Source organism: Cuculus canorus, chromosome 8 (assembly GCF_017976375.1).
Source record: "Cuculus canorus isolate bCucCan1 chromosome 8, bCucCan1.pri, whole genome shotgun sequence".
NCBI lineage: Eukaryota > Metazoa > Chordata > Aves > Cuculiformes > Cuculidae > Cuculus > Cuculus canorus.
Window position 1 is genome coordinate 25733955 of NC_071408.1, and position 124876 is coordinate 25858830.

General features: G+C 46.9%; 5 protein-coding genes and 2 long non-coding RNA genes across 9 annotated transcripts; 5 read left to right on the top strand and 2 right to left on the bottom strand.

Moving 5' to 3' along the window:
- Positions 1-25191: 25191 nt before the first annotated feature.
- CMPK1 (cytidine/uridine monophosphate kinase 1) lies at positions 25192-39179 on the bottom strand. The gene is made up of 6 exons (XM_054073541.1): positions 38980-39179; positions 29983-30129; positions 28944-29096; positions 27115-27191; positions 26937-27033; positions 25192-26460 (listed from the first exon to the last, which is right to left on the bottom strand). The coding sequence occupies exons 1-6, from the start codon at positions 39052-39054 to the stop codon at positions 26419-26421; spliced, it is 591 nt and encodes a 196-aa protein (XP_053929516.1). The 5' UTR covers positions 39055-39179; the 3' UTR covers positions 25192-26418.
- A 2544-nt stretch (positions 39180-41723) lies between these two features.
- STIL (STIL centriolar assembly protein) lies at positions 41724-62986 on the top strand. The gene is made up of 16 exons (XM_054073412.1): positions 41724-41895; positions 44075-44182; positions 45344-45459; positions 45571-45755; positions 46744-46991; positions 47734-47817; positions 47942-48028; positions 49675-49822; positions 51015-51124; positions 51939-52053; positions 52816-53871; positions 55586-55751; positions 56525-56750; positions 58652-58844; positions 59441-59694; positions 61505-62986. The coding sequence occupies exons 2-16, from the start codon at positions 44091-44093 to the stop codon at positions 62331-62333; spliced, it is 3909 nt and encodes a 1302-aa protein (XP_053929387.1). The 5' UTR covers positions 41724-41895; positions 44075-44090; the 3' UTR covers positions 62334-62986.
- Positions 62987-66642: 3656 nt separating this feature from the next.
- On the top strand, positions 66643-77711 carry TAL1 (TAL bHLH transcription factor 1, erythroid differentiation factor). Of its 2 annotated transcripts, XM_054073393.1 has the most exons (5): positions 66652-66855; positions 68069-68218; positions 70105-70533; positions 72239-72330; positions 76702-77711. In XM_054073393.1, coding segments are annotated over exons 2-5 (942 nt in total). In that variant the 5' UTR covers positions 66652-66855; positions 68069-68216; the 3' UTR covers positions 77121-77711. The 2 variants fall into 2 exon arrangements, with proteins under 2 accessions (XP_053929367.1, XP_053929368.1); XM_054073392.1 differs by lacking the exon at positions 68069-68218 and having other exon boundaries at positions 66643-66855.
- A 3278-nt stretch (positions 77712-80989) lies between these two features.
- Positions 80990-84669, top strand: LOC128852923 (uncharacterized). The gene is made up of 3 exons (XR_008451057.1): positions 80990-81095; positions 82098-82227; positions 82340-84669. It is a non-coding gene; the product is annotated as an uncharacterized LOC128852923 (long non-coding RNA).
- Positions 84670-87645: 2976 nt separating this feature from the next.
- LOC128852877 (uncharacterized) lies at positions 87646-92449 on the top strand. Its single transcript, XR_008450986.1, has 2 exons — positions 87646-88296; positions 88644-92449. It is a non-coding gene; the product is annotated as an uncharacterized LOC128852877 (long non-coding RNA).
- A 3592-nt stretch (positions 92450-96041) lies between these two features.
- PDZK1IP1 (PDZK1 interacting protein 1) lies at positions 96042-103351 on the top strand. 2 transcript variants are annotated; one of them, XM_009561923.2, is made up of 5 exons: positions 96042-96267; positions 100055-100163; positions 102141-102239; positions 102779-102854; positions 103016-103351. In XM_009561923.2, the coding sequence occupies exons 1-4, from the start codon at positions 96198-96200 to the stop codon at positions 102849-102851; spliced, it is 351 nt and encodes a 116-aa protein (XP_009560218.1). In that variant the 5' UTR covers positions 96042-96197; the 3' UTR covers positions 102852-102854; positions 103016-103351. The 2 variants fall into 2 exon arrangements, with proteins under 2 accessions (XP_009560218.1, XP_053929800.1); XM_054073825.1 differs by lacking the exon at positions 96042-96267 and adding an exon at positions 96479-96627 and having other exon boundaries at positions 102779-103349.
- Positions 103352-110122: 6771 nt separating this feature from the next.
- LOC104060160 (cytochrome P450 4B1) lies at positions 110123-118300 on the bottom strand. The gene is made up of 12 exons (XM_009561924.2): positions 117979-118300; positions 117017-117158; positions 116267-116311; positions 115483-115610; positions 114924-115048; positions 114685-114836; positions 114375-114481; positions 113376-113566; positions 112980-113113; positions 112451-112515; positions 111740-111822; positions 110123-111039 (listed from the first exon to the last, which is right to left on the bottom strand). The coding sequence occupies exons 1-12, from the start codon at positions 118162-118164 to the stop codon at positions 110871-110873; spliced, it is 1527 nt and encodes a 508-aa protein (XP_009560219.2). The 5' UTR covers positions 118165-118300; the 3' UTR covers positions 110123-110870.
- Between the last annotated feature and the right edge of the window lie 6576 nt (positions 118301-124876).

The following is a 124876-nucleotide window of genomic DNA, read 5'->3' on the forward strand; positions in this document are numbered from 1 at the left end:
CAACTCCCATCCAAACCAGTGAGAACTGAGCACTTGCATCCTGCCATGAAGTTTTCAAAGAAAAAATAAATCATCAGCAAAAAAAAGCAGTCCTAAGAGACCCAAACACATCCAGGCAGAGTGGAAGAAGGGAGAACTCTCTTGAGTCCAGATGAACAGCACATTGACTTTGAGATATTTGAGACTGGTACTTAACTGCGGGGCTGAAGGGGTTAAGAGGAGCCCTGGTGAGCAGCGGCAGCACGCCAGCACCCACCAGAAAGTTCAGCAGCTTCCACCACAGAATTAGCTGGTTGCAAACAGGTCCTAATGGTTTTGCCTTGTAAAGTCATAAAATCCAGAGGTTGGCAGCTGTCCTAGGGCTTTTTTCTCCCACTGCTTAGTCTCCCACTAAGGAAAAGGGGGCCAAACACAGCCTACTGTAGTCAACAAAATCCCAGAGGATAAAAGGTGAGTAAAGGAGGATGGAGGACTTTTCCGACTTTTCCAACCTCAACAGTTGGGTGTCCTTGCTGTAAGCATCCCAAGGGGATGGAGGTAGGCCTCCTTCCCAGGGCTGCCAACCCTTGTGTTTTCATCACATGTTTGTAGGAGTGGGAAGGCTTTGTTCACATTTAATTGTGTTTTTTCCTTATGCCGCAGTTGAGGAGTCCCGATTGAAAGGACAACATGAAAACCATGATCTTTCACATACATCTACAGAGGGCAAAGAAAGACACAGTGTTGTTGATGGGGAAAAATGTGCTTTTTCTTTTGAATCCAGTCTTAAAAATTTGCCTGGCCTAAGCACCAAGTCAGAGGTGCCTCCGGTCCCCCATCAGCAGCTGCCAGGAACATATTCCAGTGCTGACCAGACCTCAGTGAGGGGATATCAACATCAGCTGGGCAATGTTCCTCGGCCTCTGGAAACAGGTAGGCACTTCTCCACTAAAGCCAAGACTGACTGAGAACCTCCCCAGGGAGCGCATCGCAACACGTGCCCCCCACCCGCAGGAGCCACTGCCAACTGCTCTCATGGGGCCACCAGCCAAGAGCTGCGGTTGCAATGATTGTATCATAATTCATTAACCTAATTATTGTGTTCCCAGATGGGTGGAGAGAGACTTCATTAAGCAGAGTAAAGATGCCGCAACAGTAGGCGGTACCTCTGTATGGCCAGTGCTGGGAACTGCAAGGAGAGTCGGCCGCTTTCTTTATTATTTTCCCTACGAACACTCAAATTACAAATTTGGCAACTCCATGCTCAGCAAGTGCCTCATTCTGCAAACAGGCTCAGGGCCCCAGAAGCTCTCACTGGCCTCGTTCAGGCTGATGCTTGTCAAGAAACCCTCTCATTCCTACCTATTCTTGGGAAAAACAGCGTTGGTCACAGACTAAGCTTGTCGTGGGACGCTCTACGCAGGATCCAGGCCAGAGCTCTGCACACCGCATACGCCACAGGGGCAAGAGCAGAGCAGCCCTGTGCAACCTGGTGTCCATCGCCAACTTTAGAGCATTGCTGCACAGATGTCCCTACAAAAGGGAAGCTGACAGTGATTTCCCACCTCTTGTGGCTGCCTTTTCTGGATGTCTCTACAGCAATGCCTTGCCCTTCACAGCCAGGGTGATTCCTACGAGCCTGATGAAAGCACGCTACATCCCACCTCTCATCTTACCCAGATCAAACATCTTCCAGGTCCTCCACAGAGCAACCAAACATCTGAGAAGAACAATAGGATACTTTAGAAGGGCCCTCCATAGTTTAAAGGTATGCGGTGAAGGTGGAACGGGCTAGTTTTGTCTTTCTGTTTGGGCGAGGGGGAGATTTCAGGTGGGTTTAACAGTTCTCAGCAGCACTTTGACTTGAACAAGCAGAATCATACCAGTGCTTAGCATGCCCAACCCTTCTTTCCAAGGTAAGAGCCAACCAGGACACAAAGTCATCACTCCTCTTATGTATCTGGGAACCTTCCCCATAAACCTTTTGGGAGGCAGGACAGAAAAGATTCTTGAGACGTAGGAAACAAACGGGGAATACTTTTTCAGGTGGGACATCCTTGCTCAGTTACATAGAAGACGCACATTATCAGCCTTAATGATGGATTGATAGCTGCTGACCATTGCTCAGCAGAGTCACTTGGAGAGAAAGGATCAGAAACACAAGAGGAAAGCTTGGATTTATGCTTGGAGCTCCAGCAGCATGAAATAATATGCCTACTTTCACCACCCTACTGCAGTCTCTCCACACTGAAAACAGACATAACGTTCATCGTCAGCCTCAGAGATGTGTTGCAAGGGTTAACTCATTAACCTCTACATCAAAAACGGCACACGGACCATGAACAGTGTCAGTGCCTGATGTCAGCACCATTTACTGAATCACACCAAAACTCCTGGACTCTGGGAAACAATAGAAACAACACGGCGAGGTACCACCGCCAGCTTACACCAAGAGCGGCAGACCAGAGAGCAGCGGTCACATCGCCATTGGCCCGGGCTTCACGTGTCACTGATTGACTCAAGTTTTAATTATGCCCCAATATCTCCACGTCTCCCCAAACACAAAGCTCTCAGCCAGGCAGTTCCTGCCAGCTGAAATTTCATAAAGAGCAGCTAGTGACTAAGACAGCCCAACCTTCAAGTCAGATGCTAACAGCTTTGGACAAGTGTGGGATTTTTACACCCCTATCTACAGGAAAATCTGATGTTTAGTGCCCTGACTGTGAGCAGGTCACACTTAAACCCCTGAACATCCCAGGCAAAAAAAAAAAAAAAAGGGAAAAAAAGGGAAAAAAAAAAAGCGCCGGAGGGGAATTGTACTGGCTCTAATCCCTTCTGCCATTCTGCATATTCATGGAACATTGTCATAACACATCAGCGGGACAAAAGGTCTGTCGGCACCTCCTCCTCATTCCTTTGATAAACCACGAGACAAATGCTGAGTAAACACTTGGAATCCATTCACTGCACTATTCTCATCGGGATGAGAAAGGGCTCCTCTTTCTTGCAGGCCCAGAGCTGCTCAGCCTAATAAAGTACGGCCCACGGCCCGTGAAAAGAGAGGCCTATGGATGATGAAAACATGGATTATCTCATTTCACCCTCCTTGTATCAGACCCTGCTCACATTCTGAGTGCACTTGATCTGACACGCAATTACAGACACAAAAAAATGATAATAATAAAATAAAATGAAAAAAAAAAAGGGAGAAGGGCATGTTGAGTGGGGGGCTGACCATGAAATTTCACAGACGACTTTTTCCTAGTGGGAATGTAATTTGTTTCTGCCCCAGCCATCGCCGGGAGTTCTCTCAGCAATATTAGCACACCCCTGAATATTGCAGTTGGTGGAGAAGAAAGAACGCTGAAGGCAAAGGTTTGCAGGTCACTCTAATGGCCTGATTTGAGCCAGCACTGAGACCCCGATAAGCCAATGGGTTGTCGACAAGCACCCCATAAACGGCTGCTTCGGCTCTCTGTTGCCTGCTTGCAGCAGGTATAGGCAACCCCCTGTTCCCCTCGCATTTGAGTGGCTGAAAATCCAGAGTCCCAAGGATAGCCAAGTGCCTGAAGAAGGAGCAGTGACTTCTGTGCCCGTGGAGGGATGCGAGCACCTCAGTGATCTGGGATTTCTGGGTGAAAAACACAATGTGAGCCAAACAAGTCACATGAGGTCATGAGGTCTCTCATGCTGGAGATCAATGAGTTTGTCGCACCTGAAAAAGTATTCTTCGTTGGTTTCCTAGATCCTAAGAATCTTTTCTGTCCTGCCTCCCAAATAGTTTATGGGGAAACTCCCCAGATACATAGGATGCATGGAGATGAAACCAGCCGGTCCCTCTAGATAAGCTTGGAGCCCACCAGAGCACAGAGCAGGCTAGTGGGGCTGGGAAGCAACACAGCTCCTCCAGCCTCTATTCACATCCACAGACAGAGAGAGGGACCACAAACACATTGCCAGAGGAATGATAACACCCCAAAATCAGCATAAAAGGTCTCCTTACCATTAGGTGTTCGGTGGCTTGAGCAAAGTTACACAGTACACTGATCACCGAAGACACCCCCAAGCATTTTCCAGCACTTACAGTAGCCTCCTCTGCTGCCCAGCTTTCTGGAGACTGGGCTAAAAACATCTGAAATAAAACAAACAAACAAAAAGTCTTTAATAACCCCAAACAGGGCAAGAAACTGGTTCTTTTGAAAACAATAGTTTGAAGGAAATATTTTTCATTAAATATGATCCTTTGTTTGGAAGAATATGAGCAGTTTTCAAAGTGAAAATTATTTTCAGAAATAGAAGATCGGGATTGAAGACACTCAATGCAATTGCACCAGTAACAGAAAACAGGAGACAGTTATGAATTGTTGTCAAACAATTAAGAAACAATAAGCACACTGCTGATTAGCTAGGGTCTCTTCTTTATTAAATAAATGGCTTATAAACCTGTTCACTCAGTGAGGGAAGAGTGAATTGGTTCTAAACAGTGTATTCAACGTTTTTTGTCTCTACAAAATCCTTAAGTTCATCCTTAAGTTTCAAGCAACCGCCAGAAACCGTGAGCAGTTGTTCCTCCGCCTGGCACATTGCTTATGAACGTCGCTATTCAAATATTTGCGTTTTACAAGGTGTTTGTTACAAAATCTCTCAGGGAACTCAGTCTCACAGCAGCTCCAGTCACTCTCTGGGCTCAGGGTAAAACCTTAACAAGCCCCCAGCCGAGCAGAAGATGCCAGCTGTTTGTTTTCTCTGAGCGGGTGACTCCTCTCCCTAAGCAACCAAGACGCAAAAGCAAGTGTGAAACTTGCAGGGCTTCCAAGAGGCTGTTTGTTTTGCTGCCCGAAAGCAATTTTTGGGCTAAACTGTATTTGCACGTGTAACAGCCACATTTCCCTGCCCCAGGAGATGGGACAAGGAGGCTGCTGCCTGCCACCTACATCCGACCTGCACAGTAACACAGCACAGGGAATCACTAAATTATTAGTCTGAGGCAGCGATTTCCTCTTGAGATGATGCTTTTATTTCCCCTTTGCTGCATTATAAAAAAACATAATTAAATTCAGCAATACTGTTATGCCCAGATCTTCTGAGATTACTTAGGCACATAACTCCCATTCATGTCCAAACAATCTCAGTCATCTTTGGGATATGAGCCTCAGAGAGATCATCACTCAATATTTCTTGCAGACACAAGCTCCCAGGCAGTTTCTCTGCCTGCCCAGCAGTGGCTCCAGCCTGTGGGGCTTTGGCACTCTGAATTCAACCCCACGTGTGATAAACATTGGTTTCAAGCATGCAAAAATGCAGAGCGATCTCCCTTTCCTTCTGCAGCCACCACTGACAACACCTGGTACCAGGTGCCCTCAGATCCCTTTTCCACCAGCCAGAGGACAGATCAGTTTTGAAGAGGAGCAGGAAGAATCCTCAGTCTGTTCTGGGTAGTTTTCCAGGGAACCGGTTTTCCAGTTTTTTGCACCAGGTCCCATGGCTCCTGCACCCGTTCTCCAGTGTCAGGATGCAGACAGCTGCCCTGCAAACAAATCACCTGGGCTTGAAGCTCAGCCCAGGGCTGCTCCAAGGATTTTTGGACCTTTGAAGGGCAGGAGGCTTCATAAGCCTCGTCTCAGCCTGTTGCTCTCTGGGGGTGACTCTGACACCCTCAAGAGTTGCTGGGGAAGGACCAGAATCTGGCCCTGAATACTGATAGGGAGTTTTCCCATCGACTCCTGCAGAAGTAACTTTGGTACACACTGCATCCTGTCAGCAGTGCTCAGGTTAGCACATCCAGCCTTAAATCGACAATGTTCCTCTCAAAAACCCGATAAGTAATTGGGGGATCTGCTCATAGGGCTTGTCAAAATCAATTGGGGTTAAACACCTTTAGCTACAATAACAGTCATCTGACCCTGGGCTCCAGAAACCGCCAGGCTCAGAGGAACCCCGAGGGGTTATTCCTGGCTTCCCATTGCTTTGAGACAGATAAAAGAGCAGACGATGCAGAGCTGGGTAATCCATTCAGCCTGTCCCAGCCATGCACTGAAGTGACAGCTCCCAGAGTTTTTGCAGAGCTGGCTCCTCCTGGGAATTGTGTGCAGAGGGGCCAATTTGTTCAACAAAACCTGGGCAACCAGAGTTTTCTTAAATTCAATTGCCTGAAGGAGAAGGCAAATAGCATTTAAGCAGAGGAAAGGGCATTAAAACCACATCTTTGATACAATGGCTGATACATCCCACACTGCCAACGCCTGAAATGATAATATTTTTTTTCTTAAATAAATAACTCAGCAACAGGATCCCAGCCTCCCCCAGTACAGGGAGGCTTCAGGCTGGAGCAGCTGCATTTCCAGCCTTCCAGGCCAAACTTTCCAACACATCCCCTCTTCACTGGGCTCATTACCAAGGGTAGACCTGCTCAGGAGGAACCAACAGCGGTGCGCACGCTGTACTGAGGATCCACACATCCACAGGGCACTTTCAGCTTATGTTTCCCACCAGCTCCCAGGAGGGAGGTGTAGGAATGTCAGTTAGCATGGACTTCCTTCTCAGGTTGATACAAAGGGTTTTTCCTTCCCTTGAGAACTTACTAGCTTTAGAGACCCACCAGACCTGGACACAGAAGAAGGCAAAGCAGGTCAGGAAGGGAGACAAACACTCAGGATTTAGGGCACCTGCATAACCCAATGGGTGTCTTGCTGCTTCTCCAATTGTGGGACGCACCACCACCCTTCCTGGGAGTTTTTCATCTGTGCCTTCCTCCATCTGGGCAGTGTCTGTGACCATGAGGGTATTGGGGATCCCAGGAGAGGGTTTTCAGGTATCCCAGGGGAGGTTCTCTGGAGACCTGAGACCCCGACCTAGACAGAAGGAAAGGGGAACAGTTCTTGTGTTGCAACCCGGTCTGTGGCTGACTGGTGGTTATCCCTTTGCACCAGCCAACTTCATCCATGTGATTCACATCCATCCATTCAACATGTCATATTTGGATGAAGTCAAGCCTATAATGAGGGATTTCAAACTGTCCCATCTGGTCTCAAATTTTCTATGAAAATATGAGACAGTCAAAGAAAATCATCCCTTGCCATGCCTCCACAAACTGTAGAGAAAGCTGCTTTCAGGCTTCCCTCCCTGGAGATTTCAGCTTCTCCTTCTTCTGTGAGGACCCTAAAAGGGTTGTCTCTCCCACATCAGTCAGGCATTTTAACTTCTCACCTTGGCTGGGGCTCAGAAATCCAGCTCCAAAGTGAAAGTGAGAAATACAGAGAGTAAAGTGTTACCCCAACATTTCCAAACAGGCACGTGTAAGGGGAAATGGAGGGCAGCGGTGAAACCTGAGCAGAAAAGGAGATGAAGCGGGGGATACTAGAAAATACCAGCAGGGAAAATGGGAAGGAATTAGGTAAATAAAATCTTTCCTTCAACACCAGGGAAGGACTTCCCTCTGTGAGGGACATCACACCATGAACATCATCGCTGTCACCAAGAATCAACTCCAGATTTCCCTCAAGCCACTGTCTGCCTCTGTCCCGTGAGCCCAGCCTCATCCAGCAGAGACAAGACATCCACGTGTGGGATCCCAGCACGTGAAACCTTCACTTCCAGAAAAGAGATTACAGTTCCAGCGGAGGGAAAAAAAGAAAGCTTTTCAGACGAATCTGAAAATGAGGGATTGGTAGTGATTCAGCACAAAAAGCAACAAAGAAAAACCTGTGGAAGGTGCCTGTCTAACCCCGGGGAACAGCAATACTTGGTCCACATTGGAAACAGGATACAGCCAGGACCACCCATGTGGTCATGCACATGTTGAGGGCTGTTAGTTATCTGCAAGCTCAAAGAAAGAAACAAAAAAATAAAATCCCAAGGTCTCCCTGCATCCAGAATTGTCTCCCCCAGAGCCCAGAGATGCTGCAGGAGGGCTGTACCACCTGCCCAGAGGAAGCACACGCTGGTGTAAATCAGATGTTGCAACCGCCTGCAACATGGGTGAAATTATTTTGCAGAGATGACTTAGCTACCCAGATGACATTAGAGGGAATCAAGCTTTGGATACTCCTGGCTGTGCAGATAGGGGCAGACAGGGCCAGTACCAGCTGTTGCACGCTCCTTTTTTCCCGTCCTTGGGTCTTCAGCCCTCTCCTGAGCCTCTGTGGCAACGGAAGCGTGTCGCCCTGGATGGGAAGAAAGGGCTTGGTGGGTATCAGAGTAAGGGAACACCACCCATAACACTGCTTGAGACAGATGTCAGCTCATTTTATAAAATAAAAGCAAAAACACCCAGTCTAATATCCTTCTCTTGGTGCCAGCAGCATGAGGTCCTTCTCCTCAGATATTAACCTGCACCTTCACCTGGGTTCTTTTCTACCAAAACCCAAAAAATATCAAATGTGAAGGGAAATTCAGAGCAAGTTGAAGGACTCTGCACAGCTCCACTTGAAGGAGACTCCGATTTCTAAAGAAAGTCTAAACCAACTGTCGTCGGCTGAGGGGCGCACTGTCCCTTGGAGCAGCGGCTGGTGCCACATAGGAGGAATTCAGTCTAAATTAACTCTCCCCCTAATACCTGAGCAAACATTTTCAGCTTGAGACTTAATATCCCTGGACATGTCTGCTGTCTCCCAGGTGAATCCCCAGATAAACAAGGTCACCTCAGCTCTAATGCAGCTGTAAAAAGCTGTCAGTCAGCCCAGGAGGTCTGGTTGCAAGGTCAAACCAGTTCTGAAGGTTGCTGGGGCCAAACCTGGCCCGTCACTCATTTTAAGTGCAGGAAGGTTTGTTTTCTCATCACAATGTCAGGTATCCCAAATTTAGGATTAGCTGTCAGCCGCCACAACATTGTTCTTTCAAAAAAAAACCCCCAAAACCAACAAACCCCACAAAACCAAAACATGCATGCACAAATCCTGGGCCCCAAATAAATCTGTGTGCTGAGCCTGCCTGCAGCTGGGAAGTGAAAAGAAACCTGTCCCTCAAGAAAAGGGAAAAGGGACATTCCCACACATCATATGACAGTTGCTAGCACAAAAGAACCCCCAAAGCACAGAGCAACATCCTTCAGAGAAAATACACACTTGAATTAGAATCCACTGCTGAAAAGTTTCTTTGTCCAGTGGATGAGGAGTGAGGCAGGGCACCCTTCATCTCAAGGTGGACATGTGAAAGCTGTCTTAGGCCAGATGTGAGCAAAACAGCTTTGCCCGGGGAGAATCCTTAGTGCCACACGTGAGATGAATGTGTAGTCTTCCCCAAATCCCTCCAGCTATTTAAGGATCAGTTTGTATTTATGCATCCTTTCTCCCAACTACTTGTGACTAGGTGATGCTCTGGGAACAAGGACCAAACCAAGCAACCCACCAGAGTCTAGTGTGGGCTTGGCTTGGTCCTCCCGCTGCCCTTGCCGTACTAGCAGCATGTCACACGGATAACACTGACAGTCTAGGGGATGAAAGGGAAAGAACAGTTGTGGTGACAAAAGGCCTCCATGATACTCCTCTAACCATAACAGTGTTTAAGGAAGGGAGGTAGTCTGTTTCGGGTGGATACTGTGTAAATAAGTCCACAGCAATATGTTAGAGTGCCTCTTAGGGCAGCTTATCCCTTTCAGAAATGCATCAACCTCCACCACAAGATTCACTTGAGCTCTTGCCTTCTGCAAGCTCCTACATTAACTAGCTTCAGCACTTCGGCTACTAAAGGCAGCATAAGCTGATCCATGGCCAGTTTATTCCCCTTTGGGTGAACAAACATTGTTCAACCTCCTCCTCCTCTCCCTTAGTTTTCAGCCACAACATTGTTCCTGCTGGTGCTTGGCTGTGGTGTTTCTGCTGGTGCAGGGCACTGGCAGGACAGGGACCATCCAGGGTAGCCCAGCTCTGGGAGCCCTGCCTGCTGCTGAAAACAAGGGGGATTTTTCAGCCTCTATCTCAGGAGGAAAGGATGGGAAGCAGGGATCTGCCTCAGACCCTCAGAAAGAAAAAGAAAAAAAAACTAATAAGCTCATCCTTGGAGGAATTATCAGACTAAGAGGCAAACCTGAAGAGACTCATGCCAGGAAATATCTGGAGCAAGACAGGGTGACAATCAAGAGCAGCACTCTCCCTCTGCAACCGGCATTGCAATGAGCCTGTGGCAAAGATCAAGCGAAGCACATTCACCTCAGCCCCTGGTGTCTCCGTGCATGGGTGGAGGCTTGGTGTACCAGTCCTCAGCTTGTGTTGTCATGCTCCAGCCATCTATGAGGACTAAGAGACCAGGTGAATTTAGCTGTGATACCTCAAGGAGGTATATCAACTTCTGCCTCCCCTAAGCAGATTCAGCAGAGGTGCCTCAAACCCCACAGAGAACACGGCCAGTGTCCCCAAGGCAGTAGAGAGGGCAGACAACCATTGCCTCTCTGGGGCACACGCCTTTGCTCTTCGAGGTTGCCACAAGACCTTCTTCACCTGCACATCTAGCTTTTGCTAGTAAGCACCTATTTCAGCACGTACATGACTGAAGAAAGCGTCTCAGCCAATGGGATGATTTATGGGGAGACATGGTCTGGATGGTTGGATATTCTTGTATAACTATATAAAGTCTTGCCTCCCAAGGCAAAACAGGATTAAGAAATTGCCGTCCTTGATGCTTGCAGCTCCATGCTACGGTTCATTGCCACACCTCCAAAAGGCATTAGTTTTTAACACAGACCATTTGATTATCCAGCTAACAAAGAAACAAGAAACTGTCCTTAAGCATCCCCAGTTTTCAAGTTCAACTTTGTTTCAACATCTTTAGAACCGTATTTTTCTTAACAATGAAGCCAATAATCTTTTTCAGATCCACTCAGGATCTTATCTAGATACATTTATCTTTCTGATCTCAAAGCCAAGGAGAAAATAAACATTTCTTTCTTCTGCTCGTACAAAACAATACTGTTGCAATATTTACTGCCACTTCCAGCCCAGGCTGTGAGTGTGTTCGGACATTAGGCTTTCCTCACACTGCAACTCAGCCTAAAATATCTGATTCTCAGTTTCATGCCATTACATCACACTCTCAATATCCAAAAAAACCCCAACCCCAAACAGAAACAAAAAAACCCCACTCAGCCATCTAACCAAAAGTCCACTTCTTGCAGAGGGCTGCAAGAAACTCTTCCTCCCAGACTGCCCCAAGACTGATCTTGGGAAGTGCTGTCACCAGCTCCTTGCTCTGCTGGAGATTGTGCCTCCACTGAAGAAGGGGAATGACCCATTCAGCCACCCACTCTTTGGCCTAACTTGTCACCACTTGACTATCAGAGGCCTAATTCATTCCTCGTTCATACAGTAGCTGCCACTCCATCGCCTTCTTTCCTCAACTCTCCACTCTTCATGTGTTTTAGGTGAATCAAGATTCACTCTCCAGCAAAGGCGCTGGGGCTAATCCTGATTCACTGCAGTGGTAGAGGAGCTTTGGCCAAACACCAGTTCTCTTCCCTTGTCAAAATCTGTCATTCACTGTTCTGGAGCATAGCATGATAGATGTTTTTACCACTATCAGCAAACACAACACACGATGCAACACAAATGCTCTCACAGTTTGCAGAGCATGTTCCTCTCCTCCTGCCTTGCCTGCTTGAACTCAGAGATGGCCAACCACTATTAAACACATCAATGTAAATGTTAGTAGATTGCTTCTAATAAGAAACAAAAATGTTTTGAGCAAAGCTAATTGCCGGGAAATAAGGTCGTTCCAATATTTCAGCAGGGGGTTATAAATCTCCTGGTTCCTGCCTCCTTCCAGCGTTAAGGTTTTACAGATGTTGCTGTCAGAAAGAGAATGATTTCAGATGCTTGTTTCCACTTCACATTAAAAAAAAAAAAGGCATGAATGTATGAAGCAAATTGCCAGGCGAGTTTTCTTTCTACAAGAAAAACACACAAATCTCAACAAGCAAAATACAGCAAATCTGTATCGGGACTCCTAAAATCTTATAATGGTACAAAACACTCAACACACACCAACTGATAAACTTTAACATGTAATTCAACTTGGCCACTTGTACCGACTGCCAAAATGTTTCTTCCAGTCCCCCTGCTTCTTTTTATCCTTCTCTGCCACCACTGTTCATGGAGGGATCCTCTAGCCCCACAAGGGTATCAGGAGCCTGTCCAGTCTTTCCTGGGCTGGAAGAGGAAGAGGAGGAAGTGCTGAGCAGCCATGAAGGAGAACACTACCCTCTGCAAAGATAGACCTAGACACAAACCAAAATGTTAAGAGGGCAGGAAGAGGGAAGAAATCCTTTATTAAGTACAAGAGGAGAATTAGTGAAGAGATTGAGACCTGGTGGCTGCCTCTGAGTTGGCTGGACAGGGAAATTAACCAATTGTGTGGGAAATATCCATCAGCAAAAGGGCTGGCTCAGCTCCTTTCTGCTTGCATGGAATAGCTAATGAGCTCTTGGGAGCCTCCAGACACCCCCAGCTCTAGGGTGAATCTCTCCCCACCAGCCCCATGCTGACACCCCATGGTACACGCTGTACACAGACACACAGTGTGCTCTCTTTGGAAGCCATTCGTCAAGAAAATCTTATTAAGAAGAATGAGAGCAAGGCCTACCAAAATAAAACACTCAGCTGCACAAACACTTCTTCCCATGGGAAACCACGGGAAGCATGGAGAGGACCAAAGGCAGCCCATCGCCGACCAGGGGTTAGTCCCTGCAGGAAGCAGCCCATGGAGTTTCTCATCATTGTATCAACTGGGACAAGGTAGGCATTAAACAGGAAGATTATGTTATGTTTCCTGCTTAGCACCACCACAAGATCTCAGTCAACTCCTCAGCTGAGCTGGTATCCATGTACCAATTTGAACCAGGCACCAGTCAAATGAGGTCTTAAGTGGACTTTGGATGCCCATGCCCGAATTTGCCACCACGATCATGATGGGGACACGTACACAGAAGCACACCAATTTGCTTGTCTTTAACTAGATGAGCTGATTTAACATTCATGGGTGTCACTATCACACACCGCAGTGTGTTAGCAGGACCTCTTTTTCATTCATTCTCCTTCAACTTCACTGATCTCCAACTCTTCAATGCCATATGCCATTCAAAGGAGCGGCTCTGCTCCCTCCGTATCCACCAGCACCCCCAGAAACCTCCCTGGGGCTCAGTAGCATCCGTCCCAAGGCACCAGGTTTGCTCCAAACATGCCTAATACAAGCCAAGGTGCCAGGACCTCTCACAGGAGGCATTTGCTCTGCTTTATTTTTCCAATCTAGCAGAAGCTGTGCCTCTCCTGCTGAGAGGCCTGGAGCCAGCTCTGAAGACGATGGGTCTGTTCCAGATTTACACTATTTTTCCTTAAGCTCAGAGATCGCCGCTGAGATGTCTCTCATCCTGCTTTTGGCACCTTCTTGCATTTTAAACCGCAATCACACCCCCACCCCATATACAGGCAAGGGAGCATCCAGTTCAGCTCCTCTTATGTTCCCAGGACAGCAGTAGGACTTGTCCAACCGTGGTGGTGTTACACTTCAGATCCAATTTCCACAAGACCCAAGCGGCATCTCTGAATACTAAGCCAAGCCAGAAATAACCCAATGACAGAAGAGCTGAAGTCTAACATCTCTCTTATTCAAGTAGAGGGACTTAAGTCTCTCAGAAACCAGACAACCACCACATATGAAGAAGCAGTTATGAGTTCAACTGAAATCTCCCAGTGCTCACACATGACCAGACCCCAGCAAGGACGGGACTGTACAGGGTCATATTCACGCAGCCCGTGTGGCTGTGCTTCTTGTTTCCCACCACGTGGGCTACTCCGTAGGACCCATCAATGGGCTTATGTTTAGGCCAGCGGGACCTGGGAGAGATACCTGCCTTTGGAGAAGATAAAGACACCAGGATGGCCCATTTCAGGAGCAGCCTGTTAAATCGCAGAGAACAGCGTGGCATGCCCGGGCATCCCTTCACGGCAGGTTAGCATCTGCCAAGCCGTGGGTTCAGGAGACCCCCTGGAAAGGACAAGCCCCATCACCTCCACGTGGGGAATCACACAGCTCCTTGCAGGAGGGGCAGTGTGGGTGCCAGGTGTGCACCCTGGGGTGCCCATTTCGGGAAGGCTCCTCCACCCCGGCTATAAATACCAGCCCCGACCGCATGTTCCCCTGCAGCTCACTGCATTCTTCCAGCAGATGTGCCAAGACAAGCCAACGTGAGGCTCTGTAATCGACAGTTTGTTGGTCTCCTGGGGCCAGTGAAAGCCCAGATTAGACTTTACAGCTGACTCGAACGCACACGCAACCAAGCTCTGTTAGGGCCACAAGCAACTGTGGAATGATTTAGGAGATGGGCCCTTGAAGTTGCCAATTATTTATCTAGTTGATGACTCAGACAAGCAGTTTTATTGTCCAGACCTTGAGGGAAAACATGTGGAATTAATCAGGCTGCACTGAAAAAAAATAAAAATCAAATGAATATAAAATAAATTGAAAAACACACACAATACCAAACCTGATTTTTCCTTGCAAACAGGCACCATATCTAAATAAGACGCTTTTCCTTGCTTATTTATTGTTCTTTTGCTATTAAAGGGAAACACATGGCAGCAGAAGTCATTTCTGCAAGCACAACAAAACAAGCTCTTCACAAAGAAATGCAATGGCTGTTTATTCAGCAGGTCACTTCTACTCGTGACGTTACCAGCTGAAAATAAGAATGTAATTGAAAATAATGACAAATCAAAGCATTTTTGTGATTACCCTAGAAGTGCACCAATTTCAGGGTTAAATCAACGAGGATGGACAAGTTACCACGAGTTTGTTGCCCGCTAATGTAGACTAAAGAGGGAGACAAGATGCTTTGGTAGTTTAATGTTGACTGGGAGATTTTGGGTCCTCTGTCTTTTGTGCCACAGAACACCTGGGTGCCCTTGGGAAAGTCACTTCAGCTCAAGTCATCGGAAGCTGCATGTGCTACTCCCACAAGATGCACATTTTGGTGTCTTGTAGGATCTTGGGCCACCCTACGACACAGTGGTGTCTGGAGCCATCCCCTCGCCTGGCAGGATCCAGGCCACGTTAATCTCTAGTTTAAAATGTACAATACAGATAAAACCTGAATCTTTTCTTAAAAATGACAGATCTTGCTGAAATTTCATTCTTGGGGAGGGAGACTTGAGTACCAACCACAGCAAAACAATAACGCTTAGAAACACTTCTGAAAACTATTGCACTCAGCATCTGAGAGGACATAAAGTCAAGTCAGCTCAAACCAGACTCGGCCAAGCCAGTATCCAGCCTCACGTGAGCCCTCCTCTGGCCCCTTGCATCTGTCTCCAGCATCCTGAAGCACATTCCCTCTCCCACCACTCACCACCCCTCCTTAGGACTCCAGGGCGGGACTCTGAGCCAGAGGCTCCTGCTTGCCCGACTGTTTTCTTGCCTCCTCCTCAACACACAGCCTCACAGATAACATCAGACCAATGTGATTATGTCCTCTCCAGGCCAGCAAAATGGATTTTCTGAGTGACCTGTCGAGATCACCTCTCATCAGTCTCACATACTGGTTGGTGCCAGGGCTCTTCGTCTGCACAAGTTGGCAGGTATTGTCCTGGAGCCAGACACTTCCCCCCTTCTCGTGTTCACTGAAAGACTGACCATGTCATTGCTGGAGCCATTCATTTCATGCACACTCCAGTGATTCATGTCCCCACCTCAGCATTAGGTCATTCTGAAATTTGCCCTTCCACCATGCCCTTCCTGTTTGCCTTCTCTTCTCCACCACAGCCCTTTGACTGACTTGCTTAAAGACATCCCTGTCAAGCAGGCTGTGATCAGGTGCCAAAAAGGGAAAAGACCACAGGACAGTGGTGAAAGGTCCCTGCTGTCAAAGCTTATTTCATCCCTATCAGAAGAATTATGTCTCACCTGAGATATACATCTCACCATCCAACCATCTCTTCAGCCAGGGTTCAGCAGCAAACATCCCATTGCTGGTCCATCTCAAACATCTCACTGGCGGCTGCTAGTGGGTTTGTGTTAATTATGATGGGTATTTCAAGCAGTTTCACAGTTGTGTTTTCTATCAGAAAGCAGCAACAGACCAGTTTCTACCCTCCTCACCCTCATCCAGCCTGCAGTCATGCTCTCACCCAGTAGGCGAGGGGTGACCTTGGGGGCTCCTCCTGCCCATGGAGCAAAGGGAACTCACAGCCATCCTGGGTGCCCATTTTAAGAGACAACAGTAGCCTCAACGACAGGTCTATTCACAGACCTGCAAGCCTGCCATCCCCCCTTCTACTTTCACTAGAATAAACTTTTCATTGGGAATGCACCTCCACCCAGGTCACAAGGCAGAGGAGACCAGGCAAATACCGAAGAGGGAGTGAGAGCACATCTTAAAACAGAGCATGCAGCCTCCCAGAGACCTTTTCTTTTTATTAAACGAGACAACTGGCATTCAGGCTGACTTAAAAGATTGAGCAGCATGATGACAGGTCCCATTTCAGGGGAGAAAGGCAGAGGGAGTGGGGATTTAGATTCAGACTAAACCCTTGTGGCAGCTACCTATCAGCATGCACTGCAAGGTCATTTGTGGGAGGTAGCTTGTTTAAAATAATAGGACAGCTTGGGGCTTTATTTACCTTCAGAAAAGCTTTTTAACACTGCTGGTGGTGGCTTCAGCCCCAGGGACTTCATGGGATGCTAGGAGTGTCACCCCTAAAGAAGCAGGTTTTGGGGATTGCCACTGTCTGTGTGCGCAGGGATGGAGTGTGCAGAGCCCAGACAGGGTTCCCACGTACCTGCGGATGCCCATCTGATGAACCCATCCCTCAGACAGACTCTCACCACCACAACAAACAGCCCAGTACTGCCACCCTGCTGGTGTCCTGTCATCCAGTGTCTGCGTCCTACAGGGTGGCCAGGCTGATGCAGCCTCTCAGCCCATGGATGCCAGCAGCACATCACCTTCCCATCTCCCACATACCCACCAGTCACAGGCACGTTTTGGTAAACACCTAATTTTAAACACACAAACCATTTCCTCTACTCACACTGTCACAGGCTTTAAAGCACAAAGGATCAAGCCTGAGAACGTGAGTTTGCTGGAAAACAGAGGTTCTGACCCCACAGCCGGGCACAGCAGCAGCAGAGTGGGGACTCAGCAAGTCCACAGCAGCAGCTCAGCACTGCGACAAACAGTTCTCATTTCTGTCACGCCTTTCAGGTGTTTAAAACAATTTTTTGAGGCTGAAAAGCCATAATGTTATCACCTGCACATAGAATTGTTTAGGTTGGAAAAAAACGTTCAAGGTCCAACCTTTAACCTGACACTGCCAAGTTCACCACTGAATCATGTCCCTAAGAAAATCAGACAGAGAGTAGGGCTGGTGTTGCTGTGGGCAGGGGACACCGGGGGGTCACGGTCTTTCTGTCTCAATTCTATCACCTGCAGAGGAGGGGTCAGGGATTACTCAAGCAGCTCATTTGGCCACTAGCTAGAGCTTGCTCTGACTTAAAACTGAGCCTAAAAAAGACCAGGTACCCCACGTCCTCAGCAGCAGATGCGCTGGTCCACAGGCAGGGCTGATCCTTGGCAGGCAGAGTGTGCCACCAGTCTGACAAATCAGGGCAGCTCCTCCAGCAAGCGAGGTTCACTGACTTGCCGCAGGTGTCCGGCAACTCATTTAACCTTTGGCTTTTCTCTGTCACCTTTAGGCTTTTGCTCATTTTCTCAGTTTAATTTTAAACCCTGCAGCAGAGAGACAGCATGGGAAGCTTCCCCAGATACTGTATAGCGATTGGAGCTAGCAATGCTTCCTTAAGGCAGGCAATACTGGAGTCGAAGGGAGTTGGGTAGGGTTGTTTTTTTCCTTTAAATAGAGCTCCAAGATATGATACAGAAATCCGAGGTTGCTTTAAAAAGAAAAAAAAATCCCTGCTCCTTGTGGTTATTGGAGAGAAACAAACAAACCAAAAAAGGGGAAATCAGAAAGCAAAGTAAAAACCACAAGTTTCAGATGATTTCTAACCAAATTTCACACTGAGTGCCTGGCAGGCTTTCCAGTCACGCAGGCTTTGGGGCACCAAAGTCCCCTTGAGTAACACCGAACTCCTCAGCAACTGGGGAGGCTTTGAGGCATTTGCTGGTGGGGAAAGGGACCGGCAGTGCAGGAAAGACCTCTGCCCCGGGGGATCCCAAGGTTTTGTGCTCAGGTTCCTGTTCTGCCTTCAGAAACACACGATGGAATACAAGGAAGCTACTCAACCATGTGTCCTTGGCACTGCTCAAAACCAACCCCTCTGAAACAGTCCAAAGGAACCGGCAGCTTTGCCCCTGAGAAAACCAAGGCAGGAACAACTAAACCCAGACCTCTCACCTCTGCTCCTTCTCTGGATCCCAAAGGAGCAGGACTAGCACTTCCCTCTCTGGAAGTGAGGTCCTGGGCTCCAGTTGGCAATTCTGCACTGACTTCTGGGGATCAGCAGGAGCCCAGTTAGCGAGTGCCTGTCCTCACTCATCTGGGCTGGGTTCCCTGCTGGAACCAATTAGACCAATTAGTAGCACAACAGGGTTACTCTGGGTTTGTACAAAAGACTGTCACGTGGGGGTATTTACCAAAGACCTTACCCGCTTCTGTGCCCTTCACCATCTCCTTGGCGGTTTGTGAGGGTTCTCGCCTCTCCACTTTTATACTTTTCTCCCAGAGCTCATATTTTTATGGGACTGCAGTTCAGAGAAAGGAGAGCAGGGTAGATAAGGCAGGAGTTAATGAATTGCTTGTGATGGAAGGATAACCACCCAGCTAATTAAGGCTCTCCTGTACCTTCTGTCTACTGTTGTTAACTGCTATGGTGAACCTGTACCTGCTCAGACAGCAGAAACCTACCTGCTCTCCCAAAGCAACGCAGACTCTCCCTTCTCCAGAGTAATCCGTATCACAGTGTCTGTTAACAGATGGGTAACTTCTTCAGTGATTTTCAAAATTAGGGTTATCATTTTAAATTATTATTAAGGTCACTTGTGCCTTATAATTTCCATTAATTGATGTTCTTCTTAACTTCATAGAATCATAGAACTGTTTGGGGTGAAGGAGACCTTAAAGTTATCCAGTTCAAATCTCCCTACCACGGGCAGGAATACATTCCACTGGAACAGGCTGCTCAAAGCGTTATCCAAGCTGGCCTTGAACAGATCCAGGGAGGGAGCACCCATGACTTTTCTGGACAACCTGGGCCAGTGCCTCACCACCCTCAGAGGAAAAAAATTCTTCCTGATATATAATCTAAATCTCCCCTCTTTCAGTTTAAAACCACTCCCCCTGATCCTCTCCCTGCACTCCCTGATAAAGATCCCCTCTCCAGCTTTCCTGTAGCCCATTTAGCTACTGGAAGGCTGCTCTTAGGTCTCCCCAGAGCCTATTTTTCTCTAAGCTAAACAAGCCTAACTCTCTCATTCTGTCCTCATATGGGAGGTGCTCCAGCCCTTGGGTCATCGTGGCCTCCTTTGGACTCGCTCTCACAGATCTATGTCCTTCCTGTGCTGAGGACTCCAGAACTGAATGCAGCACTCCAGGTGAGGTCTCATGAGAGCAGAGGGGGAGGATCCCCACCCTTAACCTGCTTGCCACACTTCTGATGCACCCCAGCATTTGGTTGTCTTTCTGGGCTTCAGGTATACATTGCCAGCCCATATTGATCTTCTCACCCACCAACACCCCCAAGTCCTTCTCTTCAGAGCTGCTCTCATTCTCCACCCAGCCTGTAATTGTGCTTGGGATTGCCCTGACCCAGGTGCAGGACCTTGCACTTCTAAACCCACATGCTATCTGAAGACTAATTATCTAGTCTTTTATTCCGCAGTGGACATGGACATTAGCAGGTTGGACATGACTGTTGTGAGATGTTGCATTCCTGGGAACTCAGGAATACTTCTCTGTCATGGTACCAGATATGCAACTCCGTCACCAATAGAAAGCTCTCACCCAAGCCAACCTCGGAAAGTTGCCTGGTTGGTTCAGTTGGATGACAAACCTATGACGAACGCAGTGGCACAGAACAGCTATGATAATTAATTTGGCCCCATCCAGTTGTTCCCCTTAGATGCAATTAAGCAATTTGACAAAAACCCATTATGTTCACCCTTGCCAAGTTACCAATATAGCAGATCTCAGTGCAACAAAAAAAAAACCCATCCAAAAATATCTATTTCCTTATGGGGATTTTGTTAAAAAAAAAAAAACACATGCTTTTTGGTTAAAAACGAGGTCTTTCAATATACGAGAAATACTTTACAGACTAAGAAACGACATTTCCAAGCTGCATCCTCCTCTCTGCGAGCCTCGCACCCCTCCTTGTGGTAGACTGAAGCAATTGTCGTGTGAGCAAAATCCTCTCTGCTGGGCTTAGGATAACAAAAAAAAAGCACAGCTAAATGCCCAAGACATGTTTTGGCTCCGTCACAGAGCATCATCTTCTCCAGGTTGTAAAGGTCTCTGAGCTGGAGATATTAACAACTTCTCCCTCTCACTAGAAGTCAGCTATAAACGTACGTTTCAAACATAATTAAACTGGAGGGTGTAGACGCGTGACACACATTGGAACAGTCATACTACTCAATCTTAATGTTTGTTTAAAGGTTACTTTTGGATGAAAGCTGGTTAGAGAATAAATAACAGATGCTGAAGGCATCCGTTATGTATTTTTGCAATTAGCAGAAAATCTTGGTGCTTTTCTTAAAGAACATACATAATTTTGTGGGATGTTTATTGCTGGAAGCAATCTGCTCTCGCTGGCAAGAACAGCATCCAAGAGCCCAGGGATGCTTTACAAGATGTCACACATGGTGAGCCAAATGCAATGCTTGCTTCAGGAACAGCACTTAAAATCCTGAGCTCTCTGTCTCGAGGAAGTGGTCAAATGCACTTTCTTCCCGCAGAAAATTTTAAATTAGAAAGAACATGGTAAAATTATCCCTGTTTCTACTTTCCATGGACATTTTGATTACCCAGCAAAAATGTGGCTGTTGATTATACTTTCATTTGAGAAATGCATTCAGGATGTTTCATACCATTGTTGTTTTCTATGCCCAAGGGCTTCTCCCATGGTTCAGCTACCGACTCGCTTCTTTGGGGTGAGGACGTATTATTATACCTTGGGAAATCTTTTCCATCGAGGATGCATGGCCTAAAAAGGACAATGGAAGGAAGGAAAACACGACAGCTCCCAGAGACCATCACCCTCTCACAGATGTATGAGGCAGGACAGCAGCTTAACATTGGACAGGCTCAAAGCCAGGTTGGATGGGACTTTGAGATACCTGATCCAGTGGAAGCCTGACCTGTCCTTGTCCATGGCAGGGGGATTGGAACTGGATAAGTTTTAAGGTCCCTTCCAACCCGAACTGTTCTATGATTCCATGAAATCAGAGAAGGTATTCAGACAGAGACAAGAGTATTTGGGTTAGAATTTAACATGGTTTTCAGGATACTTGGTGGTGACAGCTGGGGACTTCAGCTGGTCCTGGATTAAGACAACAATAGCAGTAACACCCTGAACAGCAACCTAAAGAGACAGCTCTGTGCTCAGTCAGGAAAGAGGACCACTGCATATTGAATCTTCCAAATACCTTTATACATCCTGACAGTCCCTGAAAATCTCCACAATAGATTAAGCTTCACTCCTAAAACTTGATCCAATTGAGATTCTATCCTAAAAAATCCCTTTTCACATTTCATGGCACTAAATAAAATAGCACGCTGAGCACAAAAGTTGTACAAGATGCCATTTCCACGTACCGTCCACATATCATTACACTTTGGTAGTTGCACAGCAATCTTTGCCATTTCTTACGATGAAGAAACTGCATTGTGCTAAAAAGCCCTCCAGAATAAAGCAGATAATATCTTTTGGGATGGCGCCTGCATTTTCTAAGAGTTGTCTCACTGCAGCAGCTATGACAAGAAGCTAAACCAAACCCTCCTATTTGTAAATTGGAAAAAAATAGCGCAATTCAAACTGGTATTTGGTTTAGGACTGAATGGTTTGCACAGTGCTTAAGAAGCATTTTAAACAAAAGCAAGCTTTCTGCCAAGCAGTTGAGGGGAAAGAAAATTTCTGCTTTACTGCCTGAGTGCAGTTATAAACCAGGATGACAAAATAGCCTGGCATTACTGCCCACAGTGAAATAAGCTGTGCGTCTCGTTCTTCACAAGCACAGCTCAATTTGTCTTCATCCTGCCCAGCATAGTTTCTACAGCTTTACCCTGAAGACAAATTCCTGTCTCCACAACTCCTGGAATTCAAGGTGGCAGAGTCAATGAGGGGAGCTGGGCAATTTCTAGGCAGGGAGTGCTTCTGCATGAATTTCTATCCAGTATAATCATGAAATACTGAGACTAAATACAAGCATCTCTGCTGCACAGAACAGATATGGATCTAAAGCTGAAGTCTGACTAGTGAAACAGAATTGACTGAGCTTCTATAAGCGTCTTTCCTCGCCTCCTCAATCATCTCATTTCCATTGAAGCATTACAGGTCACTGCTAGTTTAACATCTAGGCATCGAGAAGTTTTTTTCATGCAGCTGCTGCTAAGCACTGTGCCAGAGCAAGACGGATACATCTGATCTCATTCACACAGGAGCAAAGAGCAGATCCTACACTGGTTGGCAAAAAAAAAAAAAAAGCAAAGAAAAAAAAGCATAATGTGCTTACATCAGTTTTGTAAGAGATTACACATCAAAGCTGGCTGACAGAAACAAGTTGCCATTGCTTCAGCTGAAGGTATTTAAAAGATTCTGTTTCTTTTGCAAGGCACACAGAGATTGGCAAAAGCATCCCCTTCCCCATCCCAAACAGTAACTGCAATTCAGAGAGGTAAGGAAAAGACATTAAAAGGCAGAAAGCAAAGAGGATAGAGAATATATCAGCTGAGCAGATTAGAAGACTCAATAGACGCCTATTGTTACCAACAGAAATAGTCTACAGACCATAGGCTGAAAACCACCATCTTAAACTAAGAAATCCATGAAAAATAGCAGAGCAGGAAGATTAAATTCATCTATGCCCACCTGTCTCCTCTGGAAGATTTATGAAGGTTTGCAGATGAAAACAGGGCCAGAACTGTTGCTACATGAAACCAAAAGTCTTAGCGTTTTGTTACTGTCTCCTTTGTTACCTGATTAGCCAAATCCTCCGTATCATCTTCTGGTTTTCATTTGTGCTGTCAACCCCAGCATCTTTGGACTGTGGCAAGCGTGCAGCCCCAGGTGCCCACTCTCCAGGTCCTGCTGCACCACACCTTGAAGAAATAACCTGATTCCATCAAGGGACCCAGTGTTGTTCCTCCCACCGCCAAGGAGAAGGCCCACTGAGGGGTCACAGATCACAGCTTTCCAAGACATCTGTATCACAACAGGCACCAAACTGGTATTGAGCTTCAAACTAAGCAGAAGAGTAATCCCCTAAACTGCAACTTTCCTAAACGCTGAAGGCTAGAAACTGCCCATCAGTAACGGCAGTTGGCAGCTCCAGCCTGAACTGAGATTTTTTTTTTCCATTTAACTCTCCCATTCTCCCAGTTCAGCCTGGGCAGCAGCACAAAGATGTTCCCACTCTTTTAAGACACGGCATTTTGCACAAGACCTTGGAAATCCTTCATGAACCATCTCTTATTAAGGACAAACCTTGCCAGTGGGGCGTATCTTCCACTGAGGCAATCCTCAGCCGCGTGCTTACAGTCTTCTCCGCCTGCCCCCACTCCTCTTAACACACACCTTTTAGGCAGGAAATCTCTATTCCAAAGTCTCCTATTTGTGGCAGTGGAAAGCTTCACAGATGTGCCAAATGAATTACCACTGCACAATTACACAAACAGTCATTTGATAAACCTCTGTAACCAAGAAAAGGTATCAATTCCACAGGTATTTACGTCGTCTTATCCTGTGGTGAACAGGGTCTTCAGAACTTGAGTTTTGATGACGAAAATTGAAATTTCATGCACATACATGGAGGTATGAAGCCATGCAACTATCTAACATTAGTAAATACACACTTTATATAGACAGGTATATATGAAAAATATGGCTTGTGACAGATAACTGTAAGGCAAGCACTCACATTAAGCCACAGAAAAAAGTTTATTTGTTGGATCTCCTCAAATTCTTTGTACAGTTTTGTTGCTAAACGGACACAACACACTGGCATAGTGCCTTTAACCTTTATTTCAATCATAAGTCCAACTTGAAAGAATTGGTAACACATTTAATGGCATTTACAATAAATAAAATGACAAAAAAAAAATCTAGTCCTTGCACAGACACATTACAATCCACTCCAAATTCAATATTGCCTAAACATTGCTTTTGCCTAAAAACTTGCTCCAAAGGCTCTTCTTTGTTTCAGCACTTAAATAACCAGAAAAGTATATGATGAGAGAAAACAGATACTATAGTCTGAACAGAACTTGTAAAAGCCAGTAACTTAGGAACAAAAGAGAATTAAATCTCTCTAATTAGATTAAAGAATCTTGTTTGAAGTCTTTTTGGAAAAACCCTCATTCTAACCTTCATATCAAAACACACAGTTTCGCTGGCTCCTATCCTATGTCAGCATACTTACACAATAAGAATTAAAGTACATGGGGTTTTTTTGCAGGGGGGAGGTGAGAGGGGGGCAGGACTCATAAAGCAAAAGAATTAGCCTTGCACACTCAAAAAAGCAATCATGGTCCATATATTCTGTGGTAGTAAACAGCTATTTGTGTTCAGTCCATTGTTTGAACCCCTAGAATACCGAAAAAGATACTGTAGTTTATGCTTTGTTTCTGTACCCATCTCCTCCCCAGTCCAGCAGCCTCAAGAACCTCAGCGAGATGAGAATTCATGCAAATACAAATCTGCCTGTGCGGATTAGATTGCAGGATGAGGACCAACATGTCTGATTCTAATTAGAAGCTAGGCTTAATTTAAAGCTTTTCCTAAACAGAGAAAGTAAACAATAAAGAAAAGCTGAACCCCAGGATTTTCAAATTGCAATTCCTTGTCGTTTGCAACATCTATGAGCATATCATAAACCAATTACAGTGTCAGTTAAAGTAGGGAGAACCACTCTATCACTAAAATTAGTTAAAATGTTCATCTTCAAGTCTTCTGGAGCCTTTTCCACTGAAAGCTCAGAGCATGCAAGGAATGCATGGTTGGGCCCCCACAGACCTATGCAGACTATATAGGGGAGTGAAAAGGTTACTTTAAACAAAAGGCAGAATTACATCACATCTGTACAAACACTTAATTCGGTCTGTTTCAACTAGTTATCTGCTTATCCCAACTATTGCTGCTGACTATACTTGGCTCATTCAAGAGAACGTGATGACGCAGGATCCAATTTATTAAGGGAATGAAACAGTTTTCTGCAGGTATATTCCCCTCAGCTGACCGCATCGTAAGAGAAGTGCAATAATTTACAATCTTTTCAAACAAAAAGCTATTAAAATTATACAATTTTAGGGAAACAAATTCACTAGTTTAACCATAAAAATATTTCCCCAGGTAACAAACCTTAAAGCATTCAGCAACACAGTATTTCAATAATAATAATAATAATACAGAAAATCCTTTCCACTTATTACAAAAGACAGAACTGTTACAAGATTTTGCTTATTGTACACTATTTAAGAGTTTAGCCATCTTGTGAAGGCCATGCTGTAATTAAGAATATAACTATCATTAAAAATAAATGAGTATGGAAATACTGACCTGACTTTGAAATTATATTCTTAATCTTTTGCAAATGAAGACAAATTAAAGCCCAGGGCCATGTCATCCAGCTACTCAAGAACTCACAAGACAGGTTACATCCAGAGTCATAAGAAAGCACCAATTTCCATAAAGTACTTTGTATGTCTGTTGTTGGACAGCATATTAAATAGTTTTGTGAGAACTGCTAAAACAGATTCTCATACTAACTGTAGTATGACTTACAGAATTCAGGTTTGGGGACCACAGGGAATTTCGTGACAAAATTATACTCTGAAAAAAATATCTGCTAAATTTGGTCCAAGCCTCTGAAAAACAAATGAGGGCAGAAGGGTCCCTCATTGCTTAATTCTGCTCTTTAGTTGATCCTTAAAAAAAAAAAAAATAGGTGTATGGCAATGAGGAATAAGAACGGCTCCCCGAGATAGGCATAGAAACGTGACACAATAAAGTCTCCTCAGAGAGATATTTTAACCGTGGTTTTGCTGTGTGAGTAACTGAAGTTGCACTAACAGAGACCCCTGAAATTTGTATACTATAGCCACAAGAAACTATTTCCTATTTAAAAAACAGATCCATTTGTAATTAACTGCTTTTCCAATCATCACTAGATATGTGAAAAACAATAAAAAAAAATCTTTTAAAACAATTACAAAGAGTGGACTGCAGTAGCAGCAATTCAAGCAAGATTCAAGCACAAGTTTAAACGAACTTTCAAGCTGGGAATTAGCCTTCTTTGTTGAAAATTTGTACAACTTTTTCAAAAACCTAAAAAGAGAGAGAAGAATGTTAATTTTATGAAGCGTTAGTCCCACAGCTTCTTCAAGTTAAATCAGCACACACAAGAACTGACAGCGTTTAAAAAAATATATAGTTCTTTTCTAAGAACGTCCACAGTAATTCTTTAATAGCGAAATTGGCATCAATTCTGGGAAACTGAGACAGAAGAGCAGTACTACTTCAGAAAAGCAAAAGCTCATGAAACTGAAAAAGACAAGGCACTGTTAAACACAAACACTGAAAATGTGTTTAGTCCCACTCGCCTTCAAGCGGAACTAATTGATTTCTTCAAGTTATTCCCATCTTAATCAGTTCTTCAAGAGTCAAAATGAGAGTTCCACAGCCTGCCTCAGTAATAAACATCAGTGCCTAATTAGCACACTAACCACACATACACACATCTCAGAAGAATGCCAAAAATATGTACCCTGTCACTGTATAATTCTTTTGGCTTATGCACTTACTTCATCAACAGATTTAGAGGCATCCACTTTCCTGACTTTTCCCATTCTCTCATACAAGTCTATTATAGGCTTAGTAGACTGCAGATATGTATTAATTCTAGGAGGAAGTACAGAGGAAAAAAAACATTACACAGTAAAATATAAACAGAAGGGAAATTAAAAGTTTTGAAGATGGTACCTCTTTTCCAGACTCTCCCGATTATCATCACTCCTACCACTGCTCTTGCCTCTTTCAAGACAGCGGCCAATACATATCTACAAAAAACATCAAAAGGATGATCACAACCAAGAACACAAGGTGCTATCTTGGAAGTGGAACATAGCAAAAACCCTGAAAATCTAAATAGGCCTGGCACGCAAAACATTTTCCAGATCATAGAATCATTTGGTTGGAAAAGACCTTTAAGATCATTGACTCAAGCCTTACCTGTCCACTACTAAACCACATTCCCAAGCACCTCATCTACCCATCTTTCAAATACCTCTGGGGATGGCAACTCAACCACCTCCCTGGGCAGCCGTTCAGTGCCTGAGAACTCTTCCAGTGAAGAATTTTTTTCTGATATCTAACCTGAACCTCCCCTGGCACAACTTGATGCTATTTCTTCTCATTCTAAATTTGATCTGGTGGATGCAAGCAGAATTCACATAGGTAGCTAGATTCTTCCAGAGAAAAAAAATGTTGACAGATTTACACTTCATCAGTCTATCAAAACAGGGGCTCTTAAAACAGGATTGAGGTCAGTGGAAGTAAAGGCAACGTCAAACTCTGTGGTTCAACCGCGTCACCAAATTGAGACATTAAAAGAAAATTAACCTGAATCTCAAGGATGTGTGGGGACCTTCTGAAAAGCAGTCGGTCCAATTAGACTACTAATATAGGCCTGTACTGAAAGTCACTGTGTTCTCCCAAGAATTTTTTAAAACTACATAATAAGTTATTGTAAGCTAGAATGCTCTTACTTAACATTGCTATAATGATGACCTAAAAACAAGAATCTAAGTAAAAACTGAAGAATTGACCATAGTTAAAAGCTGCCCAAAGAGCTAAGTTTTGAAACAAAGTGAAGCAAGCAATGCTGACACATTTACTCATGAAGCGTACATCCATTCTACTCACGCAATGGTTAAGAACTATTTTCTCCTACACAGTACAACTATAGTAAAGAAAATCCAGAAGATCATGTAGGTAATGTTGTCTATGTTTAGATCTAGTGAAAAAATTAGAACCTCAAAATTAACACCCCACCAAGTGAAAAAATTAATATAATCTAAGTTTTTAAAGAGAAAAAAAAACAATCACACACTTGTTATTTGAGAATAAAAATAATTTCAAAGTTGAAAAAAAAGTAACAAGGTTTCTCTGGAAACTGGGGAAAAGGGTAAAAGGAAGAAAGCCAGCTTAAGGTGCTGGGATTCTCATATCAGTTTTTATGCCTCAAGGGCACTGACGTATTAAAAAGACAGCATATCATGGCACTTGTTAAATGAATACACTATATCACTGTCAAAATGCCCTTGTAATCTAATGACTTGCTGAATACAACGTCGATTACTAGCTACCCTATAACACAGCTCATAACTAAGAAAGTTAAGCCTGTTGCTGCCAGCACTTTAGAATTAAAGCAGACATTGCTATCAAGTTCATTTTGGACTAAAGGACAGTTACCAAGAGTAAACAGAGCAATGTTCTCTGAAATGAACCAAATAATTTGTGTCATTTATTTAAAGTTCTCACAGAGTTCCCTTAAGAATGCAGTTGTCTGAAGCACTTCTTTGATATAATTTATTTGCATGATTATAACAAGTGCAATCAGCAGCTTGCTATTTCAAAACCATGCAGTTTTTCACCTGCAAAAACAACTTGCCAAAAAATCCTTGAAACTCACAGACCAAGTTTTCTACTCTTACACTAGTCCACCCACTACCTGACAGTTTTATTGCTGTTATTGAGTGATTTGCACAACATAGCGAGAAAGGAAGTTACAGAATAACACACTTCATTACCTCATTGTCGCAATCAAAGAAGAGAACAAAAGAAACATCCGCCTTTCCATCCATAGTCTTATTCCAGCCTTGAAGATTATCCTCATTCCGGGGAAATCCATCAATCAAGAACTTGTTCTTCTGGGAATTGGCAGCCATTGTTTGATCCATAGCCTGATAAAAAGAGAATTCAATTCATCATCTCCTGCACATACAAGCATTTATCTACTTACTAAATTACCCCCAAAATGTTGACATGGTAAATTGAGAAGATTATTGCAGATTCACAAAATTTATTTTAGTTTCACCTTCAATGCATGCTAATTAATTCACTGATGCCCCAATACAGCCTTCTCTCAAACTGAATTCACTATGTCATAAAGCTCAAAAATTTCATAACAGACAATCCCAGCTTTAAAGTTTATTTTCAATAATATACTGGAAAGTGCTGTTACATGATAATATGCCAGAACATGCCTGATCTAGAGCAAATTCTAATGGAAAAATTCCAGATAAATGCAGTGCCATGAGCAAGAGAAGCCTTTTCTGTCTCAAAAGAGATATCTCTGGTTTTCCTGGACATCTAATAAGGATAAAGGATGGAGCTTTTCCTTCCACAGGAACATTAGCAGGTGCTCTTCTCCTTCACCTGGCTATCTATTGTCATAAAACTTAGTTTTATGAGACTTTCTACCTTCAAGGCCTCTAGCCTTCAGTCAAATATGCCTGAACTGACCTCAAAGTTCAAAAGCCAGTTAAAGGAAATACAAAATACAGAATTTCCCTGATTTCCCTAGAGCTACTAATAAAACAAAACAAAAAAAAACCTAATCCATTCTCACATTTCCGCAGGTATCAGAGGCCATCACCTACTGCCCTTCAACGAGCCAGAAAGAAACACGAGTAATTGCTAAGAGAAGCCCAGTGGGCGATGTGCACCTACACGTCTGCCATTTCCTACGACTCACAGCAGAGGGAAGGCAGCCCTTCCAGAATACAGCCACCGCTTTGTCGCTTAGTCTGCAAGAGTAAACCAGCGAGGAAATAGCCCTTTCCTTACCCTCTTCAGCAAGCTGATTGTTATTTCAACCGGTACGATTTCCCCCTCTTTTATGTAGTTCTCAATGAGTTCTCCATACTGTGAGCCGGGTCTTTTCCGTTCATCTCGAAGGAGGTCACCAGCAGAAAGGTGTGTGTAGCCGTATTTCTGAAATGTGCAAAATAAACAGATACAGACTCCCTTGAATCAGTACACGTGCAAAGTTAACATCGGCCAACAGTGTTAACCACATTTATCTTAACATTACAGCAGAAAACCACATGGAATAGCATTTTGCTAGTGACAGATCTACTTCATCTTCAGTGTGTAATCTGAAAATACAGCACACTTAGTATGCACGGAAAGCACAGCAGCAGAGAGCTTCTTCGGTAAAATGCTCAACAGGGCTTTGCTCAGGTATTTGTGTCCTGCTGTCAAAGGTAATGCTGTCATATTTGGAAATGGGACTGTCTCAAAGTCCTGGAAGCACTTCTTGAAATGTTACACTGTGCAACAAGACATTTAACAATCACCAGACTAGATACAAGCTACATCCCATCCTAACAGCTCAACTACCTAAAATTTTAAGTGGTTATCAGTTACCAGATCAGGTAAGTGAAAAAGTTGAGATAGTGCCCTTTTCTCGCTATGTTTACACAACAGGTTTGTAATTTTATCTAATTACCTGCTTTTACTAAAGAAAAACACAAGGTATTTCCAGGTCCTTTGGAGCTGCACAAATGTTTTAAACACAGTACGAGTCAGAAATCCTTATGTTCCCATTGTGGTTCTGGCACCAACTTCTTCCTCTACCTTGGCCAAATCACTTGTAACCCTGCATCTAACACAGCACCCCCTCCAAACCTCCAGCCCCGCATGCCTGCCCCGGCCACGTCCTGCCCTGGGATGAACATGGCAAACTCAGCGGGCAGCCCTTGAGGGAAGGGCTAGTGCTTTCTCAGAACGATGATGTGGCAGATGAAGCTAAATAGCTACACTGGTACCGCCCTGTCACACCATGCAAAGGGAACGGAAATAGAGCAGAGAGATCAGGTCCAATTTGGTACCAACATGCAGGAAAACAGCAAACGCCATCACTCTTCTCTTTCACCTTGAACTACATATAACAAAAGTTGCTAGTGCAAAGTAGCAATGAAAAGTAGTTATTATGCTTGAATTTCTCAGGCATTTATCATCATAAATAAACACCTAGTGCAAACACACAAATACACTCTTACCAAAGAGACACACATCGCTATAAAGGAAATTTCAGAGCACAAAGCAATCATTTTCACAGCTCATTTAACACTGCAAGGAAACTAACCACGCTTACTATGCTTCTTAACCAAATACAGTCCAGAAAAACGGGCAATAAAGACATCTCCTTGGAAATTACCTGAGGTAGTTCTAGATCCAAACCAGAGTACACCATCTATATATACTCGGCCTAAAGTTTTTACACAAAACAAAAGCGGCAGCAAAAGAAACTTCAGGGTTCTCACCAGCTTGGCTGCAATTACATCCAAAGCAGATTTCAAACAAGGTGTCTGAGCAACACAATAATGTGACTACACACTTTTAAAAGCTGTGAACTCAGGATTCAAAAACTTGGATACTGGAGCAAGGACAACAGGAATGTTACAAGACCCACTAAGTGACTTTTAAAAACATTTCAGTTGCTTTCCAATTTCACTCACAAAAGCATGGAAAGTTAGTTAGAATCATAGACTCATCATAGAACGGGTTGGGTTGGAAGGGACTTGAAAGATAATCCAGTTCCAACCTCCCTGCCATGGGGAGGGACACCTCCCACCAGACCAGGTTGCTCAAGACCCATCCAACCTGGCCTTGAACACTTCTGCCACAGTCACAATTTAAGCAGGGATATAATAACCTACATCTCTAAAAACCCCACCCAAATAAACAAAAAAAAGCGCAAGATTTTGCTCTAAATAACTGCAAAGAAGCTCCACAAACATCTTCTGTAAGCTCACTGTACTCCTTCTTAATGTGCATTGTGTTTGGCTATGCCTATTTAATTGCAAATCTATATATAAACTATGAACTACAGAAGCCATAAGGCAGAATAAATCTTTCCTTATAAGAAACCTTACTCTGCTGAACCCTAAATTAACATGTAGTTCTTTGTGCTAAAGTTAAAGAATGATTATATTTTTAACATCAAGTATCTACAAAGCAGAAAACAGGAGGAAAATATAATCCCTTAGGTTTAGAGGATTACCAAACCATTTAATTTTCCTTGGCATTTCCCTTTTCATGCATGAAAACAAAATTGAGTCAGACAATTTTTGGAATTCTCTGTCTTTTGAAACAGCAAACTAAAACAGGCTTTAACAGCTGAACAGGAAAGTAAAAGTAAAAGTGTTTTAAAGTGCTGTTGTAGAAATAGACTTGTTTTAGATAATAGTATATTGTATTCTAGAGTAACCTTCAGAATGGATTAACCAGGCAATAAGAAAAACAAACCTCTCCTTCAGGGGCAAAACATCTATTTGTTAACTGCACTGAGTCAAGAGCCAAAGAAAACATGTCGGTTTAAACAATGCAAACAAGCACAAAGAAAGGCTTGGCTGCTGCTCTATACACATAAGGCTTCAGAGATGCAGTGCTCACACTACTCTTGCCAGTTTTAATCAACATGTACAGGGCACAAAGTCTTTTTTCATCTCAGGCGAGATAAGCCCTCAGCAAATGTCCTGAATTGGGGAAAATCGTCACATCCCCAAGAGCTCACAAAAAAGACTGTGATGCAACTGCACAAAAAAACGGGACAAAACACTCCCGCGTCCTGCCAAGGTTTGCACTGTGCCAGCACAACTTTCCAGCAGTGCCAAGCACATCTTGATGCAATCCCCAGAACGTGACTTGATGTAATTAGTGCTTAATTCTTCTCCTCCAAAATAAGAAAGGCAGCAGGATTGTGGCAGCCAAACAATGAAAAAGCAGTTTCTCCAGTTCTTGAAGGACACATATATGCCAGACTCATAAAGTCAGACTGAAAGGAGAACTTGAAATAGAAACTAGATTAAAAAAAATATCGAAATACTTGAATGCCCAGCACCTAAAATCTGGAAAAAAAAATATATATAGAATTAACTAATGTAAAACTTATTTGCAGAGTTGATGTTTTCTGCTCTGCTAGAGGATTGGCATGGTGTTCCATAAGAAGAAAAAAAGATTATACCAGTAAGTTGTTATTACACAAGTTCTTGTTATTTTTAAAACTGGTTTTATATTTGGAGAATCACAATCCAAATCTCTTATAAATAAAAGTTAACTGTGAATAAAAAAATAGAAAACAGCCATCTTGAGCACCACTGTAAACATCTTCCTCCTTTGCTCTCAAAAATGAAACAAAACAAAAAATCACATGGAAATATGTGCCATGGAAAGGCAAACTCAAGTTTCCATCAATCCCACCACAGAGGTGTTACTCAGAATAGTGCTTAGCAGCGCTGTACAGAGCAGTGTAAAACACTGCTCACGTTTTTGTCTCACAGTGGCCTGGTAAATCAGTTCCCACTCAGAAGGACAAACTGGGACGTGCAAGCTGTGAGCTTCACATCCCCAAATTACAACCCGTGACTGCAGTCTCCCTGGGATGCCCTTCTCTCCCTTGTCCTATAGCCACGTGTAGTCTTCTTCCGTCAGCCAGGATCTGCAATTCCCACTTCGCAGACAGAAGATCTTTTGTGTTCAGTAAAACAATAAATAGATAAATACGACTGAAAAATCATGAGTCATATACGTGTCACACTTGACCAAGGCATAGTCTGCTTTGGCAATCTTCTTGAGGCAGTGAGGAAGGATCTGTGGAGTGCAGCAGCCACTGCGCTCCCGACACAGCCAGATTTCCAGGGGGGAAAGGTTTATTTCTGATTCAGCCCTGCGTGGTCCAGCAACACATCTCTCCACTAAACACAGAGCTTGAGACTTCCCTAAGTGAGCAGAAGCCAAGAAAAAGCAAGAGAAACACAAATTACTACTTTGACCTTGACTCCTATCTTGGCTTATCATCGTTACTCTGAAAATGAAAGTCACAGAGCTTAAGATCTAAACAAATAAAATACAAACTTTTATTGCCCTAGTTCTGACCTGTCATATCTTGGGCAACCTTAATAAACAACTGAAACTTGCTACAGAAACCGTTCAAGAACCAGTTAAAATAAAAACAAAACCATGTCAAAGCCTGTAGTCTCCACATTTATTTTAACCTAAAAAGCTTTTGTCTGTCCTATCGGCAGTTAGCACACGGAATTAAAATGCTGGGGTACAAACTACAATGCAGTAATAGATATTCTCTCTGCTTACTCCAATTAAAAAATAATGAAGACATTTTCTTCATTTAAAATATGTTCTTGCCTCTGGGGGAGGAAAAACAAACAAAACACTACATTAACAAAACAAAACACACAAAGGAGATCGAACTCTTAAGTTCAATAAGAGGCAACCAGTACATTTGGGAAAGTCTACACTGTGTGCCCACTGTTCTGCAAAATGGAAGTATACAGGGATAAATCTTGAAGGAGCAGAAATAAATGACCATCCACCACATTTTAAAAATCTCTGAAGTTCATAAAGAAGAACTTTAATTAAAAAACCAAAGCTACGAGAACTTAAGGCTGAGTAGAATATTAATACATGCCACTCTTGAAAGATTTCAGAAGTTGAATTTAAAGCAAATAATTTTATAAATGTTTTTATTTCAAGGAAGTTAATGCCTCTCAGCAGACTTTCAGAAGACAATTAACACAAGACAGCAAAACCTAAATCCACTCCTACTTTCAGGAGAGTGTTTCTGATACAATGAGTTCTTTGCTTTGCTTTCTTCACCATAGGAAATCTCCTTATATATCCCAAAGCAACCTAACAGCTTTTTCCATTTGGATATTAACATGCTCTTATAAGAGAAGGCTCAGCGTGGCACCTCAGGTAAGTCATTTCAGATTTAACCACAAGCACACAAGACAGGGCTGTGGTGGAGGTGAATTATATTTTAGGTACACAGAGAGGGGTGTCTTGCATGTTCCAAATCCCTACAGAATCATCTTGCCAAAACAAACAAACAAACAAACAAACCACAACCCAAATCTTGTTTAGAATAAGGACAACTGATTTAGTTATTATTCCTCCCAACACCTGAAAAGCTTTGCATTTCATGCAAAGGTTGTAAGGATTACAAATTTAAGTACATGAAAGCATATTCTGTGCAGATTTGGAGAATGCATTTTTTTTTTCCCTTGACTTTACCATAACCTTTTTATAAGCAAAGTTCAGAAGTAAAAAACACATCCATTTTGTCCTACACACAAAAAATAATCTCACAGTCACGGGAGATACAAACGCTGTGGAAAGCATGAAGGTTATTGCAGGAACCTGCATTTAAATGACATCATTCGACTGCCTGCTGAAATATTCTGCCTCACACAGCAGCAAAAGTCCCAGCTGATAGCAAGCTCCACCTAGCAGAGCTGTGGAAGGTATCGGGAGTTAATCTTCACAGCTGGAAGGGAGACGGCAAGAACTTTGGAGGGAATTCTACTTCATCCCTTCCTAAATAGAAGGAAGTGGTCCAGAGCAGCAGTTCTGTTGCAGCTGCTTTTCAGCGACAATTCTGTGAGTTTGTGGAATGTACACATGAGTCTTTCCTCTGTATCAGAGAAAACCAGCCTGGTTCAGCTGTCTCCTTCAACCTTATCTGCGAAGATAAAGAAATCTAATCACTTACCTGCTGTTCCCTTTCATACACTGTGTCAATACCCATTTCCGCTTGTTATTGCATCTTCTTCCCACAAATTATTTCACCATTTTGGTCCAAATTTGGCATGAATAAATGCCTTCACCAGCACACACCTACTGAGTAGTTATGATTTAGGCTACCACTTAACAAATACATATTTTGCCTACAACGTGTGACAGCCACCTCCCTTCTCTGGGAATGTAAGGCATAGTCAGCAAAACAATTACAACACTTCCTTGAGAAATCGTTCCCAGGTAGTAATAAGCCCTGTAATCTATAAAACACAGGTACCTTTGGTTTGTTAATAATATCATATCATGTTAAAAGGTTACCCAAGATCTAACCTCAGCAAAGGGAGACTTCTTCCACGTGCGATGTGCTGTCCCAAATCTCTAGTGTGAATAGCAACCAAGAAATATTTATAGCTCATACTGACTTTTTGTTCAGCACGAACTTCAGATTTACAGCAAGATACTGGGTCAGATTCATTCCAAATGTAAACTAATATTATTCAGTCCTTTTACAACAAGGATGAATGAAGTTTATTATTACTCGGCTGCAGCCCCCTTTTCTCTATGGCAAGCCGCCAACAGGGCTTAAAATCCAAACAAAAATACACCTTCCAGCTAAAGGCAGCACCGACTGCACACAGGCTATTTAACTGCCTGCACCAGAGCTCTCTGGGGACTGCCAGGAGCCAGGCCAAGGATGCACGCTTAAAAAAAGGTGCTGCTTTCCAGTACCTTTGTTGCATTTCATCAACGCTCCCCTGTTCACGCCACCTTATTCTAAAGCGCCCCAGCAAGCCACATCAGTTCAACTCTCCCTTCAACTACCTCAGACTCGCTCTCCGTCGAAGTTTAGCCAGGGGCTTCCGTAGAGGTGTCCAAGAGAGCAGGAAAGCCGCCCATCACAGTCAGCATATCCACGGGCTTTCTACTGGCAGCCCACTGACTTCAAGCTACTTCTTTCCATGCAGTGAATAGGATTAGCGGAATTAATGCAAATTTACATTTATTAGTATTTGGACTTCCCTTTCCAGGCTTAGAAAATAAATACAGCACAAGCAAAGTTAACTTTCTTCTTTTATTTTTAGCTGTAGCTATAATTTGAGCAGCAATGACTCATTTGAATGCCTCCTAATAAATTAGTCTTTATCCAATTATATTACCCTATCAAGCCAAAGGCATTTATACTTCTAAAAGCAGGCCAGCAGCCACACAAGGTACTTCAGCCCTAAGGCTATGTTAACAGTTCGGTGAAAATCATTAATGATGGCCTACAAGACTCCCATACATTTTAAGCTCATTTGTTTGCTGTGTGCCAAGAATTTGACTTTACCAAAAAGACTTTATGAGCACTATGAAACTTTCATCCCACAATTTAATTTAATGAATAAGCCAGTTTGAATGAGAGTCTGTAATTTGAGGTCAAAATCCTTCAGAACTAAAGTCATAACGGTAGTTTTCAGTCTGGACCATATTTACCATAACTTGGTTATACAACACTAAAGACTGGGATATAATGGCAGCGTGGATAAACTGTAATAGCACTGCCAGGGCAACCCCAGAATAGACAACACACAAAATGTGGCTGTGACAAGAGATGCAGGGGGTTTTTTTCCACCAATACTTGAAAAACATAGTCATTGTGCAGTTTAGTCAATTCTTTCAGTGCGGGTATGTGATACTACACGGCTTTCAAACAGAAAAATGTATGAAAAATAAAAAAAGACTGAAAAAAAAAGCTGTTTCAAATCCAACATGCACACATTTGGAATTCTTCAGCTTTAAGTACTTCTGTAATTACCCACCCAAACACAACGCACTTATCCCTGGGTTTTTGGGTTTAATAAGGGCAATACTACACCATGTAGCATCCATTGTTCTTTCTTAGATACTTGTTCTACCTCAAAGGGCTGTACAAATCAATCTGGAAAACTGAAAATGTGAAACGTCTAGCAGAACATCCTCTCAACTATACTGCCAATTTTAGGTTCTTTGAAAAGAGAGAACAAGACTAATCTTCTATGGGGTCAGGACACCCTTTGACCTCAATCAAATTCTCTCGTAGAACAGAAGTTTAGTGCTATTTCTAACATCTTACTTCCACAACTTACTGACATGGCACCGGGTCAGAACGCCAACGCCCCGCAATGAGCGAGCTCTTAGATTTATGGGACAGATTCGGAAGACGTGGACCTTGATCCCCTCGTATTCCCTGCCACCGGAGCCACCGGAGCCACCTGGCCTCCTGCCCCAGGCACAGGAGTGGCAGCCCCGCAGCCACCCCCGGGGCAAGACCGGTCTGACAGCGCCGGGGCGTGTCGGGATCCGGGATGCGGGATCCGGGATGCGCGGGCAAAGCCACCGGTGAAGAGAGACCCCGGGAGGGCGAGGGAAAGGTCCTGCCCCTGGCTAAGCCGCCTGCCCGCACCCCTTCGCCGGCTGACGGGGAGATAGAGCTCAGAGGGTTTTATTTTATCGCCCCTGAGGGGATCGGGGCAGCACAACCGTCCAGACCGGGCGATGGGGACGCGCTGCCCCAAGCGACCGCGGCACGGGGCGGCTCGAGACCCCCCGGGGGGGCATCACCGCAGAACGCCGCGTGGTCCCGTACCCCCTTCCCACCAAACACCCCACGGAACGGCAGGGACCCACGGCTGCAGAGCCCCCCACAGCCCCATAACCCTCTCCCCGACCGCTCCAAGGACCACACCGGGAGGGGCACCCCTGCAGAGCCCCCGCAGCCCCGTACCCATGTCCCACTCCACGGAGCAGCACAAGCCCCACCGGGAGGGGTTGGCAGCGGTTTAGTCCCGTACCCTCCTGTCCATCCCTCCCACCCCACGGATGCAGAGCCCCCCCCAGCCCAGTGTCCCCCCTTCCCTCCCTCTCCGGAGCGACACAGACCCCACCACGAGGGACACCACTGCAGAGCCTCCCCCCCCCTCCCCAGCCCCGTACCCCCCACCCACCGACCGCCCCACTGGACCCCACGGCTGCAGAGCTCCCCGCAGCCCCGTACCCATCTCCCACCCCACCGAGAGGGGCATCCTTGCAGAAGCCCCCCCAGCCTCGTACTCCCCACCCAACGACAGCCCCATGGCTGCAGAGCCACCCCCGCAGCCCCGTAGCCCCCTCCCACCCCACGAGGCAGCACACACCCCACCGGGGGTGGCACCGGTGCAGCCCCGGACCCTCCCTCCCTCCCTCCCCACCGCAGAGCCCCCGCAGCGCCCTCCCCTCTACCCTCACCTCGACGATCCGAGCGCACTGCGTGCCCTTGCCCGCCCCGGGCCCGCCGAGGACGAAGACGACGACGGGCTTCATGGCGAGAAGGAGGCGTCGGCGAAGCAGCAGCAGCACCGCGGCGGGCGGGGAGCGAGCACCGGGGCTGGGGCAGAGCCGGCTGAGCTGTCCCCGCCGAGCCCAAGCGCTTCCGGGTCCCGGGGCGGGGACCGAGCGCGGGCGGCACAGGCGCAGCCGAGCCCGGGAGAGCGCCCCGCGGCTCTGGGGACGGGAGCGGAGGGGCATCCGCGCTCCAAGGCTCGTTCTGGAGCTTTAGCAAGCGAGCATCCTCTGTCAGCCTGGGCAACGCGAGGCGGTGATCTCCGTGTGCAGCGAGACAAGAGCTGGGGATGCAATATCTTTCCATCTTACAGGCATATGGATAAATTTTCCCAGAAATTTTATGTATATTCTGTTATTTTCCAAGGACTAATTTTAATGCTATTATCAACTTCTTAACAGTCAGAACTCTTGCTAATTTGGAGCTGGCTGCAGCTCTGCCTGACCTTGCATTTGAGATGGGGAATGGCTGCAAACAGAGGTGATTACAGAACAGAGACCCATTCAGCACAGGTGATGCTGAACACAAGACATTATCATCTCCAAAGAATGAACAGAGCCTGGAAACAGAGGTGATAGCAGAAGAGACATCTGTTCATCACAGATCACACTGAACACAAGGCTTTATCATCTTCAAAGAACAAATAGTGGCTCAAAAAACTTTTTACAAAATCATGCTGTCAGGGAGACATTCTTCCAAAAAAAATAAAATTACTTAGACAAAACTTAATTTTTTTTTAATTAGACTTTATCTTAAATCTAAGCTATTCCACGTTTTGTAACAGTAACCACTTCTTGTACCAGTATGGGTTTACTTTGACACGCAAGTCAAGCTGCCACTGTGCTTCCTGCCCTGAACAAGCTTTATGAGAAGCAGCTGAAGGAACAGAGGTTGCTTAGTCTGGAGTAGAGGAGGCTGGTACTGAAAATGGCAGCAAATCAACTCTCTTAAGACTCGTTTTGCAGTTTTAGAAAGCAGCATCCTTTATCAGGCCTGGGCAACACCAGGAGTGATCTCTACCAATCATGTGCAGTGAGACAAGAGCTGGGAACGGAATATATTTCCCACTTAGAGGCATATGGATACATTTTATAAATCTTATAAATCTTTTTTATGTATTGAAAGGTCAAAATAAGGTCTACCCAGAGCCCTCTCTTCTCCAGGCTAAGCACCTCCAACTCTCTCAGCCTTGCTTCGTAGGAGAGGCGTTCCAGACATCGGATTGTTTTCATGGCCCTCCTCTGGATCCACTTTGACAGGTCCATGTCTCTTTTGTGCTGGGGAGCTCAGAGCTGCAAGTGGTACTCCAGGTGGGTCCTCAAAAAAGTGGAGAAAAGGGGGAGAATCAATGCTCTAAGACTTGGTTTGAAGTTTTAGAAAGCAACCATCCTTTATCAGCCTGGGCAACACGAGGACAGATCTACATCAATTGTGTGCAACAAGACAAAAGCTGGGGGCAGAATGTATCTTACAGGCGTATGGATAAATTTTCTCAGAAATCTTATGCATATTTATTACCTTCCAAGGACTAATTTTAATGCTCTTATGAACTTCTCAATGGTCAAAACTCTTGCTAATTTGAAGCTTTGGAGCCAGCTCTGCTTGACCTTGCATTTGAGATAGGGAAAGACTGCAAACAGAGGTGATTGCAGAAGAGACACCTGTTCAGTACAGATGATGATCACAAGATGTTACTGTCTTCAAAGAACGAACAATACCTGGAAAAACACTGCTTGGAAGAAAAAGTGCTATCAGAGGGACATTCTGTTTAACTTTCAAAAACCACAATTACTTAGATGAAACTTAACTCTACTCTATCTTAAATCAAATATATTCCACACTTTGTAACAATAACCACTTCTTGTGTCAGTGTGGGTTTACTTTGACACCCAAGTGAAGCCACCAGGGTGTTTCCTGCCATGAACAAGCCTTATGAGAAGCAGCTGAGGGAGCAGGGGCTTCTAAGTCTGGAGTAGAGAAGGCTGATACTGAAAACGGCAGCAAATAAGTCCTCTTAAGGCTCGTTTTGGAGTTTTAACAAGCGAGCATCCTTTATCAGGCCTGGGCCACACGAGGAGTGATTGCACCAATGTGTGCAGTGACGCCCCCGCGCTGCCATGGCAACGCCGCTGCACTACGCCTGCGCGCTACCGCCCCACCCACCTCCCCAACCGTTTCTCAGCCAGCGGGCGCCTTTAAAACCCCCTGCGCGCGCGCGCCGAGCTGATTCCCTTACCCGCGAGCTGCGATTGGCTGGCAGCGGTGGGGGGGGGAGCGTGAGGGCTGATGCGCTTTGATTGGTCGAGCGTTTCCCGCACCCTCGCGCCGATTGGCTGGCAGCGGGAGATGGGAGGAGCGTGATCGTGAGCTAGCTTTGATTGGTCGATCTGTTTCCCCCGCCCGCGTTCTGACTGGCTGACAGCAGGCAAGAAGGGCGGGTGCGCTTTGATTGGCCGATCTGTTTCCCCGCCAGAGCGCTGACTGGCTGGCTGCAGGCAGTGGGCGGGGCGAGAGCGAGCGTGCGCTTTGACTGGTCGAGCGTTTCGCTTTACAGGGCACTGATTGGCTGGCAGCGTATGGCAGGGGGCGGGACCTCGAGCGGCCGCGCGTTCTGATTGGCTGGCGGCAGTTGGCGGCGGGGAACGAGGCGGGCGGTGTGAGTTCAGAAGGCGCCGGAGCGGGGCGGGAGGGAGCGAGGCGGGCGCGGCCGCAGCGGCGGGAGGAGAGGCGGTTCTTGAGTGTCACCGGCTGCTCTCCTGCTGCCTCAGGGTACGCTGGCACAGCCCCCCCGGCCGCGGGGCGAGCAGGAGCACGGATTCCAGGTACCCGCTCCGCGCCTGAGGCCGCGCCGCCCCGTCGGAGGAGCCCCTGGGGTGGCTCTGAGGGGGAGCTGCGGGGGTCGGGTCTGATTCGCGCTTGCCAGCAACAGCGGGGCTTTAAAGGAGTTTCCCCATTTACAAGCTTAAATGAGGGCTTATTTTGGTGGGCGTTTAGTTTTTAACGGGAATCAGTGAATGTGCTCGGTTCTGGGCCCCTCGCTACAAGAAGGGTGTTGAGGCTCTGGAGCGTGTCCAGAGAAGAACAACGAAGCTGGTGAAGGGGCTGGAGAACAAGTGTTATGGGGAGCGTCTGAGGGAACTGGGGTTGTTAAGCCTGGAGAAGAGGAGCCCAAGGTGAGACCTTATTGTTCTCTGTAACTCCCTGAAAGGAGGTTGTAGAGAGGAGGGAGCTGGGCTCTTCTCCCAAGTGACAGGGGACAGGACAAGGGGGAATGGCCTCAAGCTCCGCCTGGGGAGGCTCAGACTGAGTATTAGAAAACAAATTTTCCACAGAAAGGGCCATCGCACCCTGGCAGAGGCTGCCCAGGGAGGGGGTGGGATCACCATCCCTGGAGGTATTTAAAAGACGGGTAGATGAGGTGCTCAGGGACGTGGTTTAGTGGCAGAGAGGAATGGTTGGACTCGATGATCCAAGAGGTCTTTTCCAACCTGGTGATTCTATAATTAGATTGAGAATTAACTCTGAGGTCCTGTAGAGAAGAACCTGGAGGTGCCGGTGGATAAGAAGCTGGGTATGAGCTGGCAGTGTGTGCTTGCAGCCCAGAAAGCCAAATATCCTGGGGCACATCAGAAGCGTGGCCAGCAGGGCGAGGGAGGGGATTCTGCCCCTCTATTCTGCTCTGGTGAGACTCCACCTGAAGTGCTGTGTCCAACTCTGGAGCTGTCGGCACAGGAGGAATGTGGACCTGTTGAAGTGAGTCCAGAGGAGGCCTCAAGGATGATCAGAAGGCTGGAGCACCTCCCCTGTGAAGAGAGGCTAAAGAAGTTGGGATTGTTCATCTCTGAGAAGAGAAGACTCTTTAGGAAACCTTATTGTGAACCTTTTAATACTTAAAGGGGGCTTATAAGAAAGATGGGGAAAACAGTTTAGCAGGGCCTGAAGCAATAGGACAACAGGTCATGGTTTTAAACTAAAAGAGAATTTTAAGCTAGATATTAGGAAGAAGTGTTCTACACTGAGGTTGGTGAAACACTCGCATAGGTTGCCCAGAGAGGTGGTGGATGCCTCATCACTGGAAACATTAGAGTTCAGGTTGGGTGGGTTTCTGAGCAACCTGCTCTGGTGGAAGATGCCCCTGCTTGATGCAGGAGGCTTGGACTAGAGGATCTTCATGGTCTTTTCCAACCCAAACCTTTCTATGATTTTGCGAACTGTTGCTGGGAACATGAGAGGTGGGCAAGGTGCTTAGGGGCTGCCTTAAAAACAGATGAAGTTCGTTCCTGGGAGCTTAAGGAAATGTAAAGGAAGAAGCTTGGCAAAGTTTGATGCTTCAGATACCTACAATGGAAGTTTGTGTTTCTTTCTTAAAAGGTGTTGACATATTTGCCTAATGATGTGGACCCTCAAATGTTTTGTCTTTTACTTGATATACTTCGTTTAGACAACTCTTAAACTGTAGTCCTGCTTGTATAATTAAGTTTACATGATTGCATACTAATTTCTTCAGGGTACTTCAAAATCGGAATGCAAATTTTGCACTGTGTTATTAGACTTCAGCCAAGGATTTATTTCATAAGTCTTCAAAGTTCAAGAGAATTTATTGCTGATTTTAAAAAGTGACTAATATAAGGTTTTTAGAAGCCAATCTAATACTAAGTTTGCTAAATCAAGATTTTCTGTGTGCTGAGTTACCTATCCAGAGCAGATTTCTTGAGCTGTATCTGCAAGCCTGTATTTTAGCCTACACAGCTTCCAAGATTGCATAAAGAAGCTGTCAGGTGGAAAAGCAGTGTTATGTTGACTTTGTAGCTCATATCCTTGACTACTTCATTGGCCAAAGTTTCTGCTTCATTGGCCTGGACTTGAAATGAAAAAGTACCAACAGCTTATGTATCTTATTTGTTGTTTTTCTTAGTGTTACACCTTTATTCTTACAAATAATGTTTGCAACTACTAAGCTTAATCCATTTTCCTTTCTTACTTCTGTGATCTTCTTCCCAGATTTGTTCCTGAAAGGATGGTCCCTTTCAGTTTCCCTCTGTCAAAGCGTGCGCTTTGGGATCCAGTCCCTATGGGTGATGTCATTGGCTCACACATCGCCTATTACAGGTATGAAAAACCTTTTTTAAGCTGCTAAAAATTAAAATAAATTAATAATGATATGATCCAGAGCCTCGCTTTATCTTTTGAGTCTAGTGTATCACAAAGAAATTATGCTCTTCTCTCTCCTTGCTATTTGTTCTCCATAGGAAAAAATGTTTCCCCTCTGATATTGGTTTGCTGGACTAGTCCAGTCAAAATATTCTTGTTGAGATGATCATACAGAGCATTCTGTGGAGCTGCTTGTCATAACCTGACTACCCTGAGGAACCCTATATTAATTAAGGGTCAGGCTGTCATGGACGGATGTGGGCTGGAACAATAACCAGATTCTTCCCTTGCCACTCCACTTCTGCCCAACTTTTTAAAGTGGCTGTACGTACAGTGAATTAAAAAAGGGTACCCACTGAGCTCCAGTAGATAAAGAATTAAACCGATCTAATATTGAGATTAATAATATATGTATGTTTTATTAAAAATCTAAATATTTGCTAAAAACTACTGTATGAGATCTAATATTTCTCATTATGTTCATATATTCATGGATTAAAGTACTCATAAAAACAATGATAATACAAGATAACACTCGCGATTGCCATTAAGGTAACTGGTAGTGTCATACAGTCAAGTATCCCTGACTGGGAGGGTGTGACCACACTGAGATTGTCAGCTAGTTCTGTCCTAACATCAGCTCTTATAAGATTGCTTTACCTATACACAATTACTAACAGCTGTGATCCAAAAACAGTTCCCCAGAAAGAATACCACAAACCACAGTTAAGCAGCACCATTCAGTGTTTTGGTGAGCAGAGCTCACTTTGGCAAAAGTGCTTGTGGTTTTGTGTCAGTGACATTTGTTGCAGCTAACCACCTGGTCTAGAGCTGCTGAGAAGAGGGAAGGGGTGGTCACTACACCACTCCAGTCAAAAAGTGGACTTATTGAAAATGAATATTTGGGGTGATACACAGAAAATGAGATAAAATTCCATTGACATTTTATACAGTGTTGTTAATTCCTACTTTTTTGTTGTTTAGGGCTTTAGAATTTCCATGTATTTTCTTCCTAAAGGACAAAAAGAATGTGGAAGTTATTGCAATATAATAAAAACTTTCAAAAAAAAACCATTAAAAATAATTTGGGGCTTAACCTTGCTTATTGTCTCTTTTTAGAAACCCAAAGTTATCTCTGATGGAAAAAACCTTGCGACTTGCCTATCGCCATGCTAAGCAGCATGAAAAGAAATTATTTTCGTGTTTTTTGCTTGGGACTCTTGCAGTAGATGAAGGTAATTTTAAACATCAGGTAGACAGGCTTTATTGGTTGGTTAAGCAAGTTGTTATCAAGGAGAGGCAGAGTTGTTGCTCTTGAACTCTAACTTTATTTATTTATTTTCAAGATGAGGAAAGCATAACGCTAACAATAGACCGCTTTGATCCTGGTCGAGAAGTTGCTGCTGGAATGGGCAAAATTCCAACTGCGTCCCTTCCTGGAGACTTTTTGATTCCATGTACGGTTAATGCCTGGAGATCTTCAGATAATATTACAGTGCACACTGCTGAAGATATCAGCTTGGCCTTCAAGGTAGGAAGCTCGTGGCAACTTTTGGGTCTCTCAAACCATTAACCGTCTTATAGGCAGGAGCCCTACTCACAGGGCTTTCCAGCTGTCATCAATTTCAAACATAAATAGCAAGACTATTTAATTTGTCATGTGAAATGAGCTGCTGAAGTGTCATTGAAAACTGTATTGGAAACTGTTAAAATCTGTTAGTCTTCACAGGTGTTGAAGGATTGCACAGAAATTACATAAGCCAGCCACCGTAGCAGGGTTCAATTCCAGGTTTCTTCTGCATCAATAAGCTGAGAAGAGATTCTTCTGTAACGTCATTGAGCTTGAGCTGGATGTCTCTGTCTGGCATGCATCATTTCCATAACAAATCCTTGGCTGAAATCTTGCTGTGTGACCAAAGTGTTTTAGCTGGTCTGACCACCAAAACCAGCAAGACAACAGTGATCGCAGCAAACTACTTAAACAAGAAAAAACAGCTTTTTCTTTCAAATCTGTCATGAATGAGTTGCGGTGTTTGTGTAATTGTTGATAAAAAGTGTTGCTAAGCAAATGACTTGGAAGAAAGCACGTAAAGCCTTTGTAGGTTAGTAGTTCTGGCTGAAATGTGTACCTGTTGCTTTTGTGTTCTGCTACAGGCATATAATCTAGTAAATACATCTTCCATTCCTGTAAATGTTTGCCTGAGTAGTTATGTGTATTTTATAGTACAAATAATGCTTACTTCAAACCTAAACTTTCTCATGACACTGCCTCCAGATGTTATAATACAAATTTCTTGAATGCAAGTAAGAAAGCTTTGACAGATCACCTTCAGCCTTCTAGTTGCCTCTTATTAACTTTTGTATAATTTAGCGTAACCACGGGCTTTTTAATACTTTGTGAAACAATAGCAAGATATGCATGGCTGAATTTCAAGTGTATTTTACATTATTCATTATATTCATTATAGCCATGAGCTTTGGTGGTGTATTTAATGTTTTTTTCTTTTCCTTGTTTCTAGGGTCTGCAGCACAGTCTGTGCAGTAAAGAATCGCTGGATCTTTCTAAACTGCTGACTGTTAGAGCTCACATTGTTTTTACAGAAAACCTGGACAATCTACATTTTAGTTTTCACTGGGCTTCTATTACCGCAGCAAATATCTTGGAATACACCCCTGTGAAGTCTGTCCCAATTATTCCCACAGCTCTAGCAAGAAATTTGACCAGTCATATGAATATTGCACAGGTTCAGGGAACTTACAAATGTGGGTGAGTAAAGGGTGACCTAAAGCAGGTACATAGGTGAGACCTCAACCAGTATTCTGATTTTTAGTAAGGTAATGAGCATAAAAATAACTTCTTGAACTTGGAAAAATGTAAAATGTTATAAACAAGAAACAGGAAATGGTGTGGGGCAAAAATATTAACTGATTCAGTAGGAGTTCCTCTTAATTTTGACCTCAGTAAAAGGATCTTCCTACTGGGGCAGGGGGACACACTGCTAACTAACATAATAAATGAACAGCATTCAGCTTTTTAAACAATATTAATACTTGCCCTAGAATGAAAATCAGGTGAATGTGAACCAAATCTTTTTCTGTTAATTGTCCTTATGAGATGGTATTGAGGAATTGTCATTCTGACTGATAACTAATTTAGTAGTGTGAACTAAGGCTAGATCAAGGAAAATATTTGAAGCAGCTAAATGTCTTTGTAGAGTGACCTTTTGAACGCCTCTATGAAAATTACTCTTCAAATTTAATATGACTTCTGGATTTGGTGTGAATACCATAACATAGAGCAAATTTTGTCTTTCGTAATTCTTTGATACACAGGGAATTGATCAGAAGCTGAGGAGTTGCTGTAAGTATGGAGGAAGAATGGTTTTGATTTTTTCGGAACTTTTTTCTTACAGTATTTTTTTAAACTTGTATTTGTCTCTCCATTATTTTTCTGAAACACTGCCTTCCAAATTATTGAGAAAACCCCCAACTTCTGCTTTTTTTTTCAGCTACCTTACTATGGACCAGACACGAAAATTGCTTTTGCTGCTTGAGTCTGATCCCAAGGCTTATGCTCTGCCATTAGTTGGAGTGTAAGTGCTTGGCTGTGTTTGTACAAATTGATATATGTATTGATTTAAGATGTATTTGAGGAATTGCATAGTGGGAACTTGGTGACGCAGCTGTCTCTAACTGAATATTTCTTCTTACTTGTAGTTGGCTGAGTGGAGTTGCTCATATCTACAGTCCTCAAGTCTGGGCCTGTTGCTTGCGATATTTATTCAGTTCTTCAATTCAAGAAAGGCAAGTCACTTTTATCTATAAAACATAGAAGCTATTGGCTGCCTAAAAATGTATTCCACAGGAATGCATGGCAACATGGGCTCTGCTCAAAGGTATTTGAGGGAATTCTGTGATTGATGTGTTACATAGGAGGTGAGGCCATCTGTTTTAATTGTTTTTTCTGGTTTTGACTTCTGCCTCAGTGATTTTTTTATGAGTGAAGTGTTAGAAAGCTGGGATGGTATTTCTAAGGCAGAAGAGGGTAACTGATAATGTGATTAGGATCACTGCATTTTAGTTAAAATAAGAGCCAGCAAGCAGGAAACCAGTTTTAATAGTGGTGGGGTTTTGGATTTGGTTTTGAACTTTTCTTGTGGATGTTTTCTTTGACATAGGCTTTCTCCCTGGTTGTATCTGATCAACATAGTGAAGCAAATTGATTTACAACTAATCATGTCTTCTTGTGACTTTCTGCTAAATATTCTGGTTTTATAGTTTTTGCATTCTGATTTTTTTTTTTTCATTTTGATGCTAGTAAATCCTCATTCTCTACGTCTTCTCACTTGTAACGTTTGCCAAGTTCTATTTATATGTAAACTGGGAGGAAGTTCAGGTGTCTATAGTTTAAAACTGCTCTTCAGGTAAATGAAACTTTAAAACGTGCTGTATGCATAAGAATTTCTTCTGTGGAACCACACTTGCTTTTAAATTATGAATTAAAAACACATTTGGTGAACAGATGTGCCTGTAATTACAGAATAGATTTTTTCCCCTTAACAAATTAAATATGCCCGAATACAGATAAGAGCCCAATTAGATTATTAGATAGGCAAGTTAGATTCTTAACTCTCATTAACTTTCACTGATTCAGTCTTGGAAGTGGATTAGGCAGATTTGGTGAACCATGCAAACAGAATTAACCTCTGCAGACTAACCGTTTAATCTGTGCATCACACATTTTTAACTCTTAAGATGTAAGTATATTTCAAAAGTTGTGTATGAATGCGTTTATTAAGCATATCAAGCGTCTTATTCCTACTGCTTTCTCTATCAGATATATTACTTAAAGAAAAAACAATGACAAATCCCTCACAAAGAAGCATGTTTCAAGTGCTGCAAAAGGAAAATTGTTCTGAAAGTAGTATTACCTTTTCCTGGAAATACACGTTATTTTCATTGTCTTTGATCTTTTGTGTTAAATGTTTACTATTGTTACTTCTCAACTTGTAGAAGAAACTTCAGTATAATTTTTCTTAAAACTGTTTGCTAATGAGCACTTTTTGAATGCTTAGGGCTAAGCGAAATGCCAAGTGTCTTTATAATACAGCTTCGTCTGAATTATGAAAAAACTCAAAATCACAATCTCCTTGTTACAGGCGTTTTCCTCTATGCTGTGACTGAAGTCTTCCAGTCTTCCATTTAAAGTACAAATGTTCCTAAAATTTTGAACTAGAAAGTATACGAATATTCCTATTTCTCTGCTTTGCTTTGATTCTTGCATGTGGCGTCAGTTGTAAGTTGCTCTGTCCATAGCTCAGTACCTCTCAAAATGCAGTGACTCACTAGTTTGTTAAACTGGTAGTTTTCTCAGCGTACGTACAGAGAAACTAAAGGCCTTCTTCCTGTTTCTGAAGGGTCTTTTTTAAGATGCATTTTTTTTGTTTTAGGGTTTTTTCAGAATCTGGGAGTTTTCTTATTGTGCTTTATTCATTGACACACAAGGAACCAGAGTTTTATGAGTGCGTCCCATGCAGTGGACAGACTGAACTAGCTTTTCAGATCTTAACTTGCAATGAGACCGTACATCTCTTCAAAGTAAGTGGTTTGGTTTCCTACTGCATCGGGGTATCTTAAAATTTGACTTCTGGCCTGAGTACTTACAGGAGAAGTCACTATAATGTGACCCAAATGGAACTGTACTGTTTGAATGTGATGTAGCTCCCTAAAGATACCTCTTTACCGTGTTTACTGTAAATTCGGTTTATTCCAAAGGCAGCAACTGCTGACTATTCTAATAGCATTAGGAACTTCTCTTTTAAAATGCAGTGTGCAGTGTTGGATTTGGTTAGCGCTTCTTAGTAGTGACTTTTTGGCTTTATGAACAGAGGTTCTGACTTCCTATAGCATTTGTTAATCTGGTGTGCAGTGTGCACTCTGAACCCATCTAATGACTGCTATGGATGATGCACATCGGTGCTCTCTGGAGAGCAGAGCTGGGTACTTGGGCTTTGCCTGAAGCTGAACGTGAAAGGGAATTCAGTGGTTACTAATCTGTAGGTCTCTTGCTGTGCTACAGTAACAAAGCAGGAACAATTTTATCTTAGTGCAAAGTGACTCTTTGAAAGAATTTGATGACACAATGTCTAGAAGATAAGTAATAAGGCTTGAGGAAATTCTAGGAAATCTGTTTCTTAAATGTTTTCCTATGCTGCTTGTACAGAACCTGGAGTTGGATTGATCATCTGCTCTGTAAATGCTCCTGTGCTGTAGCAGAGAAGCAGCTAGTGTAATGTGTGTCCTGTGCTGTTTACTCTTTTCTGTCTAATTAAATTTGCCTGTTCAGGGCTGCCTTCCACGTTTAACCTAGGTACAGGCTGGCTTTCTGAAGATGACAAGCCTCTAAGAGTAAGTTGTCTCCAGGACTTGCCCAGCTGTGTTGTGTGAAACAGCATAGGAACAGATGCTGTTTCCTATAGTGGTGAAGGCTTGTCAAAGAGTGTCTGAGCAGTTACAGTAAGGAAGCATCTGCTCATGGCTATAATTAGGCCAAAAACTTCAGAGCAGCAGGGGAAACAATGTTAAACAGGAAAGGAAGTTGCCTGCCGCCTTGTAGTGGTGAAAGAACTGAGAATTGAAAGTAGAGGACAAGAAGCAAATCATCAGATATAAACGTCCTTTAAACTACTTTTTGGGGAGGTTTTTTTTTTTTTTTTGAAATTTTCCTGCCAGCTCAGTGATTAACAGTTGAAAGTTTCACGCTTCACAAGTACAGAAAATTTCATTCCAGAACGTTGAAACTTCAGACAAGAGCCTTATCCAGTTTGAGTTGAGTGCAGAGAACCAAAACGCAGAAACTGAATTCTTCAGCAGAGTTTGCAAGAAACTCCCTTTCGGAAGGTAAATCTTTCAGGTGTCATTTATACACAGAAATTTAGTATTTACTGAATGAGGGATTTTGACCTCTGCTGTGCTATGTGTCAGTTTAGCTGTGCATACTGTGATCTTCTTGCATGAAGATCTGTGTATGTCCTTTTGTTTAGTCCTAGAGTTAATATTCTTCGAGTAAGATGGTCTGGCTATGTTCCAAGAGAAACTACTTATACTTCTACTCTTGGTACTGGTGGTTCTAATTTATACAGCAAATGTTACTAAAAAGGCTTCCTTACAGATGGAGCTCAGTTTGCTGTATTAAGCTTTCTGTGAGAGCTGTCCTTTGAAGCAAATCTCTAATTGAAATCTACTTAAGTTGGTAAAAATTCCTTTTTCCTGCCAGCTTTTCAGAGCAGCAAAAGCTGGATAGATTGAAACTTTTAAGAACCTTATTTATGCATCAAATCTTTATCTATGACTAAGATTGCCTTTATTTTCCTTTAAATGGTGTTACAATCTTTACTGTAGCACTCCCTGTCTTTCCAATTCAAATCAGTGCTTTGCTGTTGGAAGGTCACTTAAAAGGTGTGCATGTCTGAGGATGTAGGGAGCGAGGGTTACTGGCTTTTTCCTCAAAAGCAGCATTTGTATTTTCACTGATCTTGGAAGTATTTGCAGTGTCAACTCCCTAGCTAACCAGAGAAGAGGTGTACAGAAACTGCTTCTTGAAAAAATGATTCTCATATTGCACCGTAGATGGTATAGGGAAAAACGAAGATTCATGTTGCTGCTGCCAAATCTGACAAGCAAACATTTTTAGTTTGATTTATATTGATTTTAGTCCTCCCCAAGGATGTTCACCCAGCAAGTTGTCAGCAAGTGATCACGACTCTGGTGTAGAAGATGAGGATTTGTCCCCCAGACCAATTCCAAGTCCTCACCCACTGACCCAACAGGTAACTAAGTAAATAATTGTTCTAGGCATCTCAGTTGTGATGCTTGGAGCAGCAAAATTCATTGTGAGGAGACTGGAGAGTGTAAAGCTTCTGTTGAAGTGCTAGCAGGGGAAAACAGAACTGAAGAAGTGGACCAAGAATCCCAATTCCTACTGTAGTTAATGTACCTTTTATTCCAGGATTATAGACGCTTTAATTCCTGGATGTGCTGGGGTTTGAGAACAGAGACAGTAGGTTCTACTTTGGGAATCTTGCTGCTGTTAAATGAGAGAGCTGTGGTGTCTTAGGCAAAGATAGAGGCAGCAAACTTTGTTCTTTATTTCTGGGTAAATTAACTGAAGATCTGCTCTGTCTTTTTTTTTTTTTTACTGAAGTATATACAGGCCTTGAAATAACAGGCCTTGTACAGAATACCTCTAGAAGGACGTGACAGTTGTGATGATGTTTCACACTTATTGAAGGGGAAAGATGATACAATGAAATGCGCTCCAGGATAACATGGAGTATTCATTTGGTAGTTGGCTATTATGCCATATGAAAGCAATTTTGTCTTCAAAGTATGATCCTAGATATCTTGCTGCTTTTTCCATAGCTGGGTTCTCCAGTCTTTAGAAAGCTGTTCAATATGTCATTAGTTTGGAGCTGGTAATGGTCATGTACTGTTTTCAAATGAAAATGTTTTCTTTGAAATTCTGCCTCTGAAGGGCTGAAAGACAATATTTTCAAATTATCTTAAACTTACTTGTGTAATTGTCCCTTCAGGTTACCAAGATCTTTCCTTCAGTTCCTGAACTGTCTCTTGTTTTGGATGGCAGTTTCATAGAATCAGGACAATTACCCAAGCCTATGGGGATTTCAAATGCTAAAAGTCTACCCTCGGCGCTACATCAGCCTATTAATAAGAAATGGTGCTTGGGATCCACATATTATCCCACCCAGCACTCTGAAGACAAGCAAAACTATTCTGCTAATATGGGAGATCCCTCTTTGAGGCAATTACCCAACCATTTAAACCAGAAAATTCCAACCTCAAGGCCTTCTAGAGGAAACCAACCTCTAGCACAGCAACAGGTACACTGTAAGAAATCTTGCCTTCAATCAAGAAAAAGTTCTGGATCTTCTTCTTCAACCCCTTGTAGCGGGCCTTCCCCAGACACGTCTGTGCATCACCCCAGAAAGCCATCAGAAAGGCCTATATTAAATCCTGATGGAGTTGCACAGCAGGGAGAGAATCCAGTCAGAAGATCATCAATACCCAGTTCCAAGCAGCTTCCTGCTGTTACGCAGCCAGTCCTCTACACTTCTGCTTTTTCACCACAGAGCTGCGGAAGACCACCAGACCTGCCGGGGCCAGTTCAAGTGCCAGCTTGCTGTCCAGCCAGCGCATGCAGCTGTCAGTTTCCTGCTCCTGTCCATTATAATCCGATAAACTCATGGCATGGAGTTGGTAAGATGAGCCCTAAACATGGAGCAGAAATCCAGTCAGAGGTGGCGCAACAGAATCCACGTGCAATGCTCCACCAAAATATCATTTGTCGAAATGTTTGCTGCAATCCAGAATATACCACAAGCAGCCCTATAAGCATGGGATGTCATGGGAAAATGGGGAGCTGTTCTCTTGACAATAGCTTATCGCCTGGAGTAAGGCTTCATCCAAGTGCAAGCCCCTCCGGTCTGCAGTGTTGTGCAGCCCATTCACCGTGTCTGAACGCGCCTGCTTCTAAATCAGGATCGGATAATGGAATGATGGGATTATCTGCAGATGCATACCGGGTTCTCACAGAACAAGATAGACAACTCAAATTACTTCAAGCTCAGGTTTGTGCTAATGGCTGCTTTGTCCTCTGTCCTCTTAGTAATTATGCTTTGATAGTTCCTCTGTCAAAGGAATTAACTTACCTGATGTCTGTCCTTCTTGGAACAAGAGCGCCTGTCATATCAGGTCCAGTTTGGAAGTGCAGGAAGGTCGTGATTAGCTTTGATAATTGGTGTCCCTTAAAACAAATTAATACTACTTTACTATTCAGAGAAGAGAAGACTCTGGGGAGACCTTAGAGTGGCCTTCCAGTACCTGAAGGGGGCCTACAAGATAGCTAGAGAGGGACTTTTTATGAGGGCATGGAGTGATAGGGTGAGGGGGAATGGCTTTAAATTGTAAGGGGGAAGATTTAGATTGGACATTAGGAAGAAATTCTTTAACATCATCAAGGAGCTCTTCAGTATGAGGGTGGTGAGACACTAGAACTTGTTGCCGAGGGAATTAATGAATGCCCCATCCCTGGAAGTGTTCCAAGGCAGAGTTGGATGGGGCCTTGAACAGCCTGGTGTAGTGGAAGGTGTCCCTGCCCATTGCAGAGGGTTGGAACTGGATGATTTTTAAGATCTCTTCTAACCCAAACCATTCCATGATTCTATGAAGACTCCTGATTAGATTTAGATTTGTTTTTATCATGTTTCCATAACATGGAGGTTTCCCTTTTAGTAGATTTTGTGGTGCATGCCATTGTGCCTTCTATATGAATGCTTTTGTACATATATATATATGTACAAAAAAAAAAGTAGTGCATGGGCTAGAGACTTTGGAATTGTTGTAAGTGTAGAGGTGAAGCGCAGAACGTTCTCATGTGTTGCTTTGCCCACTTTCAAGCCTGCAGCTTCCCAGACTATTGAGGCTGTTGCTTAGGAAACTTCAGTTGTCTGTTTGCAGTGAGCTAGCAGGATTCATCGGGTGCTTCTTGCTGGGCTGAAAAGTTGAGCTTTACTGATCTCCCCAAGTTCTGTTTTGATACCAGGTTACATTCCTTCAAAATCAGCCTCTTGAGTTACACTGTTGGCCCTGTGTTTTACCAAGTATGGTTTGGGGCTGAAGAGACAGTCCAAATTTTGCTGCTAGTGATGAATGACAGGAGTAGGAATAGGAGTGTTCACATACACTACCCATTTTTCTTGCTTAAACTAGAGAACTCAAAAGCAGAATTTATGCACAAGGGAGGAAAACCTTTCCTGGTTGCATAAATGCAGCCCTCACTGTTATGATATTTCTCCGTGGAGCTGTGAACTAATTGGTAAACAGGATGGATGCCAACACTAGAGTGAAGATTGTCTGTGTAGCCTTAATTTTATCATTTAGGTTCATAGTTTTGTAATTAATACAAAGTTGGTTTAGCAGGGTGTAGGGATAGTTAGCCTATAAACGCTTGGCTGGTAGGTCGGTAATAGGCTTTGTACATGAATGAAAGGGACAGAGAATACTTCCAGCAAGTATAGTGCAAATAAGCTTTACTCAAGTTGTCTTGCTGTAGTTCTGCCAGCGTGCTTAAAACCTCTTCTTTGCTAGCTCTGCCAACACCAAAATTGATGTTTTGATTTATGCTGCATGCACTGCTGAGAACTGGAAGGTTATCAGACTCCTGTGGCAATGCAGCTTGGGTTTGAATCCAGATCTTAGAGGAGCCCAATTTGGTAATTCTCTTTTGCCTATTATACTTCATATTTTATTGTACAAATTATAACATTATGATAACCGTTACAGATCCAACGCCTGCTGGAAGCACAGGCTCGCCAGGCTTGTTCCTCCGAACCAGCTGCAGCAATCCACGCTCTGCAGCCTGAAAAGCAAGGGGACCTTGTTTCTATGGAAACACAGCCCTCACCAGGTTCGCACATGAGGAAAAGTGTGAGCATTGCTGTGAGCACAGGTAACGCTTTAGTCTTCAAAAATAGACTGGCATTGCCTTTTCTGGATGTTTCTGTGATTTGTTTGGGTATGGAGGGAATGTTTTTCAGAATTGCTGAGTGTATGCAAATATGCACGGAGATATAAAATCCAGCTGAGTTCTCTAGGTGTTATTTGCAAGTTTAAGCTGAAGTTACTTCTGTGTTTGGGCTGCAGTGGCAGTGATTGCCATCCCTGGAAGAATTATTTTTCCAATAGCTTTAGCAAGGCATTCTATTTTAAATTGTGCCTTACTGAAAGACAAAAAAATCCACATCTCATTAATTAATACACTGTTTTGAAAAGTAATTGTTCTATCTCACTGGTGTTCTATTAAAGATATTATTGATGGATTTTTTTGCAAGTTGTGCATTTACATGCATGGAGACGAGACTATTCGTTTTAGTTTTAGCAAATTATGCAGCTGTGATTGTAAGGTTACATATTAATGTATTGTTTCCTGTTAAATACATGGAAATATTGTGGTTAGTGTGGAGGAAATTTTCAAACTGGCTCAAGGTCAATGCATTAAAATGCTTTAATACAACCATTTATTTTCATCAATCATGCTTTGGAAGAAACGAGGACTCAAATAAGTTTTGGCAACTCTTGGCTGCTCTAAACCCTAAATCACTTCTTGAATGGTGGCAAAAAAATGGATGTGAAGAAATGATTCCTCTAGCTTTATAAAGCCAGAGAGTCTCAGAAGATAGCGATGACTTTCCTCAAACAGCCAAATCTCTAATTCTCTTCTAGGTGCTAGCTTATTTTGGAATACAGCCTCAGAAAAACAAGACGAGTCCTTACCACGAGGAAAAAAAGAGGATGAAGAGATTTCTAAGGAAGACATAAGCATTTCAATTAACGCTGAACAAGATGCAAGTAATACAAGTATTGCTTCTTCCTTAAAGGTGGTTGACATACCTAGTTTTGTAGACAGTATTCATCTTGTGGAAGAAGGAACTAATCAGAACACTCTCCAGTAAGTAACCAGAAATACATTGTGTTCACATAATAAGCTGATTGCGTTTCATAAGTTACTACTTCCGTAATGTATTTTTTAGGAATTATAGTCACCTAACTTCAGTTGTTGTGTTCTTTCCTTCCTTTGTTCTTTAATTAGCCTTCAGATTGTACAGCTCACTGAAACACTGTTGCATTTAGAGTCTGCATTTATCAGTCACGGACATTTGGCTACCCTACCTATCAGCAGCAGCTGATGGTAAAAGCCTTTAACTTGGAAAAGCATGTACAGTGCTGGCAGCATTCCCTTTCTTACCTTAAATCCTGAGGGGGAAAGGTGACGTTGCTGTAGTCAGTTGTTTTGCTAGTGGCTTTTCTCTGTCGGTGTTCAGAACCGTTTCAGTTCTGAAGGGCTTAAGACTGTTCCCTGAATTTCTCTACATTTTATATCCAATTACTTTGTGTAGTGAATGCAGCTTCACTGATGTTAACTTAATTATGTTTAAGCTCAGATTCTTTATGGTGCCATCACTAACCTCAGACTAATTTGGGAAGTGATTTTTTTAAATATTTGTAATTATCTATATGGATGTTATTTTTACACAGGGAACAGCTCAGCAATTTAGCATTTAACGATCTAATATTTTCTAAGTATAAAAAGCCAAAGGAGAAGGAAAACCCTTCCAGTTAAATTAGGTTTCTAAAATAATCGTATTGGGAAAGATAATTAAGCTATAACTTAAGTATTCATGGTCCTTGATTAAAGTATTATCTGTAAGCAGGTACTGCAACCAAAAATGTTACAAATTTAAATAAATCTTTAACATTTTTTTAATTAGGAAGATGCCATCTTAAGGTTCTCCTCAACTTGGATTCATAAACTTGTAAAATAGCGGTATGAGTATCTTATAGTAAGACTGTAGAGCATCACCCAGATTTCATTGAGGGAAGGGAAACAATTTTGGGAATGATGAATAATTGCTAGTGTAACAGTAACTGATAACCTACATTGACTATCTAGTATGCCACATGATTTAAATCTTATCGCTTTCAACACAGGCAATTGATCAGTTGAGTTCTGAAATTCCCTTATCTTACACTTGTCTCCTGAGGAGGAACAGGAAGGGGGAGGAGGAGCGCTTGGGGATCTTCTTGGGATGATAGTACTGTTGATATGTCTGGCCTGAAAAGGTTTCTGTGATGCACACAGCAGCCGCTAGCTGAAGGGAATGCAGAGCATCGCGTTGTAACTCATTCTGGAATATTTACCTTTTTTATCTGGAAATGTCAGTGTAGATTATGGTTCCTCTTTCGCATCTGCTATTGATAAATATTTCAGCCTGTTGTTTGTTCTCAGTTCATGATACTCAGCGTGTGTTGTGTGTGTACCTGTTACAGTGTCTTTGAGAATCTTTAAAAGCGCTTTTAAACTACCGCAGGAATCTCCTTATCAGTTATTCACACTCGTAAAAGCAGGTTTTTTTAATAAATCATGTTTCAAAACACATGGAAGATGCATTACTCCTAAATGCTTTTAAATGTCCATAAAAATGCTGAAAACATAAGATAGACTCCAAATTGTTAGTAACTTTAATTTCATTTGCTTTAAGGTTAAGTCATAGAGTGTCATTGAGTTTTGACTAGTTCGTAGAAGCCATTGCCATTTTCAAATCATCTACTGAAAAACTAGTCGGGCTGTTGTAGTTTCATGTTGCAGGGTGTATTTCCTTAGTCCTCAAATGACTCTTGAAGCTGTAGAAAGGAGCAAAGCCTCAAGCAGAGGACAACCAATAATTGTTAGGATCTGTTCCCCGTACTCTGTTTTATTCTCCTCTTCTGCTGTTCATGAAAAGGCAAGGTACCTGTAGCGATACTTGTGCTTTCTGTTTCAAGAAAATATCTTTCTCCTTTCTCTTTCAGAAATGGAAACGTTTCCCAAGCACTTGCTCACAATTCATCCTCGGAAGAAAGTATTAGCGTGTCTTTCCGGAAAGAACCAACAGAGGGAGCCAGCAACCACGTGGTGGTAACAAGTGAGCAAAACTCAGAGCCACCCGCCTCGCTGCTGCCTCGGCATCCCTCAGAGGATCAGAAGCTTTACCAGGACTTACTGGTAATTCATGTAAATCTGATATTCTGCACTGTACGCAACAGTCAAAACAGGCACTACTGAAGTTGTAATGTGGTATTGGCATGAATGAAAATTGTGTGTGGATTTCAAGTTCACGCGTTATGCTCTACAGAAAAGTTCCAAGTTTGTGGTTCTTCATTTTTTAAGATTTCAGTGGTTATTCTGTACCTCACTCTTCCATGTATTCATAGAATACTGTCTAAGAAATAATTCTTCAGTTCAAAGATTATGTCAGTTGATAACTTCCTTAATTAGTACCCTTTAAAACAGCACAGCATTTTGCCTTCAATTCCTTTAAAGGGAACATACTGATATTCTTCAAGATTAAAGTATGTGATGTGTTTAAATTCAGAACAGACTCTTATAGAAGGCTTGAAATGTGAGATATTCTGGTGTTCAACTATACTGCTGTGAGTTTATGCAAATCTGAATTTGGTATCTTGTGTCAGAATAGACTCTTAACCTATCTACTTGTATTTTAAGTTGCATAAGGATAAACCAGTACTCTGGGGTGTGACAATTCCTGCATGTCATGATGTTTTTGCCTGTCGTCTCTCCCCTGCTCCCTTTTTCTGTAGGGCCAAGTAAACCACCTCTTAAAGTCCTCGGAAGAGCGAGATCACTTGCCTGTAAAATCAGGATTTGTGACTGATGGTGGTCCTAAGTACCAGGATGTTGAGGCTACACCAGATATGGCTTCAGAAGCTCACGTGGAAGTGGCGGATAAAGAGAGTGTGATTAGTGCTACACTCAAACAACTCAAGAGTCTTGGAGTGACAATTGACTCACCTGGCAAAATGAAGGAAAACACACACAAAGTAGAAAATGCCAGGTAAAATACTGGTTGGGTGTGAGCAGTAATTTGTAGATCTAGCCAAAAGTGAAGATTGGCTCGGGGAGCAAAGAGAAGAGAATGTGTTCACTGCCACTGGGGATTTGTTTGGCAACTTGATCCACATTTCCTTCAAACATGAAACGCTGGCTCATGCTATGGGTATTTCGGATAGGTTTAAGAGCTCTGCTAGCAAAACTGAGATTATTTAAATATAACACAAGTAGCTCTGGCTGTTAGAGCATTTGGCGATTCTTAAAGTATTGTGCATGCAGTAACACACAACTCCGTAGAATAAGAAGGAAGCTGCTCAAGTAATTTCAGTCCTTTGGGCTGTGTAAAAGTATTAGAGAAACACTGGACTTGGGAGGCTGAATGCTAAGCAGCTATATATTTTGTTGCTGCTGCTTAACCTTTGTTTTGCACTTCACCAGTGTAAGTGAAATTGTTCTTATGGCTTTGGTAAATAATCAAACCTGGTTCTGTCCTGGTCGCTTGTTATTATGAGTGCTTTGACTTGAAACAGGGAAGCTGCGGTGGCTGGGGAGGGAAACAGCTTTGATGAAACAGGAGGAGAAGCAGAAATAATTTCTGAAGAAGGTGTTTGAGGCACAGAAGTTTACTTATGTAGCTGCTTAGGTGTAGGCTGATTGCCTGGTACAGCTTCACCTTCATCCTCATGGTCTCGATGCTAGGATATGACTGTTAGGTTAACAAAAAAATATAGCCATCTCCTCATTAATCTTCTTCTCAGCTATGTATCAAAACCTGTTTCCAGTCATACCATTTCTAAGAGGTCAGTTGTTCAGGTTTTTTTAATATCTAAGCTACCTTCCTGGCTGGAGAGTCTGTCAGTGTTCTTTTAATGTCAATAATATGCTAATGAGTGAAGTCATAAGGCAAAACTAGAATTCTTGGGGTGTTTTCTTTAAAACTTGTGAGCAGGGTGGGATTCTTCCTTCTGCCACTTTGATAACTGATAAACAATTCTGAGAAAAGATCTACAACTTGATAGAGGGAAAAAAGAGACAACAGTGAAACTCCATAGCGTAATTAGTGGTTGTTCATCTGGGCCAGGAGTTTACTCTCCTTCAGCAAACTTTGGAATCAAGGACTATGGGTTTATGAATTAGTAAGACACATGTACTAAATGCACTGGTTTATAACCACTGCCAGTGTACCAGAGTGTGTCCTTTCAGTCTTTAAACACCTGCTGCATACAAGAAGTTGGTGTACCAAGCAATAGAGTGTAGGAGCTTTTCCCTTATTGAAGAATGCCTTCAAAACCTAGAGCCTTCCAGGCTTCTGGGAACGGGTGGGAGTTTCTGTAAGAACCCTGGAATTGACATGCATTGGGAAAAAGGAGATGTTCTTGGTCTCTGTCATTTGGCCTGTACCTTCTGTCTAGAAATACATTTGGGTTTGGTGTCAACATCTGAAGTCTTAGGATTAAAGACATGTAATGTCGCGTTCACTAGTGAGAACAGACCAAGAGCTCAAACCTGCTTTAGAAACAAAAGCCAGCTCTGAAACCTGCTAGAGGTGAGCTCTTCTTTGTTTGAGGGTTCGGGTTAGTATTGAATCATCGATTCTCTAACACGGTATTTGGATACTGTCAGTGTAAGGAGCTGGAGCTAAGCCTTTTAGTATGGGCAGAAAGTATGATCTCGGCACTGAACAGCCTGTGAGCTGTGGTGGTCAGAAGGAAGGAGGAATCGGTACAGCAAGCAAACTGAAATTATCAAATTGTATTGTGAAATGCATACTTTTCCTTGTAGTGCTAAACTAACTTCTTGATACTTTATTTCAGCATCTTAGCGTGCATAAATCCTGAAGCGGTGGTTCCTGGACTAAATTATATGTCGTTTGCCAATGTCAGCATGTGTGGCTTAACTGCTAACGTTGTTGATCTGAGCATGGAAGCAAACGCTATAGCACTCAAGTATCTCAGTGAAAATCAGTTATCTCGACTTTCTCTCAGTCGCTCAGGCCAAAATCCTCCTGCAGATTTCTCTTTCCAAGACATCTTGCATACAAATACGGACAAGAGCATGGTGGGTCTTAGCTTAATTTCACCAAACAACATGTCCTTTGCAACCAAGAAGTACATGAAGCGATATGGGCTGATACAGGGCAATGACAGTAGTGAAGACGAGGAGGAACCGCAAGTTCGAGATGGCAGTTCTGGCACTGTCAAAAGCGAAAGCGTGCTGGACAAAAACTGTACCCCTTTGTTGGATGGCTTCAACCACTGGAGTGAATTATCCAAAAGGATTGATGGACAGCTTCCCATTCATCTAGAAAGTCACAGCAGAGAGTTGACGACTAATGCTTCTCCACCGGAATTAAACAATCCTGTGTTAAGAAACATTACAAATGACGTTTTTCCTCCCAGAACAGATCAAGGAGGTGAAAACTCAGTTCAGATTTTAAAGGATTTAAAATCAAAACCCAAATTGTTACCTGGGAGGGTTGAATTCACTGAACAACCTGGCAGGAAAGACGAAGGACATATTCAGGTCTTCCCTGAAAACCCGCATACTCCAACCCTTGAAACATTAAACCAGTCGAACAGCATGAATTCTGTTGGCACCATTCTTGATGTGAAACAGCTCAGGCAGTTGCCGAAGTTGTTCTGAACATCCCCCGAGGTGACTGGCAACCACTATTTCAGCTGAGAGGGACCCCTCTGTAAAAGACTGCAGGAAACCAAGGATTAAGCCATCTTTGAAGAGGTCGCTTTTTTGTAGCAACATAAAACTTGCAGAACTGAGCTGTCGGCCCAGGTTGGGGACAGTCGCCTCTAAATGCCTGGTTGAGTCAGTGCTGAGCAGCATTGATGTGTGCACTTTTGTTTACAGTCAGGCATGATTTTAAAGTGAAAGAAATGAGCCCTAGATGTACTCTTAATACACTTTTAACAACAACAATGCTTATTTAAATGTTCTTTTGACTCTCTTAAAACACTGACTTTTACATGTTCTTGCCATCTGTGAGCCATTGCTGCGGTGTGTGGCAGAGCAGGGGTAACAGAGCTAAAGCACTAATTTCTAGACATTTGCTGAAATGCTTGGGTTACAGCGTGTGGGGTTGTCTGGTGGGAAGGGAAATATAACTGTGCCTTTACTTTGCATAAAATTATTTTGAATTCAGCCAGAATGGCACATGTAACTTTGTGTCATGAAATCTTGGAAGGAAATTGGAAAAACTAGCACTTTTTAAACTTTTGTGATTTTATTTTTTTCTGAATGAATGTTTTCTATTTATTTAAGTACATGTTGCTCATAAAGGTCAAAGGTTGCATTAAACAAAAAAAAACTTCAGTTGTGCCTGTAGCCTTTATTTAAGCCCTTCCCAAGCGCTGTTTAGGATGGCTAACTGGAAGCGTAAGGATGTCAGTTGCTACTGAACTCTTTGAGTTGAGAGTTCTAATGCTGGGATAAGCAAAACTAATTGATTTAATTTTGTTCTGTATTAACATACAAATATTCTGTCTTCAGACGCTACAGTCTATTGATGAAACAGCCCTTTTCCATAACCCTCTGATGATAATATTCCATAAGCTGAAGAATTCAGTTATTTATTAACAGCGCCATTTCTGTTAAGTCTTTGACTTCTGTTCGATTTGTGTTTGTGGTGACTTTGCATTGTTCCCTGGTGACCCCCTGGTGCTGGGAGCCCCAGGTGCCGGTGTTGGCTGTCGTGGCTCAGCCTTCCTTTGGCAAGTACGTCTAAGGCCACCGCTCAGCCAGCGTGGCTGTGCTGTAACACACCTCTGTCCTGACCTCTTGGTCTTGGAAATGAGACACCGGTGCTGGAAGCGGCAATTCATTCCAATTCCCACCACTGCTGACAGGAGGACAGTGCGGAGTGATGCCTGAGCCATCTGTTTTCTCACTGGTCACATCAACATGCTTTAACAGGAGTTTGAACGTACTTTGTTTTTAATGATGGCATTGTCTCAACAGAAGTTCAGGCTACGGTGCTGACCTTGTCTTTCCTGCACTGAGAATGTTAAACGAGAGATTAAAACACCCCATGTTGAAGTCCTGGGCCTTTCCCGCTCCAACCCAAAAAACTGCGCTGTTGGTCCATGGTATGTTTGAGTGATTACTAATTGCTAATTAATTTATTACAATGAGAGGAGTGTGTTTTCAATTGTCTAACACTTTTGTGGGTTAAGAAGCCATTTGCCGTTTCAGAGCCAGCACAGAGAGAGGAAGGCAGCAGCTCCTTCCAAGCTGTGTCAGAATTTTGCTCCTCTCGTGCAGCCTCTTCCATCAACAAGAGTATTTGCTTCCTTTCAGGAAAGGTACTACTTTGCTGTGCTGAAAAATAAAACCTTTCTGAGTCCCTGAATCTCCCCTGGATCAGGCACGAGCTTGTTATCCGGCAGCGCATTTTCTGCTGAATCAGTCAAAAAATAGTTAATGTTTTTGAACATTCCAGTGAGATGAATGAGGCAATTCATACCTCTCAGCTATTGTTGTAGGGTTTTGTTTTTTGTTTCCTATTGTAAAATGTCTGGAAACACAGGAAGATGACAGCTGTATTGGTTAATATTTTAAAGACTTTCTTCAAATGCTTGAGGGCTAGGAACGATTTGAAAACAAAAGCCAAGATCCTTGCACACGGCTCAGGACAAGGGTGTGGTGTTATGTTAAGTTACACAAATCATATAATCCTGGACAGCAACCTCTGCACAAGTGAAAAATTAATTTACCAAAAAAAAAAAAACCACCCTTCCCTAAAGCGGCTTTTCCTTTTGTGGTGTAGTGCTGAGTAATTCCAAGATGCTTGGATTATTATTATTATTTTTCCTGAAGCATTTAGTGCAGCCTGGACTCAAAAAAAACATGGAAAGCTGGGTTTGGCTTTCTTAACCCTGAGCGATGGGGACCGCGCCATCCATGTTCACGCAACAACACCTGAGGGGGGGCAGGGCAGCACAGTTTGAGGTTTTATTGTTGGGTTTGCTTCTGTTATTTCTGTCTATTCTTTTATTAAAAGAAATACAGTCCTTGCTCACAAGGTTTTGGGCCTGCTCAGAGCATCGCCGAGGCTCCTTAGCGTATCATTTCGGTGCTTCCTACCGCAGGGCTTGCTTTGCCTTGCGGAAAACAGGGTGAGGTGGGAACCGTGGCAGGGCAGTGGCGGGGAAAGGTGCTGTCACCTGTCCCCCCAGGTCCCCGTTCGGCTGGAGGGGAGGTTGCCCGGCGGGGAGCACCGTGCGGGCGGGGATGCAGCGGCTCTCGGGGAGCAGAAGATGCTCGGTTTCCTAATCTCCCCCGCCCAGCCCCGGCTGTTCTATCTTTAACGCTTCCTGTTGGGGAGAGGAGCCGGCATGAAAATGGTCGTGTTTCCTGGCGGGGAGGCACGGCGGCTTCTCCAGTCGTGACCGCCTCTGCCCCGCCGCCCCACGCACCGCGCCGGCATCGTGCGGGCTCTGCCGGCCGGGACCCGACCCGGGGGGAGCAAACCTCTCCCACGGCCGCAGCCGGAGCGGGAGGGCGAAGGGAAGGAGTGAAAGGAAGAATAACAGCTCCGGCATTTCCCCCTGCGGGAGGGCGTGCAGGTGGCGGGGAGACAATAGGGACCCCCGCGCCCCCGGGGGCGGCCGCTCCGCATCGCCCCGCCGCCTTCTCCCCCGGGCTCCGGGCGGGACCGGGGCACACAGCGTCGCCCCAGCCCCGCAGCAAGGACACAGGGGCGTCCCGGGAGGCGTCGAGCCCCGCTCCCCCGCTCCCCGCTCCGCTCTCCGAGGAGATTTCGTTGGTTTTCGGCCGCCCGGGCAGGTCGATCCCTCGAGCGATCGAAAAGCGCTCCCCACCGCCCTCTGTAGAACCGCTTGACCCGGGGGTGTCCGTGGAACGGCCCCTGGGCCCCTCAGCATCCCTGCCTCTCCCTTCTTTCCCCTGCAGGGACCCTCTGGCCATTTGGGAGGCTGTCAGAGGCGCCCCGTCCCTCGCAAGTACCATGTAGGGTCCCCGACCCCTACATTCGTCCCCCCTCTGTCCCGCAACAGCCGCTCCGCTCATACGATGGCTCTGGCGAAGTCTGGGGTGTCCTTGTCCCCCCTTTCCCCGCAGCTGCAGGGCTGAGCCCCAGCCCCGACGGGGCGCACAGCCGGTCCGTGTCCCCGAGCCCCTGTGGCTGCCCCGGGCGGCCCAGAGTCCTTTCTCTGCCTTCCCCACGGCCCTCTCCTCCAGGCTCGGCCCTGCCCTCGGCTCCGGGCTCTCCCCTCCGCTCACATCCCAAATTCCCCGAGGGCTATGGGTGCCCGTTGTGTACCCGCTCCGCTCCTCGCCCCCAGCATCCCCCGGCCCGGCAGGGATGCTCGGGAGTCGGGATGGGGAGGTGGGATGGGGCGGTGGGATGGGGAGGTGGGATGGGGCGGTGGGATGGGGAGGTGGGATGGGGAGGTTGCCCCAGTTCAGCCCTTCAAAGAGGGAGGAAGGTTGGGATGGAGCCACTTCTCTCCCAAACATCTCCTCTCGATGTGCTTTATTTACCTCCTCTTGTCCCAAACCAGCCCACACCCCTTCCCTCTCTCTCTGTCAGCATCTCCAACAATTTATTTTGGCTCATTAAATTTAATTAAGAACGGAGTAGGTGTTCCATATTTAATAAATGTTTAAAAAAAAACGAAAAAAAAAAAAAAGCAGGGGCATAATAACCTCCAAGAGGACTAAAATAAAGAATTGCTATTCAGATGCGGGCAGACACAGTGCAATTTTTTATTACTCTCTCTCTCTCTTTTTTTTTTTTTTTTTTTTTTTTTTTTTTTTTTTTTGCAGTGTCTTTTTAAGAGCATCTAAGCACACACACATAAAAAGCTAGAAGGCATGCATTCCGGAGTTATTCCTATGCATATCCCTGCAATAATTTTCCGCTTTCCTTCGATAAAATTGCCAAATAATAATGAATCATTTCATAAATAATGGGTTTAGAAGCTTATCAGGGCAGGCGGGCCACTGCTGGGGTTTTATCTCTCTCGGCCACATTGCAGTAGTGTTCCGCTCTCCATACTAAATAGGAAACTGGACGTGATGTGGAATTAGAGCCTACCCAGCTGAAGCCACCCAACGCTTACTACAAATATAGCCGCGATGCGTAGGCCACAAAATGGCTCCACTCACTTTTCCCAATGAAAAGCAAATGGTGAGTAGAGAGGGATCCGGCCCTGCAGCCGTGGGGTGGCGGGATGGGGTGCTGGGGGGTCCTAGGGGGCAGCGAGGGGGGCTTGGGGGGCTTCTGCCCCATGGGAGAGACAGGTGAAGGGGGGGAAAAAAACACAGAGTCTTTCTTGCGGTTGGGTTTTAATCTGTTTCTCTTGTTTGATGAGGGGTGGGTGGGGAGAGGGAGATGCTTTCCCTTTTGAGAATGTGGGGTGCGCTCTCCCCCGGGACCCCCATCTGTGGGGAGCCAGGGGCGAAGCAGCCGCTGGGCCTGGCTTCTCCAGCCTCTCCCGGGGTGGGATAGGATGGGATGGGATGGGACAGGGGGGACAGGAGGACCACGGCCGCGTTCCTGGGGTCCCCCCCGTGTACGCTCCCCATTCTTTGGGGTAATTTCCCTACAAAAGGGCCAGCGAGAAAGGTGCATTTCTGGGCTGGAAATTTCCTGCCGATCCACGGATGGAAAACAAAAGGATTTTGCGGAGCAGAAACCAGCGGGCGGGGAATGAATACCACCCCCCCCGCACCTCCTTCCCCATTTTTTCGAAACGAAATCACCCCCAAATGAAGGCAAAACGCTGCGGCTGTTTTTGCGGGTGCGTGTATTCCGTTTTTAACGAAAACGGGAGCAGACGCCATCGGGTTTATTTCGTTTTTTTACAGAAGGGAAACCCTTATTTTTCCTGATTTCATTGCCGGGGGGTGGGAGCCGTCCTCGCCTTCCTGTTGATCCACGGCCGGCGCGGCACCTCGGGCGGGAGCGCTGCCGGTAACCGGGCCCTTTAGGAATTAATTCGTTCCTTTAGGAATTAATTCGTTCCTTTAGGAATTAAATCTTCCAGGCGGGCGTAGGAGAAACAACGCCGCCGCTCTTTGCCAACCCATCGGGACAAAACCAACTCCCGTCTCCGGCCCCGTCTGGGATATCCTCCCAGGGACACCGGGCTTACGATGTGCCCAAAAACCAATTCGCCCCAAATATCGGGCTGATTTTTTTCTCCCTTATTTTTTTTTCTTCTTCACGTCTGTTTTAATCTATTTTTTGTTTTCGTGGCTCCGGGGGTGATGGGAGGTATCCCCTAGACCGGGGGCCACCCCGGGGTGCCTCCCCTCCTCCTCTTTCTCCCTGGCAATCCACGAGATCCACCCTCTCCTCTTTTTCTCCCCCCCCCTTTCCCCGTTTCTCTTCCTCCCAGGATTTAGCAATTTTATCCCGATGCGGGTGTCCTTCCTCCCTGTAAAGTCGTAAGTAGCTCGAGGTGGGAGGAGTAAATTCAGCCTGACACTGAGAGCGCTTTTGTTGAAACAGGAGAGACTTGCGGTGTCCCTACTTAAATATGACACATGTGAGTAATCTCTTCCCATACAATATCGGAATAAGCAATTAGATTTTTTCCTTCTAGAGGGCTGGCGGGGAGGGGGCTGGAGGGAAGGCAGCGAGTTTGTGCGTTGGGTTGAGTGGGTTTGGGTTTTTTTTTTCACCCCTCATTTTTATTTTTCACGAGAAATGTGGAGGTAGGACCAAAAAAAATTGGTTTTCTCCCATAATTCAGCCCAGCAGAAACGAAAAAAAAAAAAGAATAAATTACGCCAGGCAAAGGAGAGAGAAGGATGAGAGCTCCACCGAGCTCCTATTTATCGGGGGAAAAGAAAACGAAGGAAGGGGGTGGTGGAGAAAGAGCCCCGCGATAGTGGCGATATGGCTGCCTGCTCTCGGTGCCCTGTCGCGATAGAGTTCGTTCTATGGGAGCAGAGGGACAGTGTGCGGTGCCCCTTCCTTGGGCAGCGAGGGCTGGGGGTAGATGGACCCCCTTAGAGCCTGGTTTAACCCCCCAAAAGTGGCTTCGTTTGTCTTACGCCGTTAAAAAAGAATAAATCATAAAAGCGGGCGGCGAGGCGGTGGCCCCCGGGGCTGAGACCGCTGCCGGCGGGGCGGGAAAAGGGGCGGCCAACACCCCAAAACGGGGAGAAACCCCCCAAAACGGGGCTGCGGGGGGAGGGGGGCAGCCTCCTTCCACCCGGCCGCGGAGCCGCGATGCTGCCCACGCTCGGGATGGGGTTCGGGAGAGGGGAAAGGGGGGGGTCCGGCCGCCCCGTGGGGGCCGCGGCGCTGCGCGACGTTACAGCGGCGCCTCGTTCCGCGGTTCTCCGTGACGTCACGGCGGGGCCGGGGCGATCCGTGACGTCACGGCGCAGCACGGCGTGGCCGCGGGGACCCATCCCAGCGACGAACCCCGACCGATGGGGTACGGGAAAGCTGGGGGGGGGGGTGGTGGGCTGCCGGCGGGGGCGCGGAGGGACAGGGCGAGGGGAATGGCTTTGCATCGGGAAGGGAAAGGTCTAGATTGGACGTTAGGAAGAAATTCTTCCTAATGGATTTCTTCCTGATTAGAAATTCTTCACCATGAGGGCGGTGAGGCCCTGGCACGGTCTGCCCAGGGAAGCTGTGGCTGCCCCATCCCTGGAGGTGCTCAGAGCCAGGCTGGATGGGGCTCGGAGCAGCCTGGTCCAGCAGGAGGTGTTTGGACCTGGATGAACTTTATGGTCTCCAACTCAAACCTTTCTATGGTTCATAGAATGGGGATGGTCTTTAGGTTCTCCAACCTAAATTCCACGTTTCTATGACCCCTGGAAGTGCTCAAGGCCAGGTTGTATGGGGCTTTGTGCAGGCTGGGTCCAGTGCAAGATGTCCCAGCCCATGGCAGGGCCTTCGGAACTGGATGGGCTTTATGGTCTCCAACCCAAAGCATTCAATATTTCATAGAATATGGACTGTCTTTAGCGACTCCAACCCAAAGCATTCCATGTTTCATAGACTGTGGATGAACTTTAAGGTCTCCAACTCAAACCATTCCATGTTTCATAGAATGTGGACGGTCTTTAGGGTCTCCAACCCAAACCATTCCATGTTTTATAGACTGTGGATGAACCTTAAGGTCTCCAACTCAAACCATTCCATGTTTCATAGACCATGGATGATCTTTAAGGTCTCCAACCCATTCCACGTTTCTACGATCCCTGGAGGTGCTCGGGCCAGGCTGGACGGGGCTTTGAGCGCCCCGGTCCAGCGGGAGGTGTCCCTGTCCGGGGTTGGAGCCGGGTGGATCCCTTCCACCCCAACCCGTCCAGGATTCGACGACCCGCGCCCTCCCCGCGTTTCCCCCCGCGGTCCCCGAGGCGGTGCCAGGGCGGAGCCTCCCCCCGCGCCCCTCACCGCCGCCTCTCTCCGCAGGACGATGGACCGGCCGCCCGCCCCGCCGCCCCCCAGTGACCCCCGCGATGCCCGCCGCCCCCGGCGCCAGGACTCGGAGCCCTCCACGGAGCCGGAGAGCAGCGCCCGCGCGGGGATGGAGGCGCCGGCCGAGCCGCAGCTGCTGCTCAACGGGGCGGCCAAGGAGGCGGGCCGCCCCTCCCCCGGGCCCCCCGCCGCCGCCGCCGTGCCCGTCATCGAGCTGGTGCGCCGGGGGGGCTCCCTGGACATAAAAAGCCGGGAGGCGGCGGGCGAGGCGATGCAGAGAGCGCCGGGCGCGGAGCCGTGCCGCGCCGCCGAGGCAGCCTGTGAGGCGCGCATGGTGCAGCTGAGCCCCCCCGCGCTCCCGCTGCAGCCCCCCGGCAGGGCCATGCTCTACGGGCTGGGGCAGCCCCTGGCCGCCATCAGCAGGTGCGGGGCCGGGGAGAGCGGGGAGGCGGGAGAGGGGAGAGGGAGGGAGAGAAGGGGGAATGAGGGAGGGAGAGAGGGAGAGAGAGAAGGGGAGAAGGAGGGAGAGAGGGGAAAAGAGAAGGAGAAAGGGGAGAAGGAGGGAGAGAGGGGAAGAGAGAAGAGGGGAAGGGGACAAGGAGGGAGGGGAAGGGAGAAGGGAAGAAGGGGAGGATGAGGAAGAGAGAGAGGGGAAGAGAGAAGGGGAGAAGGAGGGAAGGAGGGAGGGGAAGAGAGAAGTAGAGATGGAGGGAGAGGAGAGGAGAAGGAGAGAAGGAGGGAAGGAGAGGAAGAGAGAAGGAGGGAAGGGGAGAAGGAGGGGAAGAGAGAAGGAAGGAAGGAAGGAAGGAGGGGAAGGGAGAAGGAGGGAGGAAAGGAGGGCTGAGAGAAGGAGAAAGGAGAAAAAGAGGGATGAAGGAGAAGAGAGAAGGATGGAGGGAAGGAGGGATGGAGGGAGAGAAGGAGGAAAGAAAGGAGAGAAGGAGAGGAAGAGAGGAGGAGGGAGGAAAGGAGAGATGGAGAGAAGGAGGGAAGGAGAGAAGGAGGGAGAGATGGAAGAAGAGATGGAGGGAGAGGAGCAGAGATGGAGGGAGAGGAGGGAGGAAAGGAGGGATGGAGGGAAGGAGAGAGGAAAGGAGAAATGGAGGGGAAGAGAGAAGGAGGGAGAAAAGGAGGGAGGGAGGAAAGAGAAGGAGAGAAGGGAGGGAGGGAGGAAGGGAGGGAGGGAGGTATGGAGAGTAGGGGGAAGGAAAAGAGGGATGGAGGGAAGGGGGAATGAAGGAGTGATGGAGAGAAGGAAGGAAGAAAGGAGGGATGGAGGGAAGGAAGGAGGAAAGGAGATATGGAGGGAAAGAGAGAAGGAGGGAGGAAAGGAGTGATGGAGGGAAGAAGAGGGAAGGAAGGAGGGATGGAGGGAAAGAGGGATGGAGGGAGAAAAGGAGGGAGGGAAGGAAGGATGAAAGGAGGGATGGAGGGAAGGAGAAAAGGAAGGAAGGAGTGATGGAGGGAGGAATGGAGGAAGGAGAACAGCAGCAGAAGCGGGATCAGCATCCCTTCCTCTGCTCGGGGTTCAGGGCTTAGTCATTGCGGGTTTGCATGCAACTTTGAAAAGGAAGAAAGGGGAAAAAAAATTAACCCAAAACGAAACACTGTCGTTCCTAGGAAAAAAAAAAAAAAAGATAATTCAGGGTAGCAATGCTGCGGGTGGAGCAGATATTTGGCGGTGATCCCGTCCTGAGGCGCAGCAAAGGGGTCCGCCAGTAAACGTGGTGTTTGTTGAGGGCTGGTTTAGACCCTCAGAGCTCCTTGGACTCTTCATCCTCCGAGGAGTCCTGCAAAGGGACAGAAAGCGCTGCTGCAGGGGCAGAGGGCAGATTGCAGTCTCCTCTCCTGGGGAGGCTGCGGTGCTGCCTGGCTCGGGTGAGGGGGTGCGTTTGTACCCAGGAGCCGCCAGCCCGGGTGCCCCACACTGCTCCTATCCCCCTGCCCACGGTGCGTGTCCCCGAGCAGCCGCGTGTCGTGTGGCCGCACGACCCCGGGCTCGGCTTCGTGATCCTTGGGCTCCCTGTGAGGTCACGGAGCAGCTCTGCTTCCCCCTGCGCGGGGGCCCAGTCACGCCGAGGGGGGGATATTGCTGTGTCCTCACGACCTCTCTGCCTTTCGTTTGCAGCGGGTTTTTCGGTGAACCGGACTCCTTCTCCATGTACGGCAGCAACCGGGTGAAGCGGAGACCTTCTCCCTACGAGATGGAGATCGCTGACGGTGAGAGCGTTTGGCCCCTACGCTGGCTCTTTTTGCGGGTTCCCCATCTGCTGCTCAGTGCCACATCCTGGGATTAAACCCCCACATCGCAAAGGGCAAATAGAGAGCCTGTGGTGGGCAGGGTAGCTCCTCCGATAAAGTTCCGTACAGCAGAGTCCGGGTCTGACCCCACTAATGACCAGCAGCCTGCTCAGAGGATTTGCTTTCATGCAGCAAAGCGGTTCAGCGTATGGTTAATTACATCCCTGTTCTGCAAATTGCTTAGAGATTAATTCTGAAGGAAGCCACTAAATTTAAGGCTTTGTTGAAGTGCAGGGGCTGGATCAGGGCCATTGCAGTGACACGCTGTGTTTGCAAACCCTTCCAGCCAGGAGACATTTGTAACGGCAGCCTTGGGCAGAATGATCCCACCCGTCTTTAAACTATCTAGAAGCAAAGGGCTAAACCTGTGCTAAGGTCCACAGGGTCGCAACAGGACTGTGTCCAGTCCCTTTGTCAGTTTGGCTGCACCTTGATTCCATAGAAATCCCCACCGTGCTGCGCTCTGCTGTGGAGAAATATCCCAGGCTGGGGCTCATGGCAGAGCCTGGGAGCAGATGTGGAGGGTGACAGCGGTGTCCGAGCAGAGATCCCAAGTGTGGGGATCTCTGCTGGACTAACAGGATTATTTTACAGAAAAGCAGGCAAGGAGAAGGCAGGGCAGGATCTCACTGCCTGCTCCAGGCAGCTGGCGTGGGTTGCGGGAGGCTGCGTGCAGGTAGTGGCACTGCCCGTGCAAAGGGACCTTTGCAAGAACAATTTGCACATGGAAGGCTGACACGTTTCTCTGCAGAGTTAACAGCCCATACAAATGAGATTCATCGAAGTCTGTCTTCTCTTTAGCAATTATAAAGAGTGTATTTCAATTGCCGGTCAATTAATTTTTCTCCTTTCTAGCTGCCTGTCCCTTTCCTTCTACCCAGCTAAGCTAAAATCAGATCAAATCATAATCCACATCACTCCAAAATAATACAGAATGAAAAGATGGGCTCAGGCCGTTATCTGCGTTCATCAGTCCCTCTCTCCCCGCGCTCTCCCTCCTCTTTCTGCCTGGTCCTTTCAGAGCACAGCCCCATGGGGCAGGGGTTGTCTCAGCCCCCGGCACAAGGAGGTCTTTTTGTCTGGATTTCGATTTGGAGGCTTAGCAGTTACGGTGAGAGTCCATCAAATCACGGTGTCAGGCTGAAGCTTTCAACTTGCTGTTAAATTAGATATTAAGGATTACTGAGATCTTTGGTTGTAACCAACCTTTTGGACATGTGTTTGCCAGGTATTGCAGGTGTAGAGATTGAGCCTGATCCTGCACATTTCTGGCTTTTGTGAATTTCCAACACTAGGCTAAGATTTTCTGGGGTTTTTTTTTGGAAAAAATAAGTACCAGACGGTGCTATCTAAACAGGAGAAATTTATAGGGATGCACATCCCACGCTGAGGCACCTGTGCTGTCTTCTGGGCTTTGCTTGTCACTCTGATGCTCACCTCCTGCGGGTCCTCAGCCCTCGGGAGGTGCAGAAGCACAGAAAGGTCTTGCTGGGTGCTTGGTTTGGTTTCCTCCGTAGGGAAACGAGTGGTGGTTTTTTGCAACTCTTTCTTTAACCATTTTGGGGGAAGTTTGGTGCACTGAATATCTTCTTATAAAACAGATGTAAATGGAGATAAAGATGTAAAAAAAGATATTTGAAAGGATATTCTGTAACTTTGAGAGCTCACCTTTGTACTAGTTTTCCTCAGATTTCTAATTGCAGTTAAAAAAAGTCAGTCAATCAATTGGAACAAAAACCACACAGAAATTCTTAGCCAACTGCTTAAATGAATTATGAAGGAAGTTTCTTTATGAGAAGTAAATCTCCTCTGTTATAACACAGCTATAGGGGCATTTTAAATTTCTCCATTTGTTGACATATTTTGGCCCAAACCAAATTTTGTTTAATTTGATTGATGCAGGAATCAAAAACCTGAGTGGTGTCTGAACTTGTGTTAGGTACTGGAGCTTCGTTTGGGAGCCTCTGGAGGAAAAATAACAGGTCTTTTTTTTTTTTCTGATTTCTGACCTATTTATGAACAAATACCTTTTAGTCGGCAGCTTTCAGTGAACAGAAACACATGTTCGAATACTGTGAGTCTCTTCAGATTTTTTTTTGAAAACAAACAGTCTCCCAAGGGTTTTTCCTCATACGCTTATGGGAGTAAAATGGTTTTAAGCTGCATCTCCTCCTAGGTTCAAGGCTGGTTGCTTTGTCTTGTCTGCAAAGAGCATTTAAACGTTGAAGCTGTTGTATGATTGTAGCAGATTGCAGCACATTCTCCACAGCCCTATTAGCAGTGCTGGGCAGCCTGATGTTCTTGAGGTCCCCTTAGTGCCCACCACCCTTCCCAGAACCTTGTGGCGGAGCAGGCTGTGCACATCAGGGACAGAACCCCTTCCTTTTCCATGAGGTCTTGCGCATTAATTCATATAAAGACCATTTGTGTACTGTTCGGGAGTGGAAAGTTGGCTTTATTAAAGCATCAGACCAGGATCTTAGAGGTTGGAGATGAGTTTCTCATTCCGACAGCACCCAGCTTATCCCAGGAGCTCACTGTGATTTTGGAGGACACCCTGTACACTGCAAGGAGAAGTGACTTGTACAGTTGTTTGCACAGCGGAGAGACTGGGAGCTTTAATCTGGCTGTTTGGGAGTGTGTACCCACGCAAACCCTGCAGTGAGGGTATTTTGTGCGACGCGCTGGACCGAAGGGTCTCAGAATCCCCTGAAGGGAGGAAGATGCAGTGGTATGTAATCAGCTGGAATGTGGAATTCCTCTTCTAGCGTTGTGCTAGGTAGGGTCTGTCAAGGTGCAGCCTCACTACGATGCCTCCAAAGTCACATCTGTTAGACTGCTTTGCTGCAGCCAAGAGTTTTGCTATATAAGAATAATGATGTTTCGGTGCTCCCCCCGGATACTGGTTTCGCTGGGGGATGGCAGAGCTATGGGCTGAACTGCTCACCATGGCCAGGGACTTAGTCCCACCAGGAAGGAGCAGTTAGACAAGTTTCTCAGAGTAGGGACTACAGGGGAGAGATGATGCGGATGGAAGTATCCGCAGACTGTCCTTTGGTGTACGACTCACTGATGTGTTGCCTGCAAGTCTTTGCTTTATACTTTGTGATGGTTTTCCCATACTACGGAGATTTCTGGCATAGCCATTCTCCTACAGTTGCATGAGATTGTGGTGTCCTTTTGGTGTCTCCTGGAGGTGGAGATGGAAAGGGCTTAATAATAAAAGCATCTTCTGGTAGTATCTCCTTACATGAACTGATTTCCATGGACTCAAGGACCTGCGGTCCTGATTTACAGCATTGCTACCCCTGATGCACAGTACTTCTGGGTAGACATGCTTTTGGATCTCTTCTAGCTGTCTTGATAGTGTCTTGCTCAAGGTAACAGGAGGTACCTTGGTGATCTGAAAGGAGAATTAGTGCATTTTGTGCGTCTGTCGTGCGTAGTGTGCCCCATCAGAAATATGACCGTAAAATTATGGGGATTTCATTGGAGTTCACATGTGACTGAGCCAAATGAACTCCTCTAACAATTTGTAGTCCCTCCCCCAATTAGTGTCAGACAGGATGTTTTTGCCCTGCAGCACTGATGTGCAGAGAGAGCAGGCGGTCTTCAGGTCAACTGTGAAGCTTCTTCATTCTCCACTTGTGATCACCCTTCCTGCAGTGGCGCTGCGCTCACTCTGTGGGTCACGTTGCTACCTGTCCTCCTTGCTAAGGGGCAAATCCTGCCACCTGGTTTCATACAAACCACCCAGAGGACTGGTGGCTGTCTTGTGCTCTCTATCAGCTCTGGATCCTGCCTACATCAGGGAAGATCTCTGGATTTTAGAGTTGTCAAAGCCTCCACTCAAGCTAATTTCCTCCTGTCCCGATGGTGTGTTCTTAAGACACTTTTGGGATAGGAAATAAAACCGTCTAGTGAGACAAACTTTTAACAGGACCTTTGTTGCTGAGACACCCTTGTTGATGAGCTGTGATACCCTAAAAATACAGCAGCCTTCTGCACATGTCATGGCCTAAGCCTTCCTCCTTGGAGAGGAAAATATAGGCATCTTAGGAGACATCTAAAAAGATCAACTCTGTTTTTCTCTTCCGCTGCATTGAACAGAGGTTATGGCTACTTCAGCTTGTCAGGTTAGCTTCTAGTTATCTGGAAACTCCTGTTTCACTGCCCTGTGGATGTCACTAAAATAAGTCTGTTAATGTGGGAAACAGTGGCCTATTCAGCAAAGTAATAAAAGTTTACCTGTTATGCTCTGCTCCTAATCCTGCGTGATTGCAATTGCAGGTCCTCATACGAAAGTGGTTCGTCGCATTTTTACCAATAGCCGGGAGAGGTGGAGACAGCAGAATGTCAACGGAGCCTTTGCAGAGCTTCGCAAGCTCATCCCCACTCACCCACCTGACAAAAAACTGAGCAAGAATGAGATTTTGCGCCTGGCTATGAAATACATCAACTTCCTGGCCAAGCTGCTCAACGACCAGGAGGAAGAAGGAAACCAAAGGGGCAAAGTGAACAAAGACTCTGGGATAGTCCAGGAAGACCTCCTGCAGGATATGTTGTCTCCTAACTCTAGCTGTGGAAGTTCTTTAGACGGAGCAGCAAGCCCGGACAGCTTCACAGAAGAGCACGAAACACTAGATTCGAAGCACACGCGGAGCCTGCACCATGCCATTCTCCCCGTAGAAGGCAACACGCAGCGGTGATGACCTTCTGCATCGCTCCCAAAGCACCAAGTGGGGAGGCAAGACCTGAGTGTGTGGATGATGGAACTTGTGCCTGTGGGATTTTTGACTGCTTTTCCCCAGGGTCTCGGGCTCTCCATCCTCCCCAGCCTGGGATGGAGCGGCCGCTGCATTGGCCGAGGACAAGACCAAACCAGATGGACGTTCCGCATTGAGGTACGTGATCGTACAAAGAAGAAAAGCATTGAAGTCATCTTCATTGTACATACTGCTCCTGACGTGACTTTGTGGAGGGGAAGGAGACGTGGCCGGCACCTTTCCAGCGTTTAGAGGGTTCTCAGACTTTTTGACAACCATCGCTTTTCAAAGGGTCGCCCAACTGAGACATGAAACTCCTCTTGCCCTGCTGGTGGAGGCCACTGAAGCTTTCCAGCTCCACGTGGCGCTGGAGACTGCTGAAACCTGCCAGTGCTACAGAATTTCTCCAACCCATGGCAGTCTGAGCAGGAGCTGGGGCCATGTGCTCCTGGTGTTCGAGAGCTTTTGACTGTATCTTTTTAAAGAGGTGAAAAAATACCCTCAGCAAAAGAACTATTAAAAGGATTAAGACTCCTTTTCTCTTCCCTTTTTTTTTTTTTTTTTAATTCACTATCTTTTTCCTTTCTTCCTTTTCCTTCTATCTAACTTTGGATTGTTTGGGGTTGTTGTATTTATGACGTGGGATTACTTCTGTTTAATGCTGTCATGCAGTATCCACTGAACGAAAAGGTACATAGGTGTTTTCTGCCACCCTCCCAGCCCCTGATTTTTCTGCTGGTAATGCTCAGCAGGTGAGCTCCAAGCCCTTTGTGTTCTCCTGGAGTTTTCCCAGTGGTTTCTGTAGGGCAAGAGCTTCTGTCAAGGAAGATGAATTTCAGAATTGGAAAGGGAAAAAAAAATCTGCTAGCGAAGCATCCCCTTGGACTGAGGGGTTTTTAAATACAAAAGCAACAAAAAGGCAAAAGGAGTTGATGATGCATCAACAGTGTGCATGTACATAGGATTATAAAGGGGTTTTAATGGTATGATTTGAATTTTTTTGTTTTATTGTGTGAAAATGGTGGTGGTTTAGCAGTACCAATGCCCGCAGGATGGACTCCAGTGCTGGATTTAATCCAGAGTTAGGAGGGTCCTCACCTGCCCAAGGCTGGTAGGAGGCCACAGCCTTTCTAAATCTTTGGAGGAAGGGCTAAAAGCAGGGTAGAATTAGCCTCCATTCGTGAGCACTTAGGCCACTGCAGACTGGATGGCTGCAGCTGAGCTGATCCTCTGATCCCTGCTGCTCCCTTGGGGAGGGCATTTGGGAAACAGAAGGACTGGGGTGCAGGAGGCTGTTGCGGCATCTGGGTGCTGAGGATCACATCATGCCATCACCACTGCATCAGGCCCATCTCTCATCCACCACTCGATGCCTGATGGAGCAATTGCCCTGAGCTCATCCTCTCCCTCTGCGGAGTTGTCAAGGCACAGAAATCCCTACCATGCTACAGTAAAAAAAAAATCCACCCACAAACATCCTTTGGAAGAGAAAAAGTCCTCCGAGTGGGGACGTCTTCCACCACACTCATTCCTTTTTGAGGGTGCTGAGGTACAAGAAACACGAGGATTTGTCTGCAAGCCCATCCAGGCTTTGTTCAGAGCCCCATAATTTCCATCCCTACTTGGTTTAAGCACCTCTTTGTAAAAATAGGTGTGAGACTGGCACATATATTGCCTGGGAAGGAGTCCTGACCCAAGCAAAGGTTTCCAGCATAGACCCCAAAAGCTCCAAAGCCACCAACTTCTCCCATCTTAAAAAGCGGAAAAGGAGGAAAGCTCTTTCCTGAGTCTGGATTGCCCGTGCATGAGCGTTTTTATTAAATGGGGTTTCTTGCAGGGCTGTGCTGGGGGAGAAGCGCTGGTGGGTGATGGAGTGATGCTGGAGAAGAGGTTTGGGCTGCTCCCTGTGCCAGGAGTGGGAGAAGCGGGTAGTGGGGGGGTAGCAGGAGGGGGCCCTCCAGGAAGGGAAGAGGACACTGTCACAAAGGTAAAGCTGTTCTTGGTTTTCAGCATTTGAAATAACCCCGGGGTAGAGTGAGTGAGGGGTTTACACCCCTTTTATTAAACTGTTGCAAGAAAAAATCACCAACACTCAGAAATTCCTCATTATCCACAAGTTTATTACTTCTATTTTTATTTTTTCAGTAGATGAAGAGTTAGGAAAATGGTACAACCCTGGCAGCACCCCCCCAACACCCGCACGCATACGTGTGTCTGCTCATAGCCCTTAGCAGAGCGCACAGTAGGTCTCCCGGGGTATGTACAGTTGTACTCTAATTGTGATTTGAATGGTACATTTCCTCTGCCCACCTCTCCTCCTGCCTGCTTCATCTCTCGCTGTGTGGACCATCGCCCCTTGTTTCTGTTGGAAACAGCACTTTGGGGCAATGTCGTACCATGTGAGTGAATTCCCACCTTACGACTTTTGGGTTTTTCAGTCCCATCCCTTTCTCTGTCACCCTCCACTTGGATTTCTGCATTTTTTCTGCAGAAACGAAGTAACCAGACCTGGTACCCTGAGTCTCAACCCACTGTGGACGTGCTATTTAGAAAACACATTTGTTGTAATGTGTGTGTATATATAAATATATATATATAATGAATATATCAAGAATATTTCTAAATAAAGTTTTACAAAGCAGCCTTCACTTTCTGTCTGTCTCTCTTCCACCTCATCACTTGGATCCGTCACTATCTCAGTATTTCATTCCTGGCTGTTACAGGGGAAGGATGCCAGGATGGTCCATTCTCAGCCATCGGGTCATAAACAGGCAGCAAAAACCTTTCAAAAGGATCTGCTCGTTTGTTTTTTTGCTTGGTTCATGCTGTCCAGCCCGGGCCTGGATTTTGCAGAGAGAGCAAGTTGGAGGAAGAGTGTGTGGGGCTGGCAGGAAGGAAGACTGGCGGTGAAGCAATCCCCCCGCCGCAGGCGAGCGTTACCAGCCACCGTGGTGTTACCCCCAGCACATTATTTGCAGGTCCTGTAAAGGCTCCAACAGTCTCTTTCCCTCTTTCGGGAAGGGGGATGGTGTAGGGAGGGGGCTACCGGGTGCAGCGCTGCTTCCCTTCACACCCTGGCAGTGTTCAGCCACGACTAAACAGGCAATGACAGTAATTCCTCTTTTTTTTTTTTTTTTCTTTTTAAACAACAACAAAAAAGAAGTTGTTATCTCAGCCATGTGCACAAATACTTTATAAACCAATTGAGCTGGTAACATTAGGTTACAGAGTGTTTACAGGCTAAGTGGTCCATTGAACGTGTGTTTAAGTGTTTATTTATCTATCTATAACTACAGCATTATGCTGCTGACAGTGGCCAACACCATACTCATAGCACGGAGCAGGTGAACAAGAACAGCGCTGTAGGTATTTTCTTGTCTTTAATTTCTATGATTCTCAGAGTCATTACCTACAAACCAGGGTCTTTTAGAGCATCCCTTGCTTTGTTTTTTAAGGCATGCCCCCAAAAAGCTTAGCTGCTAAACCCCCTGACCTCCCCAGCCCTGCAGCCAACGTTTGCTTTTAAAGCTTCAGGGTGACATTTCTCCCTGATTGAAAGAATAAAATCATAGAATCATAGAATCTTTTGGTTGGAAAAGACCTTTGAGCGGGGCCCCTCGCAGGCTCCAACTGAGGGGCTGCAGGGAGCCCTGTTCCCTGCACAGCCCCACGCTAGCGACACCATCCCCCCATCTCCTCCCGGCACTGGGGCCAGGCTGGGACAAGGCATTGGGTGGGCGTGGGGCAGCGTGTAGCTGCTGGGTGCTTATCTGGGCTCAAGTGATCACGGCTGCACAGCCAGTTTAACTCCCGTTCCCTGTCCTGCTGCCAGCTCGGAGAGAGCTGATAGCTCACCCGCCGTTTATCTCTCTCTCCCACCACCCAGCCCTCCCTGTCTGTCCCTCCTTCAAAAGCCAGGTCAGTTATCCTTCCACCTTCTCTTTCTTTTTTCTTTATTTTTTTCTCAATTAAAATGTCCTTCATGGCCACACCAGCAAAGGTAAGAACACTTCACAAAGGTGTCCTCAGCTCAGCTACCCCCTTCATGTATTTAATGTATAGCTCTATAGTCTATAGGAAAGGCTGAGAGGGTGCTGATACCACCTGCTCTGCGGTGGGATAACCAACATCCATCACTCCTGATGGACCCCAGTGATGGGGAGACCCTGAGAGCTGCTGGGACAAGCTCTGGGGATGTGTCTCCAGCTGGGTGGCTGGTGGCCCCATGTTGGCCATGCTGGAAGGAGCATCCTCCCTGCAGGAGCTTCCTCTCCAGAGCATCTGGACTTTGTTGCTGCTCAGCCACCAAGATAAGATGCAAATGTCACAGAAGGTAGCAGACATCATTTGATGGTTAGACTTGATCATCTTATAGATCATTTCCAACCTTACTGATTCTATGATCTGCCTTTTTTTTTAAAGTAATTTTTGAAAGCCCTTACTGCTCTTGTCTTTTGATGAAAAATTTCATTAATTGAATTAATTTCACAACACACGTTATGTTTTTCTTTTTACAATCATGTGCTCCAAGTGGTGATGAGCACTCCTCTGTGGATTCAAACACAGGGGGGAAAAAAACCTGTCTCAGCCTGTTTTCTTCTCTGTTTATACAAAACCGAGGAAAAAGTTGAAAAAAGCACCCTAGGGTGCTGGTCTCACTGCACAGAAGTGATCAGCACCGAGAGAGCGCGATAGCCTGTGTGCATGGGTTGTGATGCCCTCAGCTGGGACAGGGCTTGGGGTTCATCTCTCACCCCTTTCAGTATCACTGGTGGCATCACAAGGTGGTTGGGGTTCTGGTTTGTCTCCTACTGCAGGATTTTTTCTGGCAAATAGCATTTTCTTCACAAACTTGAAGCAGGTGCATTCGGAGGGATTTTTTTTGTTTGTTTGTTTGCCTACATTTGCAGTGTGTTGCAGGAACCTGGTGATGTTCAGGCTCCCGGTGGCAGGAAATCCCTCTCAACGTCACATGGATGACACTGGGGAGCAAGAGTGGAGGGGAAGTGGAGTTAAGATAAAATGGAATTAAAAAGAAACACAAATGAAGGTGGGAGGGATGTATACGTTGAAGACAATGAAACAAGAAAGCAAAAAAAAAAAGTCACCTAAAATTTGGGTAGCTTTTATTTTCACATTTCATTATCTGATTTTAATTACAGCTTTTCTGTTTCTGTACCGGCACCCCTGCCTGGGAACAGCACCGAAGCCAAGATCAAGGGCCTGCTTCGTTAAGGGCATTCCCACATTATTGAATTAAATATTCTCACAGAAACGACAGGACCCAGACATTCCCACCTCAGCAGACGGTGAGAAAGCTTCGCCTCTTCACTATTACAGACCAGTGACAACAGGAGAGAGTAATTTATGGCTCTCTGGGACTGCTCAATATGCTCCTCATCCCAGGGCTCATCCCCGATGTTCCCACCGCCAGCACAAAGGCTGCAGCCGGCCAGCAGTGCCCAGGGGACACCTTGCTGTCACATGCAGCGAGGAGATGAGCAGCGAGTGGAATCCCCTTTCTCCTCCCAGCCCTATTCTTTCTCTCGAGTCCTCTTTTCTCTCCCTTCACCTCAATTCTTGCTTGTTGGGGTTTTTTTTGGTTTTTTTTTTTTTTCCCATCCAAAAATTGGTGATGTGGAGCTGGGAGTGCTGTGGCTTTGGGGGTCTGCAGATGGATGAGAGAAGATGGGGATGTTCTGAGACCCCAGGAGTTCAGGAGGTGGGACCCACACCACCAGTGGAAACCTCCTATGAGGGTCAGGCACTTTCGAAGTTGTCCCCCCGGTAGACATTCCTTTTCTCCTGCTTTTGGTGTTATTCTCAGCCGCTCCAGTGACCTTTCTGGGGAACAATTTACTATTGTGTTTTGGTGAAGCCTGGCCTCTATTTTTACACTCTGTTTTGCTGATGCGAGCGCAGGGAGAGAGACGAGAATCCAGCAGGAAATGGGAGGGAGCGTCTGGAGCGTGGTTAAAACTGCCCCGGCACTTTGATGTGCCAGGACCGAGCCCGGCTGGCAGCTCGTGGTGGGGCTGGGGGACTTTGCTCCCACCCCATCCCTCTGGTAAATCCCACACGGCACTAGCTTAAACCAGCCGTGCCAAGGTGGGAATGGGTCCTGTGGAAAAGGCTTTTGGCAAGAGTCGTGGTGGTACTAGGCTCCTTGCACACGGCGCAAAATGAAAGGTGGGTTTCTGCTGTCGTATTGCTTAAGGGATGCTGGAAGCAAGGGGAGGAGGTGACTTGGTGATGGCTGGGAGAGTTCTGAGGATGTGCCCAAGGGCATCCAGGAAAGCCGTGGCAGAGCACCCTGAGCTGCATCATACAAAACTAGCAGGTTGACAGCAGCTGGAGGCAGCAGGTCTTCATGTAAGACGCCGCCAAGCCATGGTTCTCCCTGACGTGTGACCCTGAGCCAGTTTTGGGGGAAGTGAGTGGCTCTAAGATGCCAAGCATTACAGCCTAAGGTGGCTAAAAGAGCATGGCTGCATGCATGCCCAGTTCACCCCATGTCTGTGGCGGGGAACAGCTGACTGTCTGACCCTGGAGGTTTAACTGGGGACACAGACAAACCCTGGAAAGGCAGCGGGGCCAGCTGTGCCCTGCAGCTGTCTTGCTCTCACCACTGTCATCACCTGCAGCACAGCCTTTGGGGCAGAGGTAGCATCCTGCTGCCCCGTGGCTTTTCTAGAGAGCCTACCAAAACCAGATGTAAGGTCTTTCTGCACGTCCAACAGGTCCAACCATAGCCTCACCCACATCCAAGGCTGCCTCAGAGGGCACGTGAGCAAGTGGATGCTTTACAGCAGCTGGCCCATCTCCAAACCACTTCACTCGCACCCCATCAGTGATATATCCCTTCACACGCTGCTGAAGCTGAAATAAAGTGTGTCAACACCTCCTAGTCGTGTGTCTTGCAACCATCCATCAACACAGCATTGCTCCTTAGAGCATCGGGACTGCCCTGGCCCTGGGAATGGTGTTGAAGTGGGAGCTGGAGGCTGGCAGGGGTGGCCTGGGGGGTGTCCAGGGCTGGTTGGCAACGTGCTGCTGTGGATGCTGTGGACAGGAAGCTGCTGCCTGGGGTCGAGAGGGCTCTGTGGGCTTGAGTGTGTGGTTGCCGAACTGGTGCCCTACGAATGCTGGTTCAGGGAGCGTGTGAGGAAGATCCCTGGCCGTGGCTCCAATGTGCGGCATCACAGGAGGTGTGTTAGTAGTCACGCATCAGCACAGATGCTTGTGTGCATGAGGAGTCACAAACATACTCACTTCCCATGAATACCTGTCCATGCACGAGCTCATGCACATGACAGGTAAGTGTGTGCACTGACCTGCTCACAAAGGCATGGCCCGTTTGCTCTAACCTCTGTGGTGGTGCACAAACATGTTCACAAATGCACACGCTCGTTTTTGCATGGCCCCACCACAGAAAACATCAGGGTGGTTTTACTTTTGGTTGCAACAGCAGAAATCACTCCCAAATTTCTCCCTGCCTCATCCTAGAAAACTCCAGGCTGCCTTTTCTGCCTTTTCTCTTCTCCTAGGTCAGGTGGCATCAAACTGCTTGTTCAATGCACTTGGGAATCTGGAGAGGTACCCATTGCCTGGAAGCTGGCAAATGCTGTCCCAGTCTTCAAGAAGGGCAGCAGGGATCACCCTGGTAACTACTGACTTGTCAGTCTCATTTCAGAGTTGCTGAAGGGTTTAGAAGAGAAGCGGTATGAGGGGCAGCTGAAGTCACTTGGTCTGTTCAGCCTGGAGGAAACTGAGGGGAGACATTGCAGTCTACAGTCTTCTCATGGTGGGGAAAGCAGGAGCAGGCGCTGATCTCTTCTCTCTGGCAACCAAGGACAGGACCCAAGGGAATAACAGGAAGATGAGCCAGGGGAGGTTTAAGCTGAATATTAGGAAAAGGTTTGTCACCCAAAGGGTGTTGGAGCACTGGAACAGCTCCCTAGGGAAGCAGTCACAGAGCCAAGCCTGACAATACTCAAGAAGCATTTGGACGATGCCCTCAGATACATGGTGTGAATGTTGGGGTTGTTCTAGGCAGGGACACGATTTGGACTCAATGATCCTTGTGAGTCCCTTCCAACTCAGGACACTCTACGATTCTACAAAACTGTCTCAAGAAGGTACCAGATGCTTTTCCCAGAGTGGAAGGAACGTCAGGGCTTGCCCAGTGTGCCAGAGGCGGTGGCTGTTGCTCCTATCTTGGCAGGCAGTGGGCAGGAGGGCTGTTTGCCCGGTCCCTGGGGGCCACCCTCCAGCTGGCTCCATCCCTGCTCCAAGCAGTCCTTCTCTATTTTGCTTTGTACAGGTGCTGCGGTCTGGGGATAAAGCCCTGCAGCCACACACACCAGCACTCCCCTGCACAGGCACAAAGGTGTGTGAACAGGAGCACGTTTTGTCTCCTCCAAGGGTGACATGGCCCCAATGATGGCAAAGCCTATAGAATCATAGAATCACTAGGTTGGAAAAGATCTTTGAGATCATCAAGGCCAACTGTACCTGTGCACTACTAAATCATATGCATATACTAAATCATAGACACAGAACTGTGTCTACCTGTCATAGAATCATGGAATCATAGAAAAGTTTGGGTTGGAAGGGACCTTAAAGATCATCCAGTTCCACCCCCTGCCATGGGCAGGGACATCCCACTGGATCAGGCTGCCCAAGGCCCATCCAACCTGGCCATGAACACCTTCAGCGATGGGGCAGCCACAGCTTCCCTGGGCAACCTGTGCCAGTGCCTCACCACTCCCATGAAGAAATTCTTCCTAATGTCCAGTCTAAATCTGCCCCTCTCCAGTTTACACCCATTCCCCCTCGTCCTATCACCACAAGCCTTTATGAACAGGTCCTCTCCAGCTTTCCTGTAGCCCCTTCAGGTACTGGAAGGTCGCTATAAGATCTCTGAGCCTTCTCTTCTCCAGGCTGAACAACCCCAACTCTCTCAGCCTGACCTCATATGGGCGGTGCTCCAGCCCTCTGATCATCTTTGTAGCCTCCTCTGGACCCGTTCCAACAGCTCCATATCCTTCTTATGTTGGGGATTCCAGAACTGGACACAATATTCCAGATGAGGTCTCACAAGGAGGAACAGAGGGGCAGAATAACCTCCCTCGCCCTGCTGGCCACACTTCTTTTGATGCAGCCCAGGACACAGTTGGTTTCTGGGCTGCGAGCACACATTGCCGGCTCATGTTGAGCTTCTCATCCCTAGCACCCCAAATCCTTCTCTGCAGGGCTGCTCTCAATCACATCATCCCCCATCGTGTAGTGAAATTGGGGATTGCCCCAACCCAGGTGCAGGACCTTACACTCGGCCTTGTTGAACCTCATGGCCCAAAACCGAACACAGGCTTCGAGGTGCCGAGTACAGGCCCAATCCCTCCCCTGCTCCTGTGCCACGCCGTTTCCGATCCAAGCCAAGATGCTGCTGGCCTCGGCCACTGGGCCACCACTGGCTCACCTTCAGTGCCTGTCAACCAGCACCCCAGGTCCTTCTCTTTTGTCCCCTCCGGGGGGACACGTCCCCAGTGATGGCAAAGCCGCCACCACCCTTCTGCGTGCGTGGGTCTGCTCTGCAGCAGGAGCTCCGAGTCAGCGCCTCCGGAGCGCCGGGGGTCCCGGGGAGCCTGTCCCACCCGGCTCCTGCCCTGTCCCACCCGGCTCCTGCCCTGTCCCACTCGGCTCCTGCCCTGTCCCTGTCCCACCCGGCGTCCATCCCGCCCCGTCCCGCACCCGTGCAGCCGCCTCTGGGCGAGCGCCCGCTTTGAACCGGTCTCGGGGAACCCCTTGTCGCAGATAAGACAGATCAAAGCCGACCGCAGCACCAGTGCGGCCGGAGCTGGAGCGGAGCCGGAGCGGAGTAGAGCCGGAGCGGAGTAGAGCCGGAGCGGAGCCGGAGCGGAGCCGGAGCGGAGTAGAGCCGGAGCGGAACCGGAGTGGAGTAGAGCCGGAGCGTCTCGCGTCCGCCAGGGGGCGCCGCCTGCAACCCCGCCCGAGCGGCCCCGCGGAGCGCGGAGACTGGGGATGAGGGAAGAGGAGCTGGCGGAGGGGGGGGCCGATGGTTTCTTGATGTTTTCCAACTAAAGTATATTAAAGGCTGCCCTTTCCCCTCTCCCATTCCCTCTTCATCCTTCCCTTCCCTTCCCTTCCCTTCCCTTCCCTTCCCTTCCCTTCCCTTCCCTTCCCTTCCCTTCCCTTCCCTTCCCTTCCCTTCCCTTCCCTTCCCTTCCCTTCCCTTCCCTTCCCTTCCCTTCCCTTCCCTTCCCTTCCCTTCCCTTCCCTTCCCTTCCCTTCCCTTCCCTTCCCTTCCCTTCCCTTCCCTTCCCTTCCCTTCCCTTCCCTTCCCTTCCCTTCCCTTCCCTTCCCTTCCCTTCCCTTCCCTTCCCTTCCCTTCCCTTCCCTTCCCTTCCCTTCCCTTCCCTTCCCTTCCCTTCCCTTCCCTTCTTCCCATGCCTATGGGTCGCTCCTGCCTGTGCTCACAGGCTCACTGTTGGCTCTCCTGGGGAGCACAGCCTGCGGAGTCCCCCGGGATTTCAGCAGGAGTGACCCCGCGAAGCCTTGCGTTTCCCAGTGCCGGTGGCTGTGCCAATCCCCTGCTATTTACTGAGTTTTAATTAACAGCTTGCCCAGTCCTGGAAACTTCCTCTTCTCCTCGATCCCAAGCAAAAGCACCTCTCAGGGGTCTTCACCTTTTGTCCTCAAAGCCTGTTTGGGCTGGATTCGAGGGCAGGCTGTTCTCAGCCACTGCGGCGCAAACGCTCGGCGTTGTTCAGCCCTTTCTATCCATCCCATCCGTCCCACAGGAGCCCCCGTCTGCATCTCACAGCACCCAGCTGGGCTGCAGCAGTGTCCACTAGAGCGAGCAGGCTGCAGGGATGGGCTAAGATTCCCGAAAAACTTCCCCAGCTTCTGTGTACCCTGAGAAATGCCTCTTTCACCCCTTGGACTCATACGATATCTCTCTGGCCTTCCCATGTCCTCCTGCCCCCTTCTCCAGCAACAGAAGCCTCTGAACGGCGGCTCAGAACAGAAGATGATGTGTTTTTTTCCGCGTCTCCTCCTCTACCTGCATCTATTTGCTTGGATGGCAGCCAGAAAGGTGACTTCATACATTCCATTTTTTTTCTTTTTTTATTTTTTTTTATGTTTTATTTTTCAACCAGGCCAATGCTCTCGCCTGTTGCAGAATGGAGGGTGAAGCAGCCAGGCCAAATCCCACCCCTGTGTTATGGTAATCGCGGCTGCCACCCAGCAGATGCAGCTCCCTCAAATAATAAGGCTGTTTAAAAGGCACGGGGGACGAGGGGGGAGCTTTTGTTTGGCACTTGCTGGGGTTGGAGTACACTTGTAAAGCAACAACTGGAGCTTGTTGAAAAGAAGTGGAGGTTATTAGATGCGTTTCGCTCACTGACGATGGCCCCATTATTATTTTTTTTTTCCCTTCAGATGCCAGGCAAAATCTCCCGAGCTGAGAAGGAAGAGGAGGGAGATGCCACCTGAAAACATGATACTTTTGCTGATGAATGGGGAAATAAATAGGGCTGGTTGTCACTGGCATGGCTCTGGCAGGCCAGACATCATGGTTCAAGGATGCTAGGGCTGATCTCCTGCGTTGGGAGTGATCCTCAGCTCTGTCCAAGGACCCTTCTTATGCCCCACAAAAGATGAGAGGGTGCAGGGGAAGGGAAGTACCTTCCTCAGGTAGTGCTGAGCAGGAAGTTCCTGCTGAAATCAGGGTCTTCTCTATGCCCTCCATGATGCTCTTCCTCTTTCCAGTGAGCTGATGAAGGTGGGAGGCCAGGACCTGCCAAGCCAAGCAGGACTCAAGGGTCAACTTAATCGTGTTCTAAACTGTTGAAACAGGGCTTGTCACCAAAAAAGGTGGTCCAGAATTTGTCAGGACTTGGAGGGCAATGGGTTGCTGATGGGAGTGAAAGAAATTCAAGTGACTATAGGAGCTGAGGTGACATAAAACCTCCTCCTTGGGGATTTTAATTATAATGTTACAGTTTTGGCTGGTAGCATGACAGAAGGTCCGTCTGGGTGCCGTGGGGTCTTTATCTTCCTCTAAGTAAGAGGGACAGGAAAACGATTAGATGGATTGAGAGTCTGTTCATCCATCCCTCTACCTACTTATCTACAATGCATCTCTCACCAGCCCTATCTTTGCTTTGAAAAAAAACCCAGCAATCTCCTTTAGAAGCCAGGAATACAATCAGTATATTCCCTCTCCAATTCAGGTAGCTCCCCATAAATCTTCCCAGCTTCAGTTTGGTCTCCTAGGACTCCCGGATCGGTTGGGATCCTATTTAATCAGCTGAGATGATCAGCGCTGTTCACTGCCGAAAGGCCCTTTGAACTCTTTGTCTCTTCTTTGAATGATGCCTGTGTCTCCTGAGGATTTAGCCAAACTGGCGCAGAAGTCTTAGGTTAATAATGTTGGCCGCTGGCAGTGCCTACCAAAGTCCAGCTGTGAGCCCAGGGTGCAGGGAAGAGTCGCAGCCCCTCTGCCAAGCCCTTATCGCTGCATCTTCCCTCAGCTCCTCACTTGGCTCGCTGCAAAATCTAATTGCCAAGCCAGCATGGAAAGCATCCAGCCTGGGAAGAGAATTATAGCTCCTTTTGGGAAGGCTCAGCAAAGGCTGGAAGGGTGCGTGTGAACTCACAGCCCCCCAAGATCCTGGGGGCGCAGGCTTGGATTTTAGCATATTTCAGTGCATTTTAAGTTTTAGTTGGTTGGGATCAGCTCCACACCAGTACTTTTGTTGAGGGATGGTGGCTTCTGGAAGAGGTTTCCCATGCTGCTCCAGCCCTTGGGAGCAGGGAGCTCAGCACTTCTCAGGATCCAGCCTCCAGGTAGCAAATCCAGAGCTGTTTAAAATGACAGGACTTCTTCCACCGACTTGGACCAGATTTCACTCAGGGAAATGTTGAACTGTGACCTTCAGTAGCCAGGTTTCTCTTTTAGGCCTTGTTGATATTGTGCTCCAGGTGGCTGCTCTTTGATTCCCCAACAGCCTCCAAGCAACCCAACCTGGTGAGAAGCACCCAGATCCTCACCTCATCTCCATGCAGCTCTGGCCCAAGGGGCTGGTGTTTCCCCTTCCAAAGGCTGCTGCTCTCCATATACCATAACTTAGCATAGACCACCATCAAGACAGGCAAAGCAACCTAATCTATGAGCGCATTAGGGTGTTGGAAAACAATAATCCAAGAAGGAAACACATTATCTGGCCTTGTTACTTTACAAAGTAATTTAAATTAATTTTTCCCTAGAGTGGTTAGGGAGCACTGCAACTTGCCCTTGTCTATTCTCTCCAGCTAATGAAGCTTTACCAGCGACTGCTCGTGAATTCCTATTAAGACCTCATCTTAGAGGTTACAGGGCAAAGCAATTTCTGCTCCTGGGAAAGATGCCTATGAATTTGTAATTGTAAGTCCGTGTTTGATAGGGATTAGCATCTGAAAGGGGTAGAGTGGTGAGTAGCAGAGAAAACATTATTTCAATTAGCAGAAGAAAAGCAACTTAACATCTGATTATAGTTTACACTTTCAATTTTCTCCCATTCTGGCATCTGGGATAATTATTTCCTGAAACTATCCACTCCTACCAAGCCAGCCAGCTCTTTCCTTCTCTTCCTCTTGGCCATCTTGGTTGAAAGTCACATGGGAACAGTTGATGAGTTGGGTTTTTCCTTTCCTATTTTCTCCCACACAGTAGCCAGACTCACCAGATTTGAGGATGGAGAAGAGGATGCTGTACTGAGACAGGCTGAAATGAGATACGATGTTTCTCTTCGCACCAAGGAGGCGCAGGATGAGGAGGATGGGGCTTTGCTCTGCAGCCAGGCTCATGGTTAGGCTTGTGGCCAGTAGCTCCGCGCAGTGCCAGTGCCGAGCTCTCCCAGGCAAAGCCCCAATGCCTAAAGCTTCACTCTGCATTCAGAAATTACCTCTGATCACCCCCTCTTCTCCTACTTCATAAAGGCAGGTGCTGTTCTCTCTGCAGGGCCTTGGCCCTTGTGCTACCTGTACTCCAGCTATATTTTCTGGCTGCTTGGTCTCATATTTCCTAATGACGTTGCAATCAGTTTTCGGCTGGGAAATTCCTTGTGAGAAGGCTCGTTGTTATTTAAGGAAGATCATGAAATCCATCCTTAATGAAAGAACAGCAGTAAACCCTTCCACCAAGTTACACTGAAGCCTGAGATTATCATTTTTATGGGCTTCCAATCTTTCCTGCCTCATGTCTTATCAGCGAATGCAGCTGGAGGCTTCAAAAACCCTCCCAGCTTGCTGCTGGTTTTATGGGATGAAGATTAGAGATGATCGGATAGTAAATTATTCATTCCATTCGATATCGCTGGGCAGGAGGGAATATCCAGAGCGAAGTCAGCTCCCTTCTCCCTTTCTGAGCATCGTGTATTGGGATTCCAGCTATCTGCCACTCCAGCAATGCAGTGGCACTTTCCCCTGTGCTCAGAGATGATTAGGGGTGGAATGCTCTCCGAGCAGATGGGAAAGCGGAGGGGGAGTCATGGATGCAGGTTCGTCCCTGAGCAATAAGGCAGACCGGAGGCAGGTGTATTTCCTTCTTGTTTCAGGAATTTTTAGTTTGATTCTTCCCAGCCCAAGGCAAGGTGAGACGAATCAGGTGTTTTCTCAGCCTAATTTCTCAACATTGTGGGACCTGAGACTGATCAGAAAGTGCTACCAGACTCGTGGCAGCATGGAGAAGCAGGGAGCTCAGAGAGGACAAATCCAGGCAGCCGTGTGCAAACGGGCAGACGGATAGAGGAGGGACCCCACTGCTGCCCTTAGATGGATGGAGCAGCAGCATTGCCCATCGGGGCCCTGCACAGGCACCAGTTGGTGGAAATGCTGCCCAGAGACCTGTGCCAAAAAACAGCAAGTGTAAAAATATCATCCAGAAAATCCTATGAAATACGTGCAGGCTGTGGTGATGCTGCTGAGCAGAAAATGAAGGAAGAAGCATGGCCCAATGCGATACCTGATGCTGGTGTCCAATCTCAGGCGGCTGCTGGGTACCAGCTCCCAGCAAGCATCCCGGCTGATCCCACTGGAGCATCCAGGCTGCCAAGGAGAAGGTGAAACCCCACATCCTCCCCAACTGAGGGCCCAGGAGGGATCAGAGCTGCTACCAACACCCTCTCACTGCTGCTTACTCAAGACCTGCAATTAGCATCAACAATGGGGAACTCATGAATGGTCTAATAAAATGTCTAATCAAATGCTGAGATGTGTTTTTTTTTCTTGGCTCTGTGCGTGTGTGAGCAGGAGGGGAGCAAATGGCCCGGCTGAACCCCGGGCTGACGGGGGAGGATGAGCACGGCACAGGGCCTTGCCCCTCTGCCACACTGCTGACACTGAAGTTTTCATCAGCACATAAATAAGGAAATATATTGGTGTTTAAAAGCATTTTCAAAGAGGGGAAATGAAGACACGGAGCTGTGATGGATGAAAAGCCTTTTTTTCTGGTGCCGTTTATCCACCCTGGGTCACAAAAACACCCTTTTTACGCAGCTGTAGCTCCTGGCTCTCCCCTGGCAGCATCCATCCCAGGCTGGATTTAAAAGCCGGTATATAAGAGAATTCTGGGACAAGAGAGGAAGATTTGGGTTTGACAGAAAATGTTAAAAGAAATAAGCAATTAAAACTAGGGTTTGGGTTTTTTTTCTTTTTCTTTTTTTTTTTTTTTTTCTTTTGAGCAGCTATTGAAATGCAACAATTTCATCTTTACTTTTTTTTCCTAGTAAAAATATGATCTCTTCTTTAGGGGATGTTCAGGCTTGTTCTCATCATTTTTTTTGATTTTATTTTAATGTCTCTTTCCCAGAGAGGGGGAGGAGATGGAGAGGATGAAGGAGGGAAGGAAGGAGGGAAGAAGGGAAGGAAGGAAGGAAGGAAGGAAGGAAGGAAGGAAGGAAGGAAGGAAGGAAGGAAGGAAGGAAGCAAAGGAGAAAGAAAAACAACCTCCATAGAAACACAGAGCCCCAGAACATTTTTTGAAGAGGAACTGGCATCTGTGCTCTGAGCCATATCACCCAGGAACACATTTTAGGCTCAGGAATGTGCTTTGAGAAAATGTTAATTTTGGCTAAAAAAGACAGATTTCTTGGGGGAAATAAAAATGTTATTTTTTGAGGGATATCAGTGTAAATCCTGAAATCCCCAAGCCTACTTTGTGTGACCTGTTGTGTGGGTGAGTGCTCACACGAGTCACCAGGAGAGAACCGAACTAGGTCTGCATTTAACTAAGTGCTGCCAAGGCGATTTGCCCCTTCTGTGCCTCAGTTTCCCTCACCTGGAAAACAGACCTGTAGGGCTTTGACTCACTACAGCCGTGTGATGCTGAAGGCTTAAAGGAGAGAGACAGCAAGATTTCCAAGGTGCTGCAACAGGAACGTGCAGCTTCTCATCTCTGCATGTCCCAAGTCATGGCCAGAATGACAAAAGGATGAGCCAGATTGTAAATTATTTGCCTAAATTTTGGACTTTGCTCTTGCAACAAGCTTGTTGACATTGCAGTGACTTTCCATTTCTCATCCCCCCAGGCCAGATCCAGTGATATGCAACCAAGCAGGTGCCGCTGGTGCTCTTGGCCACAACAGCACATACCTTCCTGATAGCTGCCTGGGCTAAAGGAGGTGCACTGGAGCACCGGGGAGCTGTGAGATAAGCAAATGAAGAATTCCCTGGCCTCGTCAGCAAGCCTAGAACAATTAAATTTCCTTAAATTACTTATAAATGTGAGAATGTGCAATAGTAAAGTATTATTTGCTCCTCAGAAGGGAGCCAACCACAAAACCTCTGTGTAGAAGGCCCAGGGGCTCTGCCTTCATCTCAGGGTCTGATCTACGTTCCCCTTGCAACACACCGTAGGATACAGGAGGATCCTTGAGACAACCCTATGGTTGTAAAATCAGCCCAAGGTCCCTGGAGCTGGGCTGGGGAGAGTCCTTCAGTAAGACAATGACCTGGAATATGTGTGGAGGAGTGCCAGGAGGAACCCTATGAGCAAACTGCCACCGCCCCAGGCGCAACTGGGAGTGGATAGTAATGACAGAGAGATGTCTCAGACCTTGAATTTTCTAAGGATAGCAGCAGGACCGGCTTCTCTAGGACTTCTGATCTGCTGATAAAACCTCCTGTTCTAAATAGTTATTCTTTTTCTGGGCGGAGAGACATGCAACAAGCAGGCATCAAAGATCACAAGCTCTACATGCTTTCCCAGGTAGATAACACTGAGACAAGTCATGGGGAACCCAAAGTTCACTTCAATATTTATTTCTTCAGAAGCCATTCCTTTTTCTTTGTAACAGGATTAAATTGCTTTTACAGGGCCTTATTACGGGCAGGTCCCTGTTGTGCCTCTTCCTTGCCATGTGCAGTGGGACAGTCCCTGTCCCAAGGAGTCCATAAGCAAAGACTAACAGGGATGGGAATGGGATTATCCCACATTGCAGGTAGCGATTTGGCTGTGGAAAGGAATTTGGGAGAGAGCCGGGAACCAGCCTTCAGTCTTGTATAGTTCAAGCCAGCTCCAGCTTGTCTTCAGGATAAATGACTGATCAAGGGGAAAGAGGATGGATGAAGAAGGGCAGTCCTGCACTGGTGGCAAGGTATTCCTGAGTGTGCTGCTTGTTCCTGAGTGTGGGTCCCTCGTGGGATCTTGTGCAGGCACCCAGTGCCCAGGTGGAGTCCCCATGAGGGCAATCACCAGGCGGGGACCTCAGATGCCCCATCCCTGGAGGTGTTCAAGGACAGATTGAATGGGGCCTCGGGCAGCCCTATCTAGCGGGATGTATCTAGCGGGATGTCCCTGCCCATGGCAGGGGGGTTGGAAGTAGATGATCTTTAAGGTCCCTTCCAACCCAAACTATTCTATGATTCTGTGATTCTGTGATTCTGTGATTCTGTGCTGGAGGGGGATTCTCACCAGTTCTGTGGGGCTGAGCTTATAGAGATTCTGCGACACACCGGGAGAAGAGTGACGACAAAATCACTGGCTCACAATTTAAAAGTTTCCTTCGGTAGTAATTGTAGTTGTGCAGCTGTGAAGCCAAAAAGCTTTTATTCTTCCTGCAGGGTGGGTTTGTCAGCCATCCAAAACTGACATGGGCTGAGAAGCTGCTTAATTTGGGACATACAAGCCTGCTGTACGCCTTCCCCATTCTGCAGTATCCTCCCAGCTGATGCAGAGAGCCTGCCAGCTTTGCTGTCTGCTGTGGGTCTTCATGTGTTTCTCTTCTGGTGTCAAAGAAATTTTGGAAACAGCCCTGAAGACTCAATTAAATGAATGCCATGTTTGCTAAGTTTAACAATCTCTCCATTAAACGACATGTGTGAGGCAGTACTCGGCATTGAGACTGGCTTATTAAATGGAGGTTTTTAAGCCGCAAATGCGTTTTGCTGGCTTGTTAATGACACACGATGAAAAAAAAAGAGCAGGTAGGAAAGTGGGGGCAGCTCCTCACATCCAAAGGACCTGGGATCCCAACAGGCTGGGGAGGGATATCAGAGCTGGGGCATCGCTGGACACTGGCTCTCCTGCTGCTGGGAGGGGGACCTGGGGGACACCCAGGTTCTGTCCAACCACGTTCCCCAAGAGCTGCAGCCACGCTTGGGGGAGAAATTTACCCATCTGGGAGTTGCTTCTTCCTCCTGGTCTGATGCAAATGTTTTGTGGCTGAGTTTCCTCCCACACCCTAAGGGGACTGTCAGGTTCAAGTCACCTTGCCCAAATTCCCCTCCAGCCTTCGCAGGAGAAAGAAAGAGGCACCTCCTTCCACCCCTTCTCTCATAGCTGGATTTGAATAACCAGGTGTGAGCATCAGCCTTCCTCGTTAATGCGTTTGATAATTGACCCAGCGCTCATTCCTGCGGGAAGGCAGTGTGCCCGAGTACAGCAGCCTGCGAGGAGAGGCCGCGCTCCGCTGCTCCTCCACACCCCAAGAGCCCAAAGCCCTACCTGCCACCATGCCTGCCCGCTGCCTCCTCCTCCTCCTGGGGCTGCTCCTGCTGCTGGAGCCTGCCTGCTGCCAGGAAGGTAAGCGCAGGCAGCTGCCTGCCCCTCCAGGGAAACTGAGGCAAGGGGGAGCAGGAAGGTGCACTGAGTCCTGGGCAGGAGGGACCTGCTAGGTGGGCTGGCTTTGGGACAAGGGACAGCTGTGAAAAAGCCTCTTGGGAAGCAAAAAAGCATCCCAGGTGCCGCCCAAGCTTCAGCTCCAGCTTCACATGAGCAGGAGAAGAGATTGGCTGGGTTGGGACATCTTGCTGGAGCCGGGACATGGAGGCTTTCTACCTGTTTTGCTGAAGGCTGGAACGGCTATCTGAGGTTTATTTCTCCTGCTCACACAGAGATAAAGCAGCTCTGATTTACCTCCAGCAGGACTGTGCACCGAGATGAGTAATCTGTTTTCTTAAGGCTTTTTTTCCTTTCCTTTCTTTCTTGCTCCCATCCCCGGGCAAGCGTTCTGCTGGATCACTCCCTGAGCTTGCAGGTTTTCCTGTTAATCTGTAATTTTGATCATTGCTGAGGTGAGGGAGCAAGTATTTTCCTCTGCAAATTTCCCTCCCATTCCCTTCATACAGAAACTTCTTATGGCTAGGACTTTTTTTTTTAGGAAATCTGTGGAAGAACCTGTCTAATGCTAGAAGTAATAACGAATAATTAAAACTCATCTGCTGCCAAAGTCCTGGAAAGTTCCCTCCCCCTTTCTGCTTCTGATGCCCCAGCCCTGACCGTTCTTCCTGTATTTGTTTACTGACTTGCTGAGGATTTAACAGGCTGGGGTCCCCACCAGCAGCAGGATTTAAGGTTTTGCTGTTGCCTGGAAAGAGAAGAAAATAAGACCTTTAATGAGGAGTCAGAGCCTGGCACAACTTCCTTAGAAACGGTAAAAGACGGGCAAGCCGATGCTTTCCAAGCACTCAGGAAAGGTGTACCAAAAAGCAAAGCGGTGTCTTCAAAACAGCTGCTGGGTATGGAAATGGAGTCAGAACATGCACAAGGGCTTACATGGGCAATGGCACTTCCCTTGGTCTCTATTGTAGCTGCAGATGCATGGACACACATCTGCTAAGGGTGCAGATCCCACGCTAATTAGTTTGGTTTGGAAGATCTTGTTTGGGAGGGAAAACCCCATCATTGCCACAGAGTGAAACAGAGGGGAGGTGGCAGAGCCCGAGGGACAGGCAATCCCAGGAGAGACAGGCCTGTTAAAGCATTTTTCCAGGAACACTGTCCCACTTCCGCAGGAAAGACTCATCCCTTTGACCATCCCTCCTGGCAGGGCAGGAAGGTGTGCTCCCGTGGGGCTCCAGCCAGGTGGTGCCCTCCAGCGCTCCCATCCACATACTCTCTGAGAAGATGCTATCAAGCTCTTGCCTCCACCTAGTTACTATTCCTCCTTTCTTATGCCCACGCAAGCTGCCCGTGCCCATGGCAGGTATTTCAGCCCGATGTTTAGCCCAATGCACAGGCATTTGCTGGTCCCTCTGCCATCCTCATCTCCCCTTGCAGCTAGGCTCTACGTGGTCTCTCAAAGCCAGAACTATTTGATTTTGGTTCAGTGTTTTTCCTTTTGGCTTTGGGTGCTCTGAAATCTGCTGGAAACAGCCATCTGAGTGAGGTTTTCTTGCAAAAACATACTGTACCTCCTGCTTGGAGGAGGTTTCCTACCATTCATCCTCTTGCCTCATTTACTTGAAGATCACGAGATGCAAATTTTCAGTATCACTGGCTTCATTCCCTGGTTGACCTTGAACTCAGTTAACCTCAGCAGAAACCTCACGGATGGACCTGACCATCCCCTCCTAGGCTTAAGTTGGAAACCCTGGCCCTGACAGGAAAAATAAACCTAAAGTAATAAATAAATTTATGCGGCTGAGATAACAGCCAAGGGCAGAGCGAAGGAGGAAGCAAAGCGGGCCAAAGCTCAGCTGGGAGGCAATAGGTGTGTTCGGGGCTGCATCCACAAGTGTGGTGGGCAGCAGGGGCAGGAGCATCTTTGCCCATCAGGTAGGGCAGGAGAGGACCAAGCTCTGCTCTTCCTCACTGCCAGTGCTCCCGCAGCACCCCCACCAGCAGCGTGCTGGTGCGATGGGATTTAAGCTGCAATACTCTGATACAAGAGGGTATTTCCGCCTGAATTCCTCCAGCTTCAGTTTTGGCCCCGGGACTTTTCAGTAAACATGACAAGTGTCTCAGCAAGGAGGTGGGGGAGCTGAAGGTTGTTGTTCAGGGAGACTCTCCCAGCCACTTGCCCAAGGGTGTCACCACTTTCTGGGCTTGGACAGGTGCTGAATCGGTTGGCCGAGGCTGACTTTGCTTCCTAGAGGAAGAAAGAGCGCTTTTTTGCGTTGTTTTGGTTTGGTTTTAAATAAAAGCCTCTTGCAGTAAGGAGGCTTGCAGCTAGAGGTCTTAACAAAGGACATTCCCCCTCCCCTAAGCCAGAGGAAAGAGACGAGCACTGTCAGCAGCAGAGCTGGCGTGGAGGTGGCTCTGGATGAGGAGTCTGCACACACAGAGCAACTTTATTGCCGCTAGTGAAGATTATTTACTGTTTATAGCAGAGATTTGTCTCTCGTGAGACAGATGAAGTGTTCAGCTAGTATAAAGCTCCCAAGTCAGGCTGAAGTACCAATGCACTCATCGTGGGGCAGCTCAGCCTCATAGGTACCATTGGCAGGAGCTGGGTCCAAGAGGTCTGAGGCTGATGCTGGGTCTGGCGAGGAGCATCCTCCCTCTGCCCATGCAGAGGAACCTCATCTCTGTGCAAAGATTGACATTTTGATCAGTGGAAAGAGGAAAAACTGTGCCTGAATAAATAGTAATTAAATCCCAAAGGAGTGTGTCTGCGTAGACAAGGTCTCCTTCTGGTGTTGATGTCACAACACTTAAGGATGCATTTGACTATTTCCGAGTGCTCCGTTGACAAAAAGCCAGTGGGAGGCAAGGAGCAACTGTCCCTGCAAGGACTGGGAGAAGATTTTCTATTCTAATCATCCTGCTCTTGAGTTCCTCCCACATCCAGGAATACATCTTGCAGCCTTCCCACCTGTGGCTTCGTCACTGCTCAGGTCTGGCTAGAGAAAAATGAATCCATGAAGCTGTCCAACCCCGGGGGCAGTGGGGTGCTGTGGTCAGCTCTCTGCCACCCACCACCCTCCACCCTGGCTGCTTGGCCCCTCGCCAGCCCCATCTGGCCTTTGTGCTGGAGGCTGTTGCTCCAAACTCTTTAGCCTTCAATTTCCCGTCATAAATCAGTTTGCTACTCTGGAAACTTCTTAAATGGTGCATTTTACTGAAATCCACGCTGGCAAACATTTGCTGTGAGAGTGACAAACAAATTTTACACTGTCCCTGTTGCAGAGTCCTTAATTTACCAGGCAGTTCTTGGAAAATAACCCAGGAACAACATCTGTGGCATTTGGGGATGGAGAACAAACAGTTTGCTGAAACTTCTATGCTTTCTTTCCATTGCCACTTCGGGCAAACATCCTCTCTCCCTCCATGTCCTTCAGCATTTCATCCCCTCATTCCAGAATCACCCCTGCCCCACTGTTTATGCATACTTGTATATGTCTGGGGCCTCCTAGCTGCAAGGCAAGACACTCCACATGCAAACACCAGTGAAACTGCTATTATTTGAACTTTATTTCATTGCTATCACAAAGGTAAGCCTGCTTGGATTAACAGCAACACACTCTGCTCAGCTTTGCAGGACTGAGCTCTTGGCTCTACATTGATGAAGCTGGTCAGGAGAAGCTTGGCCAAGCAGATAAAGCCTGAGGATATATTTCTAACACCTCTCCTCCTTTCTTTCCTGCAGCCCGGGGCAGTCTCCAGCCGTGGTCGCAGGGTGTCATAGCGGTGGTTGTGTTTCTGGTCCTGGTGGCCATTGCTTTTGCCGTCAACAGGTTCTGGTGTAAGGAGAAAGTGTAAGTATGGGAGTCTCAAGGGTTGCTTTGGGTTGGGCTTAGCTGCCTCTGCACGGGTCACTTCCAGCAGCTTCTGTCCCCGTGCCAGGGCTGGGAACACCGTGATCACTGCCAGGCAGGGAGAGCAAAGACTCCGTCCTGATCTCCCTGTCCTCGTATTGTTCTGGTCCCAGCTCCCTGTTACTTATTGACAGATGTGGGCGTACATCATCCATTCCCACTGCTCCCTGCACAGAAACACCCCCAAAGAGAGCACTCGTATGCCACTGCAAGGAAGATGACAAAGCTGTAGCATTGTGGCTGGTTTACATGGGTAAACATCTCAAGGGGCTGGCCTGAGGCTGGTTTCCTATGAATTTGAAGGTGCAATTCCCTGATGTCTTATATGTGTGGGAAAACAAGCCCAAACCAGCTTCATTTGCAAAGCGGACCCGGTCAAGTTGGCAGAAAGCACTGAGAGGAGCTGGGAGAAGAGGAAGGTAGCTGAGCTGTGGCAGTGGTCTCCACTAAGAGCCCACGGCTCAAGCAGATGAGGTGGCCTTATTCATCAGGAAAAGGCTCTGTGTGGACAGTTACATCTTGCCTGCTGCTGGCTGAGCAAAGCCACAGGCTGCTCCTGCTCAGCTGACCCAAGCTAACTGGCTAAGTTGCAGTAGCTTGATCTTGAATCCTAGCCTGAAGCCAACAAGGGATGAAGATCAAAAGTACCCTTTAGCCTGATTCCCAGTTCCTCCGCACTGGTATGCACACTTTCAGCTGGAGATGCTGGAGTCTTTTTGTATCTGTGCATTCCTGCAACCTCTCCAGGCTGAGGAGGGGGAACTTGGGCGGTGCTTTGATGCTCACCAGGTTGGTTTCTGCCCCAGATGTATTTAAAGAGGGACTTTTGGGATGCATTCAGGACCAGTACATAATGCAATGTTCATATATATATATATATATATATATATATGTATGTATGTATTTATATGTTCTCATTTGCAACTGCAGTCTTTATTTCCCAAAGAGGAGCTTTTGTCCTCTAGCTGGAAGAGTCCCAAGCCCACGGAGCAGGAGGCAGGGATGGTGTTTCCCACCTCTGCCTTCGCCCAGCTGCCTCTTCCCAGCCCAGAGGCAGAGGATGCAGAGGAGGGCTTGAGGGGGGATGGCAGGTTGTTTTAATTAATCTGGCCTCTCTTCAGAAGAGCAGGCAGTGAGGCTCGGCAGCCTGGCGTGCTGCCAGCTTCGCGCTGTCACTGTGACAGCAGCTATCAGCTCAAGCCGTTGCCTGTTTATGCCAGTCTGTTCCTCTGAAAAACCTCTGAAATTGCCCTTGGGTGAGTGCTGGAGGAAGCAGGGATGCGCGCACGGTATGGACCTGCACCCACCCTCTGCAGCTAAACATCCCTGGAACCATTCGTTCCACGGGCTTAATCCAGACCCAAGATTTTAGGCTCTGACTGAGGTCAAACACCCCGTCCCTACTGTGAGCAATCCAAACTTGCATCCAAGAGGAAGCAGCTCAGCTTTGCACGCACGGATGTGCACGCACGGATGTGCACCCCTCCTGCACCACGGCTGCAGCACTGGAAGAGCCTCAGCATTTCTCTCAGTGTCAGCTGGGACTGTGGAGGACTATTTTGCAACAGATTGAATAGAAGAAGACTGGAAAAACCAGTTAGTTGGCAAAAACAATCCCAGGTATTGACAAATGAGTCTTGCTGACTGCCAGCCCAGCACTGGGAGCACCACCTCCAGAGACAGCCGTTTGCACTTGGCATCCAGGCACAGTCTCTGCAAATTGGTCACCAAAGTGCCTCTCCTCACCCGTGTCCTGCTGGGAAGGGGGCTGAACTGCGTGTCCGAGGCCATGATCATACATCCAGGTCCCTTATTGTCTCTTTGCTGTCCCTTCCTCTCTGCCATCACCATTGCAAGCTGCTCCCTGACATAGCCCGTCTGTTTCTCTGTCTCAGCTCCTCTCTTCTCCCCCTCCAGGGAAAACGTTGAGACCGTCGTGAGTGTCGAGGGCAAGCAGGATGCTGTGATGTCCAACGGCCATGAAGGGAGATACGTAACTGCTGCAGCCAACTTCAGGTGAAGAACTCGCTCAGACCACCTCCCCATGACTCCCAGGCTCTGTTCTGTCCCCCTGAGGACAACTCAGACATGTAGAGCCATGGTCTCTCCTGCCTGGGGTCTCTCATGTCCTATCACCTGGTTTGGGGGCTTTTGTCCTCTTTGGGGGCTAAGGAGCAGCCAGTGAGGGAGTATTCCCTCCTTCTCAGTCTCTCTGCATCCCTGCAGCTGATCCTCATGGTTCATCCACCACCTTACAACTTGCTACACCACATTTTTCTTACACTACATCAAAACTTTTAAACAGAGAACCCCCCCAAAAGTGGCCATAGGTCACCATACAGATGTTGACTGTTAAAACAGCCCTCAGTAGAAACCAGAGCAGTTCCCAGCCTGTGCTTGGCTCTCCTCCTGTCAGCGAGATGCCCCCTGCCATCACCTCACCCCTTGCTCAGTGCATGGCTGGAACCAGTAAAGTCAGGACCATGGTGCTTGCTTAGGGGAGGCTGGTCTTGCTGGGAGTCAGGTGAATGCTGTGCTTCTCCCTCCTGGTGCAGGTCCAAAGAGAACCAGCATGCCTACGAGAACACCTTGGAGCCTGAGGAGAAGGTGATCACCACCGCCATGTAGCAGGTGCCTTGCCTGGCTCTTCTCCTTCCTCCTCTCACTTTACTTCCCGCTGTCATGATGGACATTTTCGCAGGGCCCTCTGCGCCAGCATCACCCGTGTGCAGCAGCTCCACGATCTCTCCGTAACATCATCATCTCCTGGTCTTTTCTCTTCCCACGTGTAGGATGTACTCTTCTGGCTGAGGGACTGGTGTCCATATGGGCATTGTCCTCAGGAGAGGTCTGGAGGTGCCACCTCTCCTACACGGTGGTCAGCCCACCTGGTCAATGAAGTTGATGTCCCCAGTCCCATGGGGGTGCTGACATGGAGGAGACCCCGCTGGATGCCTGGGACCTCATCACACCCAAAGCTTCCTTCCAGGGAGCTGCTGCTGAAACACCCACTCTCTTCTCCACATTTCGCCCTCCTTTTTACAACACCATGCGTCTTAATGCCAGAACAAACTTTCTCCCTTGTATATATCTTCCCTGTGAGCAATAAAGAGAGTTGTTGCCCATATGGTAGCAAAGAGGGCCATTTTGCTAATCACCCAAAGGACTTTCTGGCATCTCGCAGTGCTCCCAGCCTTTGGGCTGTCTAGGAGAGGAAAGACACCAGGGAAGGCAGTGCCGGCGTGGGAAGGATGCTTAGATGGTGGCCAGCACCTCCCTATAAGCCCTCCTGGGTAGGATCCATCTCTTATTTCCTTACTTGGATGAAGCCAAGAGCAATTTTGCATGTATCTGGGTGTCAACAAGGGAGAGAAAAAGATGGAGCATTATCTTGTTCAGCATTTGGACCATCCCAGAGCTGCAAAGGGCTGGGGTGGGGGTGGAGGGGTGAGTAGTATTCCCCTCCATTTGCCAGACAGGAAAACTGAGGCACGACACCAACCCAACACTCTCCAGCACTGCTTGATGTGTGAAAGGCAGCATTTCTCGAATCCTGCTGGCTATAGGATGCAGACCCACAGCCAACTGGGTCCCATTCCCATGGCCAGAGGCTGGGAACGGCAATTGCTTCCCAGTGTTGTCAGGATGTAGTTCAAGGGCTGTTCCAGGCAGCTCCCCCTGGGGTCTCCATCCAGGTCCCCCTCCTGTTGGGCCCTTCATTAACCAGGGCCTGTTTTTCACTCAGGTGGGGACAGCTCTGACGCTGGGGACGCTCAGGTGGGGATGCATTCAGACCACTGTGGGAGCAATGAGTGGTCCCAAACCAGATGTTTGCAGAATGAGAGACCTGTAACACCTTGGCCTTCCCTGGGACATCAGTTACCCAAGAAGTGTGTAGGGTCCTGCCCTTGAGGAACGAGGAGAGGGTTAAGAGGCTCTGCAATCAAGGACAGTCCAGAGGCTGAGCCTGAGTGTTATAAGAGGGCCATTTTTGGCAGACTCTAGGTTTTCGGGAGAGCGGGGTGGTTTTGGGGGCTCTGCTGTCCTCGCGGCTGTGCAAAAGTAAGAGGGAGGAGGTGACAGGAGGACATTGGGTGCCTGAGCCACCTCTTGCTTTTGCTTTCTTCTGAGCATTGAGGTAAGAAGAAACATTAGATCTGCTGTGAAAAAGCAGCCTTGGTAAGTTTGTGTGTGTGTGTACCACTGACCTCTGCGTAGGTGCTTTCTTGGAGGCCTGTTTGCAGGCAGTGATGCCAGAAACAGGCAGCTATGGTGTTGGGGCCGGAGGTACTGCTTTGCCTCTCACTAGCAGAGCTCTTTCTCTCTGTGTTTCAACCTAAACATGCTTCCTTGCTGCAAGAACTGTCCCCTACTCCTCTGTGCTTGCTGGTGACCTTAAAAGCCCTGAGCCTGGTGGAGGTGCTGCCTAGCAAGGTGCAGGCAGAAGTCTTGCAAAATGCCCAATTTTCCTAAACCACCAAGACCTGCTGAGTATTCTGCAAAGTGAAGCCGTGATGGAGAGGTCAGCCTGAAATGGGCCATTTCCCACTGCTTAGAGCCCTCTGGGATGGAACTTGGGACTGGAGCTGGACCCTGGTGCCACCACTTGCCATGATCCATTATTTCACTTCCTGCAGATGAAGCCACCAGTGCCCCTAGTGGGTGGTGACACAAAAATTTGGGTATAGGAGTAAAACAGGAGCCTTCCAGAAAGAGGCCCACCCTGAAAGGTATCTCCACAAAGAGCCTCACGTAGGCAAGCATTTAAAAAATGCCCTCAAGACTCGGCATTGAGAAATCACAGCTCCAGACGAGAGATGGCATGAGGGTAGAAGAAAACAGACAGAAGAGATGGAAAGATCAAGCCCTTGGGTGTGGAGGCATGACAACTGGTGTCCTAAAGATCACATCAGACCTGTTCCCTTCTACCACTTTCCCTTGGGCAGCTGGAGGCTGAGCCAGCCCCACACTGGGTCTTGAACCTCCAGACTTGTGCCCTTGATGGATGTTGCTCCCCTGACTTGTCTCTCACAGGTGCCAAACATCACGCGGGTTTGGAAAAAACCAGCTCCCTGGAGCTCAGCAGTAGTGCTTTGCTCAGCAGGGTTTAAGGAGGATTAGTCATTGTGTGCTCTCGCTGCGTCAGCACTCGGGCTGGGGGCTGGGGGTGTGGCGACAGGAAGGGAACCCATTAATTTTTACCTCTCGGTTGCAAAAGGAGTTAGAAATAGCATCCTTATAATGAGTAACAGCAGAAGTTTATTCCCTGCCCTCCGCACACCCTTAATCCATGACGATTGCCCAAGACGTTCCCCATGCAGTGTCTGGGTGTGGATTTGGAGACTGGGGACTTGGTGGGTCTCAGTGCTCTTTTCCTCGTGGATCCCTTCCGTGGTCATGGGTCCATCCAAGGAGAGGGATGGAGCTTCCCCACTGCATGTTTTAGGCTAGCCTGGAACGCTGATGCTTGGTCTTATCCCAGCCAGTGCCCTTTCAGAGCTCACTTTCCTGGGGAAAACATATTTTGCAAGAGACACTATGCTACCTCCCCAGTGGGATCCCACCTCTCAAAGTCTGTGATGCCATCCTGCCTCAGTTTCCTTTGTCTGTCAAGCACAACCCAAAGCCGACTCTGCAAAGCAGGCTGCCTTCCCACAAGCTGTGCAGCCGGCTGATGGCTGCTTCTTGGTGTGATCCTAAAAAGAACAAAAGGGAGCAAGCATAAATGAAATTTATTGTTGGAAAATCTTAATTAGATTTTAAGCCCCAAAGGGAGAAAAGTGAGGTATTATCTGACACAGCTAATGAGTGTTAAGGGTCCATTGTTATATTTCTTGTTTACCTTTCTGTGCTGACTGATACGGCCCGGATCCTCGCCTGTACTGTCATAATTAGGATATCTCATCTTTTGCTGATAGGGTCGGGGATGCAGTTTAAAGCACAATGCTGTCTCATCCCTCCCTGGCAGGATGAGCGTGATTGGGAAGGCAACTTCTGGCATTCTGGTGCTCACTCCTGCTGCTTTGACCCCGTGAGCTCAGGGATGCCCTCCAGAGCTAGGGCTGTATCTAGTAGCCCCCAGATGATGGGCACCTCCAACAGCCTCAGGGACCTCTCTAAAGGGCTCTAAGCCAACTTGCCTGGGGGCCAAATCCTTCCCAGTACTTCTTTCCATGCAGCAGGGAGGGTAACTGTGTTTTCCATGAGTCACTCCACACCCACCAGTGAAGGGAAGGGACACCTGTGTGTCCCCGTCCTTCCCTTCACTCCATAACGCCAATATCTCTAAAGCTGTGGCTTCAGGAAGATGTTCAAGGCTGAGACCTGTTGTGGGCAGGACAGTGTCCATTTGGGCAGAAGATATTCTGGCTGGTCTTTTAGTGTTATAACATGTATCATGGCTTTCGTTTGTGTCCTAGGAGGGTGCAACTCATCCCTTGGACCAACAGATAACAGGGAATCTTGTTGAAAGCCACTTTTGCCTTGAGGCTTCCCCAGTCTTCCTGAGGTTAGTGAGGCTTTTTAGTCACTGAGTTTAAGATGCTCCAGTTGTGACCACAACCCTGGACCAGCTTCTACATATACCTGATTCCTTGGATCTCCATGCACAGCCCAATGGGTGTAGCTGCATTATACCACCAATACAGGAGAAATAGCACTGCCTGGCCCTGTGGATATATGAATTATTCCAAGTTTTTTGATTAAAGGCTTGCTGTATGCAGGTAAACTGCAGCTGGAAGGATGAGCAGCTCCATCCCTGTCCCTGAGCAATGTAACCTGGGGCAAATGTCCTGACATTGGGCGTGCAAGAAGTGCAATTTGGACCTCCAGAAGCAAAAAGGGAGCCCATCCCACCACCATGGTACTTTGGGCTGGGGAAGGAGCCCAGCCACCCAGGTAGGAGCTGGGAGCACGACATGTAGGGATGGCTGTGTGTGGGCAAGGGGGCTGCGAAGTTTTTGGTCTCAATTCAAAACACTGAAAGCCAGAAGTAAAATGCCATCCATTGTTAGTTTATACACCCGTAGTAGCCAAACAAACATCCCCGGAGCCCATCCTTATCACTTTATTACACCTGCTAGAGTGAATAGATTAAAGAGGACGGGGGAGGGGGGAGAAAGCAGAAGAATCCAGCAGAAAAACTGGGTTTTGGGATTGTTAATTATTCTCTGGGGTCTCTAATCTTTAACTGGCAAACAGCATCACTAACTGTCTTAAAGCCCCTCCTGGAACATCCTGATAATAAGCCATCTGCATGAAGGCACCCCGTTATCTGCCCTCCTCCAGCCGCCTGTGACATGGCTGGAGTGGGAGATAATGAATGTGTGGTGTGTAATAACGACACGTCATTCATGATTATCGGCCTGATACCCAACCTTTTAGCTCCATTGTTTGTGCTTCAAAAAAGAAGAAAAAAAAAAGAGAGAGAAAGAAATAATAAAAAGGAGGAGGGAAAGAAGAAAAAGGGGAATTTTTGGTGCTATGGGCTGTCTCAGGGTCCCTGAAGTGTCTCCCTGCCAAAGGGGCTGGCACTCATAGCATCTCCCAGAGGGTTTGGTGGTACCCTGGAAGGATTCGCTCGTGGATTGGCGGCTGCTGTAGCCATGGTGATAGAAGGAGAGAGCTGAGACAGCGCAGAAATGTCACCGCTTGGCAGGGAGACATTTGGGGCAAATGCTTGGGTGATTAGATCTGTGTCACCGAGTGCTGCCCAGCTCCTTGTGCGGCTTTTTGCTGCTCTCAAAGCAGTTTAGCAGTGGCTTGGCAGAGGAGGTTATCTTAAACATGCTGCTGTCCAGAAACTGCCAGTGTTTGAAGGCACGGGGATGTTTGGGTTGCCCGGTTTGACCCGGACAAGCTGAAAAGCAGAATTTTCTCCTGGTTGCCACTGCATTATGACTCCATGACGCATCAGTGCCAAGAGACCTTCCCTGAAAGCTTTGGTCCTTCAAATTTCAAACCTGGGTTCAGTGTGATTCTTAGCAGGAAGAGCCTTTAAAGTGTTTGGCTCATGCTAACTCAATTATTGTTAGAGCGGGCTGGAATAATGATAGTTTTTCATATTTCATAAAAATATGGCAGGAGTGTCTCCTCTCTCTCTCTCCGGAGAAGACTTTCCAGAATTGTTTCCCTGGTGAAGGTCTCTGCTGGAAGTGGTTGGGGTTTGGCCATTCCTAACATTCAGGAGGACTCTTGGAAACCAAACGAGCAGCCTCAGTCACGGCAGTGAGCAGGGCGATGGCCTCAGGGCTGGAAAGCCAAGCAGGGCACCTTACAGACAGAGGGATGAGCAGCAGCAGCTGTGGGTCCTCATCAGGTCTAACTTTTTCTGTCTGGCCTTACCCCAAACCAGAAGATGCCATAGGGACATCTTGAAGTGCCACCTTTGCAACCCACCACAAAGCAGACTGGGCTGGATCTTTGTGGCCAAGCGCTCCGGAAGCTCATTGCTTGAACCACAAGCTGGAGAGTGGATGAGCAGAGCTGCAAGGCAGCTTCCTTGCTCCTATATGATTGTCTGAAATGTCTGACAAATAGAGATAGTAAAGAAAAGCTGCATCAAACTGTTGCCCTCCAACGGCCTCGCTGTGCTGTAGCTCAGCAGAAGGAGAGCTGGAGTCAGTGAGACCTTTGAGACCAGGCTGAGTCCACTGGCAAGGGTGATGGCACCTACACAACCCCACCCAGTCTCTTCCCAGGGTAAGAAAAGGAAGGAGTGAGGAGAAAACAAACCCAATGCCCAGCTGCCTTGCAAAATAAATGCGAGCTGCACCTCACTGGTTATTCACAGCACCCCTGTCCTGTTAGATACCGAGACAGCCAAAATGAAGGGCTGGATCCAGCCCTAGAGGGGATTTGTCTCTCAAGCTGAAGATGTAGCGGATGGCAGAGAGGGGAAGCAGGGGTTTATGCAGGTGTAGAGATGCTCACGTTTGGCTGTCCTGGTCTGATCACAACCAGAATTGAGCTGCCCAGACAGACAGACGTGATTTGGCTATGTTAGTGCCTAAAGTGATGCTGGTGATGCTATTGCCATAGGTAAGAGTTGGACAAACAGCCTTGTCTCTCTCCGTGGCGTGGCATGTGTGCAGCCTCCTGTGCCTCAGTCCCCTGATGCCAGCTAACTGCCTGGGCACTCACAGTGACAATCTTTCCCTGGTGTAACACCCCGTTTTTCTGGGGACTGTGATGGAGCAGTGCTTGCTCTGCTACCCCAAAGGGCTGAGGGTGGGGATGAGACAGGGATATCTCCAGGGACAGAGCACAATCAGCTGCCCTGCTGGCCCTGGCCGTGCTCCCTGCCAAGCCCAGCACATCCCAGATCCAGGGAGGACTTTTCTGGGTCTCCCACTGCCACCTAGCGATCCATTTCCCACCGCAGAGCTGCAGCTCACCCAGCGGATCTGCCTCGGCCTGGGAAGGGTCTGCTGTGGGGGGAGGCCCTGCGGTGGGTCCCTGCCCCCCAACCCCTGCCCCCCTTGGGCAGCTCACTCGTGTACTGAGCGGTCAGTTCTCAGCCTCTGCAGAAAAGGGCTTGAGATGGACTCACGCTCCCTCTTCAGACCTTTTTTTCAAGCTGATTTTGCTTTTGCCACTGGCTTTTGATGCGTATGCGTGTGTGTAATGATTTCTGTTTCGCTTTGTTTGACTCCAGATCAGTTCAGTTGTTTCCTTACCGTATAAACTCAAAGGCAGAGGTGAGGGCTCGGTGACCCATAGTTTGGGAGGAGTGGAAACAGGCTCCTCAAGCTCAGCGGGGGGACATATCCGCAGAGACAGCCCTTGTGACTTGAGAAAACACTCGCAGGGCTGCACCCTTGCGCACTGTGGGCTGCCAGAACTCATTCTGGAACCTTCTTGGCCCACAAATGAAAAGGAAGCCAAAGCCACACTTGGGGGAGAGTCTCCATGATTCTTTATTCTCATTTCAGAGAGGAGGAGAAGTCTGATCGCATGCTGTTCGGAGGGCAGCAAGTGCTTTCTTCTTGTCAGCTGGAGCCACGTCTCTGTTCTTGCTCCTGAGCACCTTAAGCTCAAGGAAGTTCAGTGCTAGGGCAGAAAAACCTGCTGGTCTTTGTTTCTGTAACAGCAGGCACAGTGCCAGCCCCGGCACAGATTAGGTGATGTGTGGGAATGCTGTGTTGCTACAGAGAGGAGGTCTCCTGCCCCGGCATATCCAGGCTGGAGGTAGGGCAGGGATTTGGTGCTCAGGTAGTGCCCAGCCTTTAAGATGCTTGTACAAAACACACCACTATTGTCCATCCCCGTGACAAGCACGGAACTGGCAGTGGTACAAATACAAAGGTAGGAAGCAGAAGTCCTACTAAGTAGAATGTAAAGGCAGTTTAGAGGTGAGGAGATAAAGAGGACATAGACAATCCTGTGAAGGTTAAGGCTGAGCCACAGCCATGATGTGAAAAGCCCTTGACAGAGCTGTTCTCTGCACAAAGAGGGGACGTGGATCTGGTGGATTTTGTGCCTGTGCAAGGGGATCAGCGTATCTCCCTGCATGGCAGCAGGGAGAAGGTTAATGTGGAAGAGGTCCTACGTAGCCAGGGTGGGTCTGTTTGGTGTCACCCTTTTATACCTCTGGGTGGAGGGTGGTTCTTGGGAAAGCACTCGTCACCACCGTTATACCCCACTGGGTCAGCGAATCTTCTTCAAATGCAGGTGGATCCCATTGCTAGACCTGAGGATGATCTGTGATGTCAGTGAGGGAGGTTTGGATGGGTCGGGGGAGAGTTCAAATCGGAGCAGGGTCAAGGCCAGTGCCACCTTCATCTCATTCATGGCAAACTGCTGCCCGATGCAGTTCCTGGAGAGAAGATGACAAATGTTCTGGTTGAAGCCCCCAAGCTGGGCTCAGCCCTTGCGCAAGCTTCTTGAAACAGCAGCTTTGGGGGACCTCCAGCTGCTGCAAGGATGACACCACAGCTTATCCAAGGATTCTTGATGCCACAGCAAAAGGCACGCAGCTCTGTGTGTAGTATTGCTGTTCTTTATTAATAAGTACTGAAAAAAGATCTGAGATCGAGAGAAGCAGTTCTACACGGATGCAGCTAAAACCCTAGGTACCCGAGAAAGCTTATTCTTGGCTCTGTGTCCAGTATCTCATCCTGCAAATTACTGAGAACTCAGTACCCTACATGTATCTATTAATACATCACGGGAACCCCGCAGACTTGGACTCAGCTTGGCTTTGAGGTGCGCTGGTATTCACCTCTAAACAAGGGAGCCTGTGTTCCCAGTGCAGGCAACAGAAAATGTAAATATCTCCACAAATCCACAAGAAAAGTGTATGAAACCCTACACTGACCACACAGCTTGGGGTGTGGCAATGCTCTGGAGCAGATGGAGCATGGTGGAGATCCTGTTACGGAAAGCCTTTTTGAGCTGGCCAAGCCGACTTGGCTTATGGTCACTGAGTGTAGAGTTAGCCCCGGGAGCTCAGCTCTGAGCTAGGTCTCCTGTGTGAAGCAGCCTATGGGGAAGGAGAAAAATAAAGGAACTCCCACCTGGATCCAGCGGAGAAAGGCAGGAAAGCGTGGGAGTGCCTCTGTGCTGAGTTCTCTGGAGAAAACCTCATGGGATCATACACCTGTGGAAGCAGCAAAGGCCACTTTGTCAGAGTTGGCTCTGATACGAGCAGCACCAGATTCTTCCCTGGTCCCCAGGATAGGGCTGGATTTTGCTTCTGCTGCTCCAGAGGAGCTGCAGCTGATGTTCATCCCTCTGCAAAGCCACCCGGGTGGGTGATAAGAGGGTGCTCATGACTAAGAAGAAGTTGCTAATGGCCAAGCAGATCTTCCCCTTGGAGATATCCAGATCATCCACTATAGCACTCAACATGCTTACAGGTATTTTCTCATCCATGGCAGTAATAATCAAGTCAGCCTCCCTCCTGTCCAAAGACGCCTGATCCTGGATTTCCAGAAAGCTACTGAAGGGAGGGAGCTGCAAATTCCCCTTCGGGTTTCCTGGTTATTTCTTTCCTTGAAGCCTCTAAGACATCACCTTTGAATTGCATACTGCCTGGAGGGCTTGGGGTTTTTTATGCCGCTCTGAGACCTAGTTCTATCCAGGGCAGGTGAAAGCAGTTTGGGTATCTCTGTGTCACTTATGCATGAAGACTACTCAACACTCTTTCTCATCACTTTGTAATGTTCAAAGCCTTTGGGTTGTTTGGTAACTTAATGTTCTAACTTCTTGTTAGAAAGGTGAAATACCTCAGGGTTATCCCACACGTCCCGGTTCCTGTGCATAGCAAATATGTTCACAGAAACCTGGCAGCCTGGAAAAGAAAAGTGAGAAAAAGCTCATGACAGAGTGAAGACCCAGGAAAAGCATTTGTGGGAGGCTCTCCTTCCTTGGGCTCTGCAGGGGCTATTGCAGGAGATTTGGCTGAGCCTGTTTGGGCAGGTCACCTTTTGAAATCCTCACATGGAAGGAGCAATGGTCTCAGAGCTGGGGCCCCATTTTGGTATCAGTGGATGAACTTTCACTCTTGGCCAGGATCAGCACTTACAAGTGCTCTTTGAGCTCTGTGAACATCCCAGGGCCCAGGAGCACATCCTTGGACTCTCCCTGGCCACCCTTCCAAGCTCGCTGTGACAGCGGGCTATGGTGGCCCTGAACAGCCCTTTGGAGAGAGAAGAGAGGCTGGAAACCCCACCAGTCCCTCCACACAGCAGCTCTAGCAAGGATGCCTCCACTTGTCATGGACAGCAGCATGAAGGATGAACAAATTCAACAGACCTGCTGGCAAGCTGCGTCCATCAGGAAATGTGAGCGGTTTAGAGAGGTATCGGGACACTGAAGGAGCTGGTGGGAACAGGCGCAAGCTCTCTTTGATGCACATTGTGGTAAAAGTCATCTTCCCAAGGTCCTCCCTGAAAGCAAATCGGGGGGGTCAGTCTGTGAATGAGTGACAGCGATGAGGACATCAGCAGCCCAGCCAGTGCTGCACACTGGGTTGGCTGGACTGCCATGTTTCCTATCTTCTGTTGGGGTGTTTCCTTCTCTTAGTCCTCACTATGCCATCAACATTGCTACATGAAAAGCAGTATTCCACCATGCAGATGCAGTATAAGGTGGATGAAGTTTCCTTCTCAGGATGAGTTCAAAGCAAACAAATAAGAAGTTCTAGCTCACCACTCAACGGTATCTCGGTCTCCCAAGATCCCCTGGATCTCCTCCCTGCACCGTTGCTGGTATTGTGGATATAATGACAGGCAGTACAAGAGCCAGGAGATCCCACTGGCTGTAGTATCATGACCTGCAAACATGAATGTGTCCACCTCGGCACGCAGGTCCTCATCAGATAGCCCAACTCCATTTGCATCCTATCAAAGAGGAGAGTATATCATTCTCAAGGGCAGATTAATTGGGCTTGACTCTTTGGGCATAAAAATAACCCCAGATGCTGGAGAAGAAGGGACCAATTGTTGTCTCTTGTACTTCCCCATACATCAGGAAGTAAGCCAGTAGAACGTATATCCAATACATGTGAGAACAGTCAGACCCACTGACTGCCACCTCTGCAGTCAACAGTTACAGTGTTGGGCTTCGGTGGGATATCAGACCCCATCTCTTTAGAAGGCCATTCTATTTGATCCCCCACTAAGGGTCCTTGTTAGGTCTTGAGGCAGTTTTGTTTGGATGAGTTTTGTTTGTGATTGAGACACAAAAGAAAGCAGTGGGTCCAGAAGGACAGAGTGAGCACAGAGTGTATCTCCTTTACGAACACCGAGTCCAGAGAATCTGAAAATGACTGTGGAGGTCAAATTACAGAAGGTAAGAGATAAAACCTCTTAAGAGGACTACAGCCAAGGTGGTCTCCTTATAACCTTACCAAAAAAAAATCTCATTCCTCTCTAGTTTCTGACAGCTCACTTCTTTTGGACCATTAATGTGCTCCATGAGAATGAACAAGGAAGATGAAACTGTCTGAGGTTTGTAGGTTCAGTCACTGCATCTCACACACTTTTGTTTCCTTTCCTTTCAATCCACCTTTCCCTGAGCCAAAAAAATCTAGGTGTGGAACCTGTTGCCAGTAACTCCAGCCAGGCATGATGAGCTCCTTGCTGATGCCTCCTCAGTGCCACGCAGATATGTTTTTTGGCATTTGATTCAATTATTTCCAACACTCACCTTGGTACAAAGAAGAATGTCTAGAAAATCCAGGTGTTTCTTCTTCTGGATCTTGTCAAGTTCCGTCTCACTGGAGAGCAACATCTTTCTTTCTTTTATTACCTTATCTACACAGATGAATGATCAGCCCATTAGATGTGTCCTGCCCCTCCAGAGAGTTCATGTACTTGTCTGCTCATCCAGCAGCTTGGACTCTAATGTTTAACCTTCTGGTCAGTGCATGCTGCAGCCCTGCTGCGAGCTGCTCCAGCTGCAAGGGAGGGAGGGGTTCAGGTGGGAGAGAGGACTGAGGAGAAAGGGGGAGAATTACCTGTGTGGGTATGGGCCAGCTTGCAGGCATCCTGAAACTCACGGCCTTTGCGAGTCAAGTCGTAGAAGATATCCTTGTAAGAAAAAGTCTGTAATCTCTTGCTCAAAAGGTAGCTCAAGTCATAAACAGCTCTGATATAATAGTCTGAGTTGCTGAGGGGAGAACAAGCTGCTGTTAGCAACACAAGTCGGGGCACAGGTGCACTTCTTTTCCCAGAATGAGAAAGTTCAGGTACTGACCTCTGAGTCTGACAGTTGCTGTTATAACTGAAGGCACATTTCATGATGCTGTCCAGTGTCATCAAGCTGACCTCTTGAAAGAGCTCCACTGAGTTCTGCTCTAGGTTCTTCTTTTCCCATTTATCCTAGTGGTGAAGATAGGGATAAGGGGTGACAGACTACCACCTACAATCAGGTTATATTTTTCTGTCGCTTTTCTCAGATCCACACTGATAATTACTTTCTTTTCTGCAAGAAGAGGCCCTCATTCACTGCATATTATATGAATCTAATCAAACCCTTCTGTGCGTTTCTTTTTGCAGGTTTACCATTACTGTGATAGGAAAGGATATTCTAGCAGTGGTTGATTTTATTAGAAAGCAGATGAAAGATTAAATAAGTGGAATGCCAGAGGAAGGTGAGAAGAGCAATTTCAGAACATCAAAACTACCCTAAAAAAGTTCAGTGAAACTCTAGGAATCGTCTAAGTCCAGTCTGTTTCCCTCCGTCATTCCCAGACCTGCTTATTTTTGCTAGCGCACAGCTGAAAAGTAAAAGTAGCAGGAGTGGCAATTCCTACCAGCATCACTTTGACCGAGTCTGACACCAGGGCCACATAAGGTTTCAGCACATCATAATGAAAAGCTGGGGTGAGCAGCTTCCGATGCTGGAACCATTTGCTTCCATCCATGGTCAACAGCCCCTGCCCTGGAGACACAAATAGCAAAGGTGCAATCAGCTCTTCTAGACTGACCATGGATGTGACAGCCTCACTACTGCTTTTGGCCAGGCACAGGCTAATGTACAAGGTCTGGGAGGAGGAGGATTGGGTGGTGGAGATATTTCCCCAGCCTCTCCGAGGCTGTTCACAGCAGCACTCTTTGGACAGAGGAAAAGCACGCCTGCATGTCCTTCACTGCAACTAGCTGTGCATGCCTAATCTACCTTGAAACCTAAGTCTTGGTGGCAGAGGTGCAGGACTTGCTCTCTCAGGTGGATTTTTCTGCACTAAATTAAATACTTGGATGCCTTTTGCAGCACACAGTTAGTAGGACCCTGGAGGACCACCTCAAAGCTGTGTGTAAGCCACAAACGTCCTGTCTTTGGTGTGTCTCACCTCACTTATTCATGGTAGCATTCATTGCTTGAGCAAATCAAAGGTTGCTTAGTGAAGGCCAGGATGCAAAGCCAATTATCCGCTCCACGACTAGGTGGGCACCACCAGTACTAATACTCATGCTCAGACAAACCCTCTCATTTGAACGTTTTGGTTTAGAATGGAAGAAAGCAAAATAAAGGAAGATGAGAGAAGCTGCTGAAATGTGCAGTACTGCTGAGAGAGATCATGGAAGAGAATGACTTACCGATCCAGGGAACAAGGAATTTGTAGGGAATTTTGGGCTTGCGATCTGTAAAACAAAATAATCACCAGAACAGTATGAATGACTAATGAATTCAACAAAACAAAAAGGAAAATTGAGGATAAATTTGCATTAGAATCCATTCTCTAAACCAATGTGTAGGATTAGGCTCATTTCAGTATGTAGAATACTCTGAGACCAGAAGTAGAGTTTATAAGTGGTTCCCTACAAATACAACCTCAACAGACATGAGAAACCAGAGAAAGTTGTAACAAAAAATGTGTGTGGAAAAGAAGTGGCCATGGCAAATCTCAAAGTTGAGAACAGTGTATAGGAGTTGCTGGAGATGCCTGAGGATGCATGACTCACAGACATCATGCTCCATGGAAAGGAGCAGAGGGGAAGACCTGAAGCGTCTTCTGTGAGCCATTACTATGCCAGTTTATCCACATCAGCAGGTTTACTGGGAAACAGAGAGATATTTTAGTGGTAGATGCCACAGAAGACAGTAAGACCAATGATAACAGAGACAGTGGAGTGGGAGGAACGATCATGTGGCCACTGCACGAGAATACAAAATGCCCATAAGACCTGGGGTGAGGTGGGAGTTTGTGAAGGAGACCGGAGGAAGAATTGCAAAAGCTGTGAAGGAAGCTGGTGGAGGGAAGACTCCAGGCAAGTTTCCCATAATTTCCTCTGTTGGGAAGTGTCAAGAATGTGACTTCCCAAAACCAGATGTAGAGACTTACTTACCTGTTTGGCCAAGTATGATTTTGGCATATTCAGGATGATGGATTATTATAGAAGGCAGGACTGGTCCAAACCATCTGGGAAAGGCATAGGGGTATTCTTCTCCCCAAGACACCAGCTGATTTAACACATTATTGGAAGTTATCTGCAATGACAGTTAAGTAGGGTTTGAATTCAGGCAGAAAAAGAGGGATGTGCTAGGGAAAGCAGGAGGTAAACTTGCCCTCACAATGCAAACACATGCCAATGTCCTCTCCTGGGAAATGAGGAAAGAGTGAGTGGACTTGCCATGGGAGACTTTCTGTGCTGCAGATAGAGGAGATGCTACACATGGCAAAGGGGCTGTGCACAGGTGGCAAAGCCGCTTGAGCCACTGCACCCCTGCGGCACAAGGCAGCTCCGTGGAGAGTTCCTAGCTGGAGTCCATCTGCAGTCGAGCCACCTCCGTACAGCCTGACGTTAGAGTGTTTGGATGTTGCACTTGGGAGTTACAGCTGGCACGAGCAATGCCAGGATGCCCAGTGAACAGAGCAGGGAACCAAGGCTATCATACATCTATTTTCTAAACTCAGCAGTGCAAAACATGCAATGCGAAAGTTTCTTTGAGGATGAAAATACCTGCATTAAAATGCCCTGCTTTTTTGGCTGTCTTCTTAAGTGGCTGCAGGGGGAGAGGCTCTTGGTAGAAGGTTTAATGCAGGACAGACATTTTATGGTTGCTTATATATAAATGAATTCCTTAAATTCCCAGAAATCACCCTAATGCATATTTAAGCACATGATTACAAACATAGCTCTGTTTTTTACCAAAGTTTCATGTCTAGGCAAAAGTCTGGGCACTCCCTCTGCAGAGGTTGTCTCCTGTAGGAAGGGACACCAGCAAGGAATACTCCACCCACTGTTTCCTCTCATCCTGACTGATGTCTTGATAAACCCACCCTGACCGAGCCCAGCTGCCTCCTTACCAGATGATTGTGGCCATAAAGCCAGTGTTTTGGGGGACCAGGGAATGCCTTCAGAGCATTGATGAGTTTCTTCCTCTCCTGGTAGAATTGGGCCACTTTTAACAACACAAAGATGACACCAAGCACCACAGATAGCTGGAAAACAACAGCAGAAGGTCTGACTATGTTTTCCATAAGGGTCGCCATGCTGGCCCGATGTCCAGGATGCCTGATACTGCTTTCTCCTGCCTGTTCCTCTCCTTCTCCTCCCACACCTGTACCTGGTGGGGAGCTAAGTGCAAGTAAAAATCCTCTCCCTCCTGTTCTGATGAGGCTGATCCTGGTGAAACACTGCTGGCAGCAATTTATAGCAGTAGGAACATCACAGTAAACAATACGTCAGATTGGCTGACACTCCACTCACCCTTTCACCCGCTTCCAGCAACCTGTGGATGGACGTGTCTTGTTAACGAACAACCTGTTTGTTAAGTATTTGCTACTGTCTTGGGGTTCCTGTACGCTCTTGCAGTGAGGGAAAGTTTTTGAAGTCATCCCTGCCTAGATGGATGAAGCTATAGGAGGGGGGAGGTAAGAGGTAGCCAGGCTTGAACTCCAGCTGAGTGCTGTCCTGTCCTCAGATGAATTCAGCTCTGGAGGCCATTCATCCACCTGTGTAAAGTGAGGAACCTCTGCCCAACACTCGGAGTGGACAGATCCACCTGATTTCAGCTGTAAAAGCAGTGTTCTGAGTGACTGCAACATCACACAGCACTGCTGGACTGTAATCGAGAGAACGGAGATAACACAATCAACACACAAGGGTCCGTCTCCCTGTTCTCCAAGGGCTCCTGCTGTAGACAAGCCAGGTGACAGAACTGTTATTCAGAAGAATTAACATGTTCTATAGATAAGACAAGGCACTGCTGTAAAATGAGATACAGCAATACTGATGGCATGTCTAACCTGACAGGGAGGTGTGATAGTAAGGTCATGTTCACTCTACAGTCCTGGTGAGTTCTCCTTCCTCTGTCTACACAGCACCTCACCATCCTCCAAAAAAAGTCCCCACATCATTGCATTTACCTCTCCACTCCAGTGCTTGGTTGATCCCAATGCAGGATCCTTTCTAGCAACCCCTGAGCAGATCCTGCTGGTTACCTATCCCTCAGGTGTAGAAGCCTGGAATGGCTTGGATGGGATGGCAAATTGCAAAGACAAGGATCCCCAAATGTGCTGAAATAATTTTATGTTTGGATGTGGGTCAAGGATGAAACGGATCATCAGCTGCTGGATCTGGTAGTCTGGTGGGTTACTACATAGAATCATAGAATGGTTTGAGTTGGAAGGGACATTAAAGATCACTCAGTTCCAAACCCCTGTCCGTGGGCAGGGACATCCCACTGGATCAGGCTGCTCAAGGCTCCATACAACCTGGCCTTGAACACCTCCAGGGATGGGACATCCATAACCTCCCTGGGCAACCTGTGCCAGGGCCTCACCACCCTCATTGTGAAGAATTTCCTCCTTATATCTAGTCTAAATTGTCCCCTCTCCAATTTATAGCCATCCCCCTTAGTCCTATCACTACACGCCCTTGTAAAAAGTCCCTCGTCAGCTTTCTTGTAGACCCACATAGGGGCTGCTGAATTTTGTGGGTGTTTCCCTTCAACTTAACAGGTGTCTGAGACAGAGATCTTCTGATGTTTGGCCACTTTCTTTCTGTTTTTAGTTTAAGTTATGCCGTGGTGAACTGAAACCCATATTTTCTGCTAGTCGAGTAATTTTACTGAAAAAACTGCTGTTTATCTGGTAATTATTGTCCAGGTCTGTTGTTTTTGTAGTGACAGAGACATGGAGGTCACTGGTTGAAACGAATCTACACAACCCCAATGAATATATTTGAACTTCTTAAACAGAAAGAATTTATGAAAAGGTCTTGCAAGACCTACTCCCCGGGAATTATCCGTCTCCACTAAAATGTCTGGAAGTTAGCAAAGTTACTTTTCCCTTGTGGCCTATTCATTAATTAATGATGGCAAAGACAAAGCCCTAGGCACAGGTGGTACCATTTATATTTGAGCCCATGGGAGACTTAAAGTGTCTGCTATGACATGTGATGGGCTGTAGATATATAGTTCATCTGTTGTAGTATGTTGCTTATTGCAAGTAGGCTGAAGGTCATGGTGTGTGCAAGCACAGCACAGGAAGGTGCTCAGCTGTGAAAGCTGGGCTCATCCTGTGCTCTTTGAGATAAAACTCAACACACTGCAGGAGTGCTTAGCTGTGGTGCACAGCACTCCTCAAGAAGTGGTGTTTAAAGCGAATTCCTTTTCACCTGAAATCTTCACATGCAACTTCTCTGAGATCTCAGCTCTTCTTGGGAGTCCAGGGCATTTGGGACAGTTTTACTTTGGATCCATGCAGATTCTTTTGCTGATATGGGCAACCTAATACAGCAGGTTTTTTTTTTGTCCTCTTCGTGGGTGGGTAAACTAGTGCACAGAGCAGGAAGACGCAGTCTGACCCTCGGTCTAACACAGGCACTCTAACATGACCTGTGGGTCCTTGAGAGGGAGAGGATTTGTCCTCCCTACCAAGCAGCTAGGAGATATTGGGTGATATACAAGGACTCAACCTCATAGCTGAACAGTTCACAGAGGGACTTGGCAGATTCAGGTGGTTTGGCCTTCGCATCCCTTGGAGGGATGTTTGTGCAGCCCATTGCTTCCGTCTCCTCTTGAAAGTTCAGCTGTGGATTTTCTGGGTGAACATCAACCCCCATGCTGATGTTAGCTACTGTGCTGTGTGGTTTCTGCCACGTCCATCATCACCAGGTTATCAGGCGGTGATATTTTACAAATGCTTGGGCATGATGTATTGGAAGTGGCAGTTTCTAACAGTGGCCTCCAGCTTCAGCACTGACAATGTTTCCAGAGTGCCTTGTTGAGTTCTGGAGTTGCACACTGAGGCTGGCAGCCTGGGCATTTCCATGTAAGATGGAATGAGAATGTTGACATTGAGACACTTGCTGTTGCACGTAAACAGTACCAAATGCCCTGGGCATGTCATCCGGCTAAAAGCCAGGTCCTACAATGCATGCCCAGATGCCTACTAAAGTTTGGGCTGAAGAGCTGGTCTGTTCATTACCTCTTCCTGCTGGTAGTAGAAGACTGCTCTAGAAACACACTTTTCTCTTGAAAGATGTCAACTCTATGATCTACTCTTACTCTGGTCCTGGGCTGCAAACACCCTTTTGCTAATCTGCCGATGTTGTCTAAGTTTCTTTGGCATTTCCCAAGAAATAATGATTGCCTAAGTTCCTCAGCTGGGACAAGGTGGCCCAGGCAACACTACAGCTGTTCGTATGATGCTGGGCTTTTGTTAGCACAGGCAGGAAGATGTATTGCAAAGAGCCAACAGCACCACCTGAAAAATCTCTTATGTCTCCTCAGGCTCAGCTTTGGCTTCACGAGCCCTGACCTAGAGCTTTTCTTCAGCTCTGCAGCATGACTGTCCCTTAAACTGGACCCCTGTAACTTACTTTAAGTTGGTGCCTCTTGTTCTTCAGACTGAGAAGAACAGGAAAGAGTAGTTATATCCTCTGACTGGCACTTTTCATCTCCCCATCACCATTGCTGACATGCTGAATTCTTTGGGCCAGAGCCTGGTAAGTCATTAGAGCCATGTCTATCAACAATTTTAAAATGCAAAGATCACGCTGACTTTCCACGTGTTGTCTTGCGGAACACCCCTGGCAGGCACTGAACAGCATTAGCTTTTCACACACTTGGCCACCTGTACGAGACTAAGTCTGCCAAGATAGTTCTGTGCAAAAGTTCAGAGAAGAGTTAAGGTTGTTCTTTTGGACACAGAAGGTTACAGTCTAACAGGTTAGGAAATTCTCGGTGAAGGCTTTGGCTGTAGCCAGAGCAAGAGGGACCCAGTCTGCCAAGACAACTTCACACTCCTGAGCAGAAGCGTGAGGGACCTCACAGCAATGGATGGTGTAAGAGACATATCTAGTACTCTAGCTCTTGCTGTGATCCACCAGCTGTCTTACAGCACTGACAAACAGGCTTCCCATCAGGATGGAAGGAGGTGCAGTCTGGTAGAACAGTTGGCTGATTGGCCAGATGCTGGGAAGTGTGTGAGATGCAGCTGGTGAGGAAGTTCCTGCTGATGCTTCTTGCTTACCTGAAGAGGAAGGGAAGGATGGACAAGCAGCATAAGGAACCGCTTTTGGGCTATCTAAGCCACATCTATGGCTCCACAAGCTGCCCTCAAAATGTGGCTCTGACCTAAACAGACTGAGAAGGCAAAGGGTGTGAGGAGAGAAATCTTACCATGCACTTTCTCTCTTTATCAGGTGAGGTCACGGAGAGAGTTCAGACAGGTCTGTCATAATGCTTGGGGTTAACCTTGAAGTTAGGTTCAAGTGGTGAGTGTTACGAGTGGCCCTTTCCCCATATCCAACGTATCATGGACTGCTGTAAATCTATCCCTCCTCCAGGCTTTTTTCCCCTCCCAACAAGCTCTAAAAAAGTCTTTAGGCTCTTTCAGATAGCCCCTTTAGGAAACAGTCTGTAACATCTACCCTCTCTTCTAGCCTTCCCTGTGACTATGGATGGGAGGGAGGAGGAGAGGAGCTCCATGGAGCTGAGAATATTGGAAGGTGAGAATGCTACTGCAGGTGCCTCAAGTGAAGACCTGCAGCACGCTCATACATCCAGCAATGTTGCGTAGTTGAGTGCCTTACAAGGTTCACTTAAGGAACAGAGGTAGAGCTAGGGGTTGAGCCTTTGGTCAGCACTAATGGAGATGTTTTAGAGTGCCCTGTGGCACCTACCCCATTACCACACCATCTAATCTGGATTTGACTGGCACATTTCAGCAACTACTAACAAAATATCTTAGAAATCCCCCAAGACCCACAAGTGGAGGGGCTAGGCAGGTCCTGAAGGTCAGATGAGGTGTCAAGCATTGAGTTGATAGGGGACAGAGTGGCTAAATCCACATTTACTGGGATTTGGAACAAGAATCTGAACTTGATTAGATAGCAAAATTGGGTGCCTGATCCAGCCTCCAGCCTCTGCATTTTCTGTTTCAGTGGCAGAGGGGAGAGAAAGGCGTTTTTCACAGATTTCACAGATTTCATGGCAAGAGGGGCCATGAATCATAGAATGCTATGGGTTAAAGTGTGGTTTGGGTTAAAGATCATCCAGTTCCAAACCCCTGCCACGGGCAAGGGCACCTCCCACTGGATATCTCCCATGGGTTGCTCAAAGCCTCATCCAACCTGACCTTGAACTCCTTCAGGGATGGGGCAGCCACAACTTCTCTCAGTAACCTGGGCCAGTGCCTCATCACCCTCACAGGAAAACATTTCTTCCTAATATCTGGATCTAAATGTCCCCTCTTTCAGCTTAAACCTGTTACCCCTCATCCTATCCCTGCATTCCCTGATAAAGAGCACCTCTCCAACTTTCCTGTAGCCCCCTTAATTACTGGAAAGCTGCTATAAGGTCTCCCCAGAGCCTTCTCTTCTCCAGGCTGAGCAACCCCAACTCTCTCAGCCTGACCTCAATCGGGAGGTTCTCTGATCATCTTCATGGCCTTCTTTGGACTCATTCTAACCGATCTGTGTCTTTCTTGTGCTGAGAACTTCAGAACTGAATGGAGGACTCCAGCTGGGTTCTCACAAGAGCAGAGTAGGGGAGAGAATCATATTCCTCGACCTGCTGGTCACAACTCTTTTGATGCAACCCAGGATACGGTTGGCTTTCTGGGCCAGCACATTTCTGGATCAGAATATCTGGTCTAACACTCTTTAGCACAGCCTGGGGAAGATAACTCAGAGGGTTTTGCAGGGCAAGAAACTGTTGAAGCTCAAAAGAGAAAGTAAAGTGTCCACAGAGCTGCAAAAGGAAAAAAGTGAAAGGGGACAGCACTGATCTGGCCATCATAAGGGACTGTGAGAAGGCCAAAAAATGTCTGCTTAGCATCAGGAGAACCTACAGCCCTATTGCTCCCAGGCATTCCAACTGCAGTAAGGAGCCTCTGAAAGAAGATCTCAGCATGAAGCAGCAGCTACAAGAGTCTCCTGATAGCCAGAGTGGTCTGGAGAGGTTGACAGGGTGGACAGAATCTTGCCTTGACCTTCTGGACATCTGAAGCTGGCAAAACCACAAAAACTACAGCTTGGTGTTAAAGGTGTTGGAAGGTCATCAAGTATTTGCAAGAGCCTCCACGCGGTTGGCTCAATGCTGTAGATAGTCACATGATGGCAATGTATTCCATGCCAGGTCAGGCCAGGAACTTTACATGGAAGAATTCCCATCCTGCACCAGAACCATAGAGACATCAGGTTGTGGAAGTTGCTTTCAGGATCTTGGGAGGTTCTCCACTAAATTTAGACACCTAAAAAGAAGAAGCAGAGAGCTCTTCCTCACTGGTTTAACTCATACTGTTGGCACTCACTGCAAAATAACTGGTTTACTGAGCAGGTGGAATTTAGGTGGCAAGTGGGTACTTTGCCCCAGAACATGACCCGGCAGCAGCTGCTTTTCCCGGTTGTGCCTGTGTTTATTCAGACGGGAAGAGGAGTCCAAGTCCATCTGTCCCTGTGTGTTCCTGCAGGGCTTAGTGCTGACAGATGAAATGTAGCTGTAACGCCAAAAATAACAGTAAAACTTCAAGCTCCCAAACACATGATATATGAGGAACCCATGGCAATAGCCCAGCAAGTGCTGCGGAGTAATGTGAACTGCCTGGATCTCATCTGACTGCACATGTCTTGAGGATGAACTTATATCTGGAAGCATTTAATGCAGCTGCCTTACAAATATGTTGCAATACTTATTTAATTTACAGGCTGCTTCCAGTGTAATATCCCAGTAGGATTTAGACGGAAGTTGCTGGT

Bases quoted from the DNA above. Each gene is read 5' to 3' on its own strand.
- CMPK1 (XM_054073541.1), bottom strand. From the start codon at position 39,054: ATGAAGCCCGTCGTCGTCTTCGTCCTCGGCGGGCCCGGGGCGGGCAAG. The intron at 27,034-27,114 runs GTACCATCTTCA...ACTTCCTCCTAG, and splicing joins CGGGAGAGTCTGGAAAAGAG to AATTAATACATATCTGCAGT. The intron at 26,461-26,936 runs GTAAGTGCATAA...CTCTCTTTTTAG, and splicing joins CCTCTAAATCTGTTGATGAA to GTTTTTGAAAAAGTTGTACA.
- STIL (XM_054073412.1), top strand. From the start codon at position 44,091: ATGGTCCCTTTCAGTTTCCCTCTGTCAAAGCGTGCGCTTTGGGATCCA. The intron at 47,818-47,941 runs GTAAGTGCTTGG...TCTTACTTGTAG, and splicing joins GCTCTGCCATTAGTTGGAGT to TTGGCTGAGTGGAGTTGCTC. The intron at 51,125-51,938 runs GTAAATCTTTCA...TATTGATTTTAG, and splicing joins AAGAAACTCCCTTTCGGAAG to TCCTCCCCAAGGATGTTCAC.
- TAL1 (XM_054073392.1), top strand. The intron at 70,534-72,238 runs GTGCGGGGCCGG...TTTCGTTTGCAG, and splicing joins CCCCTGGCCGCCATCAGCAG to CGGGTTTTTCGGTGAACCGG. The intron at 72,331-76,701 runs GTGAGAGCGTTT...TTGCAATTGCAG, and splicing joins CGAGATGGAGATCGCTGACG to GTCCTCATACGAAAGTGGTT.
- PDZK1IP1 (XM_009561923.2), top strand. From the start codon at position 96,198: ATGCCTGCCCGCTGCCTCCTCCTCCTCCTGGGGCTGCTCCTGCTGCTG. The intron at 96,268-100,054 runs GTAAGCGCAGGC...TCTTTCCTGCAG, and splicing joins GCCTGCCTGCTGCCAGGAAG to CCCGGGGCAGTCTCCAGCCG. The intron at 100,164-102,140 runs GTAAGTATGGGA...CTCCCCCTCCAG, and splicing joins TTCTGGTGTAAGGAGAAAGT to GGAAAACGTTGAGACCGTCG.
- LOC104060160 (XM_009561924.2), bottom strand. From the start codon at position 118,164: ATGGCGACCCTTATGGAAAACATAGTCAGACCTTCTGCTGTTGTTTTC. The intron at 115,049-115,482 runs GTAGGAATTGCC...CTTCACCACTAG, and splicing joins ACTCGGTCAAAGTGATGCTG to GATAAATGGGAAAAGAAGAA. The intron at 114,837-114,923 runs GTCAGTACCTGA...TTCTCCCCTCAG, and splicing joins AGCAACTGTCAGACTCAGAG to CAACTCAGACTATTATATCA.